A 144,179-nucleotide genomic window follows, 5' to 3' on the forward strand; every position below is an offset into this window, starting at 1 on the left:
GAGAAATAGAACCAATGAGTTGTCTCTGTCTCTGTCTCAGTCTCTGTCTCCTACTCTATTATCTGTCTCTCTCTGATCATCATAATCTATCTTTAAATCTATTTATCTACTCATCCATCTATTGCTGTATTTTAAGGAGTTGACTCATATAATGGTGGAGGCTTGGTGAGTCCAAAATTTGATGGGGAAGGCCAATAGTCTGGAAACCTAGGGAAGAGTTACAGCTCAAAGCCAAAGATGATCTGTTGGCAGAATCCCTTCTTGCATGGGTAAGGTTAATCTTCTTCTATTAAAGCCATCAACTGATTGTATATGACCCACACACATTAAGGAGAGCAATCTGCTTTACCCAGAGTCCACTATTTCCATGTTAATCTTTTCCAAGAAAAATACCTCCTAGAAACATTGAGAATAATGTTTGACCAAATATCTGGGCACTGTGGCACAGCCAGGTTGACACATAAAATTAACCATCACATATGGTAACGTGAAGGAGTACCAGTTCTTGTTAGTTATCTATTTCCAAGGAAAAGCTGCAAAGGTGGCAAAATGACTGCCAGCTGAGGAGTAACTGTGGGTTGAGATGTTAAACTAGCAAGGAGAAGACTTCGGGACAAATAGTAACACAAAGATAGTAACAACTCTGTATTCTCACCACGTGTGGATATATAGTGTGTGTGTAAAATACATATTTTCAAAACACTCAACGCCTATCCTGTGAAAGGTAGGGGGCAGAGCCAGGACTCTCAGAGGAGACAAATTTTGCCTCAAGACTGATCAGAAGCATCAGGAACAGATGACTTCTGGCCACACATGGTTCTGAACAAACTTGCACCCTACTGATTAGTAAATATGCTAAATATCATACCTGGTTGGCAGGGAAAGTTTTGAACATCCTTTTTATTTTTTCATACAAATATTTTTAACTAATTTATTTTTGTTGAAAAATAATAAAGTAAGAATCAAAAGTATTTTTACAACAATCCGCACTTTGTAGTTTTTCCAATACATTAGCTTATCCAACAACTCTTGACAGACTCTTACTGTTCCAAACACCACAGTAGATATTCACACATATACACAGACAAACATCAATCACTCCTCATGACAACCTTGTGATGTCGATGGTACTTTAATTTCCCCCCAGTCATATCAACATTAGCTAACATTATTCTGTGTGCTAGATAGCAGGCACTATGCTAAACATTTTATATGGATTAACTAATCTACAACAATGTCATGAGATAATACACTTTTTTTTTAATCCCCAATATCTAGATGAGTCAACTGGCACTGAAAAGGTTAAGTAACATCCTCAAGGCTAATGAGTTGGTAGGAACAGAGTAAGGGCACTCATCAAGGTTTCCCAACCACACTGCTCTCCATTCTTGAATGTCCCCTTGCTTTACAAGTTGATATTGGCAGAAGTATTGCGTAACAGGGCTGTTATCATTTCTAAATGGCTAAGTGTATTAAGCTCTAACATTTAGCCTTAACACTGGCAACTTATACATTTCACGTGAGGAAAGTTAGCATCCCAACAGCTAACTGATCTCTAGCTGAAACTCTGCTCCAATTTCTCATTGTTAATTCTTATCTTTAAAGAATGGGAATTTTGCTATTCCTCAAAGATTCTTTTTATGCTTTTATTATGCATTTTATTTAAGATGAAAAAAAAAACTGGGCATCTTATAGATATTGTAGAGCAGAGAGGTTACTGAAGATTTGCTCCAATTCCTACCCCCACCCCAATTATCTTTACTCCTGTCCAGAGAGGAATGCTTCACTAAAGTTTTGGAACAGGAAATGTGCCTATTTCATTTTATCCCCAGCCACTAACCTATTGCCTAAAACATGAGAAAATAGAAAACATTGCTTGAATATAGGAACAAGGATGGGTGATATGTGGTACCTTTTAAGTATCTCCAAAAGTGGCAGTCCGCTTAGTTATGATAACTATCATACTTTCCACAGTATACTTTCCAACCTTCTCTGGTTAAAAAGTCACCATATCCAGGATATCACATCTGACACCTGGTTCTCTCTTTATTCTTTCAAATAACAAGCATTTACTGAAATATTAATTCATTTATTTAACAAATATTTGCTGAGCACCTTTTATATACTAGGCAATGTGCTCGATTCTGGGAATACAGTGATGCACAAGAAGGTAAGTAAGGTCCCTTTCTTGGGTAGCTTATGTTCTAGTTGGGGGAAGGAAGTGGAAATGAATGCATCCAAAAAACAACTCAAAAAATAATATACAAGATACTTACAATTGTTTGAAGGGCTATGAAAAAAAGGCAACAAGGGAAGAGATAAAGAAACTAAGAGTAGCAATGAGAAGGTGACCTTGAGCAGAGATCTAAAGGATGAGGTTGATGTCGCCATGCAAAATGGTGGGAAACAGCATTCTAGGCAGAGAGAAGAGTAAGTGCTAGGGCTCCTGAGGAACAGAAAGGAGGCTGGCACTGCTCACAACCAGTGAGAAATGGGGGGAGACATGGGAGGGGAGGAGAAAGCAGGCCTTGCAAGGCTTCATGGTATGGAGTTTGCCTTTTATTCTCAGAGAAATGTAAGACAAATGGAGGGGAATGAAAAGAATTTTATATCTACTGCAGAGAGGACTGAAGAGGGAAGAATAAAGGCAAGGAGGTAAAGGTGCCATGAACAAAGGAGTTAGCAGTAGAAATGAAAAGAAATCAATGGGTTCAAGGCCTACATGAATGGGGTGTATGGGATAGGGACGATCTGAATTAAGTATAGGGAGGACAGAAATGGAATAGTTTAATATCAAGAACTTTCAATTCCTATGTATTAGCTTTCCATTGTCTTTTAAAGTCCCAGATATGGATATCAAGTAAGGAGCTGGATATACAAGACTTGAGTTCAAGAGAGTGGGAGGAGAGCAGAACTGAAAGTAATAAATTTGTGTATTGTTAATAGGTAGATGGTGTTGAAGCCAAATAAGTATATACAAGGATTTGCCTCCTTAAACACCAGTTATAAACAGTGCTAATCCTATGATCTTGTGCAAATAAACAACTTCTTCATGCCTCTATTTTCTCATCTGTAAAATGGGAATGAAAGTACCACTTTTAGGATCATTGGGAAGATGAGTAAAATAATCCATGTGCCCTCCCTAGTCCTGGACAAGCCCTGCATGAGTATTAATGTAATTTTTCTCCCACAAGTGCCTTCACATCCACTCTAAGTATGATTGTATTAAGACCACTCAAGTCTGAGTGCCCTCACTGGGGTCACTTGGATGGGCTTGCTCTATCAAATTCTAGAAGTCCTGGCCAGTCCCCCTATTACCATAAGTCCTCATCTGCCATCTCAGGCAGCTTTGGCCACCCTCACATGTTCACAATTCTTTAGGTAAGAAGAAGACACCAATCTCAGGGGGTGAGAAGTCAATATTCCCTCCTGGCAGACATTCTCCCTTACGAGGTTTGCTTTGAGGACCATCCTAACTGGGCTTCAGGGAAGAAGCCCTTCCCCCTTTCCCCAGAGTTGGGAAGAACAGGAAAATGCCATGATGCTCTTATACCTGTGAATCCCATTTTAAGCATCTTCCCAAGTTCTTCCTTATATAGTTGAAGGTGGTCAATGGAACTGATAGTCAGAGGACCCTTTTGTTCATCTCAAAGTAAGTCCCCCAGAAATGTGTCCAGTGTTGCTCTTTACAGTGGAAGGAATTTGTCATAAAATATAATTTGTCATTATAGCTAGCTTTCATCATTAGCCAAAATTCCAACAGCAAACTGCCCATTTCTCATCATTTATACTTTATTTTTTTAGTATCAAATTTATTACCTCATTACGACCTCCTTGCAAAAAAATTCTGGCCATGAATCTGAAGTCAAAGAGATTTAGGAAGAATAACAGTATATGATATTGTCTTTCTTTCCATATGTTTATGGTATTGGGTTACAAATCTGAATAAGACATTATAAATATGTGTACTATAAAGGAGTTCATAAATACCTGTACTAAAAAGGGTCATGTGGGTGATGTTTGAATTTAAGGGAGGGTGATAATTAATTGCTTCTTCTCCTCAGAGTTCAGAGCTAATTAAGAAGTACAGTCAGATACATGGAGACCAAAACATAAGCCTTATAATTCAGAAAGGCTAGATTGGAGAATGTCATTTATCCTGTAGCAAATGTAGGCTTTCCAAGCCTCCCCTCACCCCTGCCAACTCAGAAAGGCAAGATGACAACCTGTCTTCAGAACCCTACCATATGCAACAGGAGCCATGAGCTATTGTTGGCAGGCAGATTCCCAAAGAAGGAATCATATGGCCTGTTTTTGAAGGAAGGGACAAACAGAGAAGCTTGGACAAATGGAGATCAGACCCTCCCTGCCTTCCAAATCAGGCTGGTAAAAGAGGAGAGAGATGCCACAAGTGTTCCTTGCATCATTTTCCTTCCTTCCTCCTTTAAGGTAAAGTAGGAGGAAGGATAAGAATAGCCCCTTCAGAGGTAAATGAAAAAGGTAAATGCTGTGAATATGCAGATAGTGGGGAAAGATTACCGTGGAAGTGGAAAACCCCAAGAAGGGCAGCATCATGATGTTCTTATGCTCTAGGGCTGCAACGGGTGAATTTTTCAGGGGAAGGTGTGCAGGCAGCTTTCCTTTCCAACGGAGGGAGAGTGTGAGTGGAGAAGAGAGGAAAGCCAAGTAAGCCTAGGAAAAGTGAGTGGTCTAGAGGGACTTGAAAACCAAAGCTTCATTGGGGACTGGAGGCAGACAGTGAAGAGGCCATCTGGTGCCAGGTTGTGGAGGATCTTGATTACAAGCCAAAGAGTTTCTCTTTTATTTGGTCAGGAATTGGAAAGCAGTCAAAGTTTTTGAGTAAGAGAAGAACATAATTATAGCAATGCCTTAAGAAGATTAAGTGGGCAGCAGGGTTCAGAATATATTATCTAGGGAGTGTTTGGAAGAAGGAAGATCAGTCAGATGCTCCTGTACGGGTTGGAGATGGAAGTAACATTAATTAGTATCATGGCAGTGCGACTGGAAGGCAAATGGCTTGTGTCATGCTTTAGAGTTTACAACGTTCTTAGTGCATTAATTACCTCATGTGATCCAGCAACTGTGAAAAATAAGTAGCTCAATGATAGCCATACTCTAAGATAGACACTTCACACCATCAATAAATATTAATTGAATAAGTTCAAGGAAAACTCTAAAGGCCTTGGTGACTACAAACAGGAAGGAAGGCAAGTGGACAGTTAAAGATGACCTGAAGTCCTCAAGAACAACGATGATTAATTTATTCAATAAATATTTACTGAGGTTCTACTATAATGCCAGGAATTGTTCCAGATGCTGGCTGTAGCACAGAACCTAATAAACAAATAGTTTATCCTCAGGGAGCATATATAGTAGGGAAAAGAAATCATCAATAGATATTTGAAGAAACATAAAGTTTCAGGGAGGAAAGGGAAACAATCAGGTTAAGAGGATAGAGGGTCAGGCAGGTGTTTTTATAGATAATGCTATCAGAGAAGTCCTTTTTCTGAAAGCGACTTCTCAGCAAAGACCAGATAGGAGTGAGTAGGAGAGCCACACAAAGTTCTGGAAGAAGAGTATTTGAGGCAGAAAGAATGGTAAAGGAAAATCCTCAAAGCAGACACCTGCTTTGAGGTGTTCAAGAAGCAGCAAGGAGACCTGTGCAGGCAAAGCAGAGACCACAAGGTAGGAGTGGTAGGAAATGAGTAGAGAGAGAGAGCCAAAGGCCAAATCCCAAGGGATTTTGTAAGTCAGGCTAAGGGCCTCTGGTCTTTGTGGACAATCATTTGTAGAGGAGCAAGCATGAACTTGCAGGAGTCCAGGCACGAGATGATAGTCACTTGAACTAATGTGATATTGTTAGAGAAGATGAAAAATAGTCATAATCTCTTTATGGTAAGATAAACCTTAGAGAACTTTTCATTGGATTTGATGTGGAGTGCAAAAAAAAAGTTAAGGATGCTTCCAAGGTCTGTTCGCTGAGCATTTGGGTAAATAGCGGTGTCCTTACTGAGATGGGGAATGGTAGACAAAGGAAACAAGAACTTTGCTTAGAGCTTGTTGTCTTTGATAAACCTGGAGATGTTGCAAAGGAAAGATATGATCCTGTACTTTGGGAGAGGAGTCAACATTAGAGACATAAATTTGAGAAGGCTTTACCATCATCAAAAATAGAAAAGCCAGGCGAGAGAAACTAGTTCTTCTATATATCCAGTATTTATTAAGTATGCAGTATCCATGAAACACTTTTTTAGGCCCTATGGGTGCAGAGCCCAAAGGTCTCACCATTTACAAGCAAGGAAAAAATGAAATACAGTGTAGTGGGATAAGGACTATATCAACAGATTCTAGGGCAGATTATGGGAGACAGAAATGAGGCACTGGATCCAAGAATTCAAGCAAGTCTTCCTAAAGAAGCTGACAGCTGAGAGAAGTTTGGAGGATTAAAGAAGGGTTATTTGGGAGAAAAATCCAGGCCCAGGGAAAGGGCATTTCAGGTGGAGGGAGCATAGTTATCAGCATAGAGGCATTTGGTAGCATGACATCAGAGCAATGGCAGTTCTGTAGGTAGGACTGGGAAGGGGTGGGCTTGTGGGAGAGTGGCAGGAGATGGGACTGGAAAGGTAAGCAGGGATAGACCATGAAGGACCCTTGGAACCACACTAAGGGGTTGGGGGTGGGGTGAGAAGAGGACAAGTTCCATTTTGGAGATGTGAGTTTGTGATACAAATGGCACATGTCTAGAAGGTAACAGAAAACAGATCAGAACTCCAAGGAAGGTCAAGACCAGATTCATATTCTTATATCTCTCCGCATCTATAATATCTCAGAGTGTGCCTCATAGGGTTGATCATTGAAGCCACAGATGCAGATTCATGTTTCATGACAGAGAAATTACAGAGAAAGGAAAAGCAGGAAAATAACAGTTGTAGGGGGAGCCCACAGTTCAAGAAATAGAAAAGGAGGCATCAGGATGGACATCAGGGACATTTAAGAACTGGAAGAATACATTGTCACTGTTGCCAAGGAAAGGGGATGATTTGTGAAGGTCACTGTGGTTGGCAGTGTCAAACACTGAGCGAGGTTAAGGAGGGTGAAAATGGAGGAAAGGTCATCAAACGTGGTGACCAAAAGATCCCTTTGTGACCTTTGGGTGAATAAATAAAAGGCAGGGGGTAAAACTCAGCAGCTGGGGTGAGGGTGACAAGGAGTCCAGCAAGAGTGAAGGCAGAGCAAGTGGACTTCCAAGCCTATTTTCATGCCTGGCGTCTGCCTTTTGTACTCAACTTTCACGTGACCCTTTTCTCCTGGCTCTCTGTCCTGTCTCCTTTATTCTCACTGACAACTGTCCCAATGTGATGGCTTCTCTTGCCAACGGCAATTCTAGAATTCAGCCCTGGAGTAAGCTAGGACCTGAATCATCAAGGACACTTTATCAGAAAAGGAAATAGGTCAAAGTTTACCTTGATGAAGGATGTGCTGCAGTCTTAGATTCTGTGAAATGAACAGAATCTCTCATCTCATTTTGTTTTGCCTACTCGCAGATTCTGAATGCAGAATTAGTAATAGATTTTACCCATTGATTTTTTTCTGAACCCATTGAAATCACTGTGTGTGTTTTCATTTATTTTGTCAATTTAAATGTTTGGTTTTTATTTATTTAAAATGTTTTTAAATTGAAGTGTAATTGACCTGTAACATTATATTAATACCGGGTGTACAACATAATGATTCTGTATTTCTATATATTGTGAAATTAGTATAATAAGTTTAGTTAACATTCATCACTGTATATAGTTATCAAAACTTTTTTCTTGGGATGAGGACTTTTAAGATCTATTCTTTTAGCAACTTTCAAACATGTAATACAGCATTATTAACTATAGTCACTATGCTGTATATTCATCCCCAGAATTTATTTTATAATGGTAAATCTTTAACTTTGACCATTTTCATCCTTTTTGTCCACCCCCTGCTCCCACCCTCTGGCAACCACCAATCTTTTCTCTGTATCTATGAGGTTGGGATTTTGTTGTTGTTGTTTAATTCCACATATAAATGAGACTGTACGGGGTTTGTCTTTCTCCTTCTGACTTACTTCACTGAGGGTGAAGCCCTTACGGTCCATTCATGCTGTTGCAAATGGCATGATTTCATTCTTTTTTATAGCTGAATAGTATTCCAGTGTGTGTGTCTGTGTGTGTGTGTGTGTCACACACGTGTGCATGTGCACCACCTTTTTTTATCCATTCATCCATTGATAGACACTTAGGTTGTTTCCATAACTTTGCTATTGTAAATAATGCTAATATGAACATGAAGTGCATATATCTTTTCAAATTAGTGTTTTCATTTTCTTTGAATAAATACTCAAGTGGAATTGCTAGATCATATGATAGTTCTATTTTTAGTTCTTTGAGAAACCTCCATACTGTTTTCCATAAGTAAGTGACTGCACCAATTTACATTCCCACTGGCAGTGCATAAGAGTTTCCCATCTCCATGTTCTTATCAGCTCTTATTATCTCTTATCTTCTTGATAACCATTTTCACAGGTGTGAGGTGACATCTCATTGTTTTTGATCTGTATTTCCCTGATGATGAGTGATGCTGAGCAAATTTTCATGTACCTGTTGGCCATTTATATGTCCTCTTTGGAAAAATGCCTATTCAGATCCTCTGCCCATTTTTTAATTGAATTGTTTGGGCTTTTGCTATTGAATTGTATGAGCTTTTAAAAAAAATACATTTTGGATATTGACCCCTATCATATATATGATATTTGCAAATATTTTCTCCCATTCAGTAGGTTACCTTTTCATTGTGTTGGTGACCTCCTTTGCTGCACAGAAGGTTTTTAGTTGGATGTTTATTTTTGCCTTTGTTGCCTTTGTCTTTGAAGTCAGAGCCAAAAAATCATCGCCAAGACTGATGGTCAAGAGCTTACCCCCTGTGTGATCTTCTAAGAGTTTTATGGTTTCAGGTCTTCATTTTTGTCTTTAATCCACTTTGAGTTTTTGTGTGTCATATAAGGTAGTAGTCTAGTTTCATTCTTTTGCATGTGGCTGTCTAGTTTTCCCAACACCATTTATTAAACAGATAGTCCTTTCCCTGTTGTATACTCCTGGCTCCAGAATCTCTTTAAGAACACTTTCTACTAGGAAGAATACCCACCTACCTATTAACAGTAGTTACCCACCCAGGTCCTGACTGGTTGTGGTGAAGGATACCTTTTAGTTTTTACAATATACATCATTTTAATGTTTTAGGTTATTGTTGTTGTTATTGTTTTTATAACAAAAAACTTGTTGGTTATCTAATTTTAAGCACTTTGTTAAAAACAAAACAACAACAACAAAAAAGATATACCCTTTGTTCTTCTAATCTGTATAGGTACCATTTCTCTAAGACCATCTATACTTTTCTTTGTGTCTCCCTTCCATCAATCTTTGGCAGCCGGGATTAACTCAATGGAAATGTTGGCAGACTCTCTAGTCAGACATTCGTTCCCTTTAATGTCATGGCCATATCTAGATAATTGTTCTCTTACATCAATTGATACCTAGCTTTTAATGCAATTTGATTTTTGCATATCCAAATGCCACTTATGCAAATTAAAACAATGACTCCATTCAATAAGCTGGAAATGATAACCATAGTCATTATGAAAGTAAGTGGAACTAATCAAAGCCCCATCTTCATCATTTTCTTTTTAGAGACCAACAACTGAAACAAATGATCAGGAAGGGAATAATTGGCCATTTATTCCAATCCCCACTTTTTCTAATAGTAATAAAGAGTACAAATAGCAAACAAATTAAGCACTGCTCCCCCTGAGCCAATCAATTACCAAGTCAAGACAGCTTTACATCCTCCTACTTGAATCTTTTCCTTTTATCACTGGCTCATACAGACCCTCTTCTTTTCCTTTGAACCATGCATGTCAACAGCCTCCCAGATTCTATTCCTGCTTTTCTTAAATACAGCCTCCACATCGATCTCTGAAATGAGCTCTCTACTGCAAAAACTAAGCCACTGTCTTGCTTAAAACTCTTCGGTGGCCTTGGCACAACATGGAATGTTTAAATTCTTTGTCATGGAATGCAAGTTCTCTGGTTTGCTGGCTCTTACCTGTGAATCTTCTGAACTCACTTTCTTAATATGCCAGATGGAGCTCTTCCCTATGACTTGGGGGTACCATGTGGAACTCACATCATTGCCAGACCCCACTTTTCTTGTGGTGCATTTCCCTTTGTGGTAACTCTGTGCTCTTTGGTCACCACAGCTTGGTCAGGATGACCACAGTCCACTGTGGCAGGTTTTCCTAATTTTAACATTTGGTCTAATGGGTGGATGACTTCCTTTCTTCACTTTTAGGATCCTATGCACAGATATCCATTTCTTTCCTAAACCTCTTTAAACCAAGAAGTTTTTTGCAACATTTTTTTTAAGTTTATTGTGTATCATTTTCCAAAGTCAAGACATGCCTCAATTCTTACATTTGTGTGAAAGATGCAGCTCCAAATTGACTTTCAATGTTCACTTTTAAATAAAAATTCCACCATACCAGGTACCCTATCACACATATATAACTGATTTATATAAAGTTCAGCTCACTGTAGTTATAAGTGCATACATATGTATATTACATCATTATATCTGCTTTAAAAATTACTTCTCTGATAATACTTTTAAATAATACTATTGTTGTTTCATGGGTGGTCTAGAAGATCATTTCCTGGGGTCCATAGCATTAAGATTAGAATCTTCTGACTTTAACCAGAACCCAAATGAATGAACCTTCTCAATTAACTGTTTATTCTTTCTTCTGCACCAGACTTCTAAAGGAAGAGAAGCTAATAATTACAGATTTGTCAAAGACTATTTTAAGGAGCTGTTGAAACTTCTGAATCTATAGATGCAATCATACATGCATACATAAAATATAATACCAGAGTGAAAAGTGTTCAAGCTTGGCCCATGCAAGCCCTTTCACCATGTATAATGCTATTCTTGGAAGATCTTACTCAGACATTCAGAAAATGATGACTGCAGAGATAGGAATATCCACTGATGCCCAGATAGGAGAACACTTTAGAAACATAATACTGGGCCCTCCGATGGCAATAAAAATATCTACAGGACCCATAAATATCCAGTCAACTAACAAGCCATGGTCTTTTAAAAACCCTTAAATACGTAAAAATACAAAGTTGGCCATATGTACGTCTTCAAGTCCTCCAGCTTTCTGGGGCCATCTGTTCTTAAAAGGAACTTACTTAAGGAGCTCTAGAATCTCTGGGAGGGCCAAGGAGTCATGTTTGGAGATTTCTAGTTACGTACATCACCCAAGTTATGCAAGGAGTCCCATCCACGTAGCTTGAGATTAATGGGAGAGATTATTAAAACTTTGTGTCATTCTTCAAATTGTATTTCACTTTTTTCTTTTTCAAATAAGAATAAGAACTTTCTAGCCCAACACTCACCCCATTTTTGTCTAGCTCACAGGGAAGACAGCACTCAATTCAGAGCTTCCTGTAGTAACTCCCCTCTTCCCTTTGGGAATAGCCTAATTTATATGTGTTAAACTTAATAAAACCAGGGTGGAAATTCCAAATAAAATAATTAAATTAGGTAGAAAGCATAATATGCAGCCACAGCCAATTGCTTGTAGATCCAAATATGAACATAGGCCTTTAAATAGTCCTTACATTATCAAAAATAAGTATCTTCTGCTAAGTCCTTGTGTCTTCTGAGGTCACCATCCCTTAAATATTCTTATAATACTGTCTGGGCCCCAATACCATATAATTTGGGAAACTCTGTGGCCACCCTCCCCTGACACAAGCGTACGTAGACAGATACAACACACACACACACTTTCCTCATCCTCGTGTCACTCTCTCCAGGGTACTCCAGTGAAGTCATTTCTGGTGCTCAGCACATCCTTTGAGCTGTCCTCTGTCCAAGATTGTTGGCAACATGGATGCTATTGGTGCTCAACCAAAAGGGAGCTACTTCATCCAGGAGATTAAGCTTCTACCATCCCTCCTTCAGAGAAGACAGAGGACAATGACTCACAGACACAAGGGCTTAGAAAACCACAATCCTTGTCTCAAAAGGGGACCAGCTCTATGGGGCAATTCAGGCTCCAGATCTGCCCAGGGAATCCGTCCCAAATTAGTCCCTGGCAAGGCCATCTCCACACAGGGCTTTCTTCTCTCACTCCCCTCTCCTGAGGGCATTCCTTCAATATATCACATTTCCAGCAATCCCTGTCCGAGACTCTGTTTCTGGGGAACCCAACCTGACACAGTTCAGTTTAGTAAATTTCCTCCTGAAGGAGAATGATGACTCAACATAGAACAGCAGTGATTTAGATTTGAATTCAGGGCTGCGTTGCTAAAACAAGCAGCATTGGAGTGGACAACTGCAGGGCATGTTCCCCTCTTCTCTAAACAGGACAGAATAAAAATATATCTATTTAGTGGTTTTATAGTATTTCATCCTGTCCTCTCTTCACTGCTTCCCAGGGAAGGAAATAAGCACTAAAGGAAAAAGACAGCAAATCCTGGGTGCAGGAACTTCCCAGAGTTTGACAGTTGGATTATTTAAAATGTTTCTGAAAACTCTTAAAGCAAAGACAAAGCACAGGAACCAGATAATTCAACTCTTGAAAATCTGCCCTTCTCCAGACTCATTTCTTTCATTTTCTTTCTTAAGCCCTTTTGTTTTTAAAGATTTTAGTTTTATTTATTCGAGAGAGAGACAGTGAGAGAGAGCATGAGAGGGGAGAAGGTCAGAGGGAGAAGCAGACTCCCCGTGGAGCCAGGAGCCCAATGAGGGACTCGATCCCAGGACTCAGGGATCATGACCTGAGCGAAAGGCGGTGGCTTAACCGACTGAGCCACCCAGGTGCCCTCTTAAGCACTTTCATCCGTAAACAAAGAACTTTCCCCTCAATTCTTTTAGGGACCAGAACAAGTGCTGCACACAGGAATGTGTGATGCCGTGAGGGAAGGCATGTTAAAAAACAAAATGCAACTGAGTAAATTTGAAGATCAAATTGGCATTATTCAGCAATTCATGTATCACGCGGCATCCCATCCAGGGAGCAAAAGAAGCTCCGAGAAAGTGTACAAAATGGAAGACTTTTACGGGCAGAACAGGGTAGAAAAGGAAGGTTTTGTTTGTTTGTTTGTTTTTGTTTTTTTAAAGATTTTTTATTTATTTATTTGACAGAGAAAGATCACAAGTAGGCAGAGAGGCAGGCAGAGAGAGGAGGAAGCAGGCTCCCCGCTGAGCAGAGAGCCCGATGCGGGGCTCGATCCCAGGACCCTGAGATCATGACCTGAGCCGAAGGCAGAGGCTTAACCCACTGAGCCACCCAGGTGCCCCGAAAAGGAAGTTTTAATAGATTGGACCATTTGGGGCAAGCTTCCTTTGGGGGAAGGGCAGGGGTCTATCGTGTGGATCACCTCACTAAGGCTGACCAGGTAAGTCCAGGTTGACTGAGTAAGGATCACATTCCTGGGAGAAGCTGGAATTGCAGTTAGAGTAGGTATTAAGCCTTGATTTGCTGACATTGGCAAATGTCAAGTAACTCCATTTTTGGCCTATTGTCTCTTTTTCTCTAACAGGTACACAGATATCCCATCATGAGGAAATCCTGTGGAAACCAAGGTATGCATGATAGGATGACTTCTCCTTCATGGGGCACGGGTGGCGTGGGGTGCACATTCACACTGAGAGTGCAACTGGGTTAAGTTGGAGGGATGTGCAAATTGCCATGGGACTACAGAAGGTGAAACAACCAACATGACTTGGTGCTGAGGAGGGGGAGGTCGGGAAAGTTTTCACAGCATATATGACATCATACCTGTGTCTGGAAGGATGGGAGATGGATTACCAAGGAGGAAAAGAGAAAGAAGGAAATCCCAGGGGAAGAGCCCCCAAGACACAGAGATGGGGACCCAGATGGCCGTGCAAGGACCAGGTGAGTAGAGTGCTGCAGAGACACGGCAGGAGGTGACACTGGGCAGATAACCTGGAGTCTTGAGGAGGTCCAAAGCATCATGAACAGTGTTCTGGGGGGAAGTGCCTTGTTCGTATGGATTATAGAGAGCAATCTGCCCAGCATGTGGAGAATAGTGAAACTGAGAGAGAAAGGGAAAGAGAGAGAAATGAGAAGGTAGTGAAACCAGTTAGGAGGCTTTTGAAATTTCTCTAAGGCTTATTGTGTATTTGTGACATGCTAGGCACTGTTCCAAGCATTTTCCACAATTGATTTCACTTAATCCTCACTATGACTGAAGGTCACAAATGCTATTGTACATCTCTAGTGGCAGGAGGAGACAGAAGCTCAGGGGGTTAAGGCACTTGCCAGGGGGTCAAGGCTAGTAAGTACAAAGTGAGGAAGGAAACCCAGGGAGTCTGACTCCAGAGTCCACAGGCCTTTCCGCCCCCCTATGCTGAAATCTTCCAGGAGGGACACGTAGAAGGGCTCTCCTAGGGCGATAGTAGCTGGGATAGCTGGGGTACAAAACAAAGGATGTCTTCAGGGTCAGTATAGGTGAGGCAAAGAGATAAGGACAACTAACCATGGTTTGTAGTGTCAGTGAACCAAGGAGAAGGGATTGGAATTCATAAGAGAGGGTGCAACAGCTTCAGGGGTGAAGGTACACCACATTTGTTTAGAGAGCTTGGGAGACATCTGGTGAACCACTGGGAAATGTGTGACAAGCTCTCAGTCTCTCCTTCCTCCCTCCCACATTAAGATATCCTCTCCATCTTCTGCAACTGGGTATCATCACTCTTGCACTGTCCTCTCTTCTATCAAAGTGTCTTCTCCAGGAAGATGTGCAACATTGTGATTTCATAAAAAAAAAAAAAGATACGTGGTCTTCATCCTGGTTCCTGGCACAGAGTTCCTAAAACTGTTGGAATTTCCTAAGTGATGAGAATATTAAAGGTGTCTTTTTATATATGAATTAGGTGTCTTTTGGAAAGTGCCTAAGGATGGGGGCTGGTTGGGAGGGGGAAAAAAACATATGATTAGAGGGTTGGAACTTTTAGTCCTATTCCCCACCCCTGACTGCCAGGGAGGGGAGAGGGGCTAAAGGTGAGTCAGTCACCAATGACCAATGGATTAATCAACTACGCCTATGTAATGAAGCAGCCATAAAAACCCAAAAGGAGTTGGGTGGCTCAGTCAGTTGACTGTCAAGCATCTCTCTCTCTCTTCATCTCTCCCTTTTACCCTCTCTCCCTGCCCTTCTGCCTGCACTATTTGTTTTTATTAAAACAAAGTCAGCGACAGATAAAGACTATTCATTGTGCCATTATTTATAACAGCAGGATAGAAACAATCCAAATTTTTATCAATAAGAGACTTATGAACTATGATATGTTCCCACGATTCTGTATACTCAGCCTTTAAGACATGAGGAAGTTTTCTACGCACCTATCTACAGATACAAAGATGAACTGTTATTTGAAAAAGCGAGGTACAAACTGCTAAGTCATATGCCACCTTTCATATATGTATTCTTATATTTACAAAAAGAAGTGCTAGAAGAGTAAACCAGAAACAAAATTAATTCCGTGTAGACAGCTGAGGAGAACAGGGTGGAGGACACAAGGATGGACACTGGAGTGCCCCGCGTATAACGATATAATTCTGACTTTAGAATCACATAAATGTTATACATAGTCAAAGCATAAAATTACATGCAAAAAAAGGCAATGAAAATATTTCACGCAGAAATTAGGAGGAGCTATTTTCCAGAAGCAATCCCCCAGGAGAAATCAAACCATAGTGTTCTGCCCTCTGAATAAACTCCCAAAGTCGGGGAACCTATGAGTGCCTGGTCAAGCCTCTAACTGGCTTTCCCACAAGATGGGTGTCATATGGGAGGGAAGGACAGCAGGGGGAAAAGATGGAGAATGGACAGAGAAGGAGACACAGTTTGACTCGGGGTGAGAATGGCCAAGAGGAAGAGCCAAGAGGACAGGAAGGGAGGAACCCTGTAGACAAGACACTGCTTCCCCAAACCACCCCTCCCCCAGCCTGCAAAATCTTCTCCCTCAGTCTTGCCTGAAACCTTTGTTATTCACTGATACTTTCTTCAGTTAAAAATATTTTTTCTAAATATTTGGGAGAGGCTATTTAGCAGTTTTGCTTCTGTGGCAGGATGCTGTTTTATCACACTGAACAGTGTCTTTTTCCTCTGGGTGTGAGTGTGCTCCTCCCTCTCACCCCACTCCCTGCCCCCACTGGAACAGGAGGCAGCTGCTTATTCACTGGGGAGCAGATGTGGAGGGGTAGATGATAAGAGCCTGTCTAGCTAACGTTCACCACCCCACACCCACCCCACCCTAGGAAAGGGTGAGGAAGAAGGAGGAAATGACATCCGGGGTCCTGAGAACGAGAAGGTCCAGCTATCCTTCCAGGCAGGGACAGGAAGACTTGTGCCAGGAATGGTTAAATGGCTGGGACCCTCTGGGAAGGGGGGACAGGAGCAACCTAGCCCAAGTCCTGTGCTCCAGGCAAGATACAGAAACAGAGTGTGACCTACTATGTGTAAGCACTGTGCAGAAGGAGCTTCAGGGACAGTGAACAAAGATTAAATGAGTGCCCACACATTCTTTGGCAGAGGACAAGATCCAGGAACTACAACACACATCACAGAGAGAAAGAGAATGGTGGCGGCGGGGGTTGGGGTAGGGGTGGAGGTAGGCAGAGTGAGGGATTCCTCCCCTTTTCTTTTTCCAACACTCGCCATAATGTGATGTAAACTTAGTCTTATATTGGCTTACAGATCATTTTACTGTACTGTTTACTTCACACTTCAGTTTGGGAGATGAAATGTATGCCCAGTACCTCTGATTCTTTCTCCACCTAATTAGACATGCTTAGACCCCCATGGGAATAGCAGCTTGGTGCACAGAAACAAAAGCAGGGTATCTCTAGCTTTCCCAGGGCTCCCCCAGACCCTGGCTGACCCACTTCAGTATCCCATCCACAACCAGGGTGCTGGTGCTGGGACCCGAAGGCAGCATCCTGTCAGTGGGTCAGAAAACAGCCAAGCAAGCCAAGTCAGAAGCTTGGAGAACTTGTCAGGGAGGGATGCAGACCATGACCACTCAGTCCACCTTTATTTAATTCATGTGCCCAGAACTAAATTCCACAGAGGTCAGACAAATACACTTGACTCAAGAACAGCCAACAAAATTGTCCTGCACTTTGTCCTGAAGGCAAACAATAAAAGTAGGGGTCAGCACGGGAGGATGGGGACAGGGTAGAAGGGGATACTAGCTAAAAATAGAAAAAGATTCCAAGAGAATGTGCTTTCTTTAATGTCCTGCCAATTTAGGAGCTGATCTTGGTTGCTACGTAAGGAGATGGGTTTTCTTTATGGTAATCACGGGCTTGGAACCTAACCACCTTCATAAACAAAGTTAACCTTCAGAGCTGTGTGAATTGGCAGGTGAAACAACTGCATTGGGATAAGAAGTGCATTTTTCATATGTCGAATACCTCATAAGATTGCTATAGATTCTACAAAAAAAATAAAAAAAAAATTAAGGCACTCTACCAGTCCCTGCTTACCTAGATGAACTGGTTCTTTACCTTGCCCACCTTTCACACAGTATTGCAACAACAACTAACTCACCTGCTGGATTGTGAGCTCTGAAGGTGCTGGGACATTGTCTTTTCATATTGTAATCTCACTGCTTACCATTGTCTTTTCATATTGTTACCTCACTGCTTACTCACTGTTGGGCTAATAAGTGCCCAACAAATTCGAAGAGAAGAGGTGGATGAATGGCTAGATGGGAGCTTAATAGATGGAAAGAGGGTGTATGCATTGGCTACTGCCCCATTATTTGGGAGGTAACCCAAGTTTTGCCATAATACATGCTGACAAATGAAAGGAGCAGGGAATGGGTGGGGTCATTGTAGAGCGTCGTTTTTTCTGTTTTATCTGCCCTTATCTACTTACAGATGTAAGTAGATGTGGTAAAAACCCCCACCTCATAACTGTAGAGCAAGGATATCACAACATCTCTTATGTCGTGGGCCATATGCAGCAGCAGAACATTCTCAAAAGTAGTAGTATTCAAGGGTCAGGGCAGGTGATCTTATTGTGGACTTAGAAACAATACTTAAGATCCTCCTGACTAAGAACTGTAAGTGGTAAGTAAGTACATAAAATAGTTCATGGTAGAGCTCTGAGTCCAGTCAGAAATCAGGATTAATTAGCACACCAAAGTAGAAGCCCAGTTGGATGGGCCGATTTATGATGGCTCTGTCTTGTGGGGCACATGGCTGATGACTCACTGGATATCAGATCCTATCCCCAAAGAGCATGACAGGTGCTAAGATGCTCTTTGGGGATCCCATTCTCATTCTCATGTATGTTCATCCTCTTCCTTCAACAATCAGTACTTAACCATGCTCGAAGCTCTTTTCTATTAAAAGGAAGTAAATAAACCGGTCAATGAATAAGCAAACAAACTTCCCTTCCTACAGCCAATGTTGGCTGACAATTGTCTCCACTTCTTCATCTCCTTCTCACTCCTCTGTGAGTACATCTAGCTGGGTATTTCTCCACTCATGAGGTGGCTATCACTGAGGACAGTGATGATGTTGTTGATGCTAAATCCAAAGAACATGTTTCAGTATGTATCCTACATGCCCTCTGCTGCATTCATCGTCAACTACTCTTACTCCCTGACTTGACTTCCATGACAATGCCTCCTGCAAGCTTCTTCCTACCTCCTACTTCTCCTTCATGGACTCCCCCTCTGGTCATTTCTTTCCCAAATGTTGGTGTTCTGCCAAGTTTTCCTGAGTGCTCTTCTTTCATGCTCTACAACCATCTGGTGAGATGTTACCTATTCCCTTGGCCTCAACACCATTTATATTTATATTTGATCCCTGATTTCTCTCCACATCACCAAAGCTGTATGGGTATATCCCATTTCCCAGACATGTCTACTTGGCTGTCAATGGGCTGAAGTATGCCATTTTGATCCTGTCATTTTGAGGCAATTTGATCTTAAGGATCAAAATGAAACTGACAAGGGCCAAACTGATACACAGTAAAATTTGTTACAAATGAAAAGCTGACTTGAGAATCACACATCATTGGTAAACTTAAAAACAGCAAAATTTACTTCAGGAAAATTTTAGCTTGATAAAAAGAAATGTAAACTATAGCTGACAAGAGCAAAACCAAAAAATTGTAGAAATTATTGCTCACAAATTAATGAAAAATTTTAAAAGAACTGATAAAAGCTTTACATGTATGTGTACAATCTGACATGGTAAAAATAGTAGAGATAAAAGAAAATATACCATGGAAAAGCTATAATCAGTAGAAATTTCACAACAATTATGAAAAAGAAGTTGAAAAATCAACACACTTCTTTGTAAATTGTACACAAGAAAGATTTTATCCTGATGGAATTAATGTTGGTAAAATAAACATCAGAGTGGAAACAACTGGAAACAGTTTAAATATGCTATTTAGAACATGGACCAAGGAATTAAATTGCCTTAATGGAATTCACTCTGGAATAAATCTTTGCCACAAGATTCATCCGTGTTGGTATCATCCTAACAGAAATGTTTATGTTCAAGAATAAAAAACCAGCAGGGGCAAAAATATATAGGAGCCCCAAATGATGAAGTCAAAATGTCCCATACTCCCATGGGTCCTTAAAACTCGTTTTCAAACTGGACTCACTTTTCCTTCCTCATACACCACACACCTCTCCTCTGTTTCCTCTCCCTGACTCCTCTCCCTCTTACCACCTTTGTCCTAACACATCTGACCACATCCTGCCTTTTCTTGCTCCTAAGGATCTCTCAATGTATTCTATCTCCCCATTCCCACTCTTAATTCCTGCTGTGAGAGGCCATCATCACCGCTAAGCAACAGCCTCTTAATGGTGATACTGATTGCCTTGACTATCTCAAACCACTCCACAGGCTGCCTAGGAAGGAGGTCTTTCAGAAAGGCAAATCTGATCCTATGTTCTTTATAGGCTCCCTCTACCCCGTGCCTGGCTAGCAAGCCTCCTCATGGTATATACATTTCCTGCCTCAACCCCATAGCTGCTACTATATTAAGCCTCTCTCTGTGTCTTGACTTGACAGACTTTCTCTGGCTCAAACACAATGCATATCCTTTCCCTTCCACACCAGATCCTGCTACCTTCACCCCAACCCCTAGAAGCCCTGTGCTAATGAATTTCTGTTTATCTTTCAAGAATTAAATTGCAATTGTCTGTTTTCTCGTCTGTCTCTTCCACTAAATTATGAAGTTGTCAGGGCAGGATCATGTCTCATTCATTATTATATTCTTAGTACCAAGTACAGTGGCTGACATGTAATAGAATCTCTCTATCTGCTAAACTGATGAGTGGATCTTATTTAAGCTGCACAACGATCCTGCACAGCAGGTATCGCTAGCCTTATTTAAAGAAGCTCCAAGAAGTTAAATAACTTGTCCAAGTTCCTACAGCAAGTAAGAAGCAGTCAAGATTTAACCCATGAATTTAACTCTAAAGTGTGTGCTCTTTTTATTCCACAATGAGGTGCTTTTTAATTGCTCGCAACCAAAATGCAGATATGGGGAAACAGTTCCTACAAATATGGCATTGATAGCCAACAGGTGAGAATAATGCATTAAAAAATCATTGGAACAGAGTGTTGGACTATGGGTATATAAAGAAAAAGAGAACGGCCATGGGGGAAATGGAGGAGGGAATTAGGAAAGACTGTGAGGGGGTATTAGAACTAGGGTTTAAAAGATGAGTCAGAGCTTGACTGGCAAAGCTGGGAAGAGAATTCTGGGCAGATGCAGAAAATGAGTTCAGTTTTCTTATATATCAGTTGCTGCATCGAATAAGCTTAAGAAATTAATATTCTCTTTGCGTGTAGTATAGATGGCAAAGCTGCCAATGTCAATTTTTCAACATTTCAAAACACTGAAGTGATTAAATGTATAAGAGTTGAAGTGCCAGTGAGATGATTTCTCAGAAGCGGTGAGCATGATGCTGCGTCTCTCCCAGGCTCTGCCAGAGTTCTAGGGCAGGCCCTTAGGAACGTACTTCTCCATGTCTTGTACCTCACCAACCTATTCCGCCGTGTTCCAAGTGCTAATTAAAATTGTACGCTTTCTGCCAAAGCAAAAGCACTTACATTAAAATAATAAGTGTCTAAATTAAATGGCTCAAAACACAGTCTGATTCCAAGTTGACACACAGTTCTTACCCCACCCCGTAATTGTGGGGGGAGAGGGATGAGACTCAGACATAGGATTTAATAAATAGCGCTTTCTTTCTGACATTTATAATTATTCAAACAACCTACCGTGTAAAGTTTCTGAGAAGTAGCTTCCAACTCATCATCCCAGTTTATGCCTTCAGTACATTGAAATGACTTAATCTGGAATTTTGAGGTGAAATGGGATATTCTACATGTGGAGAATACCTTGAGTATCATTACAATATATCTGTAATTCCCTGTCAAAAAAAAAAAAAAAAAAAAGATTTCTTTGCCTTATAGCCAAACCAAACAAATTAAAAAAAAAAAAAAAAGCTTGTTCTGCGGGGTGCCTTGGTGGCTCAGTCAATTAAGCATCTAGGTCTTGGTTTTGGCTCAGGTTCTAATCTCAGGGTCATGAGACTGAGCCCCATGACAGCTTCCTGCTCAGGGGGGAGTTTGCTTGAGTTTCTCTCTCTCCCTCTCTTTCTGTCCCTCCCACCCCTGCTCATGTGTGCTCTCTCTCACTCTCTCCTTCTCTCTCTCTCAAATAAATAAATAAAATCTTTTAAAAAAATGTTTGTTCTGCAAATGTTACATTTAAGATACATTTTCAGAAAAAAACAATGTTGATAATACTTCTTAACTAGATATTGGAATTGGACATTGGGAAAGAGACAATACATAATAAATGCCCAATAGATACAGACTAACATTCTAATTGTTCTACTCAACAATTATGAGTAGTAGTGAAAGCAAATCTCACTATGTATGAGGCTCAAAAAAAAATTCTGGGGGGTTATTCTTCAACTTGTGAACAAGGCCCAGAGGTATTGATACCAACTTTTTCATCCCCTAATTCCTCATTCTACTTCAACCATTCTTGCACATTCTTCCATCTATTCAATGTCCTGCCTCCCCCATTTGTTCCCTATGATTCAGCCCTAGAATCTGAATCAGTCTGGAAGTTCCACTCAAACACGGATCCTCCTCCCTCTTCACTCTATATATGCTCCTCCATCTGTCTGTGAGGCCCTTTTGTTACCTCCCTCAGCCCCATTTCTCACCTGGAAAACACATCTTCCAAGACCCATTCAATGCCACTTCTTTCTAAGCTCTCCTGGTTGCCCCCAAAGCAGAATTGCCCAGTCTCTTCTTTGAACGACTCTGGCACCTCATTCGTTTACTGTGGTCCTTCCCATACTGCAGTATCGTTACTTGTGGACAGGAAACACATCTCATTTATCTTTGCTGCTCTAGGGCTTTGCACGGTACCTGGCACATAAAAAAAAAAAAAAAATCAACAAATATTTGTTGAATAAGCAGTAAGAAAGTATGTTGATGAAAGGTAAGAAGCTTAGGGTAAACATTGCAATTTAGAACAGGATGCCGGAATTCATCCAAAGAAAAATATTACAAACTTAAGCCAAGTCCACATTCAACTTTAGCCTAAAATAATGAAGTACCTAAAATCTCATCATCTTAGAAGTGAAAGGAAATTTTGAGACAGTCTAGCCCACTGTCTGCTGTATGGATCAAGAAGCTAAGATCTGGACCTCATCTCAGGTTTCACACTCTTAAGCAGCAGCACAGAATCCTAACTCCGGCCCCTGGGCTCCAAATTTACAGCTTTCTCCATTTTACTCTGCTGTCTTTCTACCGAAAACTTTTGCTAGTCTACTGGCATCAGTTGGGACTAAATTCTAGAGTCTAGACCCAGACTAAAATTTTACCTACTTTGATGCAGACACGCAAAAACAGATTATTTTGAGAAAACCATCCGTTAGCTAGAAACAAATGTTTGCATGGGTGAATCCACCTGTGTGTTTCTATAGGTCCCTGAAGGATTAACAGACACTGCCTGTCTGGATATTTGGTTTAAAAAATTACAGACTCAGAAGAAAAATCCTTGTTGATATGTTATTTTAAAAAATATATAACTTTAATACAAAGAAAATTATTAGCTTTCAAGAAAACCCATTTATACTCTCCATAAAACAGAATACTGTCTGTAAAATACCAGTGAAGAGATTGCATCACACCAATTAGGCTTTCTCTGTAAAACATGATTAAAATGTCAGAAGTAAAAAAATAACAGAAGATTTAGAATGGACATTAAGTTACCCAAAGTCAATGACATCAATTTATTCTTGTACCTTTAATTACTTAATATGAGATCGATTTTATTGTCCATGTTGATAAACTAGAAACTGTGAAAGAGCATATAAAGCTGGTAAAAATAAAATAAAATTGCATGAAACTTCATATTGTTTAGAAAAAGGATATCTAACCATGTCAGACCATAAGTTCCAGCATAATGAACAATAAAAATGAATATTTAAAAATCGTTCATAGCACTAGAGAAGAATTTTTATACAATCGATGTGTTGACATATCTAAGTATATGGATGAAAGATCAGAGTGAAAATAGAGGGATGATTTGGGGCACCTTGGTGGCTCAGTCATTGGGCATCTGCCTGGTCATGATCCTGGGGTCCTGGGATCGAGCCCTGCTTGATGGGAAAACTGCTTTTCCCTCTCCCACTCCCCCTGCTTGTGTTCCCGCTGTCACGGTCTCTCTCTCTCTCTCTCAATGTCGAATAAATAAATAAATAAATAAATAAACTCTTCTAAAAAAAATCTTTAAAAAAGAAAATAAAGAAATGATAAATAACGATCAGTGCCGGGGCGCCTGGGTGGCTCAGTGGCTTAAGCCGCTGCCTTTGGCTCAGGTCATGATCTCAGGGTCCTAGGATCGAGTCCCGCATCGGGCTCTCTGCTCCACAGGAAGCCTGCTTCCCTCTCTCTCTCTCTCTGCCTGCCTCTCCAACTACTTGTGATCTCTCTCTGTCAAATAAATAAATAAAATCTTAAAAAAAAAAAATAACGATCAGTGCCTGAATTAGTCTCACTTTTCTTAGCAATCAAATATTTCTGTATGAATTATACATGTCAGATTTTTAACTGCAGCATATATCTGTCATCAGTGGACACATGCTCAGGGGAATGTGAATTAATGTTAGCACCAGCCTCGACAAAGCATAATTAGGAGGACAGAACTGTCCCAAGAAAATAATGTTTGCTAAAGCCAAAATATATGTTTTCTTTTTATTGCTATTTTGAAAAATTAGCCACATTATTTTTCGCCTTCACAAAACTGTTCACCTAAGTTATAGCAACCATATTGAAGGTAAGAGGTAAAAGTTGTTCATTATTTGAAATTGATACTAAATTAGAAAATGTCAGAAACAACAGAAGGATTTTGCATATAAACATAAACTTAGAATATTGTAAAAGTTATAGTAGATATATATAAAAGAGCAATCTGAAAACCCAAGGCTCTGAACTCAGATAAACACATTTCTAAAACCTAGAAACCAGAAACCCTTGTGGATAATTTTGAGAATCTGAAAATCTATTATGCATTTGTAATACATTTTGGTAACAAAGATGAAACAGAGAGACATACTTAGGTTTGCATAAGAAACAATAAAATTTAAAAAACAGATGTTTAGTGGTGCCTGGGTGGCTCAGTCAGTTAAGCATCTGCTTTCAGCTCAGGTCATGATCCCAGGATTCTGGGATTGAGTCCCTTCTTGGGCTACTTGCTCAGGGGGGAGTCTGCTTCTCCCTCTCACCCTCCCTCTTCTCATGCTCTCTCTCTCATTCTCTCTCTCAAATAAATAAATAAAATCTTTAAAAAAAATTCTAAACACAGCATGTCTACTTTTTTATGGGTATAATGAAAAATGAACAATGTGCTTTCTCTTCAAAGAGAAAAATCTGGAATGGAAAGCTTGCTAAGTCATCACTATGGTCCTTTCAGCAGTATTTTGGGATTTTCCAGAAATTTAAAATCTAATCCTTTTATCTGATCATGAATGAAAGGTCCCATTAGCCAATATAGTATGCATTTGTGTTCACACAACTTTATTACATAAATATAACCTACTTTTAGGTCTCCAGGACAGAATATTTTTTATAAAACATGCCTCTTACCAAAATAATACTTTTGAATAGGGTCTATTTCAAATGGTTTCAGTCCTGTATTCTCCTGCCACATAAATGCTTTCAGAAATAAGGTTTTGCTCATGACTGTTTTAGTTATCTTCTAACAGGTACATTAGAATCAAAGGTATATTATTCAATTTGTGCTACATCTTCCAGAAACAAACTGCATTGGTGTCCTTTAGAAATGCATGGAATAAATCCCAGACAGGATAAAACTTAATGAATAGCAGTCCAAAAGTGACTGCTGAAGATAGGAAATCTTAGTACTCAAACTCAGAGATTCAATAAACTCATATAAATTTGCTGCAAGCCTTGCTCTGCGCCCAGCACTCTATTTTATTTCTTTAGAACATCAGTTGTAAAGCTGTTCTGATTTTTTTTTAAAAAATCCATTCTTTCTTTCCTCTTTGAATAAAAAATGAATTAAAGTCAGCAAGACATTTTGCAAATTTGACACGTGACATTTATGATTTAGAAAAAATCATGTACTATTGAAATACATTTTTGACTGAGAAATACAAAATTAATTTAAACTGTTATCTATCCAGTGGTTAAATCTATACTATCAAAATTAACTGTATGACAGTAATCATCTCAAATACCATTTCGGTTGCTGTTAAGTGCCACCTTATTGCAGTGTTCTTAGACTGAGGTATGCATGGGTACAATATGGGAAACTTGTTTAAAGTGGGTTTCTACTCTGAGGCCTGTAGTGAGGACTGGAAAGGTCAGTGAGAGACTATGGGTTCTCATAAAGGGATCCAGAACTAATGCATGGATCATAAAGAAGGTACATGAAAGACTTACATGTCTTTGATGTGTTATCAATAAAATTACTGCATTTTATTCCCTGCATTCAGATTTTAGGCCAAAATATAAAGTCATTCTGTAAGTAAGGGTTTCATACTTCCCTATAAATCTTCATAATATAGGTATATCGAGCTATTTTTAATCCAAGAGTCCAAGAGTCTGAAAAAGGGTTTGCAAGCATGTTATCCCAACATTTTGGAAGAGGCCATCAGGGTATTCTAGTCCAGTACGCTGTAGTGGGGAAAATGAAGTATAGAGAGGTCACTTGTGTTACCTTAGGTCAAAAGACTCTTTAACTGGAGAGTCAGAGAGAGTATAGGCCTTCTCTTGATTCAGGATCTTTGTAAGTCATCAAAATACGTGATGTTTTTGGTACTCAGGAAAAGTATATAGAACTAATTTCAAACATACTCATGGGGATATATATGATGCGCTATTGAACTGAAATGCTTTATAGTTGAAAAGTAAAACCTACTAAGTTTAAATGAAAGGAAACATTCAAAGTTAGCACTAAGGAGAAAGAAAAGGGGAAATTGTTTGTTTGATTTTCTCTTACTATAGAACAGATAGGTATTGCCCCATTTACCAATGAAAGGCACTGAGAACCAGTTTACAGACTTCATAAGATAGTTTTCTGGAGCTGGAATCCATGGCTCATGAACAATGGGTTCAATTTACTTTGTTTAGTCACAAAATCAAAATTATTATCTTTTAAGTACTAAAATATGGAGTAATGCAATTTATATTTTTAAACTGTGTATATTGGGGTGCCTGGGTGGCTCAGTGGGTTAAAGCCTCTGCTTTCGGCTCAGGTCATGATCTCAGGGTCCTGGGATCTAGCCCCACACAGGGCTCTCTGCTCAGCAGGGAGCCTGCTTCCTCCTTTCCCTTTGCCTGCCTCTCTGCCTACTTGTGATCTCTGTTTGTCAAATAAATAAATAAAATCTTAAAAAAAAATAAACTGTGTATATGGGGGCACCTGGGTGGCTCAGTTGCTTGAGCCTCTGACTCTTGGTCTCTACTCAGGTCATGATCTCATGGGTTGTGGGATTGAGCAGACACCCCCATACCCCCTTCCATATGCACACTCAGGAACTCTGCCTGAGTTTCTGCCTTCCTCTCCCTCTGCCCCTCCTTCCTCATAAATAAATCTTTAAAAAATAGAATAAAATTGTGCATACTCCTCACCAAATTTCCATTCTTTTTAAAAATGGTATTTTGTGCTTGGCTATCTTTAAAACACAATAGCCACATGATAGATATTACAACCAGAAAGTACAAGAATACACACTTAAATAAAAATGTGCAGCAATTTTACAAGCTCTTCATTAACTTTATATTATCAATTATGCATGCATATTAAAATATAACTTTAAATACATAAATTCCTTTCTTAAGAAAGTTTTCTTAGCTTATTGAATTTTTCCCTTCTCTTTTACATGTAAGATTCTCCCTAACTTCTTGTTCTTGCTCCACACTTTCCTCCATTCAAAGTATTTCCCATTAGTAAAGTTATTTATTTGAGCAGCAACTGGGACAGTGACATGTGAACAGCACACCAGCTTGCTGTTTGCTGAATGGTTTAAATTACTGTACCTCATTGTCATCCAAATCCTGTTTTTCCCTTGTACCTTAATTCAGATGTCTCTTTAAGGGTGAGAGTTGTCAGGTTTTAAAATATTCCTATTGCTTTCTAAAGGTGGTATTATAAATCTAGGCCTTTTTACAACTGATGTAAAAAAACATGATAGCTCAACTGCTATCTATTTTCCTTGGAGAACTGGTTCTTCTGTGCTGTGTAACCGTTTCTTATGTGAGATTATTTGTTAAGTTAGTACTTTGAAGATTTAGAATACCTATATGAAAACACCCTTTCCTGAATACTGAATTAAGTTGCAGAAGGTTGAATTAACCCAAAGAAAATAAATTTTTGTATTAAAGTGGGAGATTTGATTATCTAATCATCAAAATCGATACAAGGGAAGAATAGTGTTAAGTGAAAAAAACTTCAATATTGTTTTCAAAATGCTTTGTACAATGTTGACTTCATAATGGGTTTGAAATTATGCTGTTTCACAAAGTATTAGATCAAACAATACAGCTCCAGTGAAAAGATCCAACTGATCAGAGCCACAAGTCCCTCAGTCTTCCCATCTTCATTTTGCTCCTCAGTGTGTGACACCTTCACACCTAGACCGTACACAACGGCTCTCTTCCTCTTTGCTGACTACTTAAAAAAGACAGGCAGCCTTTGGATGGTGTTTTTCCTTTGGCCTGATATAGAAAATCCATTCCTACGACTGGCTGCCTTAGGAAACAGAATTTCAGATTCCTTCCTTTCCAGCTCCTATTGAGTTAAATGCAGGGGCAATAAGCCAATCAATACAGTGAGGCAGTAAATGACAACTGAAATAAACAAGCAATAAGTCTCTTTTCTTCTTAGTAAATGAAGCAAGATGGGATTGGGAGGGAGATAAACCATAAATGACTCTTAATCACACAAAACAAACTGAGGGTTGCTGGGGGGAGGGGGGTTGGGAGAGGGAGGGTGGGGTTATGGACATTGGGGAGGGTATGTGCTATGGTGAGTGCTGTGAAGTGTGTAAACCTGGAGATTCACAGACCTGTACCCCTGGGGAAAAAATATATTATATATTTATAAAAAATAAAATTAATTAAAAAAAAGTCTCTTTTCTTCTTGAAATCAGTAAGCAATGGAATGGAGATGGTATTATACTATAAAAATTCAGAGACTAACAGAATTTGAGCTATAAGGAATCTTAAAGGCCATAAAATTTTCAGTACCTTTTGATTTTCAAAATGATTCTGAAGATTTGTCCAGAGCATTTGTTTTTGATAGATTAAGGCTCAGTTTTTACTATAACACAACAGCATTACCGGGAGGACGGTCACAGGAAATGTTTGGAATTGTATTCCTGTGAACTGCTTTTATGAAGGGAAGAAAAGATGTTCCAAAGATTGATTCCTCCTTTTCCAGGGCAGGTGAGGGGTCAGATCCCACCTCTGGGGCCTTTTATTCCATTTTGGTCCCTTATCTGGGCTCTTACCCTGCTGTCAGACTGACAGGTGGCTGCTTTCTGCATGCTGCCCTCAAAGGCCCTACTGTTAAATTTGCTGATTCTTCAAATTTAGGTACTCAACTAGTGACAGCAGAACCCTCAAGGTTCTCTGATGAATCAACAAGAGCTCAATTTTGCTGTATTCATACCTGTTTACATCTGGCTGTCAAGTTTAGGTCTAGGGGAAATTCGGAGAGTTTAATGTTAGAGGAAGAATTACAACTCCCCTTTTGCTAATCAAGAGGGTAACAGGCACAGGTTGGTTCTGAAGTTGGCAAATCGGCCTGCCACAGTCACCCTAAATAAAGCATGCAGCAACCACGTGGGAAGCAGGTGGCAAAGGCCCTTGGCCCCTTCACTGGAGCATCTTCACTTGCACCATTCCTGTCGCGGGTGGTCTTGACACCGCGCTTCGTGCGCAGTTAACTCCCCAGAGAGCCGCAAAGGACCGGCCAAGTAAAGCGGCCGCCCAGGTGATGGAGCAGGGGCACCGGTGCGGCCAAGAGCCGTACCCCAACCCTAATTCCGAAAAACGGCCCACTACGTCCGGGGGTGCCTGAAGCGCATGAGGCACCCGGCTCCTCGGGCTTCCCCTCCGCGCCCCCACCTGTAGGGCGGCATCCCCAAAGCTCCTTCTTGCCCGAGTGTTTTGGAAACCGTCAACGGAAACTCAGAGGCCAAAGAATGTGACGGGCGATCATAAATATGCAGAAGAGATGGAGCCCAAATAGCAGACGCATGGAACCAGGGCTCGCCGGGGTCGGGGATCTGGAGCCGGGCTCTCGCTGCCGCGGCCGCGCGGGCGGTGCCAAGACCGGGCAGGCGGCGCCGGCGCACTTCGGGCACCGAGCCTGCAAAAGAGGCCCCGGGCGGGCGGCCGGACACCTCGCAGACGGCGGGCAGCGGGTGCAGCGACCGTCGCCCCGGGGCTCCTCTGCCGACCCTCCGTCCGCCTCCGCGCCCAGCCCGCTACCTCCCGGCCCCCGACCCCAGCCCCGGAGGCGGCCGCTGTCCCCGGCCGCGCGGCCTGGCTGTATGGAGCCCGGCGCGGTGTCCCGGACAGCCGAGCCCGCCGCGGCGCGGGAAGGCACCGCGCGCCACGCTGAGGGCAGGAAGAAGATGGCGGCGGCCGTGGCGACGGCGGCGGCGGCGGCGGCGGCCTCCCACGCGCCGCTGACGCCAATGGTGCGCGCCGGCCGGCGAGCCGCGGATGGCGGCGGCAGCGGTAGCGGCAGCGGCCCGGGCTCCGGCGAGGGGCGGGGCGAGGCTGGGAGGGGGCCGGCCGGAGGCGGAGGCCGGGTCGGAGGCTGGAGGGAGGCGGTGGGGACAGTTTGTCGTGCTCGGAACATGGCGGGCGTCGGCGATGCGGCCGCCCCGGGAGAAGGCAGCGGTGGCGGCGGTGCGGACGGCCCAGAGCGGGACGGCCGCGGTGAGGCGGAGCAGCCGGGAGGCGGCGGCGGCGGCGGCCACAGGCCCCCGCCGGCGCCTCAGCACACGGAGACGCTGGGCTTTTATGAGAGCGACCGGCGGCGGGAGCGGCGCCGCAGCCGCGCAGGTGAGGCGAGCGGGCGGGAGGCGCTAGGCCGCGCGGAAGGCGCGGAGGGTGGTGGGGAGCGTCGTGCGATCCCGTGCCCCTGCCCCGCGGCTGCAGCTGCCTCCGGGGCCACCCGGGCTGTGGGTGCGCGAGCCGCCGCGGCTCCTGGAGCTCCATGGCTCGGCAGCCGCTGACAGCTCGTCGGGCGGGGTCGACGCGCGGCACTGGGGTCCCCGCGGCACACGCCGGGCCAGGTGTGTCCGAGAGACCGCGCGGCGGTCCGGGAAGTTCGTCCCGGGTCGGCTGACAGCTTTTGAAGGGTCCTTCAGAAAGACCCCCGCGCTCTGCTTACGCCCGGTATCGTTGGCGAGCACCTCTTACGTCGCAGGGAGCCCCAGACTGAGAAGCTCAAGGCTGATTTCTTAATTACTTTCGTGCCAAGGTGACTTTTTCATTGTGTATTTTAAGCGAACTTGAGCCATAGAAACCTGTTAAGTTGCCCTCCAAATATGTGTTCCTCAGCCGCAGCTATCAATGTGCTAATGACCGTGAAGTTCAGTACTTTGCCCAGAACAGAAACACGGAGAAACATCACTTCAAAACGTTACCTGTGAACTTTTCCTAAACGGAAACGTAAGCCTCTTAAAAAAAGAAATAAATAAATAAATAACGGTTGTATAGGAAAAGATGCCTTTGTGAATCCTACTCTCAACGACCAATTTTAAGCATGTTGTTAGAATATTATTTTTTTACATGTGGGATCCCCTTTTAAAAATTTAAGTTGCATTTGTATTCGTACTGTAGTTGTATATTAGGCTTAAAAAGATTTTGAGATACATGTTCCATTGAGTATAGTGATCACATTTACATTTTTATGTAATTCTGTTTTAAACGGCAGCTGAGCTATAACTCCATTAAATTTCTTCCCCCAAAATTGCTTCTGGTGGGCAGTAGGGGCTCCATTAGCTGTTATTTCCTTCAGTTCCTGCAAATGAATGTTAACTCCTAAGGCTTACAGTATCATTGATTGTACTTGAATATTGAAAATGCAGGAGTACCTAAACACCAGAAGGTTGATCATGTGAGATCCTGTGACTTGCTAATTCTCAGAAATAGACACAGGTTAGATTTTGAAGAGGTCTGTATCTTTGAAAAATTAAGTACAGACTGTGCCTTGTTCAGTCTGTTTCAATTAACCACTTAAAAATGCTCAACTCTGTTTGGTTTACTTGTCAGTTAAATACTTGCTTTCAAGAGTATTTACTTTCTTAACTGGCAGGATCTAAGTAAGACAGTATTAAATCTCTCAGCCGACTGTTTACTGACTTAGACTTCAACCTTAAAGACACTCTGATGCAAATGGAAACAAGGGTGGCCAGGTTTCACTACAATGGCTTTAAAATATTTCTGAGTTTCAGGAAAGCCGATATTATAAAAGCCTTTTTGGTTGTTGTTTGCATACACAGAAAATGAAGTAGTCAGGAGCCTTTTGATGAGCACAAATATTAGGTTTTTGGAATAACCCCAGCACCCCTTGCCCGGCCCTTCCCGAGATGGGTCTGAGTATCTGGTACCATGGACCTACTCAGACTTCACACCACGCACGCATTCTTCATGAACATGAGTTTGTGAGCATGGTTTACTTAACCTGTTGGAAGTTGGACTTTTAACCTAGTTGCAGAAAGTCTTTATCCGGGAGACACTTCCAGCTTTAGTTGTTGGGGTGGCTCTCAGTGTTTCCCTAATTCCATCAGTCTTGTGTGAGGAGAGATGACCATGGCAGCTCTTGGGTATCAAGACTTAGGTAAGAATCCCAGTAATATTTCAGCTGGGGTCACCAGCCAGTGTTGTACCATGTGGGCCCCAGGTGTGTCTGCTCTGCTAGTCACAGAGCTCTTGTCCCTGCTGGTATCCCCCCTCTAACTCTGATGCCACATTGGTTGGAGATTAGAACTCTTTCAGCCATTCTTAAACACGTAGCTGCTAAGCAGCTCTGCTTCACCTTGCTGTTCTAGCATTTCCCCTTTCTACTGCTCTGTAACCTTTTCCTCCTCCCTAGAGCCAAGTTTAAAAAAAAACTGTTCCCTAGGGGCTGGCCTGGGCAGTAGGGCCTTTGAGTGGCACCACCTAGTGTCATGTGGGAAGCATTTCTCCCTGAATCAAATGTCTTCCAAGGCTCTGTGCTTATACTTAAGGTATTAATTGTCCATTAAAAAAATTCTTTGTGTGTGTGTGTGTGTGTGTGTGTGTGTGTGTAGTTGACACACAGTGTTGCATTAGTTTCAGGTGTGCAGCAGTGTGATTCAACATCTCTAGGTTATGCTATGCTCACCACTACCATCATCACCATACATACCTGTACATTTTTTTAATTCTCATGCCGCCTCTGATACTTTAGTCCTCCTCTCCAGTTTAGGGCAACCTTTGTTTTTCCCTTTGAAAGTCATAATCTTAGCATCTTGGTGACCTAACCATCAGTTAGTTCAAAAGTCCTGTTATCCTTTCTCCCGAGGAATTTAGGGGTCTTATAGATGTTTGTTGGCCTGTCCCAACAACCTAGGATTCCATGAATGAATATACAAACCAGGTGCTTCTCCACACCTTCCCCATCTAAGTAAAATAATTCAAAACATAGTATTGAGGTTAATATTTTTATACTTATTTTTGTCCTTTTATATGTTTAGAAGATACATATCAATATTCATTTGGGTATGAGCCATTACATATACCATGTACATGTATCTACACCAAGTGTAAGCTTTCGTTTTGTTTCTCATTTCAAACTCTTTGAATCACTTGCTTCTCTAAACTCTGACTTTGATTTACATGTAGTCTGGTGGTGAGTTGAAACTGTGGTACTAGTACGTACACCTTAACATAGTGCGAACGGATACACCACTCATCATACCTGTTCTCTTCCTCTCTGTTAGAGCGTTCGTTGTATATTCCACTGTTGCCTTATGTGGTCAGTGTTCTTGGACTTTGGGTAGAGTGCAGAACTACAGATTCTTTTGTTACTACTTTTAAAAATACTACCATAAAATCTTAAAAAAAAAAAAATAGGGTGCCTGAGTGGCTCAGTTGGTTAAGCAACTGCTTTTGGCTCAGGTCATGATCCCAGAGTTCTGGGATCAAGTCCCGCATCAGGCTCCCAGCTCCACAGGGAGTCTGCTTCTCCCTCTGACCTTCTCCCCTCTCATGCTCTCTCTCTCACTCTTTCTTTCCCTCTCTCAAATAAATAAATAAAATCTTTAAAAAAAAAAAAAACCCTACCAACTTCTATTGTCCTTTTTGACGTGAGCGCAGATCATAAGTATGTATTACCATAGTTTTGTACTCGTTCCCCACTTTACTTATCTGTAAAAGTTCTAAGGGGGAGAGTTCCTGTATTACCATGTTCCCATTTAGGAATCTATATCTAGCAGGTCAACTTTGAACTAAGAATTAGGCAATCTGTTCTTGGCTTGGTTTGGTTGTTAAATTGTTCTTAGACTCTGTGCTTGCTTAGACCACTTGCCTAATTCCTTTGGCTCTGTTGTGACTCCACTACTAAATGGTTCAGTATCTGAGTACCTAAATTGACTCTAGTACCCGTGAAGACTTAACAGTAGAAGAATTGGTGTAAAATAAGCATGGTACCTACCAGTGAGGATAAAACAATACCTATATGTAGGTGTTGGAATATGCATAGGGATAGGTGTTGCTTGTGAAACAAAAGAGCTTAAAGTAAGGTTGTGGGTGAACAGTATTGTGCCTGATTTCATCAGTGCTTTGGGGCCTGTGCTTTTCCTTTTGTTTAAATGGTGACTCTCCACTTCTAGAGCTTACACTTGTTATCCATCTCTTTTGCTGCTTTTCTCTTTCTTTACCCATTTTAGACGTCTTGCTTTACCTCTATGAGGGAATGAGCAGAGGCAAGAGGAAAGCCTAAACCCCAAAAAGCCAACTGAGCTCCTTTTTATAGTTCCCACAAAAGACTTCGAGCGGGACAAAGGTTTTAACTGTTCATATTGTCTATACCCTATTTTTTGTGTAATTGAAGTTTTAAGTTCTTACTACAATTAATTTATTTTATTAGAATACTTTTTCATTTAATTGGTCCTTATCCTCCATAGAATATGTTACATGGTTAGCCCTGTGGCCCCAAACTTATCGTATGGATGATTAAAGGCTGCTATTCTGAAATTATACTCTAGTCAATTAATTTCTCACTTAGAATGGGAAGTAACAACTGTAAAACTGACGGTGAAGTTACTTGGAGTAATCACAACCCTGATATAGGTAAGGTAAAACTACCTTCTCTTTGTCACACTATTGCTCTGCTCTTAAAACTCTCACTTGCTTTATTTAACTAGTACATGTAAATTAAACAAGTGGTGAAGTTATTCATTTTGGTCTTTGACCGGGCAGTATTCTGGCTTTTTAAAATGTTTAACTTCATCCTAGTTTACCCTCCAAAATTCATCCCTGGCTGCTCTTTTGCGGCCCAGTTTGAAGAATGCTTGGGTGAAACAGGTCTTTGGAAAGACTATAGCATTGACTGTCAGATTATTGACATTCTGATCCCATTTTTAGTCCTTAACCCTGTAACCTTGCGACCTTTGAGAGTTGCTACTCCTTGTGTCCCTGTTTTCCATCTATAAATGTATAAATTCATGAATATTCTACCTACCTACATGAGACTATTTAGAAGCATTTTGAGGGTGTTAAAACCTTGAGTGGTACCTTTACCATTATTTGACTTAGGAAGATAGAATCACTATTGTATTGATTTCTAATTTGCCTTGTACAGAGATGTACCTCTATGTTTGTGTAACAAACTTTCATGTAATATTTTTACATAACGTTAGTAAAGTTTATTACCATTTTACATTATTTAAGACTGGAGAGTTACATGTTTTATAATATTTTCCCAACAGTTAACCAGTATTACTTTCCAATTTTTTAATGATCAGTGCTATCTTAAGAAAGATATATTTAGACATATTACTTAACATTTAAACATATTTATGGTTACTCATTACTTTTAATTAATACTTTTATATCCTGGCTTCTTATTTCTAAACCAAGCTATCCCAGAAGATAGTTAAACATAATCTCCTTTTAGGGATGAGAAGGAAGCAATTTATACTGTACTTTTCTCAATTTAAGATACCGGAACACAGAGCATTTCTGCAGTAAAAGATGTATATTGATTAAAAATACTCTGGAGGAACTGATTTGGATGTGTGATTGGTATTATTTTCCTTATGTGAAATATTCACAAGTGGCAAAACTTAGTTCTTCTAATGTAGAAGCACTTGTTTGTGTTATAAATATTTTTAAAAAACATGCTGACATTTCTTCTTGGTAAGAACTAGATAAATGAGCTAAAATTGGTTGACATCTGAAAAGTTAAGTCAGTGTTTGGAAAATAAACATTTGGATTATTTTATTTGGAAAATAGTCTGCTTTTAATATATAAGGACAGATGTTTGGCATAACAATTGAGAGCCACTTTTACGAAGAAGGAATAAAATGCCACCACAGTATGGAAGAAGTTGAAGTGGACTTAGCAGAATGCTTGAGGGGTGGCATCCACAGGTGAAAGAACAATATATCCTTCTTAGGTAATTAGCCAGGCAGCTATACCCAAATATCACAGGACAAGTAAGTTCAGACAAACCTGTAGAATGTTAGAGAACAATGTCTAAAACAACAAGAACAAAAACAGTGAACCACAGCTATACTTCGGAACAGAAGATTAAGTAGCATCCTACAAAGTGTATCTATGGCTAGGGAAGGTGGGAGCAGCCGACAGAGCAGCAAGGCTAACTTACTAGCTCAGGCTGCAGGACAATGTAAGCCCTTTCACCTTCAGTCTGAGTCAAAGGGCTCTTTCTGGTCTGCTGAAGTCAGATTAGGGCTAGGTTATCTCCTCTTGTGTGATTGTTGGGTAGATGCATACTCATTATGGCGTAGGGGAGAAAGCACTCTGGACTTGGAGGTCAGAGATCCAGATTCTGTTCCCAATTTGCATCTTGACCTTTCAGTGACTTTGGACAAGTGTCTTAACCTCCGCGATCCTCAGTTTCTTCATTTGTAAAACATGAACGCCATTATCTGCTTTCTTTAGCTTTCAGAATTGTTGTGAGAATTTTATGACGTACTATGTGCGAGAACTTTTTAAGTTGCCTCTTGGAATAAAGTGGATGTATCCTAATCTTTAAGCAGGGCCAGTTTTACAGGAGTGGGGGAGAAGGTAAGATAAAGTTCCGAAATACTTTGTCCCTGAACCTTGGTTCTTTTGTTAATATTGCTTTAATGTATCTTTAAAAAAACCCATTCCCTAGCCCATCTCAGTATGGTGTTAATTGTATGCAGGCACTTCTCTCAGATTCAGGCTTCACTGGGGGCTGGACATTGTGAAGATCAGGATTTGTGGTGCCTGCTTTCAAACAGCTGGTACGGGAGCCAACCAGTTAACAATGTTAACTTCATAGAAGTAAACCCAGGGTGCTATATGTGAAACACAGAGAAAGAGGAGGGTGGGGGGTGGTGGTGATCCTAGTTTTCTAGAAAGTACATAGTGACCTGTTTACAAAAGCAGTTGAGACAATGATAGGCAAAATAATCTAGTGCCATGTGCACCCCAGTGTTTATAGCAGCCGTGTCCACAATAGCCAAAGTATGGAAGGAGCCCAGATGTCCACTGACAGATGAATAGATAAAGGTGTGTGCGTGTATGTGTGTGTGAGAGAGAGAGAATGTGAGAGAGAGAGAGAGATGGAATATTGCTCAGCCACCAAAAAGAGCAAAATCTTGCCATTTGCCATGATGTGGATGAAACTGGAGGGTATTATGCTAATTGAAATAAATCAGAGATAGACAAATACCATATGATTTCACTCATATGTGGAACTTAAGAAACAAAACAGGTGAACACAGGGGAAGGGAAGGAAAAATAAAATAAGATAAAAACAGAGAGAGGCAAACCATAAGAGACTCTTAACTCTAGGAAACAAACAGGGTTGCTGGAGGGGAGGTGGGTGGGAGGATGGGGTAATTGGGTGATGGGCAGTAAGGAGGACAAGTGATGTAATGAGCACTGGGTTTTATATGCAACTGATGAATCACTAAATTCTGGCCCTGAGACTAATAATACAATATATGTTAACTAACTTGAATTTAATTGAAAAAATAATCCAGTGCCAGATCCAGTGCTTTGAGGATAGACTGCTTGATTTTGAATCATGGCTCTACTGCTTTCTTCCTGTGTGACCTTGGCAACCTCCTTAACCTCTCTGTCCCTTGGTTTTTTCATCTGCAAAGTAGACCTAACAGTAGAATATGCCTCATAGTTATGAGGGCTGTGCACAAAAAGCATGTCTTTTATCATTTTGATTTTTTAAGTGCATACTTTTAAATTTTCCACTGTGGAATTTAAATGGATGTTTATAACTAAAATTCTTGCATTTCTAGAAATAGAATCCTCACATACCACGTTCTATATTTCTATTATAGTTAAGAAACTTTTGTAGGTTTGTATTATATGACTTATTTACAGAAAATTAGTTAATAGGTTGGATAGTTTGTTGATTATACTTATTTGTCACATTACTGTTTATTTATGAAAACAGAATTGCAGAAGCAGCATCAGTAAACACTAGGGAACCCTCAAAGTAGAATTAATACCTCAGATCCTCTGAAATTACTAGTAAGGAGTCAAGACCTTGTGTCCTGCTTTGCAGTTGTCTTGTGCTTTCATACAAATCCTCTCCCTTGGCCATCCTGCGTGGACCCTGGGCAGCTTTTTAAAACTGCTCCAAGCCTCCGTTTTCTCTCCCATGAGACTGAGATCTATGACTTGAGCAGGACTCACATGTGATAGAGAGGATGCCAGAACCCCATTCTTCTGATTACTAATCCCTGCTTTTCTGATGGATCATAACAAAACTGTTATTATGGTAAAACTCAGTCAACTGCGTCATCAGGGAAGATACCACTGTGAAGGATAATTTCTAAGTAAACAGGGTATAGCTGTCTCAATCTTTTGATTTAATTTGCTGCCTTAAATTTAAAATTCTATAAAAACCTGTTTCTGTATTTCCTTAACACAGTTGACATACTAGCAGGCTGCCCAGCTTCCCTCCCTGCCCTTACTGTGGATAACGCCAGCATCCTTGTCCCATACCCCAGGGCACTCACTGGATATGCCTGTCAGCATGGCACCCCCCCACCCTGTGCTTTTAGTGTGGACATTCGGATATCTGTTGCGTGACCCTTTACAGTCACTTAGACATACACATAGCCTAGAGGCTCCTTATCTTCAGGGGGAGCTCTGTCCATTGAGGCGCCATAGTCTGTCACTCTTTTGCTACTCACTCCCAGTCTCAGTCACAGGCTGTTTTCTCAAGAATCTGATGTTCTCTCTGCTTTTGCCACTTCTGATTTCTGATCCTGTTTTTGTTCTCTCTGCTGCTCTCCTCTCTGTGACTTTTTCCTCCTTCTCTGATCCATATAGTCTTTTAGCAAGCGTTTGTTGAACACGTATGACGTGCTGTACCCTGAGGATGCAAAGTAAAGGACAAAACCAGGCCCAAAAAAGTGTGGTGGGTAGAAGTGCCAGAATAGGTAGACACTATGCCAACCGAGTGGGGAGAGTCTGCATTCTGTCCCGAAGACCTTGGGATAGCTTCACAGAGCAGGCACCTGTGTGTGGTCTCCTAAGGGAAACTGGAAGGAAATTTTGGGGCCAATGAACCATTCACCCAACTGTCCTGTTTGCAAGAAATGTAAAGTAGTGTAACTAGAGAATTGTGACCTAAAGAGTCAGCAGAGGCAGGTGTGAGGCATGGCTGAAAACATAGCCAGGGGCCAAGTTGTAAGGGATCTGGTGTCACCACCAGGAATGTGTAGGGCCTGGCCTGCAGGTGACAGAGAGCATTGAAGGGGACCCGCAGCTGGTCTGTGAGCATGTTGGTTCTGGCTGCCTGGCAGGGTTAGGACTGAGGGAGGAAAGACTGGAAAAAAGGGCATGAGTCAGGAAGCTTAAGTGGGAACTAGAGGGGGATGAGAAGGACCAAACTAGGGTGACATACAGAGAGGGGGTAAGTGAATAAATGTCGCAGACAAGTCAGTGGGGCTTCGTGAGAGGAGGAGGGTAGCCCCAAGCTTCTAACATAGAGCTGTGTCACTGGTGGAGCACAAGCTAAAGTCAGGGCTGCAGAGGGTAGATTGTGGGTGAATATCCTGAGCTCCGTTTGCTAATTCAAGGTAGGGGTAGGGGGCCAGGTGGAGTTGCCCAGGAGGCAGTTGGAAATATGGGTCCAGGTTCCCAGGATCAGATATGGTAACTTCACGGTTCAGATGATGGCTTTAACCTTAGACAGTCCAAGGAGAATAGGAAAAAGAGAAGAGGACACACCAGCAAATAACAGCTTTCAGGGATGGCGTTTCACCGTAACTGGTGCTTTGTTAGGACACAGTGACTGGAACATCAAACCGGCAAACACTTACAGGTCCAGTGGAGGTGGAGGAGCTGCCAAAGACATCCAGGTCTGAAAAGTCGGACAGTTAGAGGAGCGCCTGTGATGGAGGGTGGAACAGGAATCATGGTGAAGTGACCTTTGGGGCTCGCTGGTGTCGGTGAGAAGTAGTGTAAGTCAGTCAGTGAAAAGTAGTGTGAGCATGTAAGTAAGAAAAGTTTTACATGAAAGGATTGATATTTATGATATATATATATATTGATATATATATCAGCTAATCAGAACTTCCTTTGCTTTCTGGGGTACCTATGTGGCTCAGTTAAGCTTCTGCCTTTGACTCTGGTCATGATCCCAGGGTCCTGGGATAGAGCCCCATACTGGGCTCCCTGCTCAGCGGGGAGTCTGCTTCTCCCTTTGCCTTTGTGCTCACGCACTCATGCTCTGGCTCATGTAAATAAACAAAATATTACACACACACACACACACACACACACACACACACACCCTTTGCTTTCTAATTAGAAGACTAAACTGAGTAAGAGTGTGTGTGTATATATATATACATTTTTTTTGAAAGCTTAACTAGGTCTTTTTATTTTCTAAATTCATAATGCCTGATAATAATTGAAATTAATATAAAATACAATGTCCGTGTTCTGTGCACATACTTGCAAAGTGTTCTGGTGAAATTTTATAAACATATATTTTTTTCCCCAGGGGTACAGGTCTGTGAATCGCCAGGTTTACACACTTCACTGCACTCACCACAGCACATACCCTCCCCAATGTCCATAATAACCCCACCCCCCCAACCCCCCTCCCCCCAGCAACCCTCAGTTTGTTTTGTGAGATTAAGAGTCACTTATGGTTTATCTCCCTCCCAATCCCATCTTGCTTCATTTACTCTTCTCCTATCCCCTTAACCCCCATGTTGCATCTCCTCTCCCTCATATCAGGGAGATCATATGATAGTTGTCTTTCTCCGATTGACTTATTTCGCTAAGCATGATACCCTCTAGTTCCATCCACGTCGTCACAAATGGCAAGATTTCATTTCTTTTGATGGCTGCATAGTATTCCATTGTGTATATATACCACATCTTCTTTATCCATTCGTCTGTTGATGGACATCTAGGTTCTTTCCATAGTTTGGCTATTGTAGACATTGCTGCTATAAACATTCGGGTGCACGTGCCCCTTCGGATCACTAAAAAGTTTTATTTATTTGCAAAAGAGAGAACACAAGCAGGGACATGGGCAGAGGGGGAGGAAGAGGGACAAGTGGACTCCACGCTGAGCAGGGAGTTCTGTGTGGAGCTCCATCCCAGGATCCCGAGATCATGACCTGACCCGACGTCAGACACTTAACCAACTGAGCCACCCAGGTGCCCCAGGAGTATGATTTTTGTCTTTCATTGGTTTGGCTCTTCTTGTTTACAGCTCAGAAGGCTTTCTTTTTCTCCCCTTCATACAGCAGATCATGTTCTGGATCTAACCAGCCTATAATATATTAGAAATTTCCCAGTCAAAAATTGTACTCTGTATGGATTTGGTGATACTGTGGGCTTCTAATCGGAATATCTATTAATATGTAAACAATACAGTTTACCTCTGGTGTCCATGGCTTCAACTATAAATGCACCGAGAGCATGATGCTTTCAGTGCATTTGATAATTTGGCCTGCCCAGCATGAGGCTGGAGTGGGTGGAAGTCTGGTTTTCTCTCCGTCTGTTTTAATCCCTAGATAACTCTCATGGTATCACTAACTCTCCAGAGAGATGACAAATCTGGAATTTAAAGAAATGTATGCACGCATGTGTGTATTTTTTTGTGTAATATAACCTCTCTACATGAGTAGACCATTTGGCCTGATGCTCAGAGAACTAGCCATCTGTTCAGTGCTGGAGGAAGTAAGCTGTTTTAGGCCCACCGGGAGGTAGTAAGTCTCCTTCCAGGTCTCCCTGAGGGCTTTTCAAGGGTGTTTCTGACACTAGACTCTTCCCCATACCTGCAGACTTTAAATCCTGGCGCTCACATAAGATGCCCTCCATGAGTCAGTACTCATAAATGAAGTCCACTTTCCCTCTTGGTCATTTTTTGGAGGGAACACCAACACTGTATTTAGTAAAAGGACTACAAGGGCCAGCTCAGAGCAGAGGACAAATTGAGACCTTTGGTATCCTGACTTCTGGAAGAGGGCTTGACCTCTTGGGGAGTAAAAATAGGAAGGTAATGGGAATCAGGGGTCCAGAAAAGTCAGTTAGGTGATGGGCTCTCAGGGAAGTGTGACATTTTGGAAGGGGTTGGAACTTTAGCTTCTTATCCCTAAGACTCCAGTTATAGCCAAGGGGAAAGTACTCAACCTCCTTTGGCCTTATTTTCATTTGAGACAAGATGATTCTGGGTGAATTTGTTTTGGAGGAACAGAGAAAAGAGGGGGACAAATCCAAGGAAAGGAAAGTCTTTCAGATCTTGTTGAGGTTCTACTTTGTATGATTTAGTATGATGATTATCCTGTTGGTAAGCCTTCACCTAGGGAACTGTCATTATTTAGATACTTATGCAGGATCTCTGAGGCTGAAGAAAGACGTTTATCAGTATAGTTCACCCAGGTTGGTTTTTGGACCTGAGCCATGCCTGTTTAGGTGACTTGTCTCTCTTTTAGCATATGTAGAATCATATATATAGGTACAGACATATACATTTATCCATTTTATATATACCTGATCTTTATTCCCTCTTATATCTACCAGTCCAGGTCCTATATCACCTATAAGACTCAGGACTGGGCTCTTGCACAGTTTTGTAACTATTCTGGCTCAAGGTAATCATTCCTTTTATATCCCTGTGTCATTTTCCCTTTATACCACACAGAGTAGCAATTTTGTCAATAACATTTGCTGATCATTTGTATGTAGCTGTTTAGTTCTCGGCACAGAATTATAGATTGCTTTGTTTTATTCTCTTTTTGTTTTATATATGTGTTATCTACAGCCCCAGCTAGCATGTAAGTTTCTTGATAAATATTGTTCTTTTTGTTTTGTGTCATTTTCTTTTCCTGTAGAGCTTTCATTGTTGAGGTTCCTCAGTGCTGAACTAACCAGAGGGTACTTCCTTGAACATAATGAGGCCAAGTATACAGAAAGAAGAGAAAGAGTATACACTTGTATGCGAATACCAAGAGAATTGGAAAAGGTACTATTTTTTTTCCTATTACCAGACATTATTTTGAAAGTTATGTTAACATATTAATTATATGAAAATAAATTGTCAATAGCTTGAGTTGAGTTTTTAAAATATTGGAAATAGGGGCACCTGGGTGGCTCATGGGTTAAAGCCTCTGCCTTCGGCTGTGGTCATGATTTCAGGGTCCTGGGATTGAGCCCTGCATCGGGCTCTCTGCTCAGCAGGGAGCCTGCTTCTTCTCTCTGCCTGCCTCTCGGCCCACTTGTGATCTCTGTCTCTGTTAAATAAATAAAATCTTTTTAAAAAATTCAAAAAAAAATAAAATATTGGAAATAATATGATCATATGTAATTAAATATATTGGGAGTAGGAATTCCTATCCAGGAAGAGGCTTTAAAACTTGTATTTTTAGTGTAAGTAAGATCCAGTGTTTCTTAACTTTGCTGTGTGTTAAACTTACCATATTTCCACTTGTGTGCCAGCCAGGTCAGTTTTTCCAAGGAATTAATCTCTACCTACTCCTTTAGTTCTCATCAGTTTTATTGTACTAGGAGCAGTATATTTTCCATTCAGCATGACAGATTATTTAATTTCAGCCCTTTTTAAGGTTTCAATTTCTCAGAAAGCCCTCCTATTTAAAAACACAAATGACAGTCTCTTCAAAGAAAAAGACGATTCACTGCATCTTTGCCACAGAAAACCTCACATCCTAGGGTCGGCATAGCCACAGCAGCACTGGATCCAAGCACACTATTCCCATGGTTGTGTCTCAGTCTGGCAGGACCAGTCAGATAGGGCAGGAAGGCCACTCTTTTCCCTCTGCATTGCTGCAGTTGGTACATCTGAGCAATTCCAGGATTTCTCACTAGAAAGGAAGAAATATTATTAAGAAATAATTCAGCTTTGGCTGTATCAGAACACGGTTTTGTACTTTTATAGTAACATAAAACTTTTAATAGTTTGATCAGTTCCTTAAAATCTTACTTTCTGTTGGAGTGGCTGTCAGAGGAGTTTTGCTGGTTAGCTCAGTCAGAGTGTTCTATAACAAGAGGAGCGGGAGACAGTGAGGAGTGAGGACCCAGTGGGTCGGGCTCATGGTCTTTTACTTCCAACAGTCCATCTGTGTGGTAGAGGGGAGGGAGGCAGCTATAGAGTGACAGTTTGAGAAGTGTTGCTTCACGTGGGTTCTTGACGTCAGGTCACCTGCTGCAGTTTTAGGGCATTCTGTGTTAGAGTAGGGAGGGATGAGAGCAAACACGGACTGGAGAGAGAGCAGTCATGGCCGTGAGACAACGGTTGCCTGTGGTCGAGATCATTACCAGTGCTTAGTTATGACTGTGTGGCTGCTTCTCTAGGGAGGCTCTGGTGAAGAGTCCAGTGAAGAGTCATGACCTAGTGGGTGAGATAGAGGAGTGTGGGAGTGCTGTCAGCACCACTGCTCCCCCAGTGTAGCAGCACCTTGATTTTCTATGTTGGAATTTATTTGAGAATTTGGCCAAGGATGGGGGGTAATGTTTCTTTTGCTTGCCAGTAATAATAATAGTTATTAATTCTTATGTCTTTCTTAAACACATTACCTTATTTTCTGAGCTCACTTTTTCTTTCCGGTGATAAGCCAAGGTAGAGAAGTGTGAGAAGGAATTGGAGGGAGGTTGGCTGGGGCCTGTATCTTTGTACAGGACAGTGCCAGCCACAGTCAGCTTTTACCCGCCTGGTCTCTTTGAGAGAAGGTTTTTCTCGCACCTGTCTGAAGAGTTGTGGATTCCCATTTTCCTCTGGAGAGTGCACAGAGATTTGCCTTCAGTGTCCAAACTACGGACACACCCAGGGGATTTCTTCAAAGCAAGAGGTGTGTGTCTGGCCCCTTTTATTACCCCTCATGTGGCAGAAATGATGAGCAGCAGCCACAGCCCTCATGATGGTGAGCTCGTCAGAGGCCGGGTCAATACACACATCTTTCTCTTGTCTGTACCGACCACACTGACATGCCAAGCAGTTCCTTAGTAGATTTCTCACAGAAACTTGTGAGCATTTCAAGTTTGTTATTGTGAGTGTTCTCTTCTGGGGAAAATGCCTGCAAGTCTTGATAAGACGTCAGTATAAACCAAACTATTTTTCAAACCATGCTGTATTGGGTGCCTGGGTGGCTCAGTGGGTTAAAGCCTCTACCTTTGGCTCGGGTCATGATCCCAGGGTCCTAGGATCGAGCTCCGCATTGGGCTCTCTGCTCAGTGGGGACCCTGCTTCCCTCTCTCTCTTTGTCTGCCTCTCTGCCTACTTGTGATCGCTGTCTGTCAAATAAATAAATAAAATCTGTAAAAAAAAAAAACAGAGCACCTGGGTGGCTCAGTGGGTTAAGCCTCTGCCTTCAGCCCAGGTCATGATCTCAGGGCCCTGGGATCAAGCCCCACATCGGGCTCTCTGCTCAGCAGGGAGCCTGCTTCTGCCTCCCTCTCTCTCTGCCTGCCTCTCTGCCTACTTGTGATCTCTGTCTGTGTCAAATAAATAAATAAAATCTTAAAAAAAAAAATGGTGTATTAAGGGAACACTGATGGAACGAGTAACCAACGAGGTAGATTGCTGTCAATTAGGAATTTTTTTTTTTCAAAGAAAAAAATGGAAAATTATCAGAGTGCATTGCTTGTACGAGAGGAAGTATTTAGTCATAAAACTTTGGTTTTATTTGTGTGTATTTAAGAGGTATAACATCAGAAAAGTTGAATTAACAGTGCTCATGCATAATTGTAATAATTTTCTAATCCTGTTTCCTATTACAGAGGTTTTGCTTTGGGCCTATTTAGGGAAATTTAATTTATTCTCTTAGAACAACACTTCAGAAGCTTTATTGCTTAAAATGTACAGAAAGGTGTCGCATTTTTCAGTTTAGAGCGATTTCTTCTTACTATCTCAGAGTAAGTGAAATGTAGTGGAAAGCAGAGTTCGATTTCAGTTTAATTACAGGTGTAAATATCTCCTAACAGGGTGAGTTCCCCCTGGTGTCTCCCAGACCTTTATGTGATGAGTAGGGTTTCACCAGGCTTTTATTACAAGAGTTGGGGAGCTATATAGATGGTCATGTCAGTAAATTTGCTGTCTGATTGATAATACCTAATATATTAATACCTTTCCCTGATGTAGAATATAGCGTACTTCTAATGTATAACACTGTATTCTTTTTTTTTGTTGTTTTTTGGTAAATGCTATGATATTTTAATGTAACCTTTTCAGGAGGAGAAACTTGATGATTAAAGAGCACTTTGCTTCTACAAAGGATGCACATGCTATAAAACACATAATTAGTGTTTATACTTTCAGGTCAAGAGAGTGGTCAACTGAGTATCTTTTACTGAACCTGTTTACTAATGTAAAAAAAATTCCAGAATTTTTGTGTAATTTTCTTAGTGGAAAAACACATACTTCTCATTCAAAACAGGTAAATTGCTTATATATTCAAAATAGTATTTCCAGTACTAGTAGTGCCAGAGGAAATACCATTATTTAGAGGAAATACTATTATTTGGAGAAAATAATAGTATTTCCTCTGCCACTTTTTTCATATTTGAACTTCTCATTCTGATGTGAAGGGATAAAATTTTGGAGTGTTTTGTTGACCTTGGGGAGCATGTCTTTTTTTCTGTCACAAATCTCTTTCCGCCTGCACCCACACCCTCCTTGGGTTCTCTTCCTGGATCTGTTACTCACTGTGTGTGATCTGTGTGGGGGCTATATTGTTTTCTTTGTACAGTGGAGGATTCTGAACTACACTTTCTCTACAGTCTAAACGGAGACACAGGATAGTGCAGTGGTCAAGGACATGAACTCTAAAGCCATTCTGCCCAGATTTGCACCTCCACTCCACCATTTATTAGCTGCAAGGCCTTGAGCCGTTCACTTCTTTCCATTTGCCTCAGTTTTTTCATCTGTATGTTAATTATGGGGTAAGCCCTTTATAAATGTTTTAAAATATTTTATAGTCATCACCTCAGCAACTTGGGGAGTGCCCTGCTCTAGGAGAACAAGAGAAATTTGGAAAGGTTTCTTGTCTCCAGGTTGCATTCCAGAGGATGTCTCCTCATAGAAGGGGTAGCTGTCATCTGAAACCTCCCTGTACAGCAAGGGGTGACCAGGAGAGGTCTGGTTCCCATGGCTCCCCTATGTCCCACTTTGATCTAATGTTAGACTTTTAATTTTCCTGCTTCACTTGCTGCTAAATTTGACTTTTCTAACCCAGCAATGGATGTGCTTTTCTGACTCTCTGCCTTCTTGGGTTGTTGACCACAGGCATTTTGGGGGAGAACTCTTGTCTTCCCTCTGTCTTTGTAACCATGCTGTCTTAGAGTAAACTGTGTGTCTTTCATGAAGGATTCGCTGATGGTCAAAAGAGATAGCACACCCTATCACCCTGACATTTTCTGTCAGGCCCTCTAGAGACTGATCTCAGCAGGCACATGACTTGGAACATATGATTAGGTCAGACAACAGCAGTTTAGAAACTTTGTGAACTCAGGACAGGATCACCAGTTTCTTAGAAAATTCCTGTAAGTGCTCACTGGCCCCTAGCCTAATTTGACTTGTCCATTTACATCCAAGCTATTTAAATATTTATTTACATCACAGGCATTTTAAATGAGTTAGCATTCCATTTCCCTCCAAGCCTCATGCGATACCTATTCTTGTTGAGGCCCCATTTTCTCCATCTGCCCCGACATGGCAGTCATGTTGGTGTTTGTGCTGCATTTTGACCCGATGGGAACAATTTATCCTGCACCCCATGGGAACAATACCCTTATTAAGAGCTAATTTTGTCATCTGTGTGAATCCCAGACTGCAGGAAATAGTAAGGAAATGCTTGCCAAAGTAGTCTTTAAAATTCCCTAATACACTCAAACACCAATTTGGAGAGCTACAGGTCACTTACTCACTTATTTTTTATTTTTCTCAGTCGGTTTTGAGTACCGTCTGTACTCCAGGCACTTCGGCAGTGTGCAAGTGCAGAGCTTACCTCCAGAATTGCAAAGGTAATGCATTGCAAGGTAACGAGTAAAGGAGGTTGATTTTGCACCCGCATTTTTAGGGCTTGGGGGTGTGCTAGGAAGATCCAGAGATGGGTGGGAAACTGTTAGGGACAGGAAAGGACAGGTACACTGGGAGGAGAGGCTGAGTCCAGGTAACTGAGTGGTCAGACTAAGCAGTGCAAACTAGATTTGGGAGGATTTCTTAGGAATGCTTTTACCTGCATCTGTGACAGACTACCTAACAGTGGCTTAAACAGGTTTGAAAAGTTTTTTGACAAGTCTAGAGAAAGGAGATCACTTTTGTTCCAGCTGATTAATGAAGCCAGTCTGGACTCAGTGTCCTTATGTTTCCATTTCGCCATCGTTGGTAAATTGGCTTTCAGTCCTCTTGCTTGTTGCCTTTTAATAGAAAGATGACAGCTGCGACCTCAGGCGATGCCACTGCATTATCACCCAAAAGAAGAGGAGACAGTGCCACCACTTGAGTGTCCCTTTTATAAAGAATTAGAAGCTTTCCCAGATGTGCTCCTGCACACTTCCTTTTGTGTGTGTCTTATTGGCCAGAGTGAATTCCACAGGCATCCCCAGCTGCCTAGGAGACTAAGGACAGTGGATGTGATACTTCTCCAATAAAGAAAGTGACAGATTGAGAATGGTGATTGGGTTAGTCACCCCTCACAGCTCTGCTTCTGAAAAATTCAAATAGCGATGATCAACATAGATTAGCAATAAGAGAAGCAAAAAAGGCTCAAGATCTTTCCATGTGCCTAATCTTTCTTTGGATTAAAATAAATTTATTTATTTTACCTCTTAAGGAAAAAGTGTGCTAGATACATGTCAGGGGTAGGTTGTGATTATTAGGAAGACTTTTATAAAAATTCCTTCCTTTCCATTACTTCCATATGTTTATGTAACTGCTTGTCATAAAAGGTAGAACTAAAACAAAAATATATTTTTGACTTCTCCTTACCTTGTAATTTTCTGCTTTTTGGCATTTTTTTTTAATTTTGTTATTACCATAGTTATTTCATACATATTTTTTTCAAAAATGGAACTCAACCTCTTAGTCTTCAGTGGAACTGCTTTGTTGTCTTAAGAATCTAATAAATTTTGGGATGCCTGGGTGGTTCAGTTGGTTGGGCGTCTGCCTTCAGCTCAGATTATGATCCCAGGGTCCTGGGATCGAGTCCCACATCAGGCTCCCTCTGACAAATAAAATGAATAAAATCTTAAAAAGAAAATCTAGTAAATTTTCCTAAGCTTTAAATTTGTTGGGTGTAAGTATTGCTGTGGGTATAGAATGTTGTTATTTTTTCCACATAGACTATTGCTGTTACTGAAATGGACAAAGTTTACCATGATACAGGAAATTGGGGGTCAAGATTCAGTAATGTTAACTTTTCTTCTCAGCTCTGCAGGTGATAGGCTAGTGGCCCGATCAAGGCATTGAACTTCCCTGGGCTTTGACTTTCTTTGTCAGCGACTATGTGGTTGGACTGGGACATCTTGAGAGAGTTGATAGTCCATGACTCTGAATGAGTTTGCATGTGAGGAGCAGAGGAAACAGGAGCAAATGGAAAGCTTTACAGAAAGGGAAATTGTACTTACCTGGGGAGGAACTTAGAGTTGCTTTCATGAGGGTTCATGGTGGGGGTAGAGGAGGTAGTATTTGGAAAAAATAATTCACAAGTCATTTTCAAAACAATGAACTTACTCAAAATATCACAGAAAGCCTTTTCATTGTTTCTCAGTGTGAGTGTGTGTTAACAAAATATAGTCACAGCCATCATTTCACCTTTATTTCAGGAAAAACAGTCCTGGGATTTCATGGTGAAACTGTATTGAGAACTTACCCAGACGCACGTGTATGGCAGCAATTTCTTGGGCACCCTGCTCAGTTGCTAATTTCAAGGAAGTGAGTTTGGGGAATCATTCCCCTCAGTTCTTCTTATGATGCAACTCTTGTCTGTGATAATCCCTGACTCAGAAGTCCTACCACAAGCCTGCTCAGAAGCCAGAAAATCATGGGGATCTGCATTTCTCAGAATCTAGCATCTGGGCAGCCAAGGCTGATATTCCTCCGGTTCTGAGGCTTGTTGCCTCCCTGCTTGGAGTCAGAGGCCTGACTCTGCAACAGTCTTAGCCTTTCTTAACTCTCTTGGAGGACAGGGCCCGTTTAACAATGGCACCAGCAGCCCCCTCCAGAAGTGGGGCTTGGAGGTGATGGGGGAGCAGCCCGGCATCCAGGGCCTCATGGCCTGGGACCCCACTACCTGTTGGACATATAGGACCCATGCGACAGTTCTAGGACAACCAGCCGAAGACTTCAAGCTCTACCCCTTTCACTGATGTAGTTAAAACATAGCTTGTGAAGTTGGCACCATGGGCCTTTGTTTATTTTTTTGAATCAGTAACTTACTTCTCTTGTGTTAGCTTTGGAAAGAGTTTTAAATCTCTTTTCTTCTGTCTTTCTGTTGTGCTGTAGCAGACCATTGTGATCTCTCACTCAGACCATTATCCTTCTTCTCTGTCATCGCTGCTTACTCAGCCTGCTGTAGTGTGCTCATCACTCCCCAAAAAAAGAGGTTTGAGCTGAGAAGGGGTGTGGTGGTGTGATCCTGGCCGGCTGCAGCTGCCACACCTCTGTTCCTCAGCATGACTCTCAGATGTGCCTTAGGTCCTCAGGGCACGCGCAGCCCACTGCAGCGCTGTTTGCTTTTTGCAGATGTCAAGTTAATGGTCCCTGCCTCAAGGTTTGATGGGAGTAGTCAAGAAATTAATTTTGGGCAAGTGCTTACAGTATAACGGCATTTGACATGACTGTAAAAGAAGCAAGAAAATCCAAGGACCTTTCCATGTATATAGTCTTTCTACAAATTAAAATCTTTAATTTATTTCTTTATTTGCCTCCTAAGAAATCTATTCCTTATGTTAAAATACATGTCAGGTGTAGATTGTGATTATTATGAAGGCTTTCATCCACATTACTTTGTTTTCTGTGGTTACATACTTCTACGCAATGTTGCTTGTTATAAAGGTCCCTGGGTCCCGGTAATCATTGTTCGCCTCTTCCTGGAGTGCAGACTTCCTGCGGGTATGAATTTTTGTAATCAGGTGAATAAAACTTATTATAGGGGTGACCTTGAAGCAGTAATTGCTTTCAAAGTCAGTCATTTGTAAACTTTAAATTTATAAAGTATTCTCCTAAGAATGATAATCCTTTCTTCTAATAATGGATCTCTGCATGTGGGTTTGTTAAGAACTCCTGGAACATGGGATAAAGGTATATGTTCCTTAGTAATTACTGAAGATGGTTTCTGTCCCTCTTCTATATAATGATCACTTTCTGGCCACACAATCTCCCGCTCATGCTGCACCTGGGCATGCTCTTCTCTTTGTTTGAATTTCTGTTCCTTCTTACTGCCTGCCAAAATCTAGTGCCCCTCTTATCTCCTCTGTGGGAGATCCTTGCTAATAACTCTGTTCCTCCTCTCCTGGGTGCACGGTCCCTAGTTCCACCCCTATTCCTGCCCACCCTGCCCAGACTTCATTTCTTCTCCAGTGTCTCTGGAGCACATCATTCACCAGCACTTACTACACAGTCTATGTCCAGCTCACTAGATTATAAATTCTTGGGGGAAGATGTCCTTCCTAATGACCTTTAATCCCCAGTGTAGAATTGAGCCAGATGTGGTCTCTGGCTTTCAGGAGACCTGAGCTTTGTAAATTATGAGACCAGATTTAAAAAGGGAAACACTGCTTCCTGCTTTGCTCCAGGTCAGCCAGCCCCCACCAGTGGGTGCTGTGTGGTAGTCACGGTGGAGGAGATGGTATTCAGAATTGCCAGGAGATGGTTTGTGTAATTCATAGAGGCATATTCCACAATTGTGCTATTTTAATTTTAGCCATAAAATTTTGTTTCTTTTGAGATCTCAAAAGGAAGACAGGGTATTTTGTTTAAAAGGGACAGATTTTTAAAAGGTTAAGAAACCCTGCTCCATTCTCCAGGGAGAGAGGTTGGTGTTTTTATTTATTTCTTTTGAGGTGAGTCACTTTCAAATGATGAAGAGTCATAATAGTAGGTCCAAAATGAATGTGGGAAGAGTTGTTGTGGAAATGTTCACTAGCCTGTGATGTTTTGTGGACCAATGTAATAGAATCAGTGCCATTTTATAGTTTTCTTAACATTGAAGTTCAGATGTTTAAACCTATATTAAATCTTTTTTTTTTCTTTTCTTTCTTTCTTTTTTTTTAATATGTATAAGGGGCACCTGGGTGGCTCAGTGGGTTAAGCCTCTGCCTTCAGCTCAGGTCATGATCTCAGGATCCTGGGAACGAGCCCCACATTGGGCTCTCTGCTCAGCGGGGAGCCTGCTTCCCCCTCCCTCTCTGTCTGCCTCTCTGCCTACTTGTGATCTCTCACTCTGTCAAATAAATAAATAAAATCTTAAAAAAATATATATGTATAAGGCCAAATCCAGTAGCAGGGTTGAGGCTGGAAGGATGAGTAACAGGTGTCATAATAGAAAGAGTGCTTCCATTTTCAGAGTTGTGTCTTCTGCAGGCTGAAGTCTGGCCCTGCCTCTGCTGCTCACAAACCAGGCAGGTTCTTGAATCTCACTGCAGAGCAGGGGTGAGAGGGTGCTTCTCACCTCTCACAGTGGGGGGAGGATGGACTGAGACCGTGGGCACAGTGCCCAGGTGCACTGCGCAGTACCTGTACAACTTGCGAAGTCCTTCCGGATGAGAGCTCCTGCAAGACAGAAAGGCCAGCTGACATTTCTGTCCTTTCGGTGTTTCTAATTACAGATTTTTTTATTCTAAAGAGTCACAAGAGCTGTCTTATTAATTAAGCAGATTATTTTGAAATAATTATTTGCCCATGTAAATTTTAAGAAATCCCTACTCTGAGAATGAATTTTAAGAGAAGTATTCTCAAATTGAATATCTGTAATTTGTGTCTCAGTGTTTTTCGTTCATTTTTGTACAAAGAGCTTCCTAGTGTGCTCTTACTCTGAAATTTTCTGCAAAGCTCCCTGTAGCCATTTTGAACTGTCTTCACTGCCCGTGTGGCTGCCCCTGAAGGGAACTGAGTTCCAACCAGTTTGCTTCTCCAAGGACCTGTTTTTTCAGACAGTGAGTTACCACCCTACGTTGGGTTGAGAATTTAGTGAGACCGGCATTGTTTTATAAGGGGGAAGTAGAAAATAATCAACCTGTACTCCACAGACTAAAAATTAATCTTACTTTGGTGAAATCTTTCTTTTGGGTTTTTGCCTGTATATAAATGTTTTGAGTTTTTTTGAAAGCATAGAGTGTTTTTCTCATGGTGGATCCTGGTTAGAGCTTGAGTCTTCCTAATTGGGTAGTTTGCTTCTTTACAAGACTTTGACTTTTTTTTTTTCTTTTTCTAAGACTCTGGTTTTCTTAAAATAGTGGTCATACATTTTACTCAGCTATCATAGTCGGCCACATGAGAGCTGCACAATATTTAAGAGAAAAAGAGGAACAACTCAAAGAATGAGTGTTAGCCTTAGGAAGGTTTCCCACAGAAGGGTGTACAGCATTGTGTCTTCTTCCACCCTGCAAAAATGCACAGAGTAGAAGAGCAAAAGCCATAAATTCCAGTGTTTGATTTTTCTTGAAATATTTTCATCATGCTTTGTCATGCAAAGTAACTGAAGGTGTGAAAGTACATATTATGCTCATAATATACACCCAAAGCTTTTAGATCTTAGTAACTTATTTTCAAAGTTAGCAATAAATCTAAATATGTGAAATTTATTTACCTTTTATAAGTTTGATTCATTAAATGTCTGTTTGCATTTTTTTGACACTAGGCAAATTAGCAAGCGTTAGCACAAAGATAATTGTGTTAACCCCCATGCCTGGTAAAAGTAGGGTTAAGATCTCTTTGCTCTGGGGAAACTGCTTTAGAGAGAGAGTGCAGGGCCTGGGGTCAGGCAGACTCTGGCTTGAATGCCAGTTCCTTTACTCTGACTCCCAGCCTTGGGCAGGCAGGCGTTCAGCTTCAGAGCTGTGGTTTTCTCAGGTGCCAAGTAGGCATGGTAATAACTACCTCAAAGAGCTGTCAGGAGGGTTAAGTAGCAGGCTTTTCCTCCGTGTTGGGAAGATGGAGCACAGAAGCCACTGCTGTCGGGCCCCTCCAAACTTGGGCGGTTTAGGTGTCACATGGGGTTCACATGAATTAACTGAGAGATGCCCATGCCGTGTTCTGCAGGGTGCCCAGCTCATCCTGCACCTGGTATGGTATCTTTACCTCCTTTAAGAATGAATGTTTTTATGGTTCCATCTTGTTCACTTTATTAGGAGATTTTCTCACTCTCATCTGTAATGGATTTGCAGGATCCTGTGCCTTAGGAGAAAGGACACCATCTGAGCAGCAGGCACTCAGTCAAGTCCACGAGCCCACGTTTCCAAACCCTGAAAGATATTTCTGTTGCTTTTCTTGTGCGTTGTGTGTTCTCACTACACGAGTGCTTTCTCTATACCCAGCTGCAGTGTCCACAGACCATAGCCACTTGCTTTCCCTCCGGTTTTATGTGGCAGTCTATTACACTGATGGCTCCAGGCCACCCACGGTCAGCATCCCATGTGAGATTATTGCTTGCCCACTTAGTTTGCTGGGCTACTTTAAAGTGTGAAGAGAAAGGCCCGGTAGACTTCTGTTACTGTTGTGCACCATGAACAATGCAAATACGAATTCTAAGCCAAAGAAAGGTAGCTCTACTGTTCTTCTTTAAGAGAGAGATTTAGTCTTCATAATTTCGTTCCTCCTCTGTGCTCTTGCTCTGCTGCTTCCTCTGGAAGCCTCTTCCCTCTTCTGCCCAGTCTGCCCTCTCCATGTGGCAGTCGCCCTCATCTTCTCAGATGTCTTTATGGGTCTCCTCTGGTGCTTTTTCTAGATTTCCCCATTTTGGTTTGGCCATTCTTTCTCTAGGGCTCCCCTCTTCTTGAAAACTTAGTTCTGTCATAGCAGCAGTCTCTGTGTGGGTGGCTCTGTGCTAAAATGTGAATGAGCTTGGTGAGTGCGGAAACCCCATCCTGGTGTCCTGCCTGGCTTTTTGCCTGCTGGGCTGAGCATGTTACTTGGCCCATATTAGCAGCTTTATAGATGTTGGGTGAATGAGTAATGTGCTCATCCCTAGTGGAAGGTCAGGAGAAAGACAAAACCACTTACTCTCCTTCCCAGTATGCGATCTCTTGTTGCATACACTCTGAGATACCTTCTGGGATGTGCAGGGTTCTAGTAGTTTCTGCCTTTGTAGCGCAGCCAGCAGTCCACCAGGAAACAGGGAAAGGCTTCTTGGTGACAGGGGAGTAACAAATATGGGCCACCAGCTTTCTGTGGACCATGCTGTCTTTTACAACACTCCTTTGTATGTAGAACAAGGAATCAGATACAGGACCTTAGCTATGCTGGTGACAGACAGGTTGCCTGACTGGCCAGCAGCCTTGGAGGAAAGACTGGAAAGTGGTTTGTAGCATATGACTTGGTACTTTTGTTGGTGTTTGTAGTGAATCCAAATTGTTTTTTTAAAAAAGCTGTTAGGTTCTCTATATTCTGATTGAGAAATCTGGCCCATACATGTATATACTCTTTTGAGACATTCTTGCAAAAAGTTAATAAAATGTGTCCTTTCTTTTAAAGGTTTGCTAGGGCTGCTGTCACAAAGTGCTGCAGACCAGGCAGCTTAAACCACAGAAAATTTTCTCACAGTTCTGGAGGCTGGGAATCGAGATCATGATGCCAAGAGGGTTGATTTCTTTCGAGGCCTCTTTCCTTGAGCTTATTATAGATGGTGTCTTCTCTCTGTGTCTTTGTATCATCTTTCCTTTGTCCCTGTCTGTGTCCAGATTTCCTCATCTAATAAGGACACCAGTCACATTCTGTTAGGACTCACTCTAACGACTTCATTTTAATTTAATTACCTCTTTCAAGAACCTTTATCCAAACATGGTCACATTCTGAGGTACTGGTGGTTAGGACTTCAACATAGGAATTTTGGGTGGACACAGTTCTGCCCATAACGTTGTGGATTTTAACTACTTAATAAATTTGTGTAGGACACTGCATTGCCTGAGGTTACATGGAGTGTTTTGTGGGAGGGCACATAGAACATACCATGTTTGTGTATCAGACATAGAGAAAGTCATTGATCCTGCAGTAGCCGAGTGTGGTAGCCTGGGTGTGGCAACTTCCCCAAGCCCTCAAAAGACTCCACCCTCCTGTGAAATACAGTCCTGCATTTAATGGGACAAAGGTATAATGTAACAGGAAAATAGGAAGGACGGGACAAGTGCCCAAAAAAGGGGAAAAGGTACAGAGGCTAGCAGCTATTCCTCCAATTAATAATGCCTTCTGAGTACAGCAAATTTGAATGTACATAAAATTATGTTAAGATTAGTAATCATTTTATACATTTGTGGCATAAAGACACTGTTTTAAGCATCTTTCTCAGTCTTTCCTGTCCATGAAGCACTCTGATACATAGAGACAGCAAAGTCCTTGAGAGTCAAGTTAGAGTTAAAGGTTCTAGCTGAAAGATTTTCTACAGTATCTTTACAGTTTGAGGAAGCCCATATGAGGTGTTTCAGAGCTGTGGTTGAGGGCAGATTATCTCTTGAGTAATTGACTTTTCTGGGTGGTAAACCAAAGGCTCTGGGAGAAGAACTACAGACTTGCACTCTGAAGAGGACTTTTCATTAGATGTGGCACATGTGGCCACGTGCAGTTACTAACTTGTTATTCACATCGCTAAGTTACAAGGAACGAATCCCCGACATTGTTGAGAAATTCCTCTTTTGAAACCTTCATCAGCAGTTATTTAGAGAATATTTATTTTACGTTTTGTTTTTTTGTTTTCTTCTCTCCTTTTAAAATCCAGCTCATGGTTTTTGGAATCTTTCTGTGCCTGGATGCATTTCTGTATGTGTTCACCCTGCTTCCTTTAAGAGTTTTCCTGGCACTGTTCAGGCTCTTCACTCTGCCTTGCTATGGCTTAAGGTAAGTTTGAGACTGAGCTATTTCAAATGTTTCAATTGTTTTTGCTACTCGTAAAAGTGGTATTTTACTACTTGTAGTTGTTAAAGTAAATAGTCACTTGGATAGATTTTGCAGAATAGGGATAATTTATACAGTTTCATTCATACTTTCGCCTTAATGCATGAACTAATGCTGTTTATCTTTTTAATGAACATTATATAATGTGCCTATATAACATTTGTACTTTTTCCATGCATACTTTTTTTCCAAATGGTTTTGAACTAGAACTTTGCTTTGGCCAGTACGGTAACATTAATAATGCAGGCGGCCACATAGGAGAGTGGGAAGGCATGGGGACTAAGAGCCAAGGACCCGGTAGCTACTATGCTACTGTGCTGCTCGCCCAGTATATTTGTGTTCGTGAAGTCCCTTGACCTCCGAGGCATGGTCTTGGGTTCTGGGCTGGGAGTTATCAGAATCTCCTAAGGAGCTCTTACTTCAGGGGCTTCTCTTCCTCTCATTTAAGAATCACTGTCTTAGTGGCCTCGGGAGCCTTAGTTAATGATTCCCGATGAGGCTCCCTCCGATTTGTGAACGCAGAACACTCTCGAAGACCATTGGCCTGGTGGGAAGGCTCAGACAGCCCAGCCTCACATTGATTAGCTGGTGAGGTGTGGGCAGCTGCTTAACTTCTCTATTCTCTAAGCCTGTTTCCACATCACAGTAAAAAGGGGATGTTGAGAGCCTAGCCTACTCTACCACAAAGATGAGAGGTGTAAAAAGAATACCCAGCATGGTGCCTGTTCACAGTAGACCAGAACAAATAGTAGTTTCCTTCCTTTTCTCTCAAAACTAGGAACAGGAAGATGAAAATGTTAAGCTGACATGAATCTTAATGCTTTATTGGTCTTGAGGTTAGAAGTTTGGGTTTTACAGTTTTCTTTTTTTGTACAGACATGTCAACATGTCTCCACTCTGTGGAGTCATTCTCTAGTATATTATTTTACAGTTCTTAGGGTAGTTGCCCAAATGACATTTCTCACATGGATCACTTTTCTAGATACATTTCATTCTGAAAAAGTTTTAAAATGCTGAAATGGACAATAATAAGTAACTTCATTTAACTATAAAGTAGGTGATTATTTTTTGGTATATAAAAATATAATTAATGTAATTATCAATGACTTAACCATGGAAACTGAGGTAAAACATTGATGGTCAATATACAAAATTATGTGTTGAGTTTTTAAAATGACTAAAGTCTTGGAAAATTCTCTTTTAAGTGGTAAGTGGGCATATACTTAATACTTACTAAGCAGTGAATAATACATACAGTCTCTTTAGAAGTAAACCTTAAACAGTTTCAACAGGGAAGATACCCTTGCAATATAAATTGGAAGAATTTATGGTCGTGATGATCATATTATGAAAAGAGAAAAATTCTTTGCCAGATTACATGGAGTAAAACAATGGTCATCAACCATGATCACATCACTGTTCTTTGTGATACTTGACATGCTGTAGCCCTGCCTACCAGAATGAGAGAATTATGTGGCATATTTTATTAATTACATGTTAGTCAAGTGGAAGACTCTTTTAGGGATATAATCATCAGCTTTAGGATAGTCAAGTATATATACCTTTGGGAGAATTTTTAATGCTTTATTCTTAGTAGCAAACCTTTTTTTTTTTTTTTTTTAAAGACATCTGTAGCATGATACTTTTAACATTAGCAAAGCCAAATCTCATATATTTTTTTTTTCTCTTATCACTGGGGGCTCAATAAAATTATGGTTATTTTAGTTTTGAGAAAACCAGAGAAAGTATCTAATAAGACATCACTAAATATAAATCTTTATGTGGACTGCATAGCCTAGATGGACACATAGAGATTTGGATAGAGCTATGTGAAGCTACCTGACGTAAAATAACTAATGCCACATAGAGGTGTTCACGTCTGCACTGTGAGCTAAATTGACTTTCTACTTATTCTTGGATCAACAGTGTGCTCCAGCCTATCTCTAAGTGAATGGCTTTCAAAACATAGGGTGTTACATATGGCTGTTGGCATGATGAGATAAAACATTATAGGGAAATACATCCTAAGAACTCTCTTCTAAAGTGGGTCCTTCCCTGGGTATGTTAGTACACAGTGGCTGCTCACGGAATGAGGGACAGTGGTGATTTGTCAGTGTTTCCGAAGTTCCTTTTTAGCCTCTGTTTGAAGACCCATCTGGTTATTGTACAAGACATCTAGAACTGTGTCATTTCGAGTGTTCCTTGTCACTGGGGAGAAGCAGGGCATCCAAATCGCATGAGAGAAGTCTTTCACTGTTCTGAAAACTAAAAAGGTTGCTGCAGAGAACTGCCACATCTTCAGTCCCCGCCTCCCATTTGCTTTGTTGTGAGTGGCCGATGGATCCTGGAGCCGACCTTTTCTAGATATTTGAAGATTTTTTTTTTTTTTTTAGATATAAAGTAGAGGTGGTTGCTTTTGTATATTACTTTAAAATATTTTTGGTCTAAATTGAGTAGCGTTTCAAAACAAAATTAAAATGTGTTCTCTTGTCAAGGTTTTAGAGCTAAAATGACAGCAGAGGGCAGTGTGTCACCCCACATGTAAGACTGTTCCCTTGTCCTATGAAAACCATTCGTGCCATTTCTGCAGTTTGGACCAACTGAAAAATTATATTTTAGGCGGTCACTAATAAATATATGATGTGTATATATAATGTGGAATGCAGTTAAAATTACATAATAGAACTTTAGCAACTTCCTATATTCTGTGCAAGTGTAGGCCAGAATACACAGAATGAGAAAATACTGCCTTACTGTCTTAGTATTAAGTATGCTTTATCAAAACTGAGTAATCTGTGCTTAGAGTAGTGTGCATTGCAATTTATATTTTCTTAGAGAGCAATTGAGAAAACGGTGTCTTTTTGAGCATTATTTTTAAAACTACCAAATTTGAAATGTTTAAAACTTGAACTATAACGAGAAATATTATAGTAATAAAGCTATTACTAATATTATGTCTAAGACCTTTTCAATATTTTAGGAATATAAAAATACATTTATTTTAACAAAATTATTATTTAGAAGTAGCCAAAATCTGCCTTCTTATACCTTTTCTTTCAACATTCTCTACTTCCATTAAAGGTTGATTTGTCTCACCTGTAGCTGTACTATGTTCCATCTTTTTCAGCAAGCAAAAAGTGCTCTTTCCTTCAGTCTGACTTTTATTTTTTCAAAGGGATAGAAAGAAATTAAAAGAAAAATAAAGAAGTTGATTGTGGGTTTTTTTTTTCTTCAAACTGTTCCCTTATCCTTACATTCCTATATGTCTTTTTATAAGAAAGTCATTATGTTCCTACTCTCTTAGTTCTTTTTAATTATCCCCCTCAAAAGGGGGGAAAGGATATTTAGCGGAGTAATCAAGATGCTGACATGAAAACCATGATTTTGCAGTGTCTGGTACTGTCTGTTTCAGTATGACATCAATAGTTGTGTCAGGTTGTAGCCTTCTTTCCATATTTGTGAGTAGAGTGCTTGCTTCCTCTGCTTGCAGAGTTGTGTCTGGTACAGCGTGTGTGAGTGGCTTTGGAAAACTGACAGCCTCCCAGAATTTCTGCTTCAGAATTTATTCTTTGGACCTATTTCTAAATATTCTGTAAACTTGCCATGGTTTTTGCGTTTTGCCGCTTTTGACAACTTCGTACACAAGGACTCGGCCTTTCACTAAAGCTAAGTGCCAGAGGAATCCTGCTCGCCCTTATGAGAACCCAGCCTTCATTGTGACTACCCCACTGGTTGGCACTTGGCCAGCTTTTGATCCTGTTAAAATATTGTTCATTTAAGAAGCTGGCAGGGTGATTGTTTTGACTTGATAGGTGTGTTTGTGTTGCCTACAAAGGGTCACTGCTTCCATAAAAAATGTAATAATCTCAGGAATACTTATTTGAAAACCTTTTACTAATGAATTAACAATCTTGAAAAGTCTTCGCTCCCAGCTATTTTGTTGGAGACTAAAGTAAATAGAGAAATATATCCAGATTGTGTAAAAACAGATCCCTGTGTTTCTTCCCTCTTTTGCATTTAAGGTAGTATCATTTTTAGAAAGATATCCAAGAAACTTGAATATTTTCAATGACATGGAAATCGGAATTAAATTTTGATTTATTTGATTCATTGTATGAGGTACGAGTGTTTCTTGGAAGAATGAAAGTATTTCATTTTTTAGAAGAGTAGACTGCTCTTATTATGTTAAAGAGGTATCAGATCTCATTTTTCCAAGTTTGCTTATAGAATAAATAAAATAACTAAATGCGGAAGTATTTTTTATTTACCTGGCATTTTTATGAATCTTCTCTGATCAAACCTGTGACTTCACTTTGTGTTTTAGAATTCTCCATAACATTTGAGTTAAAAGTTGAGGGAGACTGTAGAGAAAATAGTGCTATCTGGTGCCAAGAACTGAGTTATTTTTGAAAACTTTGCTCAGATATTTTAGATGGCATTAAGTGTAGAGTAGGCTTAGGTAATAAATGCCAGAGTGTTTTTCTTTTACTATCAGAGCAAATAAAATCTGTACAAACAAATTTTCTGATCGCACTTTGGTTTTAGGCTTTAGAATGCTTACTTGAGGTTTTGTGGACTTCTTTGTGTTAAAGAGGCAATAATGTCTTTTTCCTCTGAGAGTTTACCCCACAGAAAGGCTTTTATCTCTCAGAAGAATGGTGAATTTCAAATGCTTGAGAGTTTCTTAACCTGTTGGACTTCCTTACTTCCTTCAAGATATTTCACCCGAAATTCACTTCACACACACACACATACACACACACGAATTTTCTCTTCAACATAAGCCTCAATTGTGCCCTAAATGGTTTAATATCACCCTATAACACGTGAAGGGAGAGCCCGTGGTGGCTTTCTTTGGGGAAACAAGTATGTTTGCAATTTCCTCTTACCAGGGTTGATCTGCGTGGGTGATATGTAGAGAGCAGTATATTTGTTTTATTAGAGAGTCTTCATAAATCAGGTTTTGTTGTCCCCTGTTTCCTCACCATGGCACTCTAAGTAGCGTAGCAACATTACAACCTTCTCTCTTTCTTTCTCTCTCGTGAATCAGACCGAAGGGAGGAGCACTTTCACTTCCTTTATAGAATGGAATGTGGTGTCACAGGGACTCCTTGTGGTGAGTAAACCCTGATTTTTCCTTCTCTACTCTTGGCCAAATTGACATCCATGCAAACAGATATTATAATGGAAACAACAAAAACAGCATAGGCAGACGTAACCATTTAAATGAGAACGGACACCTGAGGAAAACGTGGTCTCTATCCTTACTTAGTCCTAAAGCTTTGTCCACATTTTTGCAAGATTTGACCATGATCTTACCTAATATAGGAAAATCACTCAATCAAATGATCTTCAATTAACGCTTGCTGCTCTAGACCTTGAGAGCAAGTACTTTTTCTCTAATGCTGTAGCAGTCAACTGAGCTTATAATAAGTTCCTTCCATGTAAGCAGTTTTTATTTTGCATTACTCCATAGCTTTATTAAATCAGTTGGGTTTTTTCCTAGTATAGTCTGAAATTATTTTAAAGCCCAAAGACTTTAATCATTCAGCCTCAGGACTTAGTAATTATTTTTCTACATATGTTGGGAAAACTTAAGATTTAAAATACTGTTTTCTTTCTTTTCTTTTTTTTTTAAAGATTTTATTTATTCATTTGACAGCACAAGCAAGGGAAGTGGGCAGGGAGAGGGAGAAGCAGGCTCCCCCCGAGTAGGGAGCCAGATGCAGTGTTCAATCCCCAGGACCTTGGGCTCAAGCCGAAGACAGATGCTTAACCGACAGAGCCACCCAGGCACCCAAAAAATACCATTTTCTAATTAAGGAAAACATCTTAATCTCAATACTTTATTTGAATTTACTTCAAAATTATAAATGGACTTCTTTTTTTAAAATGGGAACCATATTGAATATTTTACTTTTTCTTACTTTACATTCTTTCATGTATACAACAAATAGCTAAAAGTGTTAAAAGAGAAAGAAAAAAGATTCAGTCTGTGTATTTTATAATGAAGTATCTCATGCCGATAGCTTGACATGTTTCTACACCAATTTGAAAATCAACCAGGCAGGCATTATCCCATTTTTCTTACACATCTATGTTGCCTTTTCTTTTTTCTTGATCTTTTTCTAGGCTGCCAGTTTTTACTTTAATCTTAGCATGTTACCTTCCGCTACTGAGCAGGAGGAAGAAACCTAGTAGATCATCTCTGCCCACTGCATTGTTCGGTTCCCATGAATCTCCAAGCCCTTTGAAACGAGCAGTGCTTTAATTGACAATTGCGCATATCCAGTGGAAGTATTTGAATGACTAAGAGATGAAACTTAGAAATGAGAAAATGTGGTTTCTGTATGAGTGGCTTAACATGAAAATTAAAAAAATATTTTAAGTTCCGCTGAATATCTTGTTTAATGTTAACTTGTCTTGCCATAACTCACAGCCAAACCCGTGAATTAGATTAGTGGGTTTTTCACTTTGTCCAGTAGCTTATTCCACTTATTTATGTGCTTATGTGAGATGTCCAGCATTTGCAAAATGAATTGCTAGTAACTACCGTTTAACGTTTATAAGGAAGAACTTGAATGTGAAACTGTTGTTTGACAGCCAATTCCAAGTTGATTGGCAAGGCTGTAAATAAGCTTCTTATGGAGTTGGAAATGCTTATCAGATAGTCATCTAAAAATATCCTGACAGAGAAGGAAACAAATACTGGGACAGGTTCAAGTTCTTTTAATCCTGTGAATTTATTTTGAGGTCAGGTCTTTTCTTACTCAGAGATGCTGCGAGACATACAGATGTCTTCTAAGGTGCCACCTTGGAAATAGTTTTTATTTTTGCAACCTTTTTTTACAGGGACGTTTATAGGAAAACAAGAGTCTGTTTCTTAGGAGTTCTGCTGCTTTTATTCTTTATTTGAATAATATTCCTTAAAATCAGAGTCATCTCTGGAGCAACCACTTCGGATGTTAGCAAAGGAGATTTTTGCCAGAGCAGGGAGCACACGGAGAGCCATGGATCCAGTGAAATATGGTCCTGGTTTTTTCTCTTTTTAGAAATGAAGAATAAAAATGAGCTGTCAGCACAGTGATAAGTTATATCATATTAAATTATACTTAAAGAGAAAGGGTACTGAGTTGTTGATTTAAAAGTTCTTTTAAAGAAAAGTCTCAAAAAAAAAAAAAAAAAAACAAACCACAAACAAAAAAAGAAGAAAATCTCAAATGGTAGATGGTAGTAATGAACATGCCTTCTAGAGCCAGACTGCCAAGGTTCAGATCCCTGCTCCTCCACCCTTTGACTTAATAACTGTTCAGCTGTGGGTACATTCCTGATTGCACCTTGCCTCATCTGTAAAACTGAGATGATCTATATAGTACCTTGCCCACAGGATTATTGTGAAAACTGAAATTAGTATATTCCAAGTGCCTCGAACCAGTGCCTGCCACATAGTAACTGAAAATTGTAGCATGAGGTGTTTGTAAAACTTTTTTGTGGTTTTACAACCTGGTTTGATCCTAGGCAAGATAAAGCTAAATTAAAGTTTATGCTTGCTTGATTTTAAATTTTTATCATCTTAGTTCAAAATGTGTCATACTGTGTTATTTGGGTATATCTATTTCTAGTGTTTGTTAGCTCTAATTTGCAGCGATGTCTTGTAATTAATACACCGTTCCTTCATAGACACACATTAACACATTGGCCCTTTGTTGTATATGTTTATGAAGACACACAATTGGATATGATATATATAAAAGCCTTTGTCTCTTAAATAAAATCACTTTGCTGAGATCACTTAACTAAATAGATGCCAGTCTAGTACCAAAAGCTCTAAGTATAGTTTTCTTTAATTAGTTATCAAAGTCACCTTGGTAATTAATGCAGAGTAATTAATACTGCCCTACTTTGGGTACCTATCATTTTCTTTAATTCATAACGTGTGACCTATAGTTCCTAACTACAAAGGCCCACGCCTCTTGGTGATTTGTGGTATTTGGCATATGCAGAGCTGCACCCGCACTTCAGAGGAAGAGAGGGCTGCTGATGCCAGCTTGTCCCTCGGCTGTCTCGGGACAGAGTCACACACAGGCCAGCAGCCCAGAGTGTTCAGAATGCCTCCTCCTCTTGTTGTTTGAATGAAAAACATGCTTCCCCCCACTCAACAAATGTACTACCTCTTCTGTTTTTAATTTTGTAAGGTGGGAGCAGAGAATTGCCTTGATGAGGGAATAGCCCTAGGCAGAGATCTGCGTTCTGGGCTGGGTGTTTGGGAGACAGGTGAAGATCCCTCTGGTTCCATGAGGAGAAACAGGCCAGCATCCACTTGGGTTGGGAGAGAGGAACAGCACTGGAGAAGAGTCAGGGGGACAGGGAAATGGTGCTGGAGATTGATCAGCTTTGTCCTTGATGCGATTTTCCCCAAAATTTCAGCTGCTAAGAATAATTTTACTCGGTTTATCAGTTTATATTGCTGGTGTCAAGACACAAGGTCTGACATAGACAAATTCTGACCTGTCTCCCCATATAGACTCACTGGCTCAGCCCAATGTCTTCCCATCTACTTCTAAACCTTTGTGGACTTAGTTCTCACAGAACTTACCTCTTTTCAGGATTTTTGCAGTATCCTGTATTTTTTCTGTGAACAGATCAATTTCATATCTGACTAAAAGCGATGTGTGGTGTGCATTGTGGAAAACAAGAATGAGGTTCTGTATCACCTGCTCACAGAGCTGCTATTGCAAGCCTCGTTTGTAAACTAACGTTTCACTGTTTTTGTAAAACAGTGTTTCAGGTAACAGTTTGGAAGACCTATCCTTGTTGAACCCTGCAAGGCTCTCTCAAAGAGAAGAACCTTGATCTGAATGTGGACAGTGGTTAGGGAATAGAGAAGATGTGAAGACCTCAGAATGTCCAGGTTCAGCTGGAAAATGAGCTCACCAGCCCTTAGGTAGTTGGTAGAACATTGTCACTATGGTGAGAATGAAGAGATTCTGCAACTCCTGAAGAAAGTGCTGGAAGCTTTTTATTGATTACATAAAAGCTTCCCAAACAGAAGATGGAGCATTTCCTGTCTTGAGGAATTCGCCTGCAGTAGAGCAAGCTGCTTTCCATTCCAGCCACAGGAGTTTCATATCTACTGAAAGAAATCATAAATTTCTTCTCTTCTTTGTAGTTTTTCTGTGTCTTAATCAGATGTTTCCATGCACAATTTAGGTTTTGCTCTTCATACTCTGACCTTGAAGTGTAAGGGAGGAAACTTCTCCTTTTTTCCCATCTAGATTCTTCTGCTGGTCCAATAATTAGATTGTCATAAAACAGATTCACAGGGGAAAAATACAATTTCATACATACAGGAACTCATAAAAATAGGCAACTCAAAGAAGTGAGTAGGCAGGACACTTTTATATCTTTAAGACAAAGAGATAGTAAATTTATGAAGAATTAACAAGATGGAGAAGTTTAGGTTTGGGATAGCAAATTAATGAAGAAGTACAAGTGTTGTTTGTACAGCCTTCTCAGCCCTGAATTTCTTCTCTCTGGTGGTAAGGATGCCTTCTCTGCCCAGGGGAGGGAGCCATTCCCCAGGGAATTTAGCTCCCACTTTCAAGGGGACAGAGGAGGTCAGAGTGTCCTTCTTACACCAGCTGTTTCTTACGTAACTTTAATTCAAATTAAGATGCCATAGTAGCATATTTTGAGGTGGACTGCCTTGAACCCCATCCTGAAGTAAGCAGTGGTTCTAGTAGTAATTAGGAAAAAACTAGTTTCAGCTCCTGTCAAGCAAGAAAAAGATAGGAAGGGAGAATTCACAGGAAATATAAATAAATATATAGAGAAATGTACTTTCCTAAAGGGAAGAATTAACTGAAACTATGCTAGATGCCATTTTCAACAGTGGGATTGGCAGAGAGCCAGCAGCCAATCAAATCCTGGATTGCAGCATATCCACTGCAGCCTTCCCCAGGAGCTGCTAGTGGATGTGAACATTGGCACAGCCATTGCAGAGGGTAGTTCACTGCTTCTTTTGAGGGAACAAACCCTCTGACTATAGGAATTTATTCTACGGGTACATTTTCACATACAAGGCATGACATGCACATGGCATCATAGTTCGTAGTTGCAGAAAACTGGCCATCTGCCAGGGCATTCCATGAATTACTGCACATCCACGCAGTGGACCCCAATGCCATCATAGAAATACGAACTCCTCATGCAGTAACATGGAGAAACCTGCTCCGCTGGTAAATAAAAAGTGCAGAGTGCTACCTGTGTGTGGAAAGGGCTGAGCCAGTGGGCTGCGGGGGCTTCAAGATGAGGTTAGAGTCCGGGAACTCCATTGCTTCAAAGCACGTTGTCAGCAGATGCCCGCCCTCTGTGTTCCCTTGTTAAGAGGACCCACTTCTGCTAGTAATTCTGGTTTAATATATTTTTTGTTGTTGTTGGGCAGAAAACTTCATGTGGTTGAGTAGTCAGTATAACTTATCAGTTCTTAAAAGAGCGACTGAATTCTCATTATTATCTCTGTATGCTCTTGTATGTCCAGTAAAGATGATTTCAAGAGCATGTAAAGTAAAACTCATGTTTTTATTACTTCTTATGTATTTCAGGGACAGACGTTTGCTTCAGCCTGCTCAGGTGTGTGACATTCTGAAGGGTGTCATTTTGGTGATATGCTATTTTATGATGCACTACGTTGACTACTCCATGATGTATCACCTGATAAGGGGGCAGTCAGTAATCAAGCTCTACATCATCTACAATATGCTCGAGGTGAGTGAAGGCCCTCCTGTACCTGCACAGTCAGCCCAGCCTCCCAGCCGCACAGGCTTGGTCAAGGTGCAGACTTTGAACCCAATGATACAGAATACTCACCCAACAACTCTAGTATTGGGACAGAATCTAATGCAGATTCTTATTAGGTAGTTCTGGGCTGAGACTGGACAATCTCGTTCTCACGAGATGGTACCTACTGCTGGTCCTTGGTCCCCAGGGCATGATGCGTCCTCAAGTAGGAGAGAAAGATACCTGCTGTCTAGAGACTTTTTAGTTAGTACCCCCTTGAGAATGTAAGTTATCATACGGTGGGGTAATTTGTTTGCATATTCATTAGAAACCCATGTATACATCTTACTAAAACTTTAAAAATTATGAAAAAAATGTTAGGATTGTATATACATTTGCTATAATAGATTTACATTTAAAATGCTTTGGAATTTTTACATAAGAGCAAGTAAACATAAGTTTCTCAGTCTCTCCAAGTACTTAATATTTTTTTTTAAAGATTTTATTTATTTATTTGAGAGACAGAGATAGCGAGAGAGAGCATGAGTGGGGAGGAAGAGAAGGAGAAGCAGGCTCAATCCCAGGACCCTGGGAGTATGACCTGAGCCAAAGGCAGACGATTAACCAATTGAACCACCCAGGCACCTCAATACTTTTAATGCAGGATATTTCACTTTAAAGCAGTCAACATGTGAGAACCTGCTTTCATACAAAAAATAAGCAGCTACACAAAGAAAAAAAAACATTCTTTGCTATATAGGCAGAATTTTAATCAGTTCTTAAAATAGTTACTCTAGGGGCACCTGGGTGGCTCAGTGGGTTGGGGCCTCTGCCTCAGGCTCAGGTCATGATCCCAGGGTCCTGGGATCAAGCCCCATGTCGGGCTCTCTGCTCAGCAGGGAGTCTGCTTTCCTTCCTCTCTCTGCCTGCCTCTCTGCCTACTTGTGATCTCTGTCTGTCAAATAAATAAATAAAAAATCTTAAAAAAAAAAATAGTTACTCTAGGTTATATAATAAAACTTTTGAGATTCACATGCATTTTTCTCTATTACTTTTTGGGGATACAAATAAGGTCTACTTATCTTTTAATTTAGCTGGAAAAGGATTTTTCTTAATGAGTGGGCAGAAGGAGGGATGTAGGGGGCTGCTGGCCTTTCTGCTCTAAGGCTATATTGCTATGGTAGATGAGGGCTTTCCATCTCTTCACAGAAGCCATGGAACTCTGGCCATCCCAGTTACTCCTGAATTCACTGACCAACATGTTTTAAAACCACACACCAGCTTCCTGATTCTAGACTCATTGCCTTTGCTCTTGCTCTGCCCCTCCACCCCCAAGTAGGATGCACCACATAGGATGCAGACGGTGTGGGTGAAGTGTGAAAGGCGGAGTAGTCATCCTCTCACAGAAAAGCCTGGGCTCATCTCGCTCCTTCTGTAGCCTACCAGTCTCCTTCACTGCCTTTCCTCTTAAGGTATTGCAGGTGATGCAAGCTTCTCCCTACCCCAACACGTAATGCATGTGTCCCCTAGTTTACAAAGCCCTCTACAGGGTGGTCTCAACACTGTTATTAGAGAATAGGCCTCAAGGAAAAGGGTCCACAAATTGCTGATCAGAATGGCTGAAATGCATATTCGCTTTACAGACTATACTTGTTGATGTAGTTTTGGCATAGTGGAGATAAACCATCTCTGACCAAACCCCACTTCTTCCACTTACTAACTCACTGCCCTGGACATGGGTACTAGTTGCTGAGTGTCTCTAACTCTTCCTGTTTCATCTGTGAATGCAAGTGCTAGGGGAATTGTGAGCGTGCGGTGAAGCAGTGTATAGGCAGGGCCTATACACAGTACCAGACATGTGTCGGGTGCACCCTAAACAGTGGGTCACTATTACGCCTGCATTTGACAATATAATTTAATTTAATTTAATCGAAATTTACTGTGTGCCAAGCACTGCTTTAGGCCCTGAAGATCCAGAGGTGAGCAAAGCCTGTTCTTAAGGAGCTTGTGTTTTGCAGGTGGAAAAGAGACTGTAAACCAGGAGGTATTTGGAAGTGATAAATACCATAATGCAAAAGAACAGGGTGATGGATTAGAGACTGAGGGAGCCAGAGATTGACAGCCTGGGTGTGGATGTAACATTCTAGCTGAAGCCTGAGTAATATATACTCTCCTTTCTTTTTGATGTGCTGCTTTTTTTCATCATACTCTATTCATGGAAATCGATACCTGAAAATGTCTTTTGGAAGTAAATCTGCATATTATATACTATGTGATTAATCTAAAACAAATTACAGTTACAGCTGTCTACAAATATTAGGTGTAAATACAGTGGGTCAAATGATGTTTATTTGTCTTAAAAGACTTAAGTTCAAATCCTGAATCTGAATTTAAATAATTAAAATCAGAAAGACTATGATTTTGATGGGCTTCTCCCTTTTATTTTTGCCACTGTGTAATACTCTTCTTGTTATAAATATATAGCTAATTAGACAAAGTCTAATTCAAATAATGCAAGATTTTGAGCACTCACTTTGTGTCAGAGAATAAAGAGATCCCTGCTCTTTTGTGGCTTCCCTTACAGTGAGATTTAAAAAGTCAGAGCTCCAGTATTTTTGAGTTGCATCTGAGTTTGAGTAACATATTTAGGTCGGATGTTAAAAAACACTTTTCAGAAAAAGAAAAACATTTTTCCAATAATTTTTCTCCTTAGGTAGCAGATCGTCTGTTTTCATCATTTGGACAAGATATATTAGATGCTCTCTATTGGACAGCAACGGAACCTAAAGAAAGAAAAAGAGCCCATATCGGAGTGATCCCTCACTTTTTCATGGCTGTTCTCTATGTCTGTATCCTTTAGAATTACTGGAAATTTCAAGCCAATACATACTCTACATTATTTTATTCGGCTAGCTATTTCTCAAATTTAAAGGTGTGTGTGTGTCCTGAAGATTAATGTGAAATGTCTGCTTTCTTTTAATAAATTGGTTATAGTAGTTATTGTGAATTAAAGAGCCTCATGTATATTTTGATCCCTTTAACTGGTAGAAAACAGTTCTAGTCTCAGTGTGCTCAGTGTGACTGATTATATGGAAGAACTTGAGAAGCTAGGTTTGTATTTATACATGCTTTATAGAGATCCACATAACTTTCATGCCCATACTGAAATTGTTTGGAAGTTATCTTTAAGCCTATGAATTTTTTGTCAAAACATAGGACTTAAAATGTATGTGGTTCATCTAGAGGTAAAATTTGAAATTGTTTGGGGAGGAATTTTGGAAGTTTTATCTCCTCTGCTCCCCACACCGCTTCTTAAAGCTTTTCTTTTGAAAAGTTAAAGGCTTTACTATATAAACTGTTTGTATGTGTGTATGTAGCCATCTGTACACACACATGCATAGCTATACTTAAGTTCCATATGGGGTCCAGACTCATTCACAGGAATGTGTACTGTCCCTGAATTTGCCATGCCTGAAAATACTGGGTTAATACTTGGAAAGTTAAGGGGCTCAGTGGGAAGATTTTTATAATTATAAAAGTTTGTTCTAAGTATGTGGAGTAAAATAGTATTCTCATTTAAATAAACTATTATATGTGTAATATGAATATAATTCTGCAACTTGTGAATATCTTCAAAAATGACATCTAAAGAAGAATCTCAATTATCAGACATTTCTTGTCATCTTACATCCCCACACCAACCCCCTGCAGAACTGTAGAAGCCAGTTGCTTTGTGTTCTTTTCTATTTTAGAATGTAAATCAGCTAAGTCTCTTTTTTCAGTATTTACCATAGTTTATTCCACTTATTAGAAACTTTTTTGAGGGCCTGTTTCCCACATCTTTTGCCAAATGCCAGAAGTCCAGAAAGAACAAGATAACCGTCTTCCAAGACTCACAGTTAAAGTGAATAGATGCCCAGAGGCTCATTTCTGCTTTTGTTTCTAATGAGTACCGTACATCTTACCTGTCAGATTTGTATCAACTATAGCTAACAAGATAATAAAACACTAACGCAAGACTGGATTTAGAAAGCATAATCATCCCTCCCATTATTCACTTTATAAATTGTATAGTTTCATATACTAATGTGAAAACAGACAAGCTTTTTCCTTGACATCATTCACTGCTAGTTTTGCATGCAATTCTTATTATGGTTCAAGCAACAACTCTCAACGTGGCTTTTAATTCGCACAACAAGTCACTGCTTACCATCATGATGTCTAATAATGTAAGTATGAGATTTTATTTTATATTTTTGAGGTTATATGGGCACTTTAATGGAAATATTGTAGATGAATAAAATTATTTTTTAAATGTTATTTACTGTCCAGGAAGTTTTATATGTATCTTGTCCATTTTTAAACTGTTACAGTGATAAAGGTGATATTTTTGTTTACTATTTCAGTTTGTTGAAATTAAAGGAAGTGTTTTCAAGAAGTTTGAAAAGAACAATCTCTTTCAGATGTCGAATAGTGGTACGTACACTTAGCTTCTACATGCAGCTTTATGCAGTATGATTTTGCAGTTTATTCTGAATTTGCCTGCCACATTTCCTCTGGGCTACTGCTTCTTTGACTTAGCTGTGCTTTCTCTTACTCCCTTAACATCTTTACCAGGTTTTCTTATTATCATGGTTATTGTAATCTCAAAATATTTCAATATGGCAGTTGTATACCACCATACCATTCTTCCAGAGCTTGTTATTAATCCAAAAATTTCTTCATAGCAGATGATATTCCATTTCGTAGATGTAGAAACTAACACACAGAGAACATAATTTGACTTCCCCAAGGTCACCCACACAGATGTCAAGAACAGAGTTATGACTGTAAACCTCAGATTGTCTCTCTGTGCTCAGCTTTTTCATTTATGCCTTACTGGCTCCTTAGTAACCCTAAGAAGAGTGAAAGCACAACATCTATCCCTGGAAACATTATCTTTTGTATCATAGTTACAAAAATCAAAGCAGCATAATGTCTTTGTTCTCAAAGTATAGCCTGTGGAACCTTGGAGGGGCATCCCTGAGACCCTGCAGTGAAGTTCACAAAGTCAAGAACATTTCATGAGAATATGAAGACATAGTTTATCTCTCACCATGTTGACATTTGTACCGTGGTGGAAAATGGGGGTGAAAGAGTCCTGATGAGATACTAGTACCCACCCCCCAGAGTGGCTGCTCCCGTAGTCTGCCACTGGCAAACACTAGCAGGGGTACCAGCTGACTGGTGTTCTCATACTTTGATGGGAAATACTACATTTGCCCTGGTAGGTTCTTATTTGCCTGTTCTGTAACTTAGCAGTGAGAACACATTTTCACAAAAGACTTGTACAAGAAATACGGGAGCTTTATTCATAGCAGCCAAAAACTGGAAATAACGCAGTGTCTTTCAGTAAGAAAGCAGATAAACAAATGGTATAGCCATGCTGTGAAACACTACTCAGCTATTTAAACAGAAAAAAACACTGATATGTTCAACCGTATACAAAACTGGAATTTCCATACCTGAATTGAGACACAAATGCCTTACCAATGTAACACCATCTTATATAGAAAATAGTATATTTATTTTGCAGACATTTATATATAATTATACTTCCATCATGTTCTGACTAAAAGTTGTACATGAGCTATATTATATTATTTATATATAGTACAGTATATTTTAATTTTTTTTCAGATATCAAGGAACGATTCACGAATTATGTGCTTTTGTTAATAGTGTGTCTAAGAAACATGGAGCAGTTTTCTTGGAATCCAGGTACGTAACTCTTAGTTGATACAGTGCCTTCGAATTTTACTCTTGAACCAAAAATCATTCTTTTACATGACTAAAGTGAATATTGCAGAGAACTTCAAAAACTTGAGCTGCTCCGCTCCTAGGGTGTTAGAGATACCTGTTTGGGTAGAAGGGATTGAGCATGTTCCCCGTGGTGTGGTGGGTGGTGGATGGAATGCCTCACCATGTGAGGTAATCTTTGGCCCATCATTTCCTGTAAACCTCACAGTGTCTCTAGAGCTGTGTACTCCATGGGTGAGTGGATGCTGCTGAGCACTGCAGCCTCTTTGTTTCTTTTCTTAACTGTAGTGCCCTGGGGTTATCTAAATGCAGTTGGCTTTTTTTCATGTTCAAGGTTCGCCAGAAGAACTTTTGTTCTTTCTTAACATTTGTCTTTTACTCATTCACTGCCTCTTATTTAGCATTTTGAATGAGGATAAATTGAAAAAAAATATGATACAAGACAGTACATTTGGTCACTTACACATTTTTAAATCAAGGCTGATAGGAAGTTGTTAAGATTCTATGAATTTTCATTATCTGTTCACGTAGTAGGCATTTCCATAAAGCCAGGCACTGTAGCACACATACAGAGTCCTAAGATAGAAATAGGACTCCCAGGCTGATAGTGGAAATCTGCAGGGAATTAGAGCACAGTCTGGCAGTGCTGAGTGAAGTTGGTGGGAAATGGCCATGTCTTGTGTAATTGAGAGTTTTTTCATGTCTGTCTTTTTTTTTTAAAGATTTTATTTATTTATTTGATAGAGATCACAGGTAGGCAGAGAGGCAGGCAGAGAGAAAGGGAGAAGCAGGCTCCCCACTGAGCAGAGAGCCCGATGTGGGTCTTGATCCCAGGACCCTGGGATCATGACCTGAGCCGAAGGCAGAAGCTTTAACCCACTGAGCCACCCAGGTGCCCCCATGTCTGTCATTTTTATGCAACCTCATTCTTAGAACCGAGATTATACTTTGCATTTTATTTATTACCCTCAATGCCGTGCACATCCCAGGCTTTTAATAACTTCTTCTTCATTTATTTTGATTCATTGCTAGTTTTCAGGTACCTGTGAAAAACCAGAAACAGGTGTTAAATGAGATATGTGATCTTGGAAATATATTTCCAGAAGTTATTTCCCAGTATCTTTAATTCATAGTGATAAAGAGGGGAGGAGATTATTCAGTTGACTTCAGCACATGTCCCTACTAGCTATTTACTGTCACAATTGGCAGCTATCAAATTAAAGGATTTTATGACAAACCTGGTTAATTAGCCATCCTACCAGTGTGCCGGCTCCATGAAGGAGGTTGGAGGCTCTGTTCACCTCTTTGTCCTGCCCCTCAAGGGTTTAGCGCAGAGGAAATACAGAATAAAGAGCTGTTGATTGAATTATCCTTTAATTTGATAAAATGTAGCTCTTGTGATAATTGGATGCTAGTTTTGTCTCTGTTATCATTTATTAACAACATTATAGTTAAGCTCTGGAGATTTTACCTTTCTATGGCAGTCTATGATATTATGGTTTAAGGTGTTCTATTCATATTAAGAGATTTAATTGTCTCCTTTTCCCTGTCCTTTCTAGATCACCTCTGGGTGTTGTTTCCAGATGTCTGTATGGTGATTGCATCAGAAACTGCTGTGGATATTGTAAAACATGCCTTTATCACCAAGTTCAATGACATTACCGCAGATGTATGTATCTTAATAAGCAAGCAATTCAGTGTTTAATGTTGACTTCGGTGAAAATTAGTACAGCCACCCTAGAAAACAGTATGGAGGTTCCTCAAAAGGTTAAAAATAGAACTACCCTATGACCCAGCAATTGCACTACTAGGTATTTATCCAGAGGATACAAAAATACTGATTTGAAGGGGCACATGCACCCCAATGTTCATAGCAGCTTTATCAGTAATAGCCAGATTAGGGAAAAAGCCACAGATGTCCATCGACTGATAAATGGATAAAGAAGGTGCGCGCACACACATGCACACATCAAAATGAATGAAATCTTTCAGTGACAATGGATGGAACTAGAGTGTGTTATGCTAAGCAAGACAAGTCAGAGGAAGACAAATACCAAATGACTTCACTCATATGTGGAATTTAAGAAACAAAGCAGTTGAACATAGGGAAAGGGAAGGAAAAATAAGATAGAAACCGAGAGGAAGGTAAACTGAGGGTTGCTAGAGGGGAGGTCGGTAGAGGATGGGATAAGTGAGTGATGGGTATTAAAGAGGGCATTGTTGGGATGAGCACTGGGTGTCACATGTAAGTGATGAATCACTAAATTCTGCTCCTGAAACTAATACAAGAGTATGTGTTAACTCACTTGAATTTAAATTTAAAAAAACAAAAAATAGTAATTATGAAAAGTAATATTAATGTAAAAAGTAATATTAATATTAAGTAATGTTGACTTCTGCTTAATATTATAAAGATGTAAAATGAAGCTAGGTTTATTCCATTTATTAACATAAGAGTACTACTTTGAAGTTAGAATTACAGTTTTAAATTTTTAAAAATTGTTACACTACAGAAAGTATGTTATTTAAATACTGAACAGTCCTGGTTCCATACTTTTTTGTGGAAGTATAGTTTGGGTAATATTTCAGGTCAGAGTAGAATGTCTCTAACTCAGAATCATGATAAATTGTTAATACTATCATAGTCTGTGTACTTAAAAAACTTCTAAAAATCACATTGCTTCTTTTTAAGCATAGACTATCAAACCTTTTCTCTCTGGCTAGATTTTTTAAGTATTTTGTATTTAAAAATTGATTTTTTTTCTGTGATTATAGATTTCTGAAAAGTTGTAGAAAACAAGAGCCTTATATTTTTTGGTGAAAGCACTTAGGAGATTTGCTTTTATGTTTCAACCATCATTCTGTGGAGTTTCCACAAATAGATGTGTGCTGTAGGCCCATTGTACACAAAGCATGGAAGTTCTCAGTGCCTTCCCCATTCCTACCTCAGCCCCAAAATGAATATTCATTTGGACAGTTTCCTAGATTTTACTTGGGTTGTACTTTGTCTTACTGTGGTACTATTTCAAAAAGCAGAGATTTGAAATCTAATGTGGTTGCAATTGCTAGAATATGATTTGATTAAGAGTTTCTGAATGCTTTAATAAACTTAAATAAGATTTTGTACTCTTTTATAAAGCACTGATCAAGTAATTTCACTGTTGACTCTCTTGGTTTCCTCAGTACAAAATGGTTGGCTTTCCATGGGATCATTTTCTCATTATCTGAAGGCAAAATTAATAAACTTGATTCAAGTACTTAGTGCAGTTTTAGTGAAATGACAGTTTCCAGTGCCTTTGTAAATGTTACCTCTTCGAACTCAGTTTTACATCTTGCTTAGCACCCATTGTTTGAATGATACATCATTATCATAATAATAATTTTTTAAACTGTGCATTTAAAATTTAAAAATTATTTTATATGTATTATACTACTTAAAATAACCATTCTTCCCCAGATTCTAAACTCTCAGGATCATAATCATTGACTATTTATCCCTCTTTGAAAAAAAATCTTCAAAAAGCTTGTGAACATAACAGTTGGGGCTGAGGCTATTTTACCTTTACTGTAGGAAAACAGAGAAGCACTATCCAGATGTCTGCTTGGCCATCAGCACCTTTTCCCTGGTTAATTATTAAACATTTTCATCTACAAAGTCAATTAAGTCTTTGTACATTATACATTGCACTATATCACTTAGTATTTCACTTTTATTTGTCTTTAGGTCTACAGTGAATATAGAGCCAGCCTTGCTTTTGACCTTGTTAGCAGTCGACAGAAAAATGTAAGCATTATATTGAATACATAGTCCAAAATTACCTGAACAATGGTTTAATTTAGCGTGGAATATTGGTTAAGGGAAAGTTGCATAAACTGCAACTTCCTACTTATCTCTATTCTCGACACTATGTTTGTAACTTAGTAAAATAATGACAGTACTTAATATTAAATAAGGCGTGATTTCTGTAGCATATTAACTGTTATACAACTTTGGATTTAGAACTTCTTAATGAACATTTAGATTTCCACATTTTACTCAATTACATAATAGTTGCTGGGTTCTCTTTTTGTGCATAGCCTCACCCGTTGAGAACATCTGCTGGTGGTAAGTGGAAGTGAACTTTTTTGATGCCGTAAATCCTTTTCTCCTTTCTCTGTGCAGGCATATACTGATTACAGTGACTCTGTGGCACGGAGGATGGGGTTCATCCCTCTCCCACTGGCTGTTCTAGTAAGTTCATACTTTTTTTGCTTTTCTACCGTGAGATAGCTGTTATGATAAAGTATTAACAAACGGATTATCGAGAAGTTTATTTCAGACGGACCTGATACAAAAACTAAATGTAAATGACTTGGAAGGAAATTTTAAGTTATGGTATTAATTCTTTTGGATTTTGAGCTGTCCAACAGATGAGTAATTTTAACAGATAGTTTATGTAATGGCTTTCCTAGTAATGAGAGTACTCATTTTTGCTTATTCATTTGGCAGAGATTTTTCTTTTTGAACGGAAATGTCTAGTGTAGGCATTGGTGCGACCACTGTAGCATGTATTAGCGGAAGTATAAGAAGTCTATCCAACATTTCTAAAAGGCAGTTTGACAGTATTATGCTTTGATGCAGTACTTGGAGTTCTAGGAATTTATCCTAAGAAAATAGTTATAAAAAGCACACGATGATTTATAGGCAAGATTATGCATTGCAGTGGCATTTATAATAGTAGAAATTTGAAAGTCATGAAATAGGTTAAATAAATTTTGATATAATCAAATGAAGACATAGTCTGTATCCATTATAGTCACTTTTTACAATTTTTCCAGAGTTTTTACAATGAAAAGTTTTACTGTTATACTCAGAAAAAATATGTATACAGGGGCGCCTGGGTGGCTCAGTGGGTTAAGCCGCTGCCTTCGGCTCAGGTCATGATCTCAGGGTCGTGGGATCGAGTCCCGCATCGGGCTCTCCGGTCGGCGGGGAGCCTGCTTCCGCCTCTATCTCTGCCTGCCTCTCTGTCTACTTGTGATCTCTCTGTGTCAAATAAATAAATAAATAAAATCTTTAAAAAAAAAAAAAAAAAAAAAAGAAAAAATATGTATACATATTAAATATTAGCACTGAAATGTATTAAATCAATCCAAAAAATAGTCACCAACTTTGAATATTTAAATGAATTGCTCAGAACGGCCTTGCAAAAAGTTACTAGCCACAGCAGGCCATAATAATGTTTGTTAATTAAGATTTGCTGGCCGTACCTGTATTTGATTATGTTCCTCATTGGCTACCTAGTCTCACATCAAAACAAATGCAATCGTCTTTTTGCCAAAGGACATCTAGAGTTCTCATGTAGATGCAGTGTCATGGAAGCCAACTAACATGTATAAAGAAGTTGTAAGTGATACCAACTGTATCTAGCCCAGCTGTGCCTGACCTTTTTTAAAGGCTGGGAGATTAGCAGATTTAATGTTATGTAAATTTCATTGTGACTCTCCAGACAACCACATCCTAAATGTTTTCAATTCTATTAGTAACTTGTTTGTTATATAATAATATAGCTTTCTTTTTCTGGGAAAAGGAGCTCCTAGAATTTTGGAAAAACAGAATATTTTAAAGAGTAAAATTGTTAAAACAATTGATAAAATGTTAAATCTTTCTACATTTGTTACCTACAACTGGAAACATGATACATATACTATAAGGATAAATCTAGGTTGCCTGACTGAGTTTTTATTTTTAAAGGATTGGTTAAATGATTGGATTTAAATGTGGCACTGGTTTGCCAAATAATAACTAGTAGTAATTTATTTGCCAGAAAACTCTATTCATAATTAGTATGGATTTTCTAATTTAGTATTTTTAAAATTTTTCTCTGGCCTTTGTTTTATTCCTTAAATGAGTTTTTATGATTGATGTACCACAAGATTTAAGTTTAGCTAATAATTGATTAGTGAAATGCTTTTGGAGAACCTCCCGCATTTTCAGAGGGGATCATGCAGTTAGGCAGTGATCCAGCAGGTCTGCTCCTGTAGCACTTTACTCGTAGAGCTCCAAAGTGACCCTGTAGCTTTGGCAGCCATCTAGGAGCCTTGAGGAATACTCCAAGGCCTCTTTAAGGCCCACAAGTGGCAGTGTTTCTCCCTTAAATGAAATCATATCCAGGAAAAGTAAAAGAAATGATATATTAAGGTCTCATGGAAATTAAGCTTTGGACATATGTACCATAAAATTACTTAATAACATATTAGATAAAAATGAAATCATTTAAGCCTTGAATGCAGCAGTTGGCTTGTCTTTCTTATTAATCAGTAAAATCCTAGAGCCACATTAACTTCCGTCACAAATGCTTGTACAGCAGGTCATCTCTGCATTAGAGCCTGTGACAGAGACAAGGACTTCATATCAGTCTTCTTGTAGTGGACCTGTAGTGAACATGTGACAGTTTCCTTGATCTCTACCCAGTTGTTCTTTTACTAAAAGCATTTGTAAAATATGGTTTAAAATGTGTCTTATGGTATTTATTTAAGACATTCTAGTGGAGTTCCACTTGATAAGCAACATTGCTGGATAAGGCCCGTTATTTTCCCAAACTTTCCATTTCCATGTGGCAGCCCCCCTAGACCCTGAGATGCAGACACATTATTGAGCCGAACCTGTAATGTGTAAATATTTTCCAGTGACAGACCCACAAGATTTATTCAGCACACTTCCAGGGATAATGCTGTGATATTACTAATTTTTTTTTAACAGTACAAAGCTCCTAAGGCTCCCTTTTCTCTCTCTTTCCCATAAGTCACTGTGGGTTCCTAAAAAGAGTTAAGGAAAGACAAAGCAAGGATAAAGGAAGTGCTCACTATGTGGTTTTAGCTCTGATGGGCACACATGCAGCAAAATGGATTTATTTGTATTTTCCAGAGTGATTTTTCATTTTAAAAAAAATCAGCTGATTTGCATCTCTGTGGGGTACAACTACATGTCTCATTAATGAACCTAGATATAGTGCTTGACTTCAGAGAGTCAGCAAGCAGCTGAACGTGACATTCACCACAGGAATCCTAAATTTGCCTGAACAAGTCTACCTCAGAAGTTTTCATAAGCAGCTAGATGTTCATACAAATTGAAAAACCTAGGACTACTTGCTTGGATTTAAACAAAGCCCACGGGAGTATAACTAAAATGTTGAAATCAGCATGGAGAAGTCTTTATTTAAATATTAACTAATAACTCTGTGGTTGTATGTTTTGTTTGTGTGTTTTTTGTTTCTTTTGATTTGTTTCTGGCTAGCTCATCAGAGTTGTAACAAGCTCAATTAAAGTGCAAGGAATCCTGTCTTATGCCTGTGTCATACTCTTCTATTTGGGGTAAGATTAACTATTCTTTAATATGTTTTCGGTTGTACAATCAAGTATATATGCAAGATATAATGGAAGTTAATTGCAACCAAATCACCCTCCACCTATTCTCACTGACCCAGGGCTCCCTTAACAACACATACCTCCAGATTTTCTCATGACTTGGTGAGAGTCAGTGAAATATGCTGCTCTTTGGTACTAGTATTAATAAGCACTTTAGATTTTATTTTAATCTTCAGCAAAATCAGTTAAAGCTCTTTCTGCTTAGGATTTCAATTGCACTCCTATTTCCTTTCACAATAAAATCTGTCCTTACAATCAGACATTTTCCTATGTTTAAAAACATCTTTAACTCAGTGAATCCATGGGGCTCTCCCCAACGAGGTTTTGCTCAGCTTCTAGGAGTTAGGTTTCCCCCCTTGCCATCAGGCCTCTGTCCTGCATTATCTCCCAACCCACGTCATCAGTCCCGTGATTGGTGGCTGTGGTTTGACACTGAGCACTTGGGGAAATTGTGTTGAGGCAGGGAGTCCAGGGCCTTGATTTCTCCTAGAGCCTGCCCCTTCTTCATACTTCAGGGACTGACTCACAGATTCTAAAGCTCAAGGAACCACACACCTCTCTCAGTTTGACATTTAAAACCATGAGATCCTGCTTCTCTGGTGCAGATGCTCACGTAGCGCTCCAAAGTTCTTGGCTTTGTGCCTTGCTCATCAAGGGCTGTTGCTGTAATTGTTCTCATCTTTATTTAACAAAATATTCTTGTGTTTTTCTTTTGACCTAAACTAGGAAGTAAAGCATGTGTATGCAACATTGAAAAACTTTTGTTTAGTTACAGTTGTGTGTGTGTAATTCACCAAAGTGGACATACTTTAATCTGAATGAAAATTCACATCCCCTCCCCCCACACCTCATCACTGTACATTGATAGTCCACAGAGGCCCAGCTGCTCACCGACCTTACTACTCCACTCATTTCTCCTTATTACTTTATATCAAGGTAGTGCCCAAATTATCCTCCCCTCCTTCAAAATCTTTCCCAGACTGCCTTTTCCCTGAAGCCTCCTTTATTCTCTGACCTCACCATCCCAGGACTCTCTCTTGAGTGTGGACAAGTCAGATTTCAGTTGGGCCTTATGGCACACAGTGCTGGACTGTCTCCCCACTGCCCCGGGTTCCACTTCTTTCCCCCTAGACTTGCCATGGCCGACCTGCAGGAGGAAGGCCAGCGGCCTCTGCCCTCCTCCTGCGGCCAGCACGCCTCAGTGAGCACTTGCTAGGTACCAGGTACTGGTCCCGGGGCAAGACCAAGGCCATGGCTTTGTGGCACTGAAATTCTAGTGGAAAAATAGGCAACAACTAGAAAAGCAAATCTCTGTAAGGTGACAGTTTGTAGTAATTATCAGGAAGAAAAATAGGGTCGTGTAAGGAGATCGAGAACAGCTGAAATACCTGCCTTCCAGCCCCTCTGGTGAGCTGGTGTTCAGTGGAGACCAGATGGAGAGAGAGCAAGCCATGCAGACACCTGGGAGGATAGCAGATTCGGCAGAGGTGACATAGGACAGGCCTGACAGGAGCAGCAGCAGGCAGCCCGGCGGCCAGAGCACAGTGGTCCAGACCAAACGTTACAGAGGGGACTCGGCAGCCCTCAGAAGGGCTCAGGTTCTGGCTGAGAGAAGGAGGAAACCCTGGAGGCTTCCAAGCAGAAGAGGGCTAGGTCCAGCTGGCTTCCGGCCAGGACCACTCTGGCGGCTGTGTGGAGAATGCCCTGGAGTGCGGCAAGAGAAGAAGCAGACCTCAGGCCAAGTCAGGAAGCGGTTACGGGTCTCCTGGGGACAGGGGACTATGGCAGTCACTCCAGTGGTAGCAGTTGGAGTGCTAACACTTTGTCAGCTGGTGCATATGTTGAAAGTAGAGCCAGACAGGACTTGTGGATGAATGATGGGATGTGAGGTGTAAGGGAACCAAAGGAATCAAGTATGATTGCAGGGTTTGGGGCCCAGGGAATGAGGGTAACGGAATTGCCATTCTGCGATAGGGAAGCCTATGAGAAATATAGGCAGGTGTGGTTTTGTGGGGTTTTCTTTCGTGTTTTGGAAGGTTGGGTTGGAATCAAGAGTTCAGGCTTGGCTTTAGTAAGTTTGAAATCCTGTTAGATATCCCCAAGGCAGAATGAGGAAAGCAAGGAAGGTATAAGTAAGGAGTTCCGAGCATAGTTGGGTCTGAGGGTAAATTGGGGAGTGTTTTGCATGTGAAAATCCTTAGGGTCATGGATCCATGTGAGGTCCTCCCTGGATATTTGCTGTCTTAGCTCCTGGAGGGGAGAATCTAGGGGCAGTGAAGGAACCCGTTTGCTTCTTTCTTTGACCTCCCTGCCACGTGCCTCCTTAGCCTTGCCCCCACTGATTCGCAGTTTCCTGTCATTGCCAGGATCTCACCTCAGCCATAGAGACAGCAGCCGCCTCTTCATTCACAGTAACACTGTTAGTGGGGTCTGGGGTATCATTTAAGGTCCCCCGTACATGAGAAGATACCAACATGAAGGATTGAAGGATATTTTTTCAGAATTTTTTTGCCAGATTTGTATCAGATACCTTAAAATGTCATATACATTTTGGCCCCAGAAATTCCACTTCTGTCATAGCTTTCTACACAGTTATCTTAAGGAAATACAGATTTAACCTAAGTTTTCCTAATTAGAAACTTTTAAATAGAAACAAAATACTGGAAATAACCCAAATATGCAGAAATTTAGGGCATTAGTGGGCTTTGTTATATGATAACTCAAACAGTGAAATATTATATTAAAATAATGTCCCTGAGGAACATTAACTGGTAGGGAAAATATTCATAATAATACACTGTTATGTAAAACAATAACAACATTTAATAAAATAGCAAAATTGGTTGACATTGCTGTATGCCAGGTACTATTCTGAGCACTGACTGGAATCATCTCTGGATTTGTGGCTAAGAAATGCACCCAGGTCCACACAGGGTCTAAGCAGTGAGTCAGGCAGGATTTGAGCTCGAACACTTGGGCATCCAGAATCTGCCCTGGCCCCAAACTCTAGCCCCTACTGCCTTGTAAAATAGACCCCATTCCTAAATAGTGGAAAAAGTACAGATTAGTATAAACTCATCATAAAAATGACCAAAACATAGTATATCAAATGTCACAGTGAGTAACGCTGGACTCTGGGATTAGAAGTTATTTTTTATTCATCTGCATTTATAAAATACATTTGTTTTGCAGTGAAAGAATAAATGTTAAATAATTTGGTACCAGGTAAAACTTCTGAGTGGTACAATTTCTTGTTGTAATGAGAACAAAGGAATTGATCAGGCATTTTCCCTTGATGTAAAGAAGCCTCACTGGAAACTGGCCCATCCCAGACTTTGGCCTCTGGCTTCCAGGCCCACACTCCTCACCTGGCCCCGTGCCCTCTCGTTAGCAGTGGTAGGAGATGGCATTCATGGTGATTGAGATGAATTCCAACTGTGGTTTGTTTTTTTCTGGTTTTAGGTTGATATCCCTGAAAGTACTTAACAGCATCGTGCTATTGGGGAAATCATGCCAGTATGTGAAGGAGGCCAAGATGGAAGAAAAGTTGTTTAATCCCCCTCCAGCCAGCGCACCAGGGAAACCACCTAATAAATCACAGAACAAATGTAAACCCTCTCAAGGTACATTTGGTTCCTTCCATCACTTGTATGAATCATTTTCCAAAGAGTTAATGATCTGAATTTTCTTAGTAAATCACCGTTTGGTCAGTTTCACAATGCTTTCAAGAATTGATTTCACTTTGCTGAGTTGTTTTTAATGTTTATATTTTAGATCTCATCACAGATACACCTAATGCAGTGCTCTGAGTTTTTACATTTATTCCTTGTCTAGAAGTTGATCCTTGAGCGCCTGCTACACGGCAGGCCCAGGGGATACAGCAGCCGGAAAGAAAGGCAGCACTGATTCTGACTTGTTGGGGAGACAGGGAGGAAGTGAGGGGTCAGTCATGCCGTAGAAAAAACTAAAGCCAGGTCTGGAAAGGAAATGTGACTGGGAGTCTGAAGCTCCCCCAGCTAAGGAAAGGGCACCTTCCCAGGAAGACCACCAGCCCCATGTGCCAAGGCCCAGGGTGGAAACCAGCAGGTGCTGGGCATGCCGGGGGACCACAAAGGCCAGGTGGCTGGTGTGGACCCACCCCATGGGAGGGGACTGGAGAAGGAGTCAGAGAGGCCCCCTTACTGCTATGCAGACTGTGGCTTTTACTGTGTGGGAAGGATCTGTTTCACAGGTAGGAAGTGCATTTCAGACAAGGGTCTCAGTGTCCGTGTAGAGTGCTTTGGAGATGAGACCACAGTCCAGACACCATTCAGGAAGGTGTTGCAGAAGGAGTAACTTGATCCAGCTGACGTTTTAAAAGGATCACTCTCCAGCTTTATGGAAAGGAGACTCAAGGAGAGTGAGCCCAGAGACAGAGGCCAGCCGGAAGGTTGCCTGGCTCAGAATGGGGCTTAGTGGTGTGAGTAGGGAGAGCTGGCCAGATTCCAGATAGATCTGGAAGAACACAGGATTTGCTGATGAGGTTTCACAATGAAAGAGACAGAGTGAGGGGTGATTCTAGGGTTGCTGGCCTGGAAGATTGGGAGGAAGAAGTGGAACACTGATGTAGTTTTTGTCATTTAATGGCAGTTCCTTGTCTGTTCCATATCTGTTCTTGTGACTTTTCATTTAAATGGCTTATTTTTAAGTAGGTGGAGCCTCTGGGTGCCAGGTAATATACACAATGCTGGAGATACAGAGATAAAAAATCATGCCTGCAGGGCCTCACAGACTGACCGGGGAGATGGCAAAAGTGGATAATGCAGAGAGGGGAGCGGGTTGTTGACAGGCATGGACGGGCCAGGAGAGGCTCCCTTCCTGGAGGTGGTGATGCCTAAACAAATCTCAAGGGGTAGAAGAAGTGGGTCCAGGTGAAAGGACCTCTGCTTTGGACTTCCCATAGGTAGAATGCTCAGGGCTGCTAAGGTGTCTACACAGAAGAGGTTGGATGTCCTAGGGTCTGCCTCCCCTTGACGTCCTGATTGTAGCAGCCAGTGCTGACTTTTCGGGCAACAATCATATTAGGACTTGGTCATGTAGGAGGGAGTTTGTTGTATGGGAGTTCTCATCTTCCCAAAATCAGGTAGTGGTGTTAGTTGTGTGATAGGATCCACGTAATAGCCTTTCTGTAAAAGTTTAATCAAACAAATGGCGGAGCCTCAGAGTTTCATTATAAACTATGACTGCTCTACATGCCCCAGGCTATTTGGTGATCGCTTGCTTTACCTGAAAGTATGGATGATGGACACTTCTTTCCATCCCTACTCTCTTGGTAAGTTTGTGTATATTATAAGTTGGGGGGAAAATCCTTTTCTAATTAGTTGGATCTGTTTTCCCACAGAAGAAAGCCTGTCCGCTTCGGTCACGAGCCAGCCTGTTCATCCAAAGGAAAATGTCATCCCATTACTTGTGGCAAGCAGTTCTGATCAGTTTCTGACCACTCCAGATGGCGATGAGAAGGACATAACGCAGGAAAGCTCTGAATTAAAGCACAGATCCTCAAAGAAAGATCTGTTAGAGGTAGACAGGTTCACAATCTGTGGAAACCGAATCGACTGAACTCTGCGGCCTCTTGTGCCCAAGATGCAGAGTCCCGGGCCAGGAGATGCTCCGCTCCCGGGACGGACAGATGCAAAACATGGCCCTTAAATATTTATTTAAAAACTTAAATTATTAATGGAAAGCGAATCTTAATATCTTTCTTCCAGTAACGGGGTTTGGCTGCCGCTCAAGCCGCAGAAAAGCAGCGACCTCCAGCCTGGACTCTGGAAACCTGACTGGTTGGAGGAGCCCCTCCTGCTCGGCAGGGAGCAGTTACCCCCGGGCCTCACGGGCGAAACGTCAGACCACTCTGCTTCGTCAGTCCTCACTTCCAGAACATGGAATTTTGCCTCAAGGCCTCTTCAGTACAAGGATATACCTGGAAAACTGTGAAGCTTTTCCCATGACATTACCTTTCCAGTCCCGTACTCTTTTCACAAACAGTTTTCAAACTGTATTTCATCTGCCAAAGCATTAAAAAAAGGTAATTAAACTTAAGATAAATGTTCTTACCACCAGAATAATCCTCGAAGATGTATCTGAATTAATCGGAATAAAAGGCTACCTAAAATAATTCATGATGAATAGTAGCATTTTATAGGAAAAAACCCTAAGCCAGTTTATTTAAAAAATATTCATTACTGAAGGTTGCATCACGGAGAAAAATGTTCCGTAATTTTTCAGTTTACTCTTTAAAGCAAAATGTGAGCTGTGTATTGTTCCATTGCAATGGATAAAATAGAAATACCCTTACAAAAAGGCACTTTTTTATACTGAAAAAGCAGAGCAGTGTTAACTTTAATGTATAGTTAACTGGTTTCGCTTTAAAACTAATTGCTTCATAAATTGTTACGGTTCAAAGGATTTGGTGTCGCATGGGCTGAAGAACTGTCCGTGTACAAAATCCAAAGGTGTCAACTTTAACAGAGTTGTACAGTGACAGCTTTAAAGTGAATACTCTAAATGGTTTGGGCAGCGTCTTGCTTGGACTTAAAAACACGGGAGTCCTGCTGAGTGGAGCGTCCGTGGGGGTGCCTGTGCTGGGGGCCGCGTGTTCGTGCTGCGAGCGTGGCGTTGGGGTTGCAGGGGACGAGGGGTGTGTGTTTGGACGCCGGGAACAGCAACCAAAAGGTGCTTTTTGGTTTTGTTTGAGATCAAGATTTCCGTTTCTGCTTAATTACGAGTTTGTGGCCCACATCATGGGCCAAGTCATTTCCCACCACAGTTTTATCTTGAGAAGCCTTTCTGCATTTTCATAAAAATGTTATAGCGTCTCATTTCAAAATGTGCGAATGTTGCTATTCACTGTCATTTCCTTTGATGTTTTCATGTTGAAGTTCAGCTCTTGCGCTGACACTTGAGGCGTATGATATGCAGAAGGTAAATTTTAGGGGATCCATCTCTTTGCTGGGTGAAATACAATGCACGCTTTAATGTTTTGGCTTCTTTGGCTTCTGTATAAATACAGAAGTGAATCTTAATGTTTTGCATTAACTAACGAAATAGGAAGATTAATGTTCACGTAGGGTAAAAGAGGATATCGTACCGAAATGCTTTTGTGAAACCAGGAAGTATTTTGAGTTAAAAATGAAAAGACTCGTGTTTTGTGTATGTTTCAACAAAGTCCCATTTTAGAATTCTTGTATCCATCTCCTCTTCACCACCAAAAGGAACAGTGTCCACATGAATGGACTCGTTTAGGAGAAACTTTGCCAAATGTAGCCCTGATCAGAGCAAGAATATGATTTGGGTATATCTGTCAATTCAGCTTGAATTTATCCTGTTACTATTGTGCTGTCATTTTCGGAAGATTTCATTTCCTTTGCAGAATCTGTTGGGAGTTTGGAATGATGTTCATTTCTTCTGTTAAAATGGCATTCAGTACTAATTTTATAAGTGCATCTTGTGTGAAACTCAATAAATTCAATTTTGTAATCTTTTTTAAAAAGGTCACTGAATTTATTTTAATAATGTTTACTGTTATATTTGCTTAAGTAAATTTCCCACTCTGTAATAAGAATTTACTTCTAATTTACAGCTGACAAGTCTGTCTAATTTGAATTCTTCTCTCGGTCTTAATGGTGGCAAAATGTTGGATTTTTGTCCTGGTGAGGGAAAGGCTGGTACTTGATCAAAGACCATTTCCTGTCTCTCAGCCAATGGAGGCACTTGGATTTGACAAGTGTTTCGAGTGTCACACAATGTGTTTTTCACATCTGAGAGTCGAATTCAAGACAGAACTTTGCTTTTTAAAAAAAATTTTAAGCACAACATTGGTCAGACTCTAATTAGCTTTTCCTTTGGAACAGAAGCATAAACCTCAAGGATCATTCAGGATCTTGTCCAAATTTTTTAGTACTTTGTACTTGTGTACTTTGGCCACTGTTGAAACTGTGTACTCATTATATGTATACATGGAAGAAACGTGTTGTAATTAGATCTCCAAAACATTTCTGCCACTGCTGCTAACTCAGCAGAGGAGAGTATTAGTTCACAAAGTCATTTAAAATCACTGCATTTCGGTATTTTTCATTTATCTATTCTTCCAACAGGGATTTATGAATCACCTTATATGTGTCAGGAGGCTTTTCTAGGATGCTGGGATTAGCAGTGAACCCAGCTCCAGCTCTTCCGGGGAAGACCAGTAGTAAGTCAGTAAGACAACATCTCCTGGAGATACATTGCCTAATGACCAGAAGACCTTTTAGGTTTATGTCAGATCTAAAATAAGTATGGTTCTTTAACATTTTATAGAAGTCTGATTTTTTTCCTATTGTATTTTTGTAAAGTAAAATATTATGTAGCAGTTTCACAGTACTTCTATAAGATAGAAATTATATATATATATTATATATGTATGTATGTATGTATATATATATATATATTTTTTTTTTTTTTTTAACTAAAGACTGCCAATCGTCCATCAGAATCTGTTCTGCTCCATAGACAGAGTTTCAGTGCAGCAGTTGGGGATTACATCCCTGAGTCCTTGCTGTTGCTCGTGGCCTAGAGACGTTCCCACCAAGGGATAGAAGTCAAAGGGCTCTATGCCATCATGGACACCCTTCCACCTTCTCTCCCCTTCCCACCAACTGGAACCCAGAGAAGGTGTAGCTTTGCCCCAACCATGCTCTGTGTCCATAGGATGGCAGAGCTGCAGGGGAATGAATCCTGGGTCCCTGAATGCCTTTGTGGGACAGAGTACCCTGTCCACTAGGAGCACTCAGCTTTGACTCTACATGAGAGAGGAATAAACGCCCTTGTTTCTAAATTACTGAATCCAGAAGGTCTGTATCATAGTCTAAATTAATACACTAAGGAATCTGGAAGGGTCTATTTAAAGATCTTCACACAAATGGAGTGAGGTGTTTGACCTCTAAAACACATTCTCCCGAAAACACTCTGGATTCTCATTCGTACTCTGTAGGGGAAAGCTAAAGATGGCTGTGTCCCACTCATTCAGAGGTCAGACTCCCAGCACCCTTGGCCATCTTGAACCTTGAAATTCGCTCATAAATGGCAAACTCCCATTTGTTCATATACTCTACTGGTCAGATAACGCCTTGCTCCTCATCACTCGGAAGATTGTACAGGAAGAGTGAACGATGGATCTAGTGTAACAGCACAGAGAAGTGAAAGCAAAGGAGTGAATATATTAAAAGAGCAGCAAAAATATGGTCATCTGGGACCAGTTTGAGGCAAATGGTTCTGTGTTAAGAGATTGCTCGAAATACTCCTGTGTTAGGTTCAGTGTGATATGTGGCATTCATGAGTGCCTGAGACGTTGAGGATGGTATGGGTCATGTTGAATCTGCTTGAGACCTGTCTACAATTGAGGAGGAAGTTGTTAAGGAAATTGGCATTTCAAGAGGGTTTTAGTGATCTGCAAAGTTGGCTTACAGGAAACAGCTCATGTTCAGCAGTGTTTGCTTGTTCTAAATTTCAATAAGAAAAGATAACACACGCTGGCAGCTCAGTTAAAGGGCCGTTTAAGCCTCGTGCAGTAAAGGTGTATTGGAAGTTGTTTGATACTTAATGAAAAAGAAGGGTAAGTATCTGCACAGTGTGTTTTGCTCTCAACTTGCAATTTTTTTTTGGCAGGTGAGGAAGTTAAGGGCAGTGGGGGGAGGGGAGTCTTGGGGTAGAGGGGGCACCTTTTAAAAAAGACTGGATCAGGAATTGTAGAATGTACAAGCTCCTGAAGGGTGAATTGCCTGTAATTATTTTTAGTAAGCATATTCTATTTTATTTTAGATATGTCCGCATAAGAATGCAAACACTGGGAAATCGCTATATAATATCAAGGTTAACCAGATAGAGTGAAATACAAGAAAAATGCATAAATATCTTGTAGGGCTTGATTTAACACATATTAATCGCACAGTCACTGTGGAAAGCACAGATGTAAATAAGCTCTGCTCTGCTCTAAGGTCCAGTGGGCAGATTGATGGTTGAACTGGCTTGGCAATTCTAGTCCCGTGAGCTACGTGCTGCTGTAAACATGGGTACTGGTTGCAGGAGAACATCTCACTCAGACTGCTTCCCAGCATCTGTCTTATATGGTTCCTGGCATGTGCAGGTGACCAGTAAATACTTATTGGATGATTAAACATGGGAACCATTGTGGAGAACGTGCCCTTGGACTGCTTGAAAAAGAGTAAAAATGCGATGGGGTAAGAGGTAAAGGAAGGGCGAGCCAGGCAGGGATGAAGGAGGAAAGCACAGCATGGCCTCACATGCCTGAGAGTCTGTCGAGTGCCAGCCATCATGCTGAGAATACGAGCAGGAGCTTCAATCTAAGGTGGGGGACAGTGGAGAAGGAGGCAGGGGCTAGATCTGGAGAGTTTTAAATGCCTTACCAAGAATCTTGGGCTTGATCCTGTAGGCAATGGAGAGAACTTACATGCACTGTTCAGTTGGATCATTGGAGCTATCAAATGAGAGGATAAATGGGGAAAAAAAGGGAAAAGGCTACTTGTAAACTATAAAGGGTTAGGTAACTTGTCCGAGGTTGCACAGGTAGCCCATATCAGAACAGAAAGTTAAACCCCTTCCCTGAGTAGCCTCAGGTCATTGCTACTTTTGGGAGGAGATAGAAACAGACCAGGAGACCCTGCAACCATGGCCATTCCCGCTATAGGAATAGGACATACCGGATGTAGGGTCTGGTGACCTTTCAGATGTTAGATGTCTTAAGATGTTTGCCCCTCTGGGAAGCTGGGGGAGGGCCAGCTGGCTGTGTGGGGTTGGAAGCAGGGACTTGTGCACTGCAAACCTGCTTATCTGTAGATCAGGCTTGATGATACCCACTTCCTGGGATCGTTGGGACAAGTAAGGGTGTGTCTGACACAGTGTCAGGGTGGCTCAGTCAGTCGAGCATCCAACTCTTGATCTCAGCTCAGGTCATGATCTCAAGGTGATGAGATCGAGCCCCTCATCAGGTGTGGAGCCTGCTTGAGATTCTCTCTTCCTCTGCCCCTCCCCCTCAAAAGAGTGCATCTGACTCTCAAGTTGTAAATGATATAGCACTGTGCAAATCTTAATTGTTGACCCCCATCGCCCAAGGCCTCACAGCCTAGATAACTGGTCCTCAAAGTGGGGGCCGACCAGCAGCATCCCATCACCTGCAGACATGTTAGAAATGCAGACTATTCTCTGTCCCCACCCAGGCCTGCTGAACAGAAACTCTGGGACTGGGGCCCGACAATCTGTTTTTACAGCTCTGCTGGTGATTCACAAGCTTGTTAAAGCTTGAAAACCCAATCCTAGAGCCATCATTTTCTAAGATCTAGATCTCAGAATTAGGGGGCCCAGAACAACCCTATCTGCACTTTCCAAAGTAAAGATTGAAGAGACTAAAACAGAATTTTGATCTTAAGCAGATACCTCCAATTTATTGAAAATGTGTATTTTACTGCTGTCACCCACTCAAGGCCAAGCGGCCTGATAAGACCGAGCAGGGTTAGAAGCAGGGGCTTCTAGATCTTCCTCAAACCTTGCTTGGCATTCTTCTGCCGACTACACCCTCAAAGTTCAGCCCCCACCCCCCCGGCACTAGAATCTTCCAGACGAGTCATGCAAAAATCACAAAGCACTGGACTAACATATCACAGGAGACTCCAAAAGTTTAATCACCAAAGCTGAGGAAGAGAGGACACACAGTCCAGTAGGCGGTGCCCCTGAGCTCCAAACTCTTCGTGGCAGACTCACTCGACGGAGGACCCCGCCCCGTCCGAGGAGCTGGCCACACGGTGGACAGGGCACACTGGGTCCCTCCTTTGGAAGCTTCCATTCCAATATTCCAGTGAAGAAACCAGACAATAAACACGAGGACGGCTGAGGATTTGCAGAAAGGAACGGGGACCATAAAACAAGGTAATGAGCAAGGGGCAGGATGCCGTCTTGAAATCTGGTGGCCCACACAGGAAGGTCCCTCTGTGTCAGCTGCAGTCAGAGCTAGAAGGAACCTCCTTTAGGCAGAGAGCAGCAAGTTCAAAGCTGCGGGCACGAGAGTGAGCAGGCTGAACTCCATCAACAGGAGGGACTTGGGCAGAGTTGGAGGACACGAGGCTAGGGTCCAGGTCATCCAAGGCCGGGGACAGGAGTTAGGGTAGTGCTGGTCCAAGGAACAGATGAGGAGTTAGGGTATTGCTTTTTTTCTGATTTGGGTTGCAGCATGGCCAGCATGGAATGAGGAAGACCGGAGAGGGGGCTGTTTTGAATGGAGTACCCTGGGCTCGGGCAGGCCTAGCGTCATCCCAGGGCTGGGCCAGGAGCCCCTCAGACTGACCTCTCTTGGTCTTCCTCCTGGGAAGGGCAAAGCAACAGCACGTCTGCAGGAACCTCTAAACCGCCCCTGGCGATACAGGAACAGAACAGAGGATTCAGCCTAGACACGAGCCCCTCATTTCTTCCATGCTGACACTGCCAAGCAGAGCAAGTCCTTCTTTATCTGATTCTGCTTCTCTTCGGGGGATCGCTGTGATGAGCGGCCTTCAGACATGCTTCCCTGCAGAAATGACTCCCTGGGGCAGCCTGGATGGCTCACTGGCCTGTGATAGAAACTATATTTACTTTAGGGGACATGGAAGGGAGCACGGAGGGCCCCATGCTAAGGAGGAGGAGACTGGGCTCAGCTCTCCTGCGTTGGACCTGGGAAGGGAAGGAGCTGTTGGCAGGTGAAGGAAAGCCAGGCGCTTTCAGATTCTGTCCACCTTTAATTGGAATATACAGCAGGAAAGAGCATGACTTTCCCTTTGAATATAATGGAGGTACGTGCACTGTTCATTTTCCCTCAAACATAGCATGTTAAGAGGTGGCCTAGGTCCCAGACTGATGGCAGTTTTGCCTGGAAGGGGTCTCACAGGGCACCCAAACTCTCCCCCAGGGGCAAGCTGCCTTCTCCTGCACCCCTGATAGGTTGTCATCTCACTGGGACATGAAAGAATAATGATAATAGTAGTAATAGTATAGTAATAGTAGTAATTTTAAAAGCAGCACCTATTAGACATCTACAGTAAACCATCAAACAAAGCCTATTAATTTGTCTCTCCTTTAATCTGCACAATGTCCCTGAAAATTCCCCATTTTACAGATGTGGAAACCAAGGCTAGGAGGCTCTTTTTTCAAGTCGCCCGGCTAGGGAGGAACAGGGCCAAGATTTACCAGATCCCGTGGTGGCAGAATCGTTGGCCCTTCCCCAGTCCACGGAGCACAGACCTCAGCACAGCCCTACACGACAGCTCTTAGCAACACACACAAGATTTATTTCTTACATCAAAGAGTTTTCTTTGGGGTTTTCCACATAGAGTATCATGTTATCTGCAAAAAGTGAGAGTTGAACTTCTTCTTTGCTGATTCGAATGCATTTTATTTCTTTTTGTTGTCTGATTGCTGAGGCTAGGACTTCTAGTACTATGTTGAATAGCAGTGGTGATAGTAGACATCCCTGCCGTGTTTCTGACCTCAAGGGAAAAGCTCTCAGTTTTCCCCCATTAAGAATAATATTCGCTGTGGGTTTTTCGTATATGGCTCTTATGATATTGAGGTATGTGGAGAGGGTTTTTTTTTTTAAGATTTTATTTATTTATTTGACAGAGAGACAGTGAGAGAGGAAACACAATCAGGGGGAATGAGAGGGGGAGAAGCAGGTCTCCCTCTGAGCAAGGAGCCCAGTGTGGGCTCAGGACCCCGGGATCATGACCTGAGCCAAAGGCAGACACTTAGCCAGCAGAGCCACATCAACACCCCTATGCTATGGAGAGTTATAATCAGGAAAGGATGCTGTACTTTGTCAAATGCTTTTTTTTTTTTTTTTTTTTTGCTTCTTTGAGAGGATCATATGCCTCTTCCCCTTTCTTTTATTAATGTAGTGCATCACAGTGATTGATTTGCAGATGTTAAACCACCCTTGCAGCCCAGGAATAAATTCCACTTGGTTGTGGTGAATAATCCTTTTAATGTGCTGTTGCGTTCTATTGGCTAGTATTTTGGTGAGAATTTTTGCATCCCTGTTCATCAGGGATATTGGTCTGTAATTCTCCTTTCCGGTGGGGTCTTTGCCTGGTTTTAATGCACAGAGAGGGGAACCCTCTTATACTATTAAGAATGCAAGTGGTGTAGCCACTCTGGAAAACAGTATGGAGATTTCTCAAAAATTTGAAAATAGAGCTACCCTACAACCCGGCAACTGCACTACTGGGTATTTACCCCAAAGATACAAACATACTGATCTGAAGGGGCATGTTTAGAGCAGCAATGTCCACAATAGCCAGACTGTGGAAAGAGCCCAGATGTCCATCGACAGAGGAATGGATAAAGAAGATGTGGTATATATACACAATGGAATACTATGCAACCATCAAAAACTGAAACTTGCCATTTGCAACAACGTGAATAGAACTAGAAAGTATTATGCTAAGCTAAATAAGTCGATCAGAGAAAGACAATTGTCATATGATCTCACTCATGTGTGGAATTTAAGAAACAAAAGAGAGGATTATAGGGGAAGGGAAGGAAAAATAAGACAAGACGAAATCAGAGAGGGAGATAAACCATAAGAGACTCTAAAGCATAGGAAACAAACTGAGAGTTGCTGGAGGGGAGGTGAGTAGGGGGATGGTGTAACTGGGTGATGGGCATTAAGGAGGGCACGTGATGTAATGAGCACTGGGTGTTACTTAAGACTGATGAATTGGGGCCCTGAGTGGCTCAGTTGGTTAAGTATCTGCGTTCTGCTCAGGCTGTGAATCCCAGAGTCCCGGATAGAGACCCAAATCAGGCTCCATGCCCAGCAGAGAGTCTGCTTCTCCCTCTACCCGTCACCCCACTCTTGTGCTCTCTCTCTCAAATAAATAAATAAAATATTTTCTAAAAAAAAATTTAATAAGACTGATGAATCACTGAACTCTACCTCTGAGACTAGTAATACACTATATGTTAATTAATTGAATTTAAATGTTAAAAAAGGAGTTTCCGAACAAAAGTATGCGAAACCGATTTTCCATTCCTTCTGACCTCCTTTGGTTCACATTTCCCAGACTCTCAAATGATTCTAATCCTCCCTAGATTGGTGTTGCTGAGTGCTATTTTTAGAATTTGGATTATGAATGGATTGTTCTGGTTCCACTTATTGCCAAATCACCTTTTTTTTCCTCCCTACTGAATCATGACAAGGTATAACAATGAGAACTTATGAGACAACTGACACTTTTCAAATCGTCATTCCTTGGCTTCCCATTCTCCCCTGCAACGTGTGTACAATAGGGATTGAGATGTCCATGTGCCAACCAGGAAACCAGATAACCCTGATTTTCCAGGCGCTTGGATGCCATCCATGCCTGGACCAAAGGGGAGAGCTCCCCACCATGCACCAGGCACGTGCTTGAAAAACATATAGTCATAGGTGCCCAGGACGGTGAGACCCCTGCTAAGAAGGGAGGGTGGAGAAAGGATCTCCTTCCTGGGTCCAGCAATGGCAAATACCACTCACTTTAGAAGTTTTTTATTTTTGATCTTCAAGTAATATGCGTTCATTACTGGAAAGTCAGAAGACTATTAAGAAAAAGACAGGGAGAGAGAGAAATACCTGTAATTTTACCATTTAACTTGGTGCATGTTCTTTCAAACTGTTTCTGCAAAGAGACACACAGAGATAGGTTTCCACGTTTAAATATATTTCAAATACACTCCACATGCTGATTTGAAACATGCTTCATTTCCTTCACATGTGGTGGGAATTCTTCCATACAACAATTTAAAATATTTTCAACGCATGCATAGAATTCCATATATAGCCATATCATCGTTCCTTTAATCAACTCCTTTTTGTTACACATTTGTCTGACTACTTCTTTAGGATAAATTCCTAGAGCTGGAATTACTTGAGCAAAGGCTGCAAATCACTTATGATGTGTTGTCACAAAATTACCTTCCAGAGGCATACATTGTATGAATATTTTCACCAGCCCTGGAGTGGAGGACTGTCCTAATCCTTGCCAACTTTACAAGTGTTTTAAAAAGGGTACCTAGTTTTAAGCATGTGACTAAATATTTTTAATATATTTATTAGATATTTTTCATTTTGGTGACATGCATATTCATATCTTTAGTTTTTCTTTCTGGTGTTAGCTAAAAATAGGGCAGGAGTATGGGGACCTGCGAGGCTCCTGATTGCCCTACACCAGTGTTTTACAACATTTTGAATAGTAAACTTTAACCAAACAATGCCTACCTCTACTCTGATTTTTTCAAATATTTTCTACTTATATATTTTTTAAAGATTTTATTTATTTATTTGATAGATCACAAGTAGGCAGAGAGGCAGGCAGAGAGAGAGGAGGAAGCAGGCTCCCTGCTGAGCAGACAGCCTGATGTGGGGCTCGATCCCAGGACCCTGGGATCATGACCTGAGCCGAAGGCAGAGGCTTAACCCACTGAGCCACCCAGGCGCCCCTCTACTGATATTTTTTAAGTGTCAGTCATACCATACTAAATTGATTTCTTCTTGTGATGGATGGTGTCCCAAAGATTGGAAAACTCTGGCTTAGACCCAACATCACCTGATTCATCATCATCAGCTGCCTGAATTTACTGGCCCTGAACAGAGGCAGGGTTTTATTAGCAAAGAATACAAGGGAGGTAGACATCAGGCAGACACGTAACAGTCACCATCAGACCTTACAGGGTGGGCCAGGTATAGGCAGGTGAAGACCAGGAGAGCCCTGGTGAGAGTGAAGGTAAGGGCAGGATAGGCGTGCCTGCACCCAGCACCATGTCAGCTGGGCCCAGAGATGTGTGGAAGGAGGCTGGCTGGAAAAGCTGGCTGAGCCCGGCCTATCACGGAGGGCCTTGGCTGCCAGGCTCCAGAAGAACATCTTCAGGGAGTATCTTAGTATCTTAGTGTGGGCTACTATAACAAAATGAGTATAGACTGGAGTTCAGGAGGCTGAAAGTCCCAAGTCAGTGTGTTGGCACCTCTGGTATCTGATGAGTGCCCCTTTCCTGGCTTGCAGATGGCGGGGTTCTGTATCTTGGCCTGGTGGAGAGCAGAGGGAGAGTAAGCAACCTCGCTGCGGCCTCTGCCCTTAAGAGAACCATGATGGTTCATTTCACGTGCACCTTGACTGGGCTCTGGGACCTAGGCAGCTGGAAAAGCTTTGCTTCTGGGTGTGTCTGTGAAAGTGTTCCTGGAAGACATTAGTGTCGATTCGGGAGGCTGAGTAGACTTGTGGACGGACATCACCAAATCCCTGCACCAGCCACATGCAGCAAAAAGGTAAAGGAAGGGGGAGTTCCCTCTGTCCTGGAGCTTCCGTGTCAGACCCCGGACCTCTTGGTGCCTCTGAGACTTAAAATCAACCAGATTCTCTGTCCTCCAGGCTCGTCCTCAGACCGAATTAGAGCCTTGGCTCCCCTCACTCTCCAGCTGGGAGAGCAGACTGTGGGCTTTCAGCCCTCCATTACCACTTATGCCAAATCCCCTAGGAGACCTGCTCTTACCCGTAACTGTTTATCTCCTGTGGGCTCTCTTTCTGGAGAACCCTGATCAGTCCAGGTACTAATCCCATTCATGAGGCTCCACCCCCATAACCTAATCACCTCCCATAGGCCCTACCTCGGGGGTAGGATTTTGACAGGTGAATTTGGGGTAGGTTATCCGTGGGCTGGAGTGCTCAGATGCCTAGCAGCCTTTCCTACCAAGATTCATTTCTTAAGCAACAGGCTGACCCTACTCAGGGCTCCTCCCCAAACACACTCGGGTTTCAAGTGTTTGCATTTCTTTCCTCCAATGGACTACATTTTCCTAATGTCTTTTCAAGTGTACCATAGTTACTAAAGCTTCCCCCGCCGCCCAGGCTCTCTCTAAACTCATCACCTGGAGGTCTCTCTAAGTGGCTTGGGACAACTGTGTCCTGCAGAACAGGAGTCATCTGCGATGGGCCCACGGTGCACAGAGCATCTGATGAACGTGACCGGCCTCTGGGACACATCACTCAGCACTTCTCTCCACCACTGTTGCCCCAACAAGCTGATGACCCAGCAACTGGGTATGAAGTGACCCCCGTGCTGTCTACACTGGACACAGAATTCCCTCCCGCCAAAAGGGTTCTGCTCACGTTTTTTTGGTGTTCAGAAATAAAGCATCTTCGTTTTCACCAAGGATTCTTCCCCATCCAGTCGGAGTTGTGCGTCCCCAAGTCTCCTGATACTGACATTCGTGAACGTCCCCGCTCCTGTCAGATGGGCAGGCCCAGCCTCTTTGTCATAAAGGTGACGTCGGACAGGAGGGATCGCAGTCCTGTGACACCCTTGTGACTGGCTTACACTTGAAGAGCAGAGATTATCCAACTGGTTATCACAGACCCGCAAAAGTAGGAACAGACATAGCTCACTTTATTGCACTTTGATTTATTGTGTTTCATAGATACTGTGGTTTTTTGGGTTTTTTTAAAAGATTTTATTTATTTATTTGAGAGAGAGCGAGCACAAACAAGGGGAGGGGCAGAGAGAGAAGCAGCAGCCTCCCTGCTGAGCACGCAGCCTGACCATGCAGGCTCCATCCCAGGGCCCTGGGAGAGTGACCTGAGAGGAAGGCAGATGTTTAACTGACTGAGCCACCCAGGCACCCCTGTGTTTTTATTTTTATTTTTATTTATTTATTTTTTTTACAAATTAAAGGTTTGTGGTGACCCTGCCTCTACCAAGCTTATCAGCACCATTTTCCAAAAACATTTGCTCACTTTATGTGTCTGTGTCACATTTTGGTAATCCTCACAATATTTCAGAAGTTTTCTTTTCTTTTCTTTTTTTAAAGATTTTATTTATTTATTTGACACGGAGAGAGAGACAGAGAACACAAACAGGAGAGGGGAAAGCAGACCTCCCGCTGAGCAGAGAGCCTGATGTGGGGCTTCATCCCAGGACCCTGGGATCCTGACCTGAGCTGAAGGCACACGCTTGAGCCACCCAGGCCCTCCTCAGATGTCTTCATTATGTTTGTTATAGTTATGTGATTACGACTTACTGAAAGCTCAGATGATGGTTAGCACTTTTTGGCAATAAAATGTTTTAATTAAGGTGTACACATTTTTTAGACAGAATGCTGTTGCACACTTAATAGACTACAACATAATATAAATATCACTTTTATATGCACTGGGAAACAAACAAAAATCATTCGACTTGCTTTATTGTGATACTCACTTTACTGCAATGGTCTGGAATGAATCCCTGCAAAGGAATCTTCCTGAAAGCTAATCTCAACTCTTTAACCTCCATGCACTCACTCATTCATTCATTCAACAAGTCAAGTGGGAAGAAGAGTCCCAAAGGATCACTTTCACTGCCTTGCATTGCCTGTATGAAAAGGCCTCCTGAAACTCACTGAAGCATTTATTGGAATGACGCTGTCCTCTCTCTGCTTCTATGTGCTACTTTGAGTCCTGGTTGGAAAACGATGGTCTGTAAAGGGTTAAGGAACACAGAGACAAAAATCTCCCCTCTCTGATAAAGCTGGGCTCCCCAGGCCTGGTAGCTAAGAGAAATGATTGTGCTGTGATGGACCTAATATTTTCTAGACTGTGTTCTCATCAATTACCGTGTTTAATGGTTGAAGTAGGTTTAATAATGCTCATCTCTCAGCAAAGGAAAACATGGCCTGGGAAGGTTAGATAATGTGCCCTGGGTGACACCTGTGGCTGGTGATGGAGATGGGAGGCACCCAAGTACAGGTCTCTGACCTGCAGCTTTGGGGCTGTCCTACCACACCCCCAAGGAGAGCACCCTGCTGTCACTGCAAATTAAGTCGCTGTCATGTCCTAATTAAAATGACATTAATTAGCTGTCACTTTAACACAGGTGACCCGATAGTGCTGTCGTCTTTCCTCCACTTCGCAGAAGTCCTTTTACTTCCAACTATTTAATTAGGCATCAGATAATCCCCCCTAGCAAGCTGCTGACCTGATTTGAAAAGCCGAGGCTGTATCTTGGTGTGGAAATAGGATCCCAACTAGGAGTTAGAATCTTCTCTCCAAGCACTCCATCTAGACTCGCAAAGGCAGCCTCCTGAGCCCTGGGTTTCATCCTGGAGTAGGGCCATTTTCCCTCTCCGCTGTTTTGATCAAATGACAAGCTTCTAGGTTTAAGGAGCCATTTACAACTCTTGAGAGCACTCATGCCCTGCTCCGGTGAGCCGTTCCCATGGGCCCCAGGGCTATGATTTGTGTTTACGAGTCTTTCTGACCTTGCCAGACTCTACTGAAGTCCTGTAGGTGCTTGAGGTCTGTCACGCTGCCCAGATCGTTTTTGAGCTAGGTCCTGCGGCCACCTCTCCTCTCGGCAGATAAGACTCACACTCACAGAGAAGCAGCGAGTGCCGAGGAATGCAGTAAGGGCAGAAGCAGGATTCAAACCTGGGCAGTCTGACCTTCAGTGCCGCTGGGAGCCATGAGGCTGCCTTGCTCCATCTGTAGCCTTCCTGGCCTGAGGACCATGTGTGCTGGCTGGTGCTGTCCCTAGTGCAGACGGGGCCAGGGAGCTGTTCAGGGGTTGAGCATTGTACTCTCCGGTGGGCCCTTCCAGAAGGCACAGACATCAGCTGCTTGGGCACAGGGAGCCAGCTGGGCGGAGAATATAACCCACTTCTGTTGCTGGCCTGCTGGACGCCCGCGAGAGGACGGGAAACTTGCCACACACTGTCTTGACCCTCCCAGCAAAGAGGACCGTCTTCTCTTGGGCTCATAATTGAGGTGTCTGTGATCCACAGAGGCCAGGTGAACTCCTGAGATCACTCAGCAGCCATGGAAATGAGAATCCAACCCCGTTTGCTGCTACCAAAGACCGTGCCCTTGAAGCCGAATGAAGAACAGCGGCAAGCAACAATCCCAGCAGGACCGGTACCCGTCATGAAAGACCAGTCCAGGAGCCTATTGCCAGCTGATGAGACTCCCAGTAGAAACTGGGCTCAGACAGGAGTGAGAGGTTCCTGAGCGAAAATCCCAATAATGCCAAGGCCTTTGTTTCTCAAGCCTCAGGGTCCAAGACACACAGCAGGTGAATATGCCTTCCTTATGGGAGATGTGACGTGCTTGTTTCCAAGAAAAATCAATACTCACCTTTGACTGGGGTGCTTCCTTCTAGGGCAGGAGCATGGAAGTCAGCTAGTTCCATCCAGCAGGGAGAGTGAACCTGGTTCAGAGGGACCCACCCAGGAGACAGGGACGCCCAGCAAAGCCAGACTACACATCAGGATGGGGGAGGGGGAAGAAAGCATGTCATCCATTAGGAGGATAGAATTGTTCGTGGGGCTGGAGCACTGGAAAAAGTGATGAGAAGAGAGCCTGGGGACAGATGGGGGCCCTCCAGGAAGCCCTTCTGCATGAGGCATGGTAGTGGTAGGGTTACAGGAATGAAGACAGAAGTCCCACTGCAGCCCCAGCAGTCCCCCACCCCCCCAGTGGACCCCATCACCTTCCCGGGGGAGCAATGGGAGTAGCAACCCTGTGGATCCCTGGGAAGGGACGGCCACCCATGCAGAGAACAGGGGGATCCCAGAGAATCCCCACCTCTGTGCCAGAGTCGAGTCCACATGCCCCAGGCCACCCTAGTACTCCCTTCCCACCCTCCCTGGGGTGAGAGGCAACACACCCAAAAGATCAAACCAAGGGAGGCCCAGGATCTGCCCACAATTCTTTAGACTCCTCTCCAGAGCTCTGGTGCCCTCAAGGTAGGAGGCAGGGGTGGTGCAAAATGCTCAGGCATGAGGGGGTCAAGGAGGGTGAGGGCCAGGGGGTCCAGGCATGGCGGGGTGGGGTCACTGGGAGTTTGGGGCACAAGGGAGGCTCAGGGGGTCGGGAGGTGCAGAGGGTGGTGTCAGGAGAGTCCAGGGCCCAGAGCATCAGGCTAGAGGGTCTGGGGCCTAGCAGGTCTCACCAGCCAGGTTCTCCTCTCCCAGCACCACTGAAAAAGAGTAGTTCCACTTCTGTGACTCTCCAGCACATCTGCCCCAGGGGCTGCTCCCAGAGGGACCCCTCCTGGCTAGCCCACGGTCTCCCCACAACTCAGCCCCTCTCAGAACAGCACCCAGCACAGCTAAGGCCCAAGTCTATTCTGAAGGGCAGGAGCCCCTGCCTTTGGATGGTAAAATAGTTTACATCCCATCCTTGGTAGAGCATGGAACTCTCTGACAAAAAGGTCTCCTACTTTAAAACAATTGAAAACCATACTATTCCACCAAACCACCTCTTTCTATGCCCAAGTTAGAACTAGGGTTCACAGATGATTTTGACTCAAAAGTAGTTTCACTTGGGGCCATCAAAAGGTGTTTTAAAAATCTGAAATTTTTCAATAAAAATATCATTTCTGATTTTTTACTTCCTCTAGTCCCATCCTCCATGCTCCTGCTCAGCAATTGTCTTAAAAAATTAATCCACATTCCCAGTACTGGATGGAGCAGAAGGAAGCTGGAATTCTCCCAAAACATCATTCGCAAAGACTTGCCATTCTTTGACCTGACTGTGGGCTCCCTAGAAGACCCACCCACTCAAAAGGCTTTTTTTTTTTTTTTTTTTGAAGTGGGCTGATGTTGGGTGTGGAATCCAACATAGGGCTTAAACTCATAACCCCGAGGTCAAGATCTGAGAGGCAATCAAGAGTCACTCAGCCAACTGAGCCACCCAGGCACCCCAAAAGGCTTGTCCTTATTTAAATGGACTCAGAGTCCACCCAGTATAAAAGTCTGTCCCACTAGGCTGGCCATAATAAAAATAAATAAGTGTTGGCAGAGATGTGGAGAAAATCAGACCTGTCATGCGTTGTTGGTGGGAATGAAAAAATAGCACGAGTGCTAGGCGGAAACAGTCTAGCACATCCCCCAAAACATTAAACACAGAGCTACCAAATGATGCAGCCACTCTCCTGGCCTTCCACCCAAGAGAAACAAAAACATACATCTGCCTAAAAACCTGGACATGGATCTTCATAGCAGCATTTTCATAATAGCCAAAATTTGGAAACAACCCAACATCCATCCACATGAAATGGATAGACAAAGTCCCATTCAATGGAAGTTATTCAGCTACAGAAAGGAATGAAGCCCATGGCCTAGATGGGTGAGCCTTAAAAATACAACGCTAAGGGAAAGAAGTCAGACCCAAGGACCACATTCTGTAGGGTTCCATTTCTAGGAAGTGTCCAGAATGGGCTAACCAGAGAGACAGAAAGTCAATGACTGGTTGCCAGGACTGGACTGAGGGGGAACGGGAGTGGCTGCTCATGGGTATGGAGTTTCTTTCTGGAGTGATGAAACATTTCTGGAATTAGATAGTGGGGAGGGTTGTACAACTTTGGGACTAGAATTAAAAAAACACTGAATTTTACACTTCTAAATACTGACTCCTATGGTATGTGAAAAATCTTAATAAAAGAAAATTTAACCAATTTACAAATGTCCAAGGAGGACACGGCTATGATTTGTGCTGTATTTTACACCAAATTTCAGCTCCACATTGCATTTTGGATACTGGCCTTCTGTATCTGACATGTCTTCTGACCTTTCGTGACAGAGAGCCAAGACTGTGGAATATTTATTCTGGATTTGATCAGAGAGAAAGTAAGAGCAGAGGCCGGTTTTAAAGCATTTCAGGAGGAGGCTTGCTGGCTGGCTGGCCATGTCAGCTATCTGGTCTACATACCTACTGACTCTGTACTTGTGCCTAGAGGAGTTAGTAAGGGAACACTTTTACAGTCTAAGCCTAAAAGTCAATGAGGAAATAATGGAAATTGTCGAGTTACAAGAAAAAAGCATGAAGTGTGAAAAAATATTTGAAAAGTATATGACAGCTAGGATATTGTTAAGCAAATCAATAAGAAAAAAGATAAATGGCCCATTGAAAGAAAAAGAAAACACACATGAAAAATTGATTCTTGAACAAATAAATACACATAGACAATAAATATAAAAATATGCAACCTCTCAAGTAATAGGGTCCTGGGATCGAACCCCGCATTGGGCTCTCTGCTCCGCGGGGAGCCTGCTTCCCCCTCTCTCTCTGCCTGCCTCTCTGCCTACTTGCGATCTCTGTCTGTCAAATAAATAAATAAAATCTTTAAAAAAAAAAAAAAGAAGCAATAATATGAGGCCATTTTTAGCTCACAGACTATAAAGAACTGTTAATACAGTATGGATGAGGTCATGAGCACTTTCCTGAATTTTTGGTGAGGACTGTTAGCATGAACTTTCTTGAGGGCTATTTAACAAAAGGCATCAAAAAATTAAAAGATACAAAAACTAGTTTGGTATGTTTAGGCATCAGAAATGATTAACTATTCAAGTTCTAGAATCAGATAAACCTATATGTGTTGCCTCGACCATTTACTAGCTGTTTATCTATAAGCAAGTCATTTACTATCTCCAAACATCAGTTACTTTATCTGTAAAATGAGATTAATTAAAATACCTGTTCTTAAGGTTCTCTGAGAGTTCATTAATCCAGACATTTGTGAAACACTCAGCTCAGGCACTGGCTTTTACTAAGCATTCAACAAATACTCACTATTTTATTGTCATTAAGAATTTAGTCTAAGAACATGTAATACTTATCACAGTGTTATTTATACTAACACAAATTAAAATGATGTCTGAGAGTGTTTAAATAAATTGTAGTTCATCCACATGATGGATTTCCATGCAGATATCATAAAATGCAATAAAAACTTCATTGACATAGAAAAACATTTATAGCATATTGATGAGGAAAAACATTAGGTAAGGAAAAACAGGCTAAACACTGTAACATGAAACTTTATATAAAAAGTGTTTACAGAGACTGCAAATACGTGAGTCAAACTGTTGAGTGATCACATATGTGTGATCAAACTCTTAAGTGATTTCTTTCCCTTATGCAATTCTTAAAGAATAGGCCTTATTTTTTTCTATTCATATACCTGTCTTTTACTTATTTTTGTTTTTTTCAAGTATAATTAACATACACTGTTATCATTTCAGGTGTAAATATAATGGTTCTATGCATTACTCAGTGCTCATGATGATAAATGTACTCTTTAATCACCTATTCCCCCACCCACCTCCCCTCTGGCAACCACCAATTTGTTCTCAGTATTTAAGGGTCTGGTGTTTTGTTCTTTTTCCTTGTTCATTTGTTTTGTTTCTTAAACTCCACCTATGAGTAAAATCATATGGTATTTGTCTTTTTCTGACTTATTTATTTCAATAGCATGATATCCTTTAGGTCCATCCATGCCGCTGCAGATGGCAAGATTTCATTGTTTTTATGCCTGAGTAATACACATATACCTATATATATTATCTATTCATCGGTGGATGGACACTTGGGCTGCTTCGATATCTTAGCTATTACAAATAATGCTGCAACAAACATGGGAGTGCATATATTTTTTTGAATTAGTGTTTTCATTTTTTTTTGGGTAAATACCAAGTGGTGAAATTATTGGATCATATGGTAGTTCTGGTTTTAGTTTTTTGAGGAACCTCCATACTGTTTTCCACAGTGACTGGGCAAGCTTGCATTTCCACCAAATACGCCTTAAAAAAAAAAAAAAAAAAAAGATTCATCTATTTATTTGAGAGAGAGAGAGTGCAAATGAGTGGGGGCAGGGGAGAGAGCAGAGGGAGAAGGATAAGCAGACTCTGAGCCAAGCACAGAGTCTGACTCGGGGCTGGCTCCCAGCACCCTGAGGTCATGATCTGAGCCAAAACCAAGTCAGAGGCTTAACCAACGGGGCCACCCAGGTGCCCCAAGTCTTACTTTTTTTAAGACAAGTTTTAGGTTCACATCAAAATTGTGTGGAAAGTACAGAGTTCCCATAAATCCTCTGGCCCCCAAGACCTCCACCCCTAATATCAACATTTTCCGTAGGGTGGCACATTTGTTACAATCAATGATCCTGCACTGATACCCAGTGTCACCCAGAGTCCATAATTTACAAGAGGACACATTCTTGGTATTGTACACTCTATGGGTTTGGACAGATATATAATAACATGTATCTGTAAGGATCTATTTAGAAACTGTCCCTGCTCCCCTTCCCCCAGGGGATTTACTTGGAGACAAGTCCTGGAAACCAGCTTTAGGTAACAAAGCCCAGATACAAAGGTGAGTCAGGCCAGGTGGAGACATCCGATCAGTGGGGGGATGCATACTGTCTCCCTGGTTACCAAGGAGTATGGGCCCCGCCCTTTGGGCGCCAATCCCAATCAAGGTGTAATAGGCTGGTTCAAATGTCTACTAGGGTAAATTGTAACTCAATTGGTCACCTAGCATCACTGTGGAGTTTCCTGTGTGTGTTACAATCTCATTGGCCACCTGTGTGTGGCCAGGCCCAACCACATGGCCTTTGCCCTTAAAAGCTAGTCTGTGAAACAGAGCAGGGTCGCCCTCTCTTGTAAGAGGTGCGGCCCCGAACGTTCGGTTTGAATCTTGATGCTTGGTGCAAAATAAAGCTTTGCTTGACCTTTGCTTTGTATCAGTCTCGCTCCTTTAATCACGGACCCATTATTGGGGCATAACATATGGGGGCTCATCCGGGATTAAACGATGAGAACTGAGCCAGCATCAGAATTTCTGGGAAAAGCCTCGAGGTAAGATCTCACAGATTTTACTCTGTGGGATCTGCTGATCTCCAGGTGCTCTGTGAGATCAGTTGGTCTGTCTGGGTGGAGCTCCGGGTATAGCCCACTGGGGTGAAGCCGGACGCGGCCATGCTCCCCAGGGCTGGAGAGGATGCGGGGATGCCCCTTCCCTCTACTGGTAGATCACCAGGGGGTTCGAGTCCCCCTAGGCAGTCAGGGGGTTCGAGTCCCCCTAGGCGGTCACCTTGGCGGTCAGTGGGTTTGAGTCCCCCTAGGCAGCCAGGGGGTTTGAGTCCCCCTGGATGGCCAGAAGATCAAAGAGTCCCCACTGGTGGCAGGTTCTGGGTAAGAACTACTGGGCCTGCGGTTGTCTTTGTCTTGTGTTTTTGTTGTCTGCTGTGCTGTTTGTTGTGTTTGAAGGAATGGGGCAAGCAGAGAGTAAGGGAACTCTGACTCTTAATGGCTATAACTGGAGCCAACAGGGGGTAGTCTAACTCGAGACAGAGACTTTAAGGAATATTCCCAAGCAGCTGCCGAAACAACTTTGTTTCGGGGACATTCCTTGCCCTCTCTGGCCCGACGGAGACTGCCTAGCCCCTCCTGCTTGCTGGCAGGAAAGCATAGTGTCTGCTCCTCTCTTGGAGCTGATGAGCCCTCTCCTTTCTCTGCCTTCTGGTGGCACTTTGCTCTGTTCTTCACTGTCGGGAAACAAGAAGAGCAGCTCCTGGACCTAACACCCCCCACTCCGGATCTTCCCACCCGGGTCTCAGGTAAACATTTGAAACGGAGTGGGCCCAGGTGGAACGTAAATCAGTATTTGAACTAAGTTAAGTTTGTTGGGTTAATTAGGATAAACATGTCTTTTGAGTTAACAGTAGTAAATGTGAAACTTCAGAGTTTTTACTTAAGGTCAAAAAAAATCTGTGTTAAAATCTGTTGAAATCTGTTAGCAAAGAGATGACTAGAAATGATGGCTAATTGTCTGTCTCAAAGTTTTAATGGGTAGTTGTTAAAGTAGCTTTCAAAGTCTTTGCTAACCTGAAACTTAAACCAAATTGGATAAAATGCTAGAGCGCTGGTTGCTGGAACTAGGTTTGTGCTTTTGAAATCTGTTGGTAAACCTGTTTTGTACTTAACTGATTGATAAATTTGCCATCTAAAGAATTCTGTTGTAACAGTTCACAATTGGTTTATATTTAATCTTCAGTAGAGGTTAAAGTATTTCTAAGAGTACAAAATTCTGCTAGGTGTAATTAAGACTGATGGAAATAAGGGAAACAACTCTGTAGAAAAGTAGGAAATATGTAAAAAGGAGAGAAAAATACCAGATGCCTGACCCGGTTTGAATAAGAAAGAAAAACAGGCCCGGGGCCACTGTCTGAGCTAGATCCATTCCTAAAGAACGAAAGGGGAGACCCACTGGGGGGAGGTGTCCAACCTGTTTGAATCTGAAGAGTGCCTGTGTGAATGTGTCTGTGTGGCTCCACCGCTTGGGCTACAGAGTCTGAGTGGGCTGCACCCTGAGTCTCGCGGGGCGTCATATGGCATAACGGTCACCTACTCCACGGAGTAACCTGGTCCTGGGTTTATATGGACAGACCTTAGCTAAGACGCTCCTAAGTTCCAGCGAGGGACACGAGCAGGACAGCATCTGAAAGATCCCCCTCCCTTTGTCTGCGACATCATTCATAATGGGAGGGAAACCCAGAAAACTCATACCTTAAGACTGCACTCTTAAAAATAAAAAAAAAAAGGAAAGACACTGGTATAGAAAAGCTGGTTTTCTCTCTGTTTAAAAGGGCAAAATTTTCTTCGGTTAATTGAAATGTAAATGGTTTTCTCTTTGCCTGCCCAGAGTTGTAAATGAGATCTCTTTGGCTCCTAAGGCTTCCTTGATATGCTAAGTTACTGATAAACCTTGGGTTGCATTTGGGTAAATGCTGTAATTATTCTAGAGCTTCTATACATTTCCTAAAATTGTAATGTTGTGATCAGGGTCATCACTTGATATTTAACTATATCTGTTCTGAGTTTTTTTCATTTGTAATTGTTTTAATTCTCTTGTAAGATGAATTCCACCTTAAAGGAAATTCATACGGGAAGACTTTCAGGACAAATACAGGTTTTTGATATGTTAAAATCCTGGGAACTGAAATGGGTAAAGATTTACAGAAGGGCTACATTCAGACTAAACCAGAGTAGTAACATGGGACTAGATGAACTGAAAGGTTGTAATGTTGTGTCTCTTAATGTTTTAAACATTACTGGTTCTGTAATGTTTGCTCCTCTAGACTAGGGAAACTTTTTCTTAAGTTACCTGTAACTTATAGAGATGTAAAGGTGTTCATTTGTAAATGAATCAAGGCATTCAACTTTTCTCTCTATCTGAACCCTCTGAAACCAAAAGGGCCCAATAAGTATTTTTCCTTGGCAATCAGTCATTTGCATAAGTTCAATAAGAATCTGTTCTCCTTGTAACAGGACAGCATTGGACACTGGTTATTTTACCAAGGCTTTGACTGGAACGTCATATTTGAAAAGACTCAGATATGACCAGCTTAAAGGAACTAAGGTTGACTTTATAAAACCTGGAGCCATAAAGCCCCTTGGAACTGTTGGACTGATACCTTGCTTACTGAGTTCCCAGCAGCCTCACCAGGTGAGTAAAGAATGCCACTCCTTGGTAGGTGCAGAGTATCAGGAAGAGGAATTCGCCCAAATCAACAGGTATTGCAGGCATGTCTGATGGCAAGTATGTGGCTTGGCTTCTGGCCCAGAGAGGCTACTAAAAGTTCAACCTAGAGAATCAGCAAAGCTGATTCTAAAAGATCTATATGATTGCTCACTGTTCTTGCTGAGCTTATGTAAATAATTAGGCCAAGTTTGTTAGAGATGGACTTGTTTTTCAAATGAATTAGTCCTGATTTGGATATCTCCGGAAATGGTTATTTTAGAGAGAAAAATTGTTTTAATAACATGCCTTTATGGGTGTCAAATTCTAGATTAGATTGTTATTAAATGTTTGTTTACCTAAGCTAGACAACTTAAGGTAAACTTCAGAGAAGTTGCACGATAACTCGTGTAAAGGATCTTGCTTTTGCCAGTCAGTCAGCCTCAGAGATAAGGAGGAAACTTCAGAAAATTGAAGGATTTGAAAGGAAGAATCTGACTGAGTTAGTGGGAATATTGGAAATAGCCGCTGAGGACTATAGGTCTTGCTTGCAGGGGACGAGAGCGTTCTTACAGACCCTGCAGGGAAAAGGGAATAAGGTGTCAGCAATGAAAACACAGATTTGTAAGAGCACGCCACTCACTTGGGCTTTGGTCTCCATGAGGGAGTTTCTTGGGACGTTGGGCTACTGCAGGCTGTGGATACCGCGGTTCGCGGAGATGGCGCAACCTCTCTACGAACTGACTAAGGGAGGACTCACTATGGTAGAATGGACTAAATTAGACTATAAAGGAGACTGGGCTAAGACTAGAAGAAAATTAGTAAGCCAAATACATCAGGGCACTCATTTGGGGACACGCAAGCTTAAAGAACTTATGGGCAAGCAGTTCTAGGTTTCTAAATTAGGGCGTATGGCTCAAGATGTGGTTGATAGATGTGTTCAATGTCAGGCGGTAAATGCGGAAAGAACTAGAATGGGAAGAGAGAAAAAAGAAAGAGGTTGCTATAGCAGAAATGACTGCTCAGTCTGTACTCCAGTCACTGCAGGCATTACAATCTGTCTTAAAGGGAGCCCATGCAGGGATCCAGACTGACCACACTGGGCTGGAGATGGAGGTGGAGCCACATCCTCGCCAACCCAGGGACTTAGTTTGGATGCGCTTCCGCCAAGTGGGAGGCTTGGAGCCTCCCTGGAAGGGACCATTTACAGTCATCCTGACCACCCCCACGGCAATAAAAGTAGATGGTGTCAGGACCTGGATTCATGTGGGTCTCGTCAAACGAGCCGAGGACGAGAACGCCCCCCAGAGGTGGATGCCACTGCCAAGGGACCCTGCCAATCGTGGACTGAAACTAAGACTCAAAAAACAATGAGTTCATTAAATTCATTGTTGGCCCTCTTGTTAAGATATAGGCGGGAGGTATAAGCAATTGTGAATAAAAAAAGGAGGGGCTTAACTTACTGTTTCTAGCAGCCATTAAAAGGAGGGTATAGAACTGGCTAAAAATTCAAAGATTTGACTAGTCTCCAAAGAAAAGGGTGGAATATAAGGACCTGTTTAGAAACTGTCCCTGCTCCCCTTCCCCCAGGGGATTTATTTGGAGACAAGTCCTGGAAACCAGCTTTAGGTAACAAAGCCCAGATACAAAGGTGAGTCAGACCAGGTGGAGACATCCGGTCAGTGGGGGGGATGCATACTGTCTCCCTGGTTACCAAGGAGTATGGGCCCCGCCCTTTGGGCGCCAATCCCAATCAAGGTGTAATAGGCTGGTTCAAATGTCTACTAGGGTAAATTGTAACTCAGTTGGTCACCTAGCGTCACTGTGGAGTTTCCTGTGTGTGTTACAATCTCATTGGCCACCTGTGTGTGGCCAGGCCCAACCACATGGCCTTTGCCCTTAAAAGCTAGTCTATGAAACAGAGCAGGGTCTCCCTCTCTTGTAAGAGGTGCGGCCCCGAATGTTTGGTTTGATTCTTGATGCTTGGCATGAAATAAAGCTTTGCTTGACCTTTGCTTTGTATCAGTCTCGCTCCTTTAATCATGGACCCATTATTGGGGCATAAGAGTATCCACCATTATAGTCCATCCCATCATATGGAATATGATCCTATGGATTCCATCATATGGAATATAGTCCATTCCATCATATGGAATAACTTCAGTGCCCTAAAAATCTGCACTCATTCTGTTCATCCCACCCTCTCCCTCCCTCCAACCCCTGGTAACCACTGAACTTTTTACTACCTTTGTAATTTTGTATTTCCCAGGATGTCATCTAGTTAGAATCATACCATGTGTGGCCTTTTCAGATTGGCTTCTTTTACTTAGTAATATGCATTCAAGATTCCCCCATGTCTTTTCATGGCCTGATAGCTCTTTTCCTGTTAGCACAGAAAAATATCCCATGGTCTGGGCGCACTGCTGGTTTATCCATTCACCTCCTGAAGGACGTCTTGGTTGCTTCCATGTTCTGGCAATTATAAATAAAGATGCTATAAACATCCAGGGGCAGGATTTTATGTGGACATAAGTTTACATGATTTTTTTGTTAACAGATTTATTTAGATATAATTCAGTATTTTCAAGCTCCATCCATGCAGTGACATGCCTCAGTATTTCATTTCTTACTATTGCTGGATAATGTCCACTGTATGGACAGGCCACATTTTCTTTTTCTCTTCATCATTCAGTGGACATTTGGAGTAATTCCTCCTTTTGGCCATTATGGCTATTCCTGTTAAGGACACTCGTGTACGGGCTCTTGTGTAGACACATGTGGGCCAGCACCTCCGTCCCAGAGTCTACTGAAGTTTTGCCCACTAGCCATTCCCAAGCCTGCTAGCAGCACATTCATTTCCTGGAAACTTGGAGAAAGACTGTTGTCCAGATTTCCCCTTACTCACTCTACCTTCCTACCAACCCGGTACTTCTCTGTGCTGAGCCTCCTGTTTCTAGGGCTTCATGAGGACAACACACTTCATGACAGGCTCTTCTGGGCCTGGATATCTTGCCATCCCTGATTAAAACAAATCCCAGCTACTCTTTAAACACTCCTGGAGACCTGGTCTAGAGCTCCTCACTCCTCAACAGGCTTCAGGTGATTTTGTAAGCACCTAATTCCCTGTACTAAGTGTCTTTTTTGCCTAGAAACTGCCAGAGGGTTCTTGTTTCCTATAGTTAATCCCAATGGTAAAACCACTGATTCCAGGCTGCACAGCTGGCCAGGAACAAAGAGCTCAAATGCTGAGCCCTCAGTCAGGAAGGCTGGCTCTATTTACCCCAGAGTCTGTGTCACTATCTACAGTCTCAAAGTTGTCCCCCACTGAAAGCACTTCCCCACCACAGAACATTGCCCTGGCTAGCCTCCAAGGGAAGCTGTTGCTGGAACAAGGGTTTGGCAAATCCCTTGAAGTCTGGACCATTTCCCCACAGAGACCTGGGCTCCAGATTAGCTTTCAGTCCTTGGAGAAGAGGAATCTGAGACTTCCATGAAGCTAAACCGAGGGTTCCTTCCTTTTACAGAAAAGCCCAGGGGATCGCGGGGAATTCCAGGTGACTTCCTGCTGCCCACCGCCCTCCCAACTCCCCGGTCTCCTGGAGAGGCAATTTGGCTCCTTCTGAGTCTGAAGCCAGTCAGATATTTCCACCTGTGTGTTTCCTGTGGATTCTCTCCCCGTCTGGGCTCCTTGAGGCAACTTCCCATGTTCAAAGTGAATCTTAGAGCTTGTTCCGGTCATATTCAGATAGTAAAAAGATTCCAGTCCAACCTAAGCCAGAACTTTCTTTTCTTTTTTTCATCTCCCTTCCCATTCAAAGCAGTGCCTCTTCCCCCAGTTTAGGCAGGAGAACATCGAGAATGGGGTATGAGGTGTCCTTTAGTTCATCTTTTTCCTTTCCTCTCCCCCATATGTCTTGCTGTTCAGCTTCTCTGGAATCGAGGGGAAAAGGGTAGGCAGGGGGAGCAGAAGATGTGAAGACAAACCAGTCCTGTTGGACTCCTATTGAAATATCTGACCACTGATACCTGCTGAGGCAGATGTCCAGTGGTTGGTCCCTATGTTAATTTCCTAGGGCTTCCATGACAAATTACCACAACCTGGATGGCTCAAATCAATGGAAATGTATTCTCTCACAGTTCTGGAGGCTAGAGATCCAAAATCAAGCTTTGGGCAAAGCCACGTTCTCTCTGTAATCTTTAGGGAGGAGCCTTCCTTGGCTCTTCCAGCTTCTGGTGGCTCCAGCAACCCTTGGCTTGTGGCCACATTGCTCTAGTCCCTGCCTCTGTCTTCATAGGCCCTGTTCCTCTCTGTGTCTGTGTCTAAGTTTCCCTCTTCCTATAAAGACACTGCTCATGGTGGATGAAGGGCCCATCCTATTCCAGTATGACCTCACCTTAATTAAATACATCAGCCACAACCTCATTTCCATGTAAGGTAATGTTCACAGGTCCTGAGAGTTAGGACTTCATCATATCTATTGGAGGGACACAGTTCAGCCCATAATGGCCCTCTTTCTCCTCTCTCTTTTAGGGAGCACTTTTGTCAGTTGAAAGCTATCCCAATTGCTCACTCCCTCCCCTGTCACCACCTGGGCCCCCTGGCATGTGAGATACCTTCCCTGTCTGACTTCTCATAGCTCCTTTCCATTTCTTTACCTCCTGCCCTATGGTTCAACATGGAGGTTCCCTGGCTGTGTAAGCAGCCCTCTAGGGCAAGGTTTTCACCAGGGTGGATCTGCACTGATTCCTCCCTTGTCATTCCCTTGGCCACAAGAAGACTCCCACAGTTCTGGCCCCATGGGCCTCTGGGAGTGCAAGATACTTCCTTTGCTGTCCTCGATCCTCCTTATGCCTCCAGGACAGCTCCAGGAAAGGGCACACCACTTGTCACCATGCTCGCTGTGCTCTGGCCTTATGATGGCCCCCTGGCCTGACCACTAGCAGCTCAAGAGACCTTCAGCACCAAGTCCAAGGCCACCAGCCTGGCCTTCCTGAGTCCTTCACCTCGGGCAAAGTTTCTCTTCTGGCCCCTTACCCCTTTGGGGATGAGGAGCTCCCCTGTTTCCCTTTCCCCTTGGGAGAAGACGAGAAACACCACAACATTCCCCAAATCTGTGAATTGGCTTTAAAAGATCGCCTTTGAGGAACCTCTGAACTGCTCTGGCATGTGGAGTGGGGAGCACCAGAGTCATAGATTCAGGCAGATCTGGGCATTCCTGTGGGGCTGTGTCTACCACCTCCTTTCAGAACACGTGAGAACCTGCTGCTTTCGACTGGACGGACTCAGGAACTCTATGCGGACAAGAGAAGTCTTAGCTAGCATGCTGGAAGATGATGCAGTGCCTCTTTCCCAGTACTCAGTCCCTGACAGTTTTAAAAGTCTGCAAATTCCCGCATCTATCGTCCTAACAGCTCTACCATTTCTTTTCTTATTACTGTAGCGACATTTGCAGCCACAAAGGCTTCCAAAACAGCTGGACTCCTCCAATGCATGCTCTGCAAAAGACAAGCTACCACGTTTTCACTCTGTTTAAGTTACCTTATTGCCTCTCAGGCCCCTGGACAGGATGGCGGGGGATCTGTGCATGTGAGAGTGACGTGCGCCGACCACACCCCCTCTCGTGTCCAGGCATCCTGCAAGAGGGCAACTCCGACCACTTTATTTTGAAGAGAATGCTCCCCAACCCAGACAATCTCTGCCCCTTTGCCCTTCCAGGGTGCGCTTCAGAGCACTTCTCTCTACTGGAATTTATAAGAAATCATAGTTTGTTTGTTTCCCTCTTCCCCACTAGGATATAAACTTTTGAAGCTGGACCTGTCACACTTCCTGCTGCACCCAGGGTTTAGAACAGAGTCCGACACGTGGTAGATATAGTGAGTTGAATAGTGCAGATCTGCCACCCCCAAAACATATGTCTACCAGAACCTACGCACGTGACCTTATTTGGGGAAAGGGCCTTTGCACATATAGTTAAGGATTTGGGGATGAGATTGTTCGGGTACGGAGTCGACCACCCCTCAATTAGACAGAGAACACTCTCGATAATGCAAGTCACACAGCGAGGTTTATTTCCAACTAGCTGGGGTCCAAGTATCCACCCGGCGCCGCGGGTTTCAACAAGGACCCCGATCACTCAAAGCCAAGGTTTTATATAGCATTTTCAAGGCACTTCTTCATAGCTACATACATATCTTGCACCCCACTTTGACAGTCTAACTTTGTTTAAACTTTTGCCACCCCAGCATCACCCTGGAGCCATCCTGGAGGTTAAGTGAGATTTAGGTTTAGAAGAAATTTAACTTTATTCACATTTTCTTCTGCCTCAGACTCCTTCAGTTTTATGGTGTGACCTTAGACCTTGAGGAACTGAGCCATTTGTCTCTGGAAATTGGGCCATTGAAGAGATGGCCTTTTTGTTGTAAATCACCAGGACACTTGCAAACCAAGGGAGATTCCTGTCTTGCAGGATTGTGATCTCTGCAAGTAACTACTTGTTTTTCTTTAACATTTGGTCCCCTGTGGTGCCCCTGTGGCACCACCACCTAACCGCCCTGGTGGTATATGATTAAGTTGTTTTTTCAGGTTTTAGCCACTTTCTCTTGTCTCAAGTTGTGTGTGCCCTGTGGGCTGGTTAGGGATGCTCAGTAAAATGGCTTCCCGGCCTTTAGGATGGCCATTCTTATGCTACTTTAGGATGGCCATTCTTATGCTACTTTAGGATGGTCACTCTTACAGTGCAAGGTGCCGGCTTTTGCTTTGCCAAGATGGCTGTACTTATGTCAGGGCTAGACTCGAGGTGGGTACAGCCTTGTTTCTCTTGGCCTCCACACCTGGAGCTGGTTTCTGGCACTTGTTTTTAAGTCCCCTGGGGAAAAGGGAGGAGGGACAGTTTAAGGGTTAAACAACAAAGTTATTGTTTAATTTCAATGGAAGCCTCTGGCTAAAATAGAAATATAAAATAGGTCCTTACAAGATAATCCTGGATTAAGATGAGCCCTAAACCCACGGCAAAGTGTCTTACAAGAGGATGGGAGGAGACACGGGCAACAAGGCCACATCAAGACAGAGGCAGAGTTTAGAGCCCTGCAACCACAAGTCAAGGTCCCCTGGAGCCAGCAGAACCTGGAAGAGGCAGGGAAGGTTCTCCCCAGGATTCTTCAGAGGGACCACATCCTTGTTACCACCTTGATTTTGGACTTCTTGCCTCCAGAACTGTAAAAGAATACATTTCCATTACTTTAAGACACCAAGTTTGTGGTAATTTGTTACGGTAGTCCTGGGAAACTACCATAGGAGGCATTCAGGAAATGTTTGCTGAATGCATGCATGGACACACCTTCCCCTGCTGCAGGATCTAGCCCCTTTCTGTCTTGGAGACCCTGGAGTGCCTGCTGCACTGAGGGGTCACCCCTAAAGGAGGAGTAGGTGTCCGGAATATAGACTGTAACTCTCAGCTCTTCCACTAAATGTCAGTTCCCTGTCATGGCCTCGGTCTCCCCATTTGGAAGAGATGGTCTCCCAGGTCCCTGGTTTTCTAGGATCCAACAGGAGCACAATAGAGACCAGGAAGATTCTCTGTAAGTAGCTCTCTCCAGGCAGCCCTGCTTGCCCTGGGTCTGAGGCCTCAGCTGGCAGAGGGCCCCCAGGAATCCCTCCGGAGCAGGGCACAGTCTGTGTGCCCAGTAGTAGCAGCTGCTCCGTGTCTGCGTCTGCCCACCCTCAGGGCCTTGTGGTTACCTTAGTGATCATCGCTCTCCCAGGGCTCCCCACTGCAGATGGGACCAGCTGGCTCTAGGGCCAGGGCACACTGTCCCCTGGCTAGGAGATAAATCTTGTGCTTCTCAAAGAACTTTTACTTCTAGGTTAGGGTTGGGAACAAGTGATTTAGGGAAGCCACCTCAGTGATCCAGGCTTCTTTCCATTCAGTAGACGCAGGATACCGCCCCCCCACGCCCCCCCCACCCCGGTATTGCCACGTCTCTAGGAAGATTGGCCAGCTTTCCCGACATAGGAAAAGGAGACTATTTTTGGAAACTTGTAAAGATCTACTGAAATGTTTCCACAAACTGCCTCTGTGCTCTCCTGAGAACACTGATGGCTGGCCAAGCCTCATTTCAGCAGGCTTATCTGGGTTCTAGAAAATTCACCACCTCAAATATTTGTGCGCATTTCAGCTGACCTCCGTCTCCTAGGCTTTCCAGGGACTGATTCTTCCGGGCGGCTGCCGTCCGTTGCAGTCATTCCTGCTCCTTGCCGCTGGGTGAAGCCAAAAGGACACGGGGCTGGGTCACGGGATGTAGTGCCTTGGAATGATCTGTGTGACTTTGGGCAAGTTCCTCAACCTGTCTGGGCCTTGGCTGACTCATGTGGGAAACAGAGATCACAGCATCGTCTCTCCATACCTCAGAAGACATCAAGAGGATCTAGGCAGCTGGGGACTTGAGAAGGGCTTCCCAAGAAAGGGCTTGGGGCACACAGAGAATGGGAAATGGATGGGAAATCTGGGTGGGGAGCCTTTAACCTTGCCCAGAGAGAGTTTTCTGCCTTTGCCTCTGGGAGGTAACCACTGAGCCCTTGGCGTGTTCTGCATGATAGGAGGGTCTCTTTCCCTGGGACCTCTTGAGCCAAACCAGAGAGTCTACAATAACCTTGTGAACTCTGGTGGGGCCTTGGGCCATCCAGTAGGGCCCATCCTCCAGATATGAAGATCAGCCTCGTGGGCAGGGCAGTCAGCTGTGTCTACATGGCTAATACCCATAAAAACTCTGGACGCCAAGGCTTGGGTGAGCGCCCCTGGTTGTCAAGACTCAGCATAGTATTGTCACACATGGTTGCTGGGAGAAGGAAGGGCTGCCCATATCTCCACTAGGAGATGACAACAGAACACTTGCTCCTGCCTGGAACTCTCCCAGGCTCTCCTGTCTGCAACCCCTCGTGCTGACTTTTATCTGTGAGCTTTCATGGTGGAAAAGCACAAATGGGAGTATGACAGCCTTACTGAGCCTCTGAGTGGTCTTGGGGATCCGCCCAGAACTTGCACGTTGGAGAAAGAGCAACATGAAGTTGGCGGGGGTGGGCGGGGAGAGGGCATGGATCTGTGGCAGAGAATGCAGGAGCAGCTCCCAAGGAAAGGTGGTATGGGACACTAGTCCTAGCTCCCACTGGACACTCCCCACTGTTCTTACTGGACCCTCGCCTCTGCCCTGGTTTCTGGAATCTGACCACCCCAGAGAAGTGTTTCTAAGGATCTTAAATGCTTATGAGTGATGCAAAAAACCTTGAAATCCTGGGAGAAAGCCTCTGATTAGCTAGGCCTGGATCGCATGCCTATTCCGTGGTGTCCTGGGTGCTGGGAGTGGGTTTTCCTGGTGGAGGGGCCATGCCTCCCACCTGGACCGATACAGTGGGAAATCCCTCTATCCCTCAAATCGGAAGAGTGATCTAATGCTGAGCAGCCAGAAAAGCTATCTATTCCAAATGACTTGGATGGGTCAGAGCATCTCAAAAAGTCTCTCTGAAATTAGAGAAGGAAAGTGCTTGAGAGCAGGTTGGCCTTTTGGGTGTGCAATCTGTTCAGTCCCACAGCACCTCACACCTGTTTCAGTGCTCTTCTATCCCCATTTTGGAATTCTTCATCGTTTTCAAACAGGATCCACATTTTGATATTGCACCAGGCCCTGCAAATTATGTAGCCTGTCTTGCTCAGAAGGCACAGAGCATCATGCAAATGAAGGGCTGGTTATAACCTGTGTTTTACTAGCAAATGGCCCAATCCTTCAGAGTTATTTTCACAGCTGCCTCTTATGTTTTTAGGATTTGTTTTGACTCGACTTAGTGAAACCACCATCTGTCCTGCTTATAATAGTCCCTGAGCAACACCCCCATAGGTACTGAAAGCTTTTTGAACAGCAGAGCTACTCACTTGCCCTGCTACTGCCAACCCCACTTGCCTGAGTCCTTGGTACTTCCACTCTAGATTCACCAGTTTCCTCTCATGACTTCAAACCGGACGCCCTGCAGAAGCTTCCAAGATGGCTGCTCTGCTGGCTGATGGGCATCACCGCAGGATATCATCAGCTCGACCACACCCACATCCCCCATCTTGTCCTCCTGCTTCTGCCCATATTACCATCAGCCTTCCAGCATAGCTTGTCTCAAGTCTTTCCTGCATCCTCATTGTTATCATATTAAGACATGTCCATCAGCGGCGTCGTTCCTATAAGTATTTCCAATAGGATGGGAGGGTGTACAGAATCTCTGGGTAGGGGACTGGGCTGCAAAGGTATGCTAAGGTAGCTGAAGCTCCCTAGAGCTAGGGCATGGCTCTCCCATTCCAACCCCCAATCTTCCAGTTTACATGCACCGTCCAGGACTTGATAGCCATCTGTGTATATTGTGATATTTGTTCAGTTGCTGTAACAATAGTCCAAATAATGATGACTAAATCAGGGTAGATGTTTATGGCTCTCTCAGAAGAAAACAGTCTGCATGGATGCAAAGCAAGTCTGATGGAGCCATTCCATGATAGTCAAGGACCTGGGCCCCTTTTGTCTTGTTCCACATCCGAAATATACTGATTCCACCCTATGGTCCAAAATATATTCTGAGCTCTAGCAAACATGTCTGTATTCTAGCCAGCAGGAAAGGGTGAGAGCAAGAAGGGCATCCTGGCACCCCGCCCTCCGTCTTTAAGGACAATTTCTAGGTATTAGACGTGACATCCTCCTTTCCATTGGCTAGATATCTGAACTGCAAAAGACAGTTTTATTTCACACAGTTATAAACCCACCTAAAGAGGGGATGTTCTATTTCTAAGAAAGTTAGTGTTCGTAGACATCAAGCATCTCTACAGCAGTAACACAAACAAAAGTCTTACGTGGAACTTGCCAGAAAGCTCATTGCAAGGAAGAGAGTGTACCCTTTTGTTTCTTTTTATTTTATTTTATTTTTTTTTTGTTTTTTTATTAACATATAATGTATTATTTGTTTCAGGGGTGCAGGTCTGTGGATCACCAGTCTTATACAATTCACAGCACTCACCATAGCACACACCCTCCCCAGTACCCATCCCCAGCCCCCCACCAGCAACCCTCAGTTTGTTTCCTGAGCCCTTTAGTTTCTTCTATTGTCCCTTGTTCTGGCTCTGAGCAGTCCACCTCTAGATTTCATTTACATAAGAAAGAGATAAACATCTGTCTCTTTTAAAGCGCTCTTAATTAATGATTTAGTCATATGTGGGAAAGCTACTCCTAAGGTCTGAATGATACAGATGAGAAATGAGTCCCTGATAGGGCAGGTGAACTCCGGCTGTGATTTCCCCGCCTTTCTGTGGTTGAGCTTACACAGTCACCAAGAGTGCAGGGGGATCCTTGTAAGAGACTTTAAAATGAAAAGCAGGATTTTTGGCAAAAAAATATAAAAGTCAGATTCAAGACTTAGGGTATAGAGGGGAGAGTACTGGGGACCTGAAAATAGCTTGGAAGCTAATATATGAGATTCATTCTGACCCAGTTAATATGTGCTTTGAGAAGACAAAGAGGTAGACACTTGGCTACATAGCCTCCCAAATGGCAAGGCCAAGTCTGATCATATATGTGAACAAACACTGAGACCAAAGTCAAACTTTTATGAACGATTAGTTTCTACCCAGGTATTCCAAGTTGCTCAACCAATGAGAAACCCTTCCCTTAAATAGCCAAGGTTAGGGCCATGCCCCAAACCATCCACTTAGCAGGAAATACAGGGTTTTAATAGGCTCACTCCCAGAGGTCCCAGAGGGAGACAAGCATGCTTCAAAATCTGTCCTACGTGTAACTTGTCACTTCAACAACAACCTCTCCACATCTTACTCGTTCCCTGGAGATAGCCTTTTACTATTTTATAACTGCTGTTTTCCTGAGCCTGGCTCCTTCTTCCCCTCATCTCCCTCAAACAACAGCTAAGACCAGGTTCAGATAGTTGATAAATTATTCTTGTAGGTAACATTCTGAAAAAGTGATAAAATAGAAAAGAAGACACTTAGCCAGAATACAAAGTATTATGGCTCCCTAGATCCAGAGGCTAAGTCCCCTGAGGGATCCTACCTCTTACCAACCTGGTTTGCCTTTTCTCCCTGCTAGATCCTGGCATCTTTAGTCTTAAACTAAAAGGCAAGGATCAAATGTAATCTTCAAAAGATTACAACTCTGCCTTTAAGGGAGACATCTGCCTATGGCACTTGGCAACCAGTGGTCTGCAACAGCATGCTTGGAATTTCTTCAGAGGTTCTGGCCTTTTCTGTTGCATGACAGAAGACTTATTACAGGGTCTTTGCAAAATCAGTGTGCAGTCTTTGTCAAAAGATTTAAGTTTTCGGGGCGCCTGGGTGGCTCAGTGGGTTAAGCCTCTGCCTTCGGCCCAGGTCATGATCTCAGGGTCCTGGATTGAGCTCTGAGTTGGGCTCTCTGCTCAGCGGGGAGCCTACTACCCCCACCCTCCCACCCCCCCACCCCGTCTGTCTGCCTCTCTGCCGACTTGTCATGTCTCTCTCTCTGTCAAATAAATAAAATCTAAAAAAAAAAAAAAAAGATAAAGTTTTCCCTAGAACAATAAGAACACCAGCTTTCAGGTAAAAATAGTGGCTTGTCTCCACTTCTCTGTATTGAAGTTTCAGAAGTACAAGGACCAATCTCAGAGCCTCTCATTACAAATATAGAGCATGGCAGACACTGCTGGTTGTCTTCTCAGCATCCTTTCTCCCCTCCTTCCTTCCTTCTCACGGTCTGTTTAAGTTCTATATTGGGTGTTCAGGTATATGTAATCAAACTCATTCTAAACTGGTGTGTGTGTGTGTGTGTGTGTGTGTGTGTAGCAAATTGTGATCAAATTTCTGTTTCCGGAGAGTGTGATGAAATGGATCTTTCTACCATAAGGCTACCCCTCCCAGGATGCCCAGTGTACTGGGAGCCAAGCTGACCAGAGGCCATCTCCTAACTAGAACAGACTCAACATTATCAGTGACATTCTCTGAGCCACACAGCAGAGCCAACAAATGTTTGTGGAGGAAATACATGAATAAAGTGTTTCTTGCCATCGGGGTCCATGTACTCTAGTGGAGGAGGTCATAATTAGCACTTATGAGCTGTAGGGTCAAATATGAGCTATAATTAATTACAGGGACCACATTTTCAGGATCAAACCCTGCAACAGGAATCCTAAGAAAGCAAGCTTTTCTGATTTTTAAATACATTTAAATGGAAATTGTACCACGGTATCCAAATCGAAGCTTATCGGACTGCTTTTCACAACCTCGACGCCTCCCACCCACGGCAGCCACATCCCCCTAAGCCTGGCTGTGACTGCCTCTCCCCTGGTTCTTGCGGTTTCCCTTCTCACCCTCCCCGAGGGGTGCAGGAGGTTAGACGTGGCCACTGGGTGAGAGAAACACTGTCCTCTGGAGTCCCAATCCAGTGTCATGGATGGGAGCCTTGGGTAGCGAGTGGTCAGGTTGTCTGCTGCTTGAAGGAAGACACCAGAGACACAACTTGAGCCACTGGAGCCAACTGTGCCTGGGCTGGCCTCTATTCTGTCTGCATTCTTGTGTCAACAACCTTCCCTTTGTGCTGAAAACTCCTTTGGAGCCAGGTTTCTGTCCCTCGCAAACACAAAGGTTCTGACAAATGTTAATTTTCTAAGTTCAGTTTCCCCTTCTGCAAATTCAGCTGCCTCTCGGCCTGTTGCGAGGGGCAGATGAACAACTGTTGTGCGTGGCTTTGAAGTATGAAGCACGATAGCCATGGTCAGGGAACCCTCCAAAAGCACTTATCAGCTACGATGCTTTTGGTTGCTAGAGGTTGAGCATGCAATTAAAATTTACTTACGCCATGAAGACTTCAAGTGTCAGCATCACTGGGGAGTTAGAAGTGCAAATTCATGAGCCTCCGTCCAGACCCACTGAGCCAGAATTCCTGGGTTATAACAGACACAATGGCTTCAGCCACAAAGGGCTCATTATCTCTTATAACAAGTAGTAGAAAGGTGGCTGGGAGCACGTTGTCTAAGTTTGCTTGGTCAAGGGCCTGGGTGCCTCCTGCCCTGCAGCTGGGTTCACTGGCATCCACCTCACAGCCACAAGATGGTGGACTGGGCCTCCATTAGCGTATCTCTCTCTTGCTCTCTCTCTCTCTCTTTTTTTCTTTTTATGTTGTTGGACAATATATAGTACATCATTAGTTTTTCACGTAGTGTTCAACGATTCATTAGTTGCCTACAACAACCAGTGCTCATCACCACACGTGCCCTCCTCAATACTCATCACCCAGTTACCCAATCCCACCACCTTCCTCCCCTTCTGCAACCCTCAGTTTGGTTCCCAGAGTTCAAAGTCTCCCGTGATTTGTCTCCCTCTCTGGCTTTTCCCATTCCATTTTCCATCCCTTCCCCTGGGGTCCTCTGTGCTCCAATAGTGTGTCTTTATAGAATCATGTCCAGGAACAGGGAGGGTGATTTCTCCTCACACAGCCTTTTCATCAGGGTAGAAAGGCTTTCCCCACACCCCGGCGTCTCTGGGACAAGTGCAGCGGGGTCAAGAGCTGCAAAAGCAAGTGTGCTCTGCAGGGATTCGAGCAGCAGTGTGAACCTTGGTCCCTGGGCTCCTCCAAGTTGAATTATTTACGATGCCGTATTGGTCGGCTTGTGTTTTTAATTAGCATCCTGGGAAAAGGCTGCAGCCTTGCAGTCCTCCTGTGGAATTTCAGGGAAAGCTCCACGGCCCATCTGATCGCTTTGGTAACGGGATCAAACAGCCACCATTGGGAGCTGGTGCTGTCGCAGGACCAGAAGCCAGACCTGAGACATCTTCCTTGCTCTGCCAAGCCGGAGGCTTTTGCTCTTCCTCTGGAGGGCTTCTCCTTCTTCAGGCTGAGTCGGGAAACTTCCATGAGATGGTGCACGTAAGGGCAGGCCAGGCCCCTGGCATCTGGCAAGGCATCACCCGAGGCCCCCAGACAGTCTCTGAGCAGGACCTGAGCAGCTCCAGTTGCAGAAACCTGGGCCCTAGAAAGCCTGCTTCCCCAGCTCTGTCTTTTGGCAGCACCGGCTGGGTGTCTCCACTCACACCAGATCACCAGAGCCACAAGCCAGGTGGGAAGCCAACAGCAGCCCTGGGAAGAGAGGAAGGTGGAATAGAAGCTTGGAACCGCCCAGAGGTAGGGACACTGACCACATGATTCTAAACCCCAGAATACAGGCCTCAGATGTGTGGGAGGAGGCGCTGGTGGGGCTGGAGCAACACACAAGGCCTTCTGAAAAACCAGCTCTGCCCTTCACTAGGCAGCTGTGTGACCTTGTGTGACCTTGTGCGACCTTAACCCCATGAGGCCTCAGTTTCCTTCTCTGTGAAATGGAGCAATCAGCATCTATTGGCATTCTATATATATTTGCTTTCTCTGCCCTTTTGGCAAGTTACTTGGGCTCCCTGACCCTCGGTTTCTTCCTCTGCAGATATGACAACCCCCACATCACTAAGCTGGGAAAAACCCAGTAGTAGCTGATGTGTCTGTGTTGATGGAGCATTCATTCTGTGGTTCACCCCATTTTCAGCACTTCACAGGTATTATTCCCCCATTTCTCCTCTCAGTAAACCCGTGAAGCAGGTACTATTACATGGGCATTTTGCAGGTGAAGGAATGATACAGATTAAGAATCCAGCACACAATTGGGGAAGTGGCTCAGATGCTAGTCCACATTTGCATAGGGGTGAAATCAGAGGTTTTTCCCTGAGATGTTAGCAGAGATTGGGAGACATGGGACTAGGAGAGATTTCAAGTTTCTGCACTGGGCTTTTGTCCATTTCCAGGTTTTCCACCAAGACATTGCAACTTTATCACACACAGAAACGTCTCGACAAAGGTGAAAATATATCAAAACGAAAACCACAGCCCCACCCTTCTCAAACTGATGCTTGGTGGACCTTTGTAGGACACCAAGTAGGGGGAGTATCCAGGATAGGTAAGTGCAGGGAGACAGAGGCAGCCTGGGGGTTGCCAGGATCTGGGGGAGTTCGAGAGAGTGGTGCAGGGGGTGGGAATGGGGAGCTACTGCTTACAGAGAACCGTGCTTTGTTTTGAGGGTGCTAAAGGTACACTTCAGGGAATTGTACACTTTAAAATGATTAGTTTTATGTTCTATGAACTTAACCTTAATTTTTAAAAAAGAGGGGGGCCTGGGTGGCTTAGTGGATTAAACCTCTGCTTTTGGCTCAGGTCATGATCCCCAGGGTTCTGGGATCGAGCCCCGCATCAGGCTCTCTGCTCAGCAGGGAGCCTGCTTCTCCCTCTCTCTCTCTCTGCCTGCCTCTCTGCCTACTTGTGATCTCTGTCCAAAAAAAAAAAAAAAAAAAAGGAGAGTGGGATCATACCTGTAGCTCATTCGTGTCTAGTAGTCGGATCTGCTAGAATGACTGTCCCTCCTGCCCCTCTCAGGGCAGGAGCTTCCATTAAGAATCCCTCCTCCTGAGGGTTTTTGGACCCCTTGGGGAGAGGCCAGCACCCTGCTGTGGGCCCCACTGCTCCCTACAGAGAAAGAGGTATTTATCAGGCACCTTGGAGCCTGGAGAGTCTTTTCTAGATAACAGCCTTGTCCTTCCTACTTTGTTCTGCTCCACAGTGTCCTCTGCACTGGTCCTGGTATGGCCCCTCAGGACCCAGCAGTGTGGGGAAGTATGAGGGCTGATTGAATGTTGGCCCCTGTTCTGGAACTAATCATTGTTCTTTACCCGTGATGTCATCATTCTAGGTAAATCCCACCCCCCCATAAGCACCCTCTGTCCTTTGAATCTGACCCCCTGAGTCTCTCTAAGCACAAAACTAGAAAGTTGATTTCACAGGGTTAACAAGATAGAAATGGGATAGTAGGATTTGGTGACCCCCAAGCAATCTTATAACCTGGACTTTTCTCCTTGGAAGATGGTTCCACAAAAGCCAGCCAGACATGGTGGTCACTTCGGACTTGCTTTGTGGTCTGGGAGCCTCGGTGGCAAGACCATCTGATTCCTGATTTGGCCAACAACTGGGAAACCAAGTTGGTGAGGCAGCCCTGAAGGAGAAAGGGCTCAAAGGGGCCAACTCCAGATAGTTTAGAAGGTCTGACTGTGTTTACATTTGTCCCTTCTTCCCTCGTACTAATAGCAAGTGCTCAGTAATGATCTCCTGATTAATTCTATGGAGAAACGACACAAGCTTGACTCTCGGCTCTATCACTAACTAGCTGGGTGACTTTGGGCCATGGCTTTGCTTCCTGGAGCCTTGCTTTCCTTCAGAGCAGTCTGTTCTTCCCCCCGGTGTGGACAGGCTGAGATGGGTGAATGACTGGCAGACCCCTTCGAGGACTTCAGTTAACTCAGAGACTCGATGGGACAATGCCAGTGTGGGAAAGGGGACAGCCACCCAAAGCCACACATTTTCTCTTTCAAAAACTTCCTGCAACCACCTTATTTACTTTCCCAAAGGTAAACTCCCCAGTTTAAGATAAGGAAATGTACTGTTGGGCCTTTCTTCCTTCTGGCTGCCGGGAATCAGAATGCTTCAGAGAAAGAGAGAATGAGAAGTACTGTCCCTCCCTCCGTGGCATCCAGGGAGATGACTGTCACCATTGCCACCTAACCACAAAAGGGCAGCGAGTAATCATAATTACAGACAGAGCCCTCTGTGCTTACAGCGTAAGGGTGCAGCCTGTTCCGGGTGTGGGGAAACCCCAGAGCTCCTGAACGCCACACTGCCCCAAGAAGAGGAGCTCGGTGCCATGGGAGAGGCTTGTCCAGATGTCCTCGAAAGATCTGTGAGAGCACAAGTCATGCTGGATTAGGACTCATGCTAAAGATCTCATCTTAACTAATTACCTCTGCAAAGATCTTAACCTCCTCATAAGGTCACAGTGTGAGGTCCTAAGGTAAGGGCTCCAATGTGGATTTTGGGGGGACACAGTTTAACCCATAACAGGGGGACTGTGATAATGACCAGAGATCAGGGATAAGGAGTGCTCATAAATGTGTTCCCTTTATGGCAAGGGGGAGCCTTGCTCTCAGGGTCGCATCTAATGTCCTCATCTTGCTTGGGCAGTAGAAGAGTCTTACAGGACTCTTACTGGGTGGTTTCTACCATATTCCAGATGATTCCATGTACATTCTTAGATGGACATGTGCCGCCAGCTCAGCATAAAATGCCATAATGGTCCAGAAACCAGGTTCCATGGGTCCTTCCAGACCTGGTTTCCTCTTCCTTGAGCTTCAGGCCTCTTGGCTTACCAAGCTGTCCAGTGTGGTAGCCGAAACCCCAGGCCCAGAAGCAGAGTGGTCTGCCTTCCAGCTGCCCCCTCTATTCCTCAGCCATGGCATTTTTCCAAGTCTCCTCCCCGAAGGAATCAAGAAAATGAATCTTTGCATCTGGAGTATAGTACAATCTTGAATTCAGTTTATCAAGGTCACGTATGCAATATCACTCTACACACCTGTGCTACAAGGCCAAGTTTTTTTTTTCTTCTCTTCTTCCGGACAGCTTATCCAGGCCCCATTCCTTTTGTGTTCGAATTTGGACCACTTCTCTGTACCATTTATTTTAGTACATATCCTGCAAACAGAGTAAAAGTTCCTCAGCCCAAGGCACAATGGGTAAAAGGAGGCATGTCCTCAACCCTGAGAGCAGCAGGTCGTCAGGAACTAATCAGTAAGCCCACCACAACCGTTGGGCCAAAGATCCAGCTTCTGCCCAGGGAGGGTTGAGTCTCACAGGCAGAGGGTGGGGCAAGAAGGCATCCCTCCAGGCTTCCTGGTTCCCCCTGTGGTGGGCTGGTGGGCAGAGATGACCAGGTGGAAGTTCCTGCCGCAAGCAGCTCAGGGGCAGACCGAGTCCAGGGGCACCAGGTAGGGCTGTGAGGAACCCTCCCGTGGGAATATATGAGACCTCTGGATGACACTGAAGGGACAGTGCTCTGATGTGTCTAAGCTGGGGTTGCAAGCCACTGGGGCTGCTGAGCAGGGTCTCCCAGATGGGAGTGGACACTCTCAGTGTCAATCAGGTGGGAAGAGAAGGATGCTGGGACAGGAAGTAGCTTGGAAGGCGGGCCTTAAACTGGTGAGGAGTTGCCATCTTCTTCTCTATGGGCCCCCCTGTGGGGACTTGGACCGGGGTAGGAAGGAGGGGGTGCCAAGTGCTGGAGGGTGGTGATGGCTGCCTGGGAACACATTGAGCCAAGCAGGGGATAGTGTGGGTGGCCTTGAGGGTTCTGGAAGCAGTCTTGTTGGTGGCAGTTGTCAGTTATTCTGTTTATGTCCCTTCAATGCTCCCAAGATTCCCTATAAAGTCTTGTTAAACAGTACAGCACAGTCTCAGCTGGGCTGGGACAAATTGAGGGAAAGTTCTATGTCCAGGGTTGGGTCGGAGAGAGTAAAGAATGGGCAGGGTCTTGGACGTCAGGGGTGTGATGACACCAGGGAGACCCTGAAAGGAAAGGGGAGTCTCACGGGTGAGACTGTCATGGCCCTCCCATGGTGGACCACCTCCCCCCTGCTACCAACCCTGGAGAACAAAAGTGAGGATCTGATGAGGACACTGGTGGGGAAGGAACCCTTCTCCATGGGCTTCCTTTCCCAAGACTGGTCTCCAGGACTGTGTGCTAGGCCGCATCTGAGTCGGGGTCCTGTCAGGGCAGAGGGAATCAGCAGGAGCCAAGAGAATCTGTCCAGGAGGACCAAGTTCAGAGCAGGATCAGGGGCGAGTTCGAGTCTGAGTTTAGAAACCTTCCTCTGTGTCTTCAAACCTCTTTGACCCCATTTCTAATACTGCATAGAAATCACCCAGGCTCTTTACTATTCCATTAGCACCTGAAGCAGCTCCATATCTGGGCCTTTGCACCTGCTATACTTCTCCCAGAAACCCTCTTCCCATAGATACTCACTTCAGTCTTGACTCACATATCACCTCAGAGAGATGTCCCTGAGCACTCCATGGAAAACAAAAACTTTTGTCTCTCCCTACCCCTTGTCTTACTTCACAGCACTACTTGCCTAAAATTAAATTCTACGAGACATATATTTGTTTATCTGACTGCTGTCCCTTTGATCTGGTACAATGTAAACCCCATGAAGGCAAGAAATGTGTGTTTGCTCACCATTGACTCCCAAGGGCCTCAGACAGGCCCTGGTACTAGTCAATACTCAATAAATACTCGCTGAGTCAATGATTAATGGTGATTAATGTCTGCTGAGCTTCGACTAGAGTTCCAAGACTTGCTTTTAGGGCGTGTCAGGCCCCTTCAAGGGATGGAAACATGGCAGAGACAATTCTGACAACACAGTTATTTCCACTGAGTTGTTAGACATGGCGTCCACATCTGTCTATCCACTGCCTGACCTTCTCCCCTGAGGAGACCCAGAACTCTGCAGGACTCTCCCCCACGCCACACATGTTTCTCCAGTCTTGCCTTTGCTTCTGCTATGATGACTCACAGTGTTCTTTCTCTCTTCTCTGCTTTCCAAAACCTGGCTCCTCCTTCAGACCAGAACTATCCATCCTTCAAGGACTAGCTTGAGGCTCTTGAAGCTTGTTAAAAATCACACCAGGTAACACGAATATTCCTTTCCCTTAGAACCCAGAGCTCTTTCTTTACACTGCAGTCAAAGCAGTTTTCACAGTCTGGAGTAATTAGGACACAGCAGGTCTCTGACCTCCTTATGAGACAGTGGGATCCATAAAGCTATGGACAGAGTGTTGGTGTTTCTCATACTTGCCCTGTAAGTGCTCAGTTAATGTTTGCTTAATTGAATAAAGTTGACATTATTCTCTGAGAATTGTCTGGGGGGAAAGAAGAAAATTTAAATATGCACTGTGCTAATAAATGCCATCACATACTTTATTTTCCAAAGTATTTATTTCTAAAACACAGCAGTCTTACTGCCTAGAGGTATTACCATTTCTGTTTTATAAACGAGGGTCAGAGACATTGTGTGAGCTGCCCTGGGTCACACAGCTAGTAAGATACAGAACCAGGGTTTAAAGTCAAGAAAATAAATAAAATAAAATAAATTAAATTAAATAAAAAATAAATAAAGTCAAGAAGATAAGCAAAATCTCTACTTATATAAAGACAAAATGGCTTATAGCCAGTTAAATTATTTTAATCCTTATACATTCATAGAATTCCAGGAGATGACATCACTAGACATAAATAGGCATGGATTTGTAAACCTGATTATAATATGCCTAAGGTAAATAAAAACAGTATAGCCTTTTCCCACAAGGATGAAAATAACTTTATATTGTATTCTTTTTGTGCAAGGAGACTCTGAACTACATAGGCACCTGCCCGAGACAAATCAAAACAATTGGCTACAATGAGGTCCCATAAATTTAATTCACATTTTTCCAGAGGCCAGAACAACTCCTGTAGCTCAGCCAAGGCTTAAAAAGGCAAGAGAGGTATTTATAGCAACAATAACAGCTGATTGTAAGAATTTGTTTGCCAATTAAATTTATTCTAGGAAATCTTATAATTGCTGAGTTCTGTAGCTAGCACATTGGGCTCATCAGCTGAAACCACCGTTTAAAATGGGTATTTTTAAAACCCCCATTGAAGCTAAGAATAGAAAAATTAGAGAGTTGCCCTGGAGTGTTATCTCGGGGCAAATTTAGCTCACTGAATTTAGCTCAGTCCCTGAAGAAATAAGACTTTACAGTTGATTACATGAAAATAATAATAAAAAAAAACTATCCATAAAAAAAGCATGTTTCCAAATAATGCACTCTGCTGTTTATTGGAACTTACCAGAACATGACAATTGTCCTTTAAAGCATATCTATGAACTTCTTAAATGAAATAATTCCAGAGTGAACGGTAATGCTTTTCTAAACCTTCACGTTTTTTTTTTTTCCAGAAAAGTTGGTTACCAAAATATACCCCCTGCAAACTTGAACAACAAAAAAAATAACTTTAAGAACTTAAAAAAAATGGGACGCCTGGGAGGCTCAGTTGGTTAAGCCACTGCCTTTGGCTCAGGTCATGATCCCGGGGTCATAGGATCGAGTCCTGAGTCGGGCTCCTTGCTCTGCAGGGAGCCTGCTCCTCTCTCCGCCTCTGCCTGACACTCTTTCTGCTTGTGTGCACTCACTCTCTCTCTCTCTGACAAATAAATAAGTAAAATCTTAAAAAAAAAAAAAAAAGAACCTTAAAAAATATGAAAAGAAGATAGATACTCTTATACAATTACAGTGATTTTTTTTTCCCTTCAAAGAAAGCTGAGAATTGTCTGGGGGGAAAGAAGAAAATTTCTTCTTCTAATGATAAAGGGCCACAGGTTTCTTTAATAGAAAGTCTGGAAAAATAAAAAAAAAAGAACAGGAAAGGAAAAGACTTTTGCCCCACTGCTCCTGGGACAATCGTGGCTAACATGTTGGTGTATTTCTTTTTGCTCTGCTTTGTTTTTTTAAGCTTGGTTTGTATTGTTTCTGTGCTTGCTGTTTTTTAATCTGCCCCTTGTTTTGTCCGGAACAGTACTGGTGACCTGGCAGGAGGTCCTGGGACAATCGGAGGCTGAGCTGTCATCCACGCAATGATCATACGTGAGTTCGTTCTCATCTCCTGGACGTTTATACAGGTGGGTTCTGAGAATCGAAAAAAAAACCAACAAACTCTCTTTCCACCATGGAAACACACAAACACCCACAACACCTTGCAACCAAGTTCAGTGCTCATGTCCAAACTCCCTAGCCAGCCCAGAGGCCCAGCCTCAACCCTCCTGAAGCAAATGGATTTAAAGGCCCCCTGGCAGCTTACAGTTCTGCTTTCTTGAAGAGGATTTCACAACCTCCATTTATTCGTTTACACCTCTGTGACGTCTGAGCAAGAAGCAAGGAGGGGAGAGCCTTCTGGGGATATTGCCTGGACCCTCCCTGCAGGGGGCTTTGCCATCTCTGTGAACCTTGCCATTAAGTTGTGTGGGGAGCTTTCTGCACATGATCCCAAGTCCACAGTGCTGGGGTCACAGTCCATTTGTGTCAGGGTCAGAGAAAAGAAGCAATCAGCCAAAGCTTGAGGGAAGGGCTTTGTTTTTTTCTGTACCTGCAAAATGGTCCCAATTCATTGTGTGCCCTGGCGTACACCTGACACCAGTTGGGCGTGATGGCCACACCAGGCTCTGACCACACAGGGTCCGGGGGCAGCAGAACAATGAGTAGTCTTGAGTTGCCAAACTCCAGACTCCCTCAGCAGCATGAGTAGTAACTGTGGCACACTGCCTATCCCCCTCTAGGGACACAGCCAAGCCAGCACCTGGCAGCACGGATCAGGTGGAACAGTCAGGGACAGAGCCTGGTACAGATTGGCAGGGCAAAGCGCCTAGGGGCAACTGGTGGCCCAGGGGTTGTAGGCCTCCCTGGGAAGGACTTCTAATTGGGAGTCCGGAAGATTCCACTTGCTAAGTACTTAAAGCTCCCGGTACTACATATACAGTAATTCTGCTATTTGAGCATCTCATTAACCATGCAGTATTATGGTATTATCCCATCATTGACCCCCAAATACCATGGGCTGGTAGCTCTGTACCAGACAGACCTGGGGAGATGGCAGCAAACAGACACTGAACTCCCCACCCCATGGTGCTGGGGGAGAACATGAGAGAGAATTGCATACACAAATGTATGAGATAGGTTCGAGTTGCCCGGAGAGGGGCTTGGTCAGGGAAGGGCTGGGAAACGCATGGGTTTTGAGGGCCAAGCCTCCTGGAGGGCCAAGAGGCCTGGGTCAGGGCACAGCCTGAGGGGAAGCAGCAGGGAGGCCTGGGGATGGGGGCCAGAGGATCATAGGCCACGCTGGCTACTTCGGACAGCGTTCTGAGTACTGGTTGAGATGGGGACCACCAGCGATTTTTGAGCAAAAGAGTGACAGGATCTGGCTTCCATTCTGAGAGCTTTGGTCTGCCTCTGGGGTGAAAAATTAGTGGGCAAGAGGGAGAGCAGGAGGCAAGTTATGACCCTGCATTTATAGACGAAGATTCGGAGGCTCAGGAACATGCCTCCAAAACCTGATGGCATAGGACCATCTGGAATCTTTGAGTGACTTCCCTCTGCCTTTAGAATAGAGCAGAAGTGCACAGATGAGATCCTGCATAGTCTGCAGCAGCCTCCCTCCCCCGTTCCCTGGGGGCCCACCACCTTTAGACTGGTCTCTCTTTGACTCCTCAAGAGGCCCTGGTTCAGGTCCTTACCTGGTCTTTTTACATCTTTCCCAGTACCTGCAGTGCCCTCCTCCCACTTGCTCACCTGGCAAAGAACTAGTCATCCTCCGAGCCCTTAACCAGCTTTTCTCAGGGAGGCCTATCTTGTCCCGGCAGACCAAGCCAGGTGGGCTGGGTGCCTCTGTAGGGCCCCCTCCACTCTGGCTGCTGTCCTTACCTTTGAGAGCTCTTTGTTGGTCTCCGCTCCGGGCTCTGGATTACCCAAGGGCAGGTTGGATTCTCTCTCGTTCATCCATCAGCATGTAAGTCAGGGACATGATCGGCACTAGTACAGATGCCTGAGTTGAATAGAAAACTTGCTCAAGATCACACGGATAGTAAGCAGGAAGATCAGGGTTCAAATTTCTCTCCGACTTCCTCGTCGCCTCAGAACTTGAACTCAAGTCTTGGTTTACATAGGCCCAGCTCCTACAAGCTCATGAATGAGCCATTTCATTTTTCCGGCCCTTGAGTTTTCCAACACTAAAAAGAGAGCATCAGACATTGAGCCAGACTTTCCACATTACGTGCCCAGTGGGTACTCCCCAAATTCCTCTGACCACTAGAAACTCCTAGGCCCTGGACACTTCTTATGAGTGCTGAGTCCTGGTCCCATACCCACCCTTTAGGGATCCTGGTTCTGTGTGTTTGTAGTTTAATCAAGAAACCCAAGAGATTCTTGTCACCAAATAAGTTTTGGAAACACGTTTCAATGAGACTGCTTCTCAAAGAGGTTCCCAAAAGTAAAAACATGATGACATAAAAGGGACATAAAAACATGATGACAATGACTGTTTCAACTATAATGACAGTTCCTTCTCAAATGTTTCCTCTCTTTTATAAAAAGAAACTGCAACTGAAACCGCGTATTTATTTACGTGAATTATTTTGGGGGCCCAACGGAAGGTTCCTGAATTTCCACCGAGAGTGTAATTTCCTGGATAATCCTAAATAGCACTTCTTTGAGGAGCGTCAGCCCACTCTGAATGAAGGAGTCCTCCCAGGGAGCACGCGCCAAGGCGGGAGGGGGGTCGGGGGGGGACTCTCACCGGCCCTGAAGGAAGCTGCAGAAGCCCAGAGCAGTTAACCAACCTACCTGCCAGCACACAGCGGGCAGGCGGCAAAGACGGAGCCCAACCCAGCTCTCCGAGCCTCTGACCAAGGGGCTTGGCACAGAAAACTGGGATATTCGCCTTTCAGAGCAATGGGTGCCCCAGAAACCTCACCTTGATGATGACGAACTGTGAGGGAATAGGGTGCATGGTAGGCACTCAATGGCCAGGGGTTCGCTGATGGCCCAACCCCACCTTCTTACCATCCTGAGCTAGAAACAGGGCACTCTTCAGATGATTACATTCTCTGCCATGTTGGAGTCAATCTATGGAATACCCGGGATGAGCTCCCACTGATCAGATTTATGCTCGATAACTAAAAAAGTAATCAGTGCAGGATACAGGGAAGCAGACTGATTCTCACTCTGCCATTTCCTTACCTCTCAAAACCTGCTTCCAATCCTCTGGAAAATGGGGATGATGCCTCCATCAGTAGGTCATTAGTGAGTATTCGTGAGACACCACATAGCACCTGGCACAGAATCAGTCAGCATTGGCTACAGGAAAGGACAAATGAAGGAAGGGAAGTGGTTCCTTCTGCTCTGGATTTGGAATTTGTCCCCCTTCCTCCCAGCCTCTGGCTCTCTGTCACAAGTGTGCGACAACTGTAGCTGGACCTTTCCTGAATGAAATCTGTGGCTGGAGGGGAGAATTGAAGTCCAAACACGCTAGGTGAATGAAGGCAGACATGAATGGCAAATAAAGAAGCCCCCACAGAACCCACCATCTGCCACTGAGTGTGGTATGTTTGCGTTTTATTAGTTATGAGAAAGTTTGGCTACAAGGAATAGAGGAAACTAAAATAACAGTGACTTAATCCTTAGATTTGTTTGTCAGTCGTGATCCCAATGGCAGAGGGAAGCCAGTGCAGGGCTGGAGTGGTGCTCCGCTGTTCCTTCTATGTTGTTGCCGGGCTATGTGTGGCTTCTTAATTTTCAAGGTCAACTCATGGCCCAATATGGCTGCTGGATTCCAGCCATCAGTGCAAATTCTGGCCAGCCGGTATAAGGAAGAAACGAAAGAGGTAACTTCTCCCTCTGTGATGGTTAATTATAGGTGTCAACCTGACTAGCCACCAGTGCCCAGATTAAATATTGTTTCTGGGTGTGTCTGTGAGAGTGTTTCCAGATGAGATTAGCATTTGAATCAGTGGACTCACTAAAGGAACATGCCCTCCACAATGTGGTTAAGCATTGGCCAATCTGTCAAGAGCCAGAATAGAACAAAAGGCCCAGGAAGAAGGAATTCTCTTCTTTTTTCCCCGCCCCCGCTTGTGCTGGGATATTTCATTTCATCTTCTTCTGCTCTTGGACTGGGATTTGCATCATTGGTCCCTCTGGTTCTCAGGCCTGCAGATACAAGCCTGAACTACACCACTGGCTTTCCTGGGACTGCAGCCTGCAGGCTGCAGATCGTGGGACTCCTTGGCCTACACAACCACGTGAGTCAATTCCTGCTAATACCTCTCCATATAGATATCCTATTGGTTCTGTTTCTCTGGAAAGCCCTGAGTAATACAACCTCTAAGGACCTTTTCCTGAGAATGCACACATCACTCCTACATAATTCTGCTTGGTCAGAATTAGTCATATGAGCATGCTGGCTCCAAGGATGGCTGGGAAATGTATTCTTACTTGGGGAGACCATGCGTGCAGCTCAGTTCAACATCTCCAGGTGCAAGAAGAGGACAATGGGGCAGTCTGGGCTACATCTTTATGATTTGCTGGCTTCCTGAACACTCATCAAGACCACGGCTATTCTTAGGCCCTCCTTTTTTAAATGTTGTGTTGGAGTAGAGAACAGGATGCTTTTTCTTAAGTGGGACTCGTATTCAATAATCTACTCCGTGTGACTGACATCAGGCATTTGCTGTCCTTGAAACTGGTCTTGGGATCCTGGGCAGCATCCATGCAAATTCAAGGGTCCCCGTGCATCACAGGCAGAAAACTATGTTCCCAGACAGGAAGTCCTTCCGGAGAGGGCTTCTGGTAACAAAACTGTAAATAGGCTTTTATGGGGGGGCAGCTAGCTTTGTAAGATGCACAGCCCTGTCTTGCTCTGTGTTGTGGAGCAGAAATTGAGGCTCAGAGAAAGCAAATCACTTGTGCTGAGTCATGGAGCCAGTGGGCCCAAGCCCCACAACTTTCCATCGCCATGCTGCCCCTATTCCACAATGAAGGGGCCCATGGAGGTCTTTCCCCAATATCATCTTGTCCCCTACTGTGAGAGTTAAAGAAAGACCCTGAACTGAGGAATCCAGGACCCTCGGTACCCATCTTCTATTAATTCTCTAGTTCTCGTCTCCTGATTCCTGCTGCTTCTGCATTAGCACCGGGACACGTGAAGGGCGTCCGAGGAAAGCAGAGCTGGGGGGAGATCTGTGGGGCACTGTGCAGGAAGGGAGGGCAAGGTGCCACCTGGAAGTCTGCAGGCCCTTGCTGGGTGATGTTCCAGCATCTCTCAGGAGAATGGCCACAATCACCATTTGGGGCATTTTGGAGGCAGATATAAATGGGTATTGTGCCTGGAACTCTAGGGCATGTTAAGGCAAACCTCAATGGGCTGGAAGGCCCAGGTTTATTCAGTGGGTTTAGTGAGAGAACCCAGGCCCAGCTCTCAGTGATGTGTGGGCCAGAGTTGGAGGACCAGTGGGGCAGGAGCTCTCTGGGAGCCCTGTCTTTACTTCCTCTATCCTGAGCAAAGCGGGTGCCCAGGAGCTTGGAGACCCTGGAGTGAAGCATCTCCTGAGGTCTTCTGATTGACAGGAATGGTTCTGCCGCAATGTTGGTCTCCACAGTTTCAGTCGAGTCTGAAGTCAGAGGCCCAGGGATTCTTTCAACCACATCTGGGAAACAGGAGTAGTGGAACCCAAGCTCGGTGTTGGTCCTGAGAGGAGGGAGGGCATGCTTGGTGTGTTTCAAGTCTTCCTTTCTTCCTCTTGCCTGAAAAGACGGAGACGTCTGTGTCCCGGGCAAAGCAGGGTTCTGAGTCAGCCCTGACATTGAATCACTCACCCCCGCCACCGACCGACACCATGACATCAGGATAGACCCCAGCCAGCACACAGCAGGTGCTCAGCACACAGGTGCTGAGGAATAATATACGTCAGCCCGTGCAAGCTCTTGGTAAGTATTAACTCTGTGAGCCCTCACAGTCTGACGTCGTGTGATGTGCTGGTATTAGTCACGACTCACAGACCTGGAAGCTCCAGCCCAGAGGGATCCAGGGTGTCCAGGGGATGTGGGCAGTAAATACACAGTGGTCTGCTTCCAAAACCCCGGCATTGAACCCTTGTGATTTAAAAGGCCTGACGCGTAATCTCAGAGACTCCGGTGTCATCCTCTGCGGCGGCTGCTGGGGCTGGAGGCATTTGCAGGACTAGGAAGGGATGAGTGCAGGCTGGCTGGTGAGGTGGTAGACACGTCCTTGGAGGTAATGGCTGGAGGTTCGAGACCTCATGCTCCTAGGAGGTAACTCAAACTTGGGGCAGGATTTGACGAGAGATGAGCCAGATGGAGCAGCAGACCCAGACAGAGATTGGAGTGTTGGTTCTTCAATCCTCCTTGTCATTTGGTCCTAGCCAGTATCCTGAGGCCCCATGTCTGTCATCTCTGGAGAGGGGCAGTGATGGGCAAAAACAAAAGGAGCATTTCCCCAATTGTCCTCAGGAGAAAGATGGGCAGTGCTAGCTTGGGGTCCCTTCAACAGAAGGTCGCATCAAGAACAGAGGTGCCCCCAAGTCCCTGGACACCTTAAAAGGTGTAGACAATCCTCCTAGACACCAGGAAATGGCAGTGATGGGGGTGAGGCAGGCAGCTCCCAGCCTGCCCAGCCTCCCTGAGAGCAGAAGGGGAGGGACTGTGACCCCCAGGTGCTGCCCAGACTTGGGCTCCCGGCTCTCTGACCACAGCCTGGGCCTCACAGGGGCACCAGAGACACACAGCAGGGTGTCACGAGCACCTAGTGAGACCCCCAGACCCCCCCTTTTTTAAAGATTTATTTATTTATTTATTTATTTGTCAGAAAGAGAGTGCAAGTACCCACAGGGAGAACAGGAGGCAGAGAGACAAGCTGACTCCCCACTGAGCAAGAAGCCCAATGCAGGGCTCTATCTCAGAGTCCTGGGATCATGACCTGTGCCGAAGGCAGGTGTTTAAACCAGCTGAGCCACCCAGGTGTCCTGTGGTCCAGCCCTTTAACAGAGGCTATCACCAGGATGAAAGGGATGCTCCCCAAATGTCTCAATGACTCAGGGGCTGGGGGAGGGCATGCTGGACAAAAGGAGAAAGAGGAAGAGGGAGAGATCGCAAACCTGGGGTGGCAGGTGGAGAAAGAGGAGGGCAGAGCACCCCAAGAATAACACGGAGATGCAGCCTCCAAGAGGAAGCCCGGAGGAAGTATTTGTGAGCACCAACCGTGTCCTTTCACAAAACCCTTGTAATAACCGTAAAACAGGCATCATTATTCCCATGTTGTCTGAGGCAAAACGAATTCTGAGAGATCAGAGGACAGGCCAAAACCACCCGATAAGGCATACATGTAGTCTGTTTGGTTCCAAAGCCCGCAGTTTTCCTCCCATACCGACTTCCCGTTTTCACCCAGAGCTGACCCTGCAGGGAACACGCTTGTCCCATCAAATGCGCAGCTAGAGCCTGCGCTGCAGAGCAGCGGCTCCCGGGGTGCACGCTTATCCTAAATGTCTTTGAAACACCACGATCAAGGTCATCTCTGGCATGAGGCGCTCTGAGGGGTGTCGAGAAGGCTGGACCCAAGTGCAAGCCGACTCAAGAAGCAGCAAAGACGGGAAGCGCAGGATAAGCTCTTAGAAACCTCTTAATGATATCCAGACACTGACACCGAGGCCCACCACGGGTGTCCTGGCTTCGGTTTAAAACTCAGGATGGGTTGACTGAAGGGAGCTGCAGAGTAGCAGGACAGCGTGTGTACTAACAAGCCATTTAATGGCCATCTCCCAAGTGAAAATATGAAACTCCCTACAAATCACAACGTGGCTTGGACATGGTGCTGAGCTTGTGGAGAACCATGAATCACAGAGTGTCAGACCCTGGGAAGAATCTCAGAGATTGCTCTCTTGGAGGAGGAAGTGGGAGCCCAGAGGCAGGAGGTAGCTCCCTAAGTCCATGCTCTGGCCGCAGGGAGGACCAGGTCCAGCACTCCCAGTTCCCGACCCCAGGTAGCATGGAGCATTGGCCCGCAGTCCCCAGGGCCGAAGAGATTTCCACCTAAGTTAAAATCTTGACAGGACTTCGGAAAAACTACCCCCACGTCTCCTTGGCCCATTACTTCACTCGGTTTGGTTTTCTCCATAGTTCTTAACACCGTCTGAAATGATCCCTTGGCACAGCATCCACGCTTCTTCACAGCCTGACCTCTTCCACTCTCCTGGTCTAGACTCATCTCTTTATTCCTTTTCTCTAAGACCATGTTCCAGGCACATTACAATCCAGCACCACCGTATCATGAACTGAATCTGAACATACCTGGCTATGCTCGTTCCTCTGCTCAGAATGTGCTTCTAGTTCTCTAGCTGGTGAACATCTCATTCTAAAGGATTGGCACCAACAGCCCATGGGAGCATTTTCTTGCTCCCCTCAGGGCTGGACTCATATTTATTGTTGCTATTTTCGTGGCCATACCTATCTTGACCTCTCCCTCTGTTGGTGCACCTAGAATTCAAAATGCCCCTTATTTGTTTCCCCCATGAGATGGTGACATTTTTGAGGGCTGGACTTGGTGTTAATCATCTCTGTGTGCTTAAAGCCTAGTGTAATCAGGTGCAGAGCAGAGCCCTGAAAAACTTGTTTAGTGAATGAAAGGAAATGTGTGGGTGGGCTCTGGTCCTGACCAGTATTGCACAGAGCCATGCAAGGGCCAGCACAAAATATTAGTAGGTGCCCAAAAGTTCATTAATTAAGATACTTAAATCATACTGTAATGCAATATTTAAAAAATTCATAGCTATGCCCCAACTCCATGGAGGAACAAAATCAACATGTTAAGTAAAGATGGGATCTGATCCTGAACCTTAGGACTCATTCGATTACCTTCCCCAAGTCCTCACCTAAGCAATTGGCTCAAAGGCAGAGACTTCCAGCATACATGCAGAGTGGCTGAGTTAGCACTGTCACCATGGGACTGGCAAGAAAGACATGGACTGGAGAGGAAAGGGAAGGCAAAGGAGATGGTAGAAGGAGCATTTTCATCAATCAGGCATTAACAGGAAGCAACTCTGGCCAATCTTAGCCAGAGAAGGAATATACTGGAAGCACGTCAGATGGCTCCTGGTCTGGTCAGGAGGTTGGAGAGCAGAAGCAGATCCAAGGGCAGTGCACACCGTCTGGCTAGGATGTGGCTGTTGGCACCTGTCGCCCTCCACAGCGCCATCACTGCTACCTTCCCTTGGTCTGATTGGCCCTATTTGCCACATCACATACACTCCAGAATCTAAGTCAGGGGCAGGAGTGGCCCAACTGGCCAGACCTGGGTAGGACCATCCCTTGAGTGCATGACAGGTCAACAGAAGATAATGTTTGACTTTTGTGGTGGAAGATGTTGGATTGGCTCACTAGTACTCCCCACAAAAGGGTGTCTGTGTCACCCAGAAAAGGGCTTTTGAGTTGGACAACTCTACAAATGACAAATAATAAATACAGGTAAGGTTGAATTTCTTGGGAGACTGTGTAGGACTATTGAGATAGAAAACTCTGGCAAAAGGAAGAATACTAAATAGGTTTTGCTTTCAAACAAGTGTTCTGGTTGTAGTAGTGCATGTGGAGGCCAGTAGGACACATTCGGATTGTTTTCCATGGTGGTGATGGCTGTGGAGATAGTGTGACCCTCTTATACCTTCTAGTACAGATTAAGTGAAGAGCTGCCTTCTTGGGGTAGGGGTTGGGGTTTGGGATGTCAGAGCCATCCTATAATGTATAGCTCCAATGTCTTTCTGATATCCCTTTCTTCGATTAATGCAACCAGCCTCAGACCTGTGAGATGTGAGAAAGCAAGGTAGAGCCTAAAGAAGGATCACTGTCCTGCCGTAAATAATCAGAGGTGCAATGATCAGGAGGAAAGAACCAGCTCTCCCTGGAACCCTTCAGTATATAGCGTATCTCATTTAATGTTCTCAAAACCCAGAGCCACTACTGGTGTTAACTCTACAGGTGAGGGGGACTGAGGCTCACAGGTGTTAGGTAATCTGGCCAAGGTGGCACATGGAGTTAGGGGCGCCAGAGCCAGACTCCAACCTAGGCGGATCTGTTCCATAGTCTGTGATCCCAGAATCCATGTTACTCTCCGGTCCACAACCAAGAGGGAGCTGGCTCTTGTTTATTAAACTTCCCAGGCATTTGCCATTGTCCTTCCATAAGAACTAATGTGATGAAAGCGGCCAAGACAAGACAGAGCACTCTCCTTGCCTGCTGACCGGTCTTCTACCCCGCATTCAACTCAGCCCTTCGGCCTCACCCGGAGCAACCATGCTGACCTCACCGCAGCTCAAGGACAGAACCCAGTTCCACTTTCTATTTCCCCCAGCCATTGATTGACTTGGTTGTTTCTTTCTTTCTTTTCTTTTCTTTCTTTCTTTTTCTTTAACCTTTTTTATAGTGGAAAATTTCCCAAACTGGTGTGAAATAGAACCCCTGATACCTATTACTCGGCTTCAGTAATTTTACTGACTTAAATTTTACTTCGGTGCATGCTTGCAATTTTCATTAGTATTCCTTGCATCTATAGGGCTCTTTACCAGGGGATTTTTTTCCTTAGGATTCAACTTTAATTTTTCCTCTTTTTGGTTTTATGCATTTTAGCACTTTTACCATTAGGTGGCTTCTGAAACATTCTGCAGAATGACGTGCATACGAATGTTTGTTTTTTCTGCAAGTTGGTAATTCTTTTGTCCCAGTTCAGCTCTAGAAACCCCTAACCTCGGCTCAGTTTTTCCATGGCCCTGCTTCTCCAGGTTTATCAGCATT

General features: G+C 43.0%; 2 protein-coding genes and 1 pseudogene across 6 annotated transcripts in view; 2 read left to right on the top strand and 1 right to left on the bottom strand.

The window, feature by feature from the left end:
* Nucleotides 1–28,809: 28,809 nt before the first annotated feature.
* Nucleotides 28,810–30,548, bottom strand: LOC116864261 (annotated as a pseudogene).
* Nucleotides 30,510–87,549, top strand: TAPT1 (transmembrane anterior posterior transformation 1). Of its 3 annotated transcripts, none has more exons than XM_032854602.1 (14): nt 30,510–30,754; nt 43,265–43,395; nt 57,311–57,429; nt 68,091–68,253; nt 70,979–71,114; nt 72,397–72,494; nt 72,672–72,741; nt 73,945–74,025; nt 75,624–75,733; nt 77,789–77,848; nt 78,227–78,295; nt 81,341–81,417; nt 84,934–85,094; nt 86,852–87,549. In XM_032854602.1, the coding sequence occupies exons 1-14, from the start codon at nt 30,547–30,549 to the stop codon at nt 87,067–87,069; spliced, it is 1,701 nt and encodes a 566-aa protein (XP_032710493.1). In that variant the 5' UTR covers nt 30,510–30,546; the 3' UTR covers nt 87,070–87,549. The 3 variants fall into 3 exon arrangements, with proteins under 3 accessions (XP_032710493.1, XP_032710499.1, XP_032710505.1); XM_032854614.1 differs by lacking the exon at nt 30,510–30,754 and adding an exon at nt 50,208–50,316 and having other exon boundaries at nt 43,315–43,395; XM_032854608.1 differs by lacking the exon at nt 43,265–43,395.
* Nucleotides 87,550–137,492: 49,943 nt separating this feature from the next.
* PROM1 (prominin 1) overlaps nt 137,493–144,179 on the top strand; it is a 126,108-nt gene continuing 119,421 nt past the window's right edge. For all 3 annotated transcript variants that reach the window (XM_032854639.1, XM_032854636.1, XM_032854642.1), the window contains exon 1: nt 137,493–137,626. The gene's annotated coding sequence lies outside the window, so the exon portion shown is untranslated. The remainder of the gene's footprint in view (nt 137,627–144,179) is intronic.

The sequence above is a fragment of the Lontra canadensis genome, unplaced genomic scaffold, assembly GCF_010015895.1.
Source record: "Lontra canadensis isolate GAN:19392208 unplaced genomic scaffold, GSC_riverotter_1.0 scaffold1, whole genome shotgun sequence".
NCBI lineage: Eukaryota > Metazoa > Chordata > Mammalia > Carnivora > Mustelidae > Lontra > Lontra canadensis.

Bases quoted from the DNA above. Each gene is read 5' to 3' on its own strand.
- TAPT1 (XM_032854602.1), top strand. From the start codon at position 30,547: ATGGCGGGCGTCGGCGATGCGGCCGCCCCGGGAGAAGGCAGCGGTGGC. The intron at 72,742-73,944 runs GTACGTACACTT...ATTTTTTTTCAG, and splicing joins CTTTCAGATGTCGAATAGTG to ATATCAAGGAACGATTCACG. The intron at 78,296-81,340 runs GTAAGTTCATAC...GTTTCTGGCTAG, and splicing joins CTCTCCCACTGGCTGTTCTA to CTCATCAGAGTTGTAACAAG.